The sequence below is a fragment of the Bolinopsis microptera genome, chromosome 3, assembly GCF_026151205.1.
Source record: "Bolinopsis microptera isolate Bmic1 chromosome 3, MBARI_Bmic_1.0, whole genome shotgun sequence".
Lineage (NCBI taxonomy): Eukaryota > Metazoa > Ctenophora > Tentaculata > Lobata > Bolinopsidae > Bolinopsis > Bolinopsis microptera.
The window spans coordinates 11,609,399-11,745,724 of record NC_087074.1 but is presented as its reverse complement, the minus strand read 5'-3'; the positions used below and the strand labels follow the sequence as shown (position 1 = coordinate 11,745,724).

The window sequence follows — 136,326 nt, the reverse complement described above, 5'->3', positions numbered from 1 at the left end:
GCCTCAAACTGATTATAATCTGACCTCTGAGCTAGCGGTGTACTGTACGTGCACTTCAAGATACCGCACACGCAAATCTCCTTGCTTCTGTCGTTTCCGCGGGAATAGAATTGGCTTTGTTTCACGTCTTGTTCGCGTCATAGTACTTGAAACCGATAATAACCAATTTTCTTACTTACTTTGGATACTTTGGAGAGATTCGTAGATTCCTCTACTGGGTCTGGGGTCATTGAATAGTTCGACCGGCGACCGCCCTCGCAGCATCGCTGCTGCCTTATTCATACTCCAGTCCAGCAAAAAATTTCCATTAGGGCAGCTGTAATTGCTCACAAATGGGTCATCTGGAAACGGTTTAAGAAATGCTGATAGCTTTGCTTTGAACAGCAGTGCGTCTTCAATAGTGTTCCTTATCTGGGGACCCAAGGCCAGGCTATAATATTAATGTTCATAAACAATAAAGATTCGGCGGAATGACAGGCTGAGCGCCGCCCAGTAAAGTGTTCCAAGGTGGCCTTGATCCTGTGTCTTGATGGAGTAATAGTAGAGAATGGATCGTCAGGTCATTTAGGCAGCGTTGGTGCACGATTTTACACATGTGGATGATGTAGATGACATAGCGCTATATCCTCCTTTGCATCGACAATTTAGTGCTTTGAGCCGCTGCGGTATAGACGTTAGGATAGCAACCACTTACATTTCTACCATAAATCCTTATTAATTAGGTATCATGCTTTAAAAATAAGTAGTTACCCCAGCCAACTTGGATCTTAATATTAGTTATCAAATTAAAATAATGCGGATATAGTGAGCTGAACATCACCTAGAGATAAAGGGTCAGCTTGATCATCAGACTCTTACTACTTATTTGGTTAATTTTTTAAGCAAATTTCAACCGTGTTCAACATTAAAACAATATGTAGCGTCGGTTTATTAGTAAAGCAAAAGGCTGTGATATTTCTGTCTGGAACTTTTCACGTTTTTCTAACTATGTGCTGTAAGCAGTTTTACCTTGTTTCCTCACGGTGTACATTCCTCGACTACATATAATGTATATGTATCGTCCGAATATAACTTTGATCAATTGCTAAACGGTATGTGGTGTAACGTTGGCATTTATACTATGTTCGCACAACCTAGAAGGCTCTAGCTCCGTAGGTTTAATTCAATGAGCACATTCTGTATTATTTGATTATAAGTTATGTTATATGTAAAAATTAGCTCTATATTGTAAGTTTATTATTATATTTATTCTCAGTTTATTGTCAGAAAATAATTTTTTTCCCTAAACTTTGATCATTTGATAAGCGGAGTGTGGTCTAAATTCTTATGTTGGCATTTATGCAAAATAAATTTTACGACATTTTTTAGGAGGTCTAAGTTTGACATATATTATCTGAAATTTTGAAGCCATTCTGATACGAATTACGTGAGTTACTAAAGGGTTGCGTGTGGGTAGTTACTTCTGGGCCACCCAAGAAGTAACTATGTTTTCACTATTTAGAGGGCTCTAGCTCTGTAGGCTTATAATAATAAAACAATTATTTATTTTTACGGCACAATCAAACAAAATAAATCGTATATAAATCAGTTGGGGCTTGAGGAGGTTTCAAGTGCCGAAGGCCACCATGCTTATCTTTGGATTTGAGAGTGACCTGCGCTTGAAACCCCTCAACCGATAACCATCCACTACGTCAATATACTTTTTAGAAAAATGTAGAAAAATATAATAATCTAAAATTACTTATTGGTCTAGTTTGGTGACACAGGAGAGCCCAGTTGAGTTTTAGTATAGGTTTAATTTAAGTTATAGTTTAAAAGGTTTACCATGTTTCATGGCAGAGAGATATCATGTGTGCATATACTGCATAGTATAGTGTATTCTGGGTAAAATTATCTTTATCCCGGTTGTTGCGACAAGTAAAAATGCTCTTATTAGGGAAAAGGAGATTACTCGACGTTTCAATGTAACTACATCGTATTCATGATCTCAAATTATTTGTTATATAGTAGTGTTGAAAGTATTAAAATAGTATAGTGGATGTAGAATTTAAGATATAATATAATTTAGTTACCATGTATTAGGGTCGCCTCGATTTTGGAGGGATAGCAAGTGCTTTTTAAGGTTCGATTTAATAATACCTGTCGAGGCTAGGTAAAGAACCCAGGGGCCGGGATTATTATCCCATCTTCATTAGCATCACATGTTTCGAATACATATAAGCCATAAGGGGATGAGATCATTCCAAATTTGGTACAGGTGTACAGAAAGTTCTGTTGGGAGATATCTCACTTCAGTAATGGGACGATCAGACGAAGTTTTTTATTTATAGGGAAGAACTTGGGTTTGAATCAATGAGAACATTTTTTATGCGATTATTAGTCCTGTAAATATTAGCTTTATATTGTAAGCTTTATAAGTAATTTTGTTAACGATAAATTAGATTTGTGGTATATTCATGAGCTGTATAACTTAATAAAAATTACATTTGGAACATTCCCAATTAGATTAAAAAGTATTACATTTTTAATCAAAATGCGACGTGTCAACTGTGATTGTTTCTCGTTCTAAGCAATCCAGTAAATACACGGTCATACCTGCTATTCTATCAGCACCAGCCATTATATAGTGATGTGTGTACATTAAACGTTGTTTTACATTTCCTATTCAATACGACGTATAGACTTAGTCAATAGGTTAATCGACTATTAATTTGCATTATATTTATGGACCTGAGTTTATTTAATATTTACCCCTACCAAGTAACTTAGATTAATTAAGTTTAAAATAGCTACAATTTGGCTTAAATGTAAATCGTGATCGATCCTTTACTGTCACCATGCCAACAAATAAGTAAATTTCAGTCAATGTTGGTAGCAGACGACAGTAATAGGCGCGCTTGGCAAGCGCCGGCCAAGTGATTGTTTCCACGGTAGCAAGTGATTGTTTCCACGGTAACAATTGCAACAATAAAAGCACTATCACGTGGTCTAGATCACGTGAGCCGAGTGTTTTACATTGTGTTTAATCAATGACACCATTCTATTGTGTGAAGCTGGTGTAAAGTAGCTCTATGTTGCTATTTCAGTTTATTATTGTTCGAAGATATGTGTGTAATTTAGCAGTGCTCTCAACACAATGATCTCTGGATAGTGGCGGTAGTGTGTACCATATCTCGCCTAAACGTTATCCAGGACCTATGTGGAAAGTTTGCTCCTAAACTAAACTAAAAAGCACAGTGATCTCAGAACCTCTCAGAATTACCAGTTACACAGTATACTGCTGTAATAAACGTAAGTCTGGTCTTACAGCTTATAGAGAGTACACGTTCTATATAATGGGTCTCATTATCAAATTATCATTCAGTAGTCAGTACTCAATTTCCGATGTTATACAAGGTAAGATTACACACTACACAATATATTGCTGCCTCTCCCATCTCAGCTTTAGACACAGAAGCTGTGAGTGTAGGGGTGTAAGGTGTTCTTGCCGTTACTTCTCAGCCACAAAGATCTGTCAATAGGCTCCCCTTTTTTCTTGTCGTCAGTCGTGCTTGCTAAATAACATTTTAATCAGCTCACCAATGTAGACCTTTTCCTTTCGCGACCTGATATTACTATTAAATATTGCTTTACGGTTCGGTGCTGCTTGCATGTTATTTGATTTACGGAATGTGCTACCTGTATGTGATTGTGTATAATTCTAATAAATGCAAGATGCGCGAAAACTAGAGAGTATCCAGCTTCTTAAAGGTTAAAATCAATTTGCTCGTTTTCCCTCTGAATTTAACGATCATGAATTGCAAAAACTTGTTCAACTTTTTTGCTCATAAAAATTGGAACAGTCCCAATCCGCTCAACATTCAACAAGATTTCCCTAGATTTACAATATCTCCTTCTGACTGTCAGAAGACGTCATGTTTGCGATCTCATCTCGAGATACAGCAGGTACAAGCTTTGGATGTAGATGCCGCTCATGCTCAATATCTGTTTAAATTAGCCTGATAATGTAGGTATTTTTCCCTTCACGACAATATTGAATCGCCTAAATCCCGATCCTGCTCCACTTGACAATATCCAGGTTTGCTGCAGCTTGCACGTTATTTGATTAACGGAATGTGCACCTTTTAATACTCGCAAGACTAGGTCCGCCAAGCTGATTCGAGTGGCAAATTCAATTTGGAGCGATTATAAATCGCTCAACAAGTATAACATTATGATTATAGCACGTCATTTCAAAGTAACCACTAAGTACTAACCAGTTCGCGATCTCATCTCGAGATTCAGCAGCTACAAGCTGTGGATGTAGACTCTACATTCTTCAGTAGAGTGTAAGGTATTCTGGCAGCAATATGCATGTTACTTTTCCACTACCAGGCTTTCCACTTCCAGTAGGCATGCCGCTCCATTTAATTGCATGTCGTCAGACGTGCTTGCTAAATAGCTTTTTAAATTAGCTCGCCAATGTAAGTATGTTGCCCTTCACGACAATATTGATTCGCTTGACAAATGACAGCTACATGCTCAGACGCTTTGTTCGGGTTGTTCCAAGGGGACGCTTTGTTCAGGTTGTACTATTATCTTATGTCATGCTTTAGGTATGATTCTGACCCAGGACATTTCTCCATAATAATATAAAGTCTAGACTCTAAATTCCTCTATCGGTTATCATCTGGAGTCTTGATAGTGGATACGTAATATTCCCGGAATTTATTTAAGCTTTGTTAAAAATAATTACTTCCTAGTGCGTCAGTGTTTACCGTTTCCTCCTCTTGCTACGCAGAAAATACTTCTTGACTCTTCGCTATTGTCATTTTTCTCCTTATCTGCTTTTTGATCGTGTAAATTCTCTATTTATTATATTTATTCTATTAGGGCCGGTATTTACTTTAAACACAAATAAAATATCGTTACCAAAAATAGTTTCGTTACATTGCTCGTTACATTGCTCGTACGAGTTTTTTCAGTGTTAATGGTTATTTGTTTACACCAGCGGTTTGTTAAAACTCTAGAGATGTTGGAATCTCGTGTGCCGGAGCCATCGTATTTCACTTCTACTACACACATTACATTCCATTCCATTCTTTACCCTCGAGAGATCCTTAGAGAGCGCTTACTGCTGAATTTGTCAACGTCAACAAAAGCTAACTACCTTACTCGGGAATATTATAGCGGGTTAATTTATGACTGGGAAAATTAATAACCGGGAAAAATATGGCGGAATTTCCCAAAACCCGCCAAATTATCCCGGTCATGTATTTACCGGTGGCCGACCTTTCAAGTTTTTTTTCAGAGGTCAACAAATTTTCAACCGAAATTTCTGTTTTTGTTACTTCTTAAAGAAGTTATTTCAATTTACAGTTACTGATATTACTCAGAAATAGAAAATAGACACGTCTAGTATTTAAAGGAAAATAAATCTATAGCAATAATAAGTCAACTCTTCATTAAAGCGTATTCTCATTCTCATTATCGCTAATGTCCCCTCCATTATCATTATTGATATCCCCCTGCTGCTGACCGTCGAATTCGAAGTTGTATTGTTGTCTTAACAAGACTTTCATTTTGTCCGCTAATGGGGCTACTGCTCTGAAGGTCAGCCGGAGCTTAATTTCCTGCCCACCGCTTGGTATTGGGGAACATCTTGGCTTTGCATCTTCAAGTGCTCCAGTAATCAATCCACCGTAGACCATGAAATAGTGGCACAGTTTACTCACTTCATGGGCAAGAAAAGTGAGAATCACGGTCCACCCTGAAATCTGATTTCTATAACCAAATTGTGATTTTTATAACGAAATTATGGTAGCAACCGCCAATAAAGTTACAGCCCTCCATCCACTGCTTCAAAAGTCTTCTCTAGCACATATGAGACTTCAGGTAAAATATGATGATCACCACCCCCTTGGAACCCCATAATCTGAGTCGGCGGGTTTTTTTATGACTGGTAAAATTTTTGACCGGGAAAAATATGGCGGAATCTTCCAAAACCCACCACTTTATCCCGGTTATAATAATCCCGAGTAAGGTAAGTGTTCAGCACTTTCAATGATTTAAGTGGGTCGGGTCCCGATCTTAGTTGATTACAGCGGATCGCATTTTAGTAATTCGTGATTCTAGGAACAGATTAAGAGAAGAATTAGTGCAGGAGAATTTACTGTCGTTTATAGATAACTATTAGCCTTACAAGTTACATTATATTTCATTATGTTTCCAGGAGAGGAAATGTCAACTATTCTTAACAGCATGTTTTGTAATATCGAGTTATGAAGTTTAAAAAATCAAAACAGATGTTCTCACATTACAACATTTGTTATGACACATGACATCCCTCACTGCTGTTCGGCAGAGCATCAGAAAGCAGTTATTTTACATCAACATGTCCTTGTATAAGAAGCGAAGTGTTTGTCTGCACAGTAGATTCCTTTTAATTAGCAACCTGCATGGTAAGCCATAATATGAAGCCCTGCACTAAACTCAGTGTATGTTTTCCGTAGTACTTGGCAGACAATTCTAGTGCTCCTATTCTAGTGCTCTTAGATTATAGTGCTCCTATATTCTAATGCTCTTATATTCTAGTGCTCTTATATTCTAGTGCTCTTATTCTAGTGCTCCTATTCTAGTGCTCTTATATTCTAGTGCTCTTATATTCTAGTGCTCTTATATTCTAGTGCTCGTTTATTCTAGTGCTCTTATATTCTAGTGCTCTTATATTCTAGTGCTCTTATATTCTAGTGCTCTTATATTCTAGTGCTCTTATATTCTAGTGCTCTTATTCTAGTGTTCTTATATTCAAGTGCTTTTTAAATTTTTATTTGAACCTCAGTTTACAGCCTTTTACTCCTGTGTATCCTCGGTGACGATTTAAGTGGAGCTTGGTTAGATCACTGACTCAGTTAGAACCTCATAATTTATTCGTTTTTATATATAAGCACATGACCATCTTGATGATGACCTGATAAAGCTTCACTGGTTAGATGTAAAGAAAAACATTGTTTTCAAAATCTTACTATTATCTGACAAGTCACTGTTAGGATTGGCTCCAACTTATCTGCAAGACATGTTCAAGTATTCGCACCATGGTCACTCACTGAAACTTATTGTTCCTTCTTGTAATTCAAAGTTTGGTGAGTGTAGCTTCTCTGTGGTGGCTCCAAAGATCTACAATCGCCTGCCTGTTACCATCTCTTCATCTCAATCCCTGGAATCTTTTAAAGCTCTTCTAAAAACGTACCTTTTAAAACTGTTCCCTAGATGAACTTGAAAAACTTAATCGATAACTATCGATAACTATTTTGATCATATCTGGTGTTTGATCTTTGTATAATATACTGATATCTGGATATTATCCGGTTGGAAGAGACAAGGACAAGTGAAACAAGGAAGTTGTTTCACTTGTCCTTGTCTCTTCCAACCGGATAATATCCAGATATCAGTATTTCAATCATGAGACTAATAAACAGCGAACTACTCCGTTATTTGATATTTCTTTGTATAATACATATGTTTAAGAACCATTTTCTGGCTTTAGTATTGACGATAAATAGAATATATATATATTTTCAAGCCTAATTTACTTATCTTAACTAAGTAGTCATGTTATTTTCTGGGATGACTAGTTTAAACACTGCTTAGTATAAGTTTTATCTTAAAAGCGGTGTTATTAAATTTCAATTTATCATTATTATTATAAGCTGACGTTCCTCCCGGCTTCGTCAATTTCCATTTTCAATAATCTAATTAAATGAACGTGTTACTCCGTGAACGGAAAAGCAAAAAATACGCATAAAACTTTGTTACAGCTGCCGTCATCGACAAAACATTTAATATGAACACATTCGTCACAACAGACTCAAGCATCTCAAACATTTTGTTCACTATTGTTGTTCACGCCAAAAATAGTTTCGTTATTATATTGGTCGTACGAGCTTTTGCCGTGTTAATGGTTATTTGTTTACACCAGCGGTTTGTAAAAATTCTTGAGAGGTTGGAATCTCGTGTGCCGGAGCCATTGTATTCCACTTCTATTACACACATTACATTCCGTTCCGTTCACATTCCATTCCATTCTTTACCCTCGAGAGATCTTTAGAGAGCGCTTGTTGCTGAATCTGCCAGCGTCAACAAAAGCTAACTACGTGTTCAGAAGTTTCAATGATTTAAGTGGGTTCGATCCTGATCTTAATTGATTACAGCGGTCGTTTCCTGGATGAGATTCATAAAATTTTATAAAACCGTTGTGTCCTCGTGCCACATCCAGAAAGGTGGCAGTCCTGCAGATAATCTGCGAGGAAATTTCGAATTTCTGAATGTGGGTAAATAGGTGTAACATAAAGTTGTAGAGCTATTAACTACAATTAATTGTGTTTCATGTCCTAGGTCCTATCCAGCCTTTCAGCATTCTTTGTCTGCAATGAGACTCCCTGTCTCCGGTTAATTGGGCCTATTTGCTCCTCACCACAGTTTGTGGAATGTTTACACAAGCCAGCTAATTAGATTCCTCTTCTTCTTGTCCATTGTTCAGTTGTTCAGTGTACCAGTTTCGGTTTCACTATCTTTGTTTGGTTGCTTTATTTCCAGCTCCTGCTACCACTACGTTACACTAGGTCCCCAATTATTGGACACTTTGTGCTTCTTATCAGTGGAATGTAGCTCCTTTCAGAGGACAAATCTTACGATCACGCTATCAGTATCTATATTCTATATCCTACTGTTTGTATAGCTCACATATAACTGGATCTTTAGCATGTTCTAACATTACTTCCGGTGTTATGTTACCACAAATCACCCCGGTTTCACACGAATGATCTCATGTGTGATCTCATGTCACGATTTTATGAAATGTGCAGTTTCATATCGCGTGACGTCATACGGGGCTATTTGCTCCATACCATAATTTGTGGAATGTTTACACAAGCCAGCTAATTAGACTCATCTCCTACTATACTTGTCCATTGCATTGCCCTCTTTTACAATGTACCAGTTTCGGTTTCACTATCTTTGTTTGGTTGCTTTATTTCCAGCTCCTGTTACCACTACGTTACACTAAGTTAAAGGTCCCTAATTATTGGACACTTTTTGCTTCATATCAGTGGAATATAGAATGTAGCTCCGTTCAGAGGACAAGTTTAAGTCTCAACTTGATCATGCTATCTCTATTCTATATCCTACTGTTTGTATAGCTCAAATATAACCGGATTTTGAGTATGCTCTAACATTACCTCCAATTTTATGTTACCTCGAATAACCGGAGCCATTGTACTCCACTTCTACTATAACACACATTACAGTAGATTCCGCTCACATTCCTACCCCGGTTGCACAAATGATCTCATACATGAAACATCTGGAATTTACGATAGATACTTGCGCGCCGTTTCATAACACGTGACGTCATAACACGTGACGTCATGTGTTCTGACGGACGCCTGCGTGGTGGTGATCTCATTTCATAGTTATCGGTATAAATTCATGAACTCTCATTTACATTCTTTAATTCATTCTCTAGACGCCTGTGTTGAGTTCCATGCGATTGATAATCCCTATAATATCGCTATTATACAAATCATTCTACCTTTACCGGGCTATATAATATATGTATTGATCCTTAATATTCGTATTGGTTTTGGGGTTATACGACTTACGTGTCATTTATAAAGCTTCTACAATCAACACGGCTATCATGTATTTATATATATGATATATAATACAGTATACACTCTACACCTGTATATAGCTTCTAGTACTCCTCGTTTCTTTGCGCTTTTTCCCACACACTTATTCGGATCTATTCTTATATACCATGAACTTGCCGTATAATAAACACGATATTGAATCAGTTTCACTTTCACTTACAAATCAGTTTCACTTGTAACAGACGCTTTATTTTAGCAACAAAATTAGCAGCTCAGCAGTACTTCCTGGCCAGGGTTTGATAATTGCAGTTCCGTCACAGTTGGTGGTGGTGCTATTTCAGTTCACACAATTTACTGTGCGGTGTTGTGGTTAAACGGAAGCAATTCAAGCAACTTTCTTATCTTTCTTTTTACCAGTGCGTAACATAATGTGTAGATTGTAACGGCTGTAGCCGTATATTGTTGATAACATGAGTTAACAGTTTAACAGTTTTATATTTTAACAATTTACCGGGACTTAAAAAACTTGTTAGACTGTGACATTTAACAGCATTATTATCCCGTCAGACACTTTACCATTTTTTTGTTAACGTATCGATTTTGATTACTCCTAAATATAACATTTCTAATTACGAATCATTGTTGCTGTCTCATTACAATGCTTCCAATTGGATGGCAAGCTATTACCACCAATTATGTTTCCCTGTAACTATTCAATAACGACTGGTTTATCTGATCTAATGGCTGTTAGATCAGGGAGCCCTTAGATGTCAATATTGTTAGAGGGTTACAGTCATTATTTGTCGCTTATTTATTTAATGTTCCGATCTATCTGGCCCAGGCTGTGGTCGGTCAAGTTTATTAATTTTGATCCTTTTTGGTCGAGGCTTAGAATTATCCAACTTCAACATTGAAATGTAAGATTACAATATTATTTGTATCATACTTACATGGTTACCGAATATAATGCTACTCGTTAAAAGCATCTCTTAACACATACGACTTGTGTGATACGAGAAATGTATCATTTGTTTGTAAAACTAATTTTGTCACATATGACAATTCAGAGTTGTGTGTCCGTGTAAAACAACAAAAGTTTCAGCAATATTTAGAGAGGTCTGATGTGATGATTCATACAGAGTTTGTTTGTTACTCAAAGTGATGATTGTGAGTTGGATCTCGTTTTAGACGATTCTAGGAATAACTACCCAGCCTGTAAACACTTTAGCACTTAGTTCTTTAAATCATCCTGTCCTGAATGAAAGTTGGATATTATTGAATGTTGCAAAATCAATTCGTCAATTTGGTGTAATACGATTAACGATCTTGAAATGATTCGAAATAAAATGCATAATATCTGGATACTATTCTCTCGATCGGTTTGCTCCTAATATTCTTACTATCACGTGGTTACTATCACGTGGTTACTATCACGTGGTTACTATCACGTGGTTACTATCACGTGGTTACTATAATAATTCTAATAATTGTCACGTGTTCCACCTCTCCATTCTTAAAACATTTCCCCACTTTCGAGTTTTGATTTGCTGTAACGAAGCCACCGGTCTACCATTACATCACATTTAAAGGAGTCTTATTATGTTAGAATTTATATCATTCTTCAATGAGAGCAGATTTTCTCGAACAACCAGCTTGTCATTGAAAAAATAGCTGTTTCATTGCACTGATAGTCTGGTCTTTAGTCGATAGCGGTCTCGTCAATAAATTAAAATTCTTGGCATTCTTCTTGTTTTTCTACAAAGTAATTCGATGATTTTACAGACTTCTCCCGTTTCTCGTATCTGATTTTGTTTATCTAACAAATCTCATGTCGGAGGTATAATCCTGTGGAACTACACAAGCTCCACGCGGAGTACCCAAACTCTAGTTCCTGGTAACATGAGACCTGGTTGTGTTTAACATGCTAATTTAACTAACTCTAATTCTTACTCTCTCTCTAACTGTCTAACTAACCCTAAGTATTACTAACTCTAACAAGGTATACTCCCGGTGTGATATAAGGAAACTTTCCGTGAGAAAATATGATTGAAGTATGTTTGTTAAATTATTTAGTACATGTCATTATAAAGCTGATTAGAGACAGGTCGTTTATATTAAGTTGGATGTTCCTTAGCTTAACACCCTCACCCCTTCACTCCCACGAGGGATACGTGGCATAGAACCTGGCCTAAAACTATTTCCGTGTGGCGTGTACACTAACATTCCCCGAATTCTTCAGCCTAATGATTGGATTTCCATGGGAACAGAGCTATAATTTAAACTGATCTCAGATCTTTACTTATCTGTTTAAAGTATCTTATTTCGATATACAAGATACGAGATGTGTTGTGGTTGAGTGACTGAACCAAATCTGACCTTGAGACGCTTCCACTACTTTTTTCTATAACCACAATTTCTATGAAGTGTAGAATGTAGATTCTGAATTCCTGTTCCTATACACCACTGACCGTAGCATTGGTTGTGATAGCGTTATCTTCTTTAAGAAAACACTGCCATATTATTAGATTTTGCTGCGTCACATTCTTTGAATTTAAAACAATTATAATATCATTTCACGGCAGCTTTTATAGTTCATCCACGCAGTATTCCTAAAACGATAACCCCATTTTCTATAGAGTGTATACAGTGTTTAGATTGTAAATCCTTTACCCTTAGCCTCCGTTAAACGGTTCTTTTGCGATAGTGACGGCAACTAGCGCTGGATAGCGCTGGTTGTCGCTGGATGGCGCTAGCTATCGCGTTTACACTATCGCAAGAGAACCCGTTAAACGACCTGGAGGGGGATATTTAAAACATATAAGTGATACGAAAGGATTTTATTAGCAGGAGCTTTAAAATACTCGTGTAAATCGTCTTCAGCCGTTGAACGACCACTGCTACATTAACATATTGTGTTAAAGCGAGTGTTATACCCTACTGCTTTACATTCTTAGAACAAATGATCTACAGGCCACCATTCAATATTCATCATTAGTCGATGGCATTTTATATAAACAGCTACAGTCTACTACATCCTACTCTGTTATAAAGGGAGACTTTACACCCAGTTCAGTGTTCGGACTGATAATGATATTACCCAATAACTATCCACATTCCACACCCTCCTGTCCGACAATTCCACCGTGGTTACACGCTTTGTTACACTCGGTTTGCGAAGCTGTATTAGTGTTTCCTGGCTACAGTAGTTCCGGACTGAATTAACCGCCACTTTGATAATTGCTGCTCTTCAACGCTACCTGCTAGTTTGTTCCCACTGTTTGTTAATTGCTTTCGCTCGGCCGGGTACCATCTTTGTTCCAGTGTTTGTGTTATTGTACCTCCGTTCTATTATACGTCTTTGTTATCCCTTCTCTTGTTTATATCTTCTGTCTCTGATAGCAACACAGTGTTTATAAGTTACTCACCTGCGGCGAAGGTGAGTGATGACATTGTAAAGATTAATTAAATTAATAAAAGATAATCCTTAAAGTTAATGAACTAATGATGATGATGAACTAGGGATGCTGGGTATTAAAAGCTTTGTATTCAGAGCGTCAGATTTCTTGGCACAGTTTACTGTGGTGTGGTCACCGCACACCTATAAACTTGGATTGTAGCCAGAATAATGGAGAGTGCTATTAACACGGTTGACACTTTACTCGCTTAATAAGGTATAAGTCGCTCAATTCGAGGCGACTACTCCATATTCATTATTCATTTACACCACTGGAATGTATTATCAGTGACACTGACAGTATCTGCGTAACATTAGCTCCCTTTATTCTTTCAACTTGTTTTTTTGGTTTAATTTATTTATATTTTAAATTTTCTTTTCCACGTCTGGTTCTGAATATGATGTAGTTTGGAATAAGATATGTTCGTGGACAGCGGCTCTAAACCATCTTATCACTTACACTAAACACTATGCATCTTAATGTGAACATTGCGTGTTTGTACACGGACACTTCACATGCAGACTTACTTCACACTTCACATACGTTTATAATTATATGAAATAAGTGCGGAAGCTCCTGAACTGTGATACCTTTTACTTGACTTAGATCATGTATGTACTTTGGTTTGTGCTCGACATTAATACTTTAGATGTCGAACGTGTTTCATGAGAAGGATCGTTTGTTTTAGTTTTTTCATAATGAAATATCTTTTACGTTATTTTTAACGAGGTTTTCAGGTTTAACCTCTAATTCCAAATGTATCCAGTATAACTATAGATCAGTCTAGATAACTATTTTTAATTTATTTATTATCTGACCCCAATGCCCCATTTAGCACATAATGGGTTGCTGTGACGTTCTGATGAAGGCCATCCTCATCATCACCAACGTGGTGGTAATGTTGGCTGGCATTGTAATGCTGGTGGCTGGTATCGTCTTCTTCACCAAGAAGTTCGACTTCTTCCCTGAACTAGAGGATTACTCGTGAGTGTGGTTATAATAGCTGGTATTATACTGTATTATAAATAGTCGGTATATAATGTTGACGCTTTTCTTTTGGTTTTATATATCGGAGTCAAACTTGTTGATTTTTTCAATGTTTTTTAAAACGTTGTGTCAACCTCAGGAACAACGTGAATGCGGTTCTGATCCCGATGATAGTGATCGGTGTTATCCTCTTCCTAGTGGGAGTAGTAGGATGCTGTGGAGCCGTGACTGGCAAGAGCGGACTTCTCAACCTCTACTTTGTTGTGGTTCTCATCGTTGTCATTCTTGAGATTGTTGTTATTATACTCGGTGAGTCTATCGCATTATTTCTTGTTACTTTTTGGTGATAAATCTGTCCTGAACCTGTCTCATAACTTTACCGTCTTCTTAAACGCTACTGGAATCTTCCAGATCATGAACTCTGTCAACTATAATTTAGCTATAATATGCACAGTTATAATACACATTGTACATACAGGAGTAACAAAACGCTAACCTTGAGTTCTTCTTTAGGAATTGTGAGGAAAGCCGACTTCGTGGAGGCTACTGAAGAGAAAGCCGAAGAGCTGTTCAACAACTACAAAAGTCATTATGTTGTGGATAACGGAGATATTGACGCGGACGTTGCTCTGGCTGTGAACACCGCCCAGTTTGTTTTCGAATGCTGCGGGTAAGTGAAACTAACTGATATGAAGTCGCGATGATGAAATTTTATCTAATATGGTGGATTCGTGTACTTGTAGTGTTATAGAGTCTCATGATTTGATAGTTCTTTCATTCAAATTTGTGATTGTTACTGAATACTGAATAGACTCAGTGAAGAGAGATTTTAATGGAAATAAATAGCTGAATAACGTATCGACATTTCTACGTCATACTCATATTCTCGAATTATTTGTTATATAGTAGTGTTGAAAGTATTAAAAGTTTTAATATTCAGCTATTTATTTCCGTTAGAATCTTCCTTCACTGAATCTATTAAAAAACAACCAGAAATTTGAATGAAAGAACTATCTTATCTAATAATAACTAAGGCAATCATCTGCATTTTCAGTCTGATATTTCCCCTAATTACTCCATTGAAAACATATTTAAATTAATTTTCTAATGTCCCGACGATAGCAGACGAAGTGTTATAATGCCAGGACTAATGAAATTATAATGTCAGGTTGGTAGATGGACCTAGCTGGTGGAAAACTAATGGCAACACACAGGTTCCCCCTGGTTGCTGTTCTGAATGGGGTGGAGAGGATCTTCCTGTAAGTTAAACTTTGGTTTCTCGTTTTCACGCGTGCGTTGCATCATTTCGGTTTCTATCTGAGATCTTGAAAAGTGTATTTGGATCACTTTTTAAAATCATCTATGTAACGGAAATTGCCAGATTTCAATCTTAGAATATAATTAATTATATGTAATTTTTGGGGTTAGGCATTCGATTATAAAATTTCGCGAGAAATTCCAGAGTATTCTTTTAAACGAAAGCCGTCGAGTTTTCTGAACGGGCTACAAATCAATTTCCGTTATTGATAATTTTTTTCGTTTCAGGCGTCTGGATTGATGACTTGCGCTGAGACTACCTACGAGGTTGGTTGCACTCAGAAAGTTAACGATATGGCTGACGAATTCGGAGTTGTTATCATCGTTGTCATGGTTGTGATCATCGTGTTTGAGTTACTTTGTCTGATTGCTGCCTGCTATAGCAAGAAACAGGAAATGGTAGCATAAAGTATTAGAATTACCTATGAACATGTCAATTTTGTCAGTAGATAGAGTTTTGTAGGAGATTTTATTTCATAGCTTATGGTGTTTCCATACTTGGAGCATGGTATCTGGTTTTACCGACCAAATTCGATTCCAATTAATTAGAAAGTGCTACTATTTTAATTAAAAAATTCGCTATCATTTTTCTAAGCCTGAGTTAGATTTACAAATAAAGTTAAATATGGTCTATAATATTTTTATTTTGTATTTGACAGTCAGAAGGCGATAATATGCAAATGTATTAAAAACTAGGTAATACTACTCAAGTTAAAGTTTCACTGTCGAATTGTTCATTATAAATATATATTTTATCGTGTCAAATTTAAAGTTAAATATATTACTCTTTTAGTTTAATGTTTTACTTCGTTGCATATTGCCATTGGTATGTTAAATTCGACGCATTACATTAAATTTTCACTTCTCTAAGTCTAACGTAAAGTTAAATATATACAGGGTGGGCCAAAAGTCAGTACCCATACGTTGGCCTTAATAGCTCAGTTACTGAGTACCCAATTAAATAATTCTTTCTGGTATGACTTACTACCACCACTGGTTCGAGGAATTTGTAAAATCGAAAAATATCGTGTTGATCATTTAAAAAATTAAGGTTCATTTTCGCATTTATTCAATTGACGATGTCAATTCATCGCAGCTCGGCGCGGCACAGTAGTAGCGCATCTCACATCTGTCGCTGTGAGAAGCCTCATTGAGTGCGCGGCGCGGCACAGTAACCAGTAACGCATCGCGCTACAAGCATTTATTTGTTAGTTTGGATAGTCGGATCGAGCCAAATTTTATTGAATAGTCATTAGTCATGTACATGCATGTTGATGTCCATTGTTAATGGACTAGCCCGGCGCGCGCTACTTCGAAGAAATTTAGACTAGTTACATCCGTCACTAGATGGGTATTGAAAAAAAATAACTAATAGTGCTAGTGCAGTATACGGTCAAATGACGATAATGCGAAAACCAAGCGTGCTAAATCACTTAATTACATGCTACAGTCGATCTTCGAGATTGTTCGAAAAGGGCCCCCGACAGTTGCTGTTGAATCCAACTTCAATCGATGTATTTCCGGACGCTGATTCCGAATCTCCCCCGCACAACATAAGGTTAAAAATGTTAACCTTATGTCGTGGGTGGTGGGGGAGTATTTCAATTTAAAATATAAATCCCCTGACAAGATATTGGCGAAAAACTGTCTCAATCACGTGATATAATGTCCGTATAACTATAACTATAAGGAAGTTAGTCTAATTTATCGTTAGGGTTACATGTTAGGGTTTCAACATATGCTTTTGTTAAGGATTGGGTTAGGGTTACCGGTTAGGTTTGGGATCAGATTAGATGAAGATCGAGGGTTACGGTTTCGAAATATAATCGTTCAGGACCAGTTACCTGGGGACCCCAGGCTATTATGTTCATAAACGAATAAAGATTTGGCGGAATGACAGGCTGAGCGCGGCCCAGTAAAGGACCAGTTAAAGAACAAGTTATAAACAAGTTATAAAAATCACGTGATACTTGTAAAATATTTGTTTCAAAGTATTTATATTGGACCGTCGACGAGTCCAACTCGGCGCGCGTCTTGCTTGGTAACCTTATAAAGATTTGGCGGAATGACAGGCTGAGCGCGGCCCAGTAAGGTAACTTACCTGGGGACCCCAGGCTATTATGTTCATAAACATTAATAAAGATTTGGCGGAATGACAGGCTGAGCGCGGCCCAGTAAGGTAACCTACCTACCTATGTTGAGTTTCGTCAAGACTTGACGGGGCCATCACATCTTCTGACCACCCCAATACCCCATAGCGAAGTAGAGTCTCGTTCGTTGCGCCAGCACAGCAGAGAGTTCGTATTTGGAGGAGTATATCCCCTGATCGGCGGCTTATCAGGGAGAGACAACATGAACTTTGTGAGCTTTGTGAGCTTATCTTTGAAGTGCTCTAGATCTTGAATGACATTCAGATCAGATGGTAGGGGATTGCATTCCACAATTTAGTTCCCTGAACTGCAAACGAGTTGTCAAACAAATAAAAGTAAAGTTTGCTGTTGAACTGGTTCTACGTTTTGATGGAATTACTGCAAAGTTTCCAAGCCTTGGGCGTGAAACAAATAAAACGTTTAAATTATTGCTGGTCTTTCCGTGGAGGATTTTCCACATATGGAGAATGATGAATCGCTCCCGCCTTCGTTGAAGAGACATCAGAGATAGATAGACCACTAAACCAGGCGATCCCAGTCGCTCCTACTAAATCGCTCGCCCAAATTTTAAGAAAATGCTTGTGAAAAGGCCCTTTAGGCATGAAAGTGATCTAGATCGGTGTATTTTTGGACGCTGATTCCGAATCACCCCCATGACGTAGGGTTAAAATAATTCCCTGGAGAGTTATGGGCAAAAGACCGTTTTGGTCACGTGACAGGCTAGTAAAACGTGAATTCGATTATTTAGGGCCCGGGTTAGGGTTAGGGTTGTGGTTAAGATTATGGATAGCTTCGGGGTTATGGTTAGTGTTAGGGTTGGGATTAGGGCCGGGTTTATGTAAAACCGTTTTGTACGGCTGCAAAACCAAAAAAACCAAAGTCAAGTGAAATTTTTGGGCGAGCAATTTAGTAAGAGCCGATCCCAGTAGTGGAAATCGCGCATTCCTGACATTCTGGCGGTGAATGCTTTCTGTACATTTTCAAGTTCTTGGATACCGCTGATTTTTGAGGGATCATGCCATGATGGACAGCAATATTCAATGTTCAATCAGACTTCGAACCATTGATTTGTATAGCGTCAGCATGATGGAGTGAGATCGTGTGTGAAATATACACTGAGATCAACCCATAATGCTTTTTGGCGAGCTTTATCTGCAATGGCTCGTATGTGAGGGGACCAAGAGAGATCACAGGATCACTTGACTCTATGACGCCTAAATGGTAGTATACTTATAGCCATAGTGCATAGGTTATAAACCTAAAAGCTTGAGAACGTGTTTAAAAAGTTATGCGACAATCATTACGATCACGTACAACTACAAGTGCATAAAGTGATTAATCACCATTTTAAATTCCGTCTTCGTGGCGCTCTTTTCACTTTTTGCATACTATTTATTGTAGCGCGATGCGTTACTGTGCCGCGCCGCGCACTCAATGAGGCTTCTCTCCTGGCTAGATCGGCGAAATGCGCTACCGTGCCGCGCCGAGCTGCCATGAATTGACATCTTCAATTATAAAACTATTTAATAATATTAAAATTCTTGAGAGGTGCAGAACTAAGAGTTATAATTGACCGTGACGATGTCATTGTCAATCCTATTCCTTCGCAGCTCGGTCGCGGTGTGGCCCGGACCATGAGTACCTAGTGGTGAATTTTGCCGATTTAACGGTTTAACGATTTAAGCTTCACCAGTGGCAGTGCAGCAACCATGCAGTGGTTGTGAAAAGTATTATTGGATTTGGAAGCGCAGCGCGGCCCAGTGGTGCAACTGTGAGGTAATTGAACTGCAAGTGCAATGTGCATATATTATTATTAATGCGCATATAATATAATTATATTATATCGTGCTACAAGGGTTGAATGAATGATTAAGTGATCCATGATTGCAATATTCGATAAATAAAACTAGCAAGCTATGTTGTATGTACTCAGTAATGTTAAAGTGAGACCTTTTTAAACTGGAAAACAGTTATATTAAGTGATAAGTTCACACTCTAATGTAATTGTAATAACAGTGACAACCAATAATTACGAATCTGTTTTCCTTATCTCCGATTTTCTTTTATCAATATCTATGAAGTATGATCTAACTAAGAAAACGTAATCTACAAACTGGCACCACACGTCCTGTTGCTAGCTCATATAACACTGCACTGCTCTCTCTGTTTGCCGCTGCAAATCACTATCACGTGGGTACCAGCTCACGGTAACTCGATACCTGCTCTATGTGCTAATTTATCAAAATGGCGGCTTCAAATTCAATACAGTCTAGGTTTTGTTTCTGTGCGTAGCTCGGCAGGTTTCAGAAATGTTCCAGATTCATTCAACTGTGCTCCCTGTGGTGTGACTTGAGAGAATTATCAATTTCACTGTTGGGACCTTTTGTAGTACTGGTTGATTTTTCTTTTTGCTGTTAGTGTTACAAATGACGTGTGATATGTGTGTCACTGTTTTCACACGGGGATATTCCATGAAGGCTTAAACAATACATTTTGTTAATTGGTTTCTTTTCTGTAGTGTGTTTTATCATAAATAACAGAGAAGCTTTTTGCTGTACAATATTTTTTTGGCGTTGACGCTGCACTTTCTTGGGATTATCGAGATTGTTAAATCTATTTTAAATACATTCGCCCAAATTTAGGGTGTTGTAAAATCTAACGATTCCGAACTTAATTATTCAGCATGAGACACTTTATAATTACTCAGTGTTCATTAGAATTTAGAACAAGTATTTGATTATCTTTCCCCTCTGTGTAGCTCAACATGTGCGAGTTTATCATGAAGACCATCCTCATCATCACCAACGTGGTGGTGATGGTGGCAGGTGCTATCATGTTGGTTGCTGGTGTCGTCTTCTTCACGAAAAAGTTCGACTTCTTCCCTGAACTAGAGGATTACTCGTGAGTATTATTTTTACCATTAAATTAATATAGTTAAAATATTTGATCCTACCCCTACTTCATTCTTCACGGTCACCGACTGGATGGCACACAGCCAAGTTATCCAATCCAGTCCGATAAGCACGATTTCTTATCTTAAATGAAATTTGACCAGTATATGTAATAAAGAGCGGAATATTTATAAAATAAAATAATGTTGGTTTCGACCGTATTTCGACGGCATATCGACAGCCTTCAATTGGTCGGTCCGGTAGCATTAAGCATGCCCGTTATTTTTGTATAAACTTGGTAATAATTAAAACGTTTGCTCCCTCTTTCTTATACCTGATTCGTAACCCATTTATTATAGCATCATTAACTACAAAAATAAAAGCTTTCACCAGTATTCAAGATGTTTCATTCAATTGAAATGTCTTTTTAAAACAAGTTTGTCCAAACTTCAGGACTAACGTCAATTCTGTCCTGATCCCGATGATGGTGATCGGTGGTGTCCTATTTCTAGTCGGAGTGGCAGGATGTTTCGGAGCCGTCACTGGAAAGAGTGGACTTCTCAACATTTACTTTATCGTCGTGCTCGTCGTTCTTGTTCTTGAAATCATTGTCGTCATTCTTGGTAAGCTTTACACTTTAGCTGAGAATAAAGTTTATAGACAATTCTTATTGATGTTCGATAGTAAAATTCATTCATAACAAGTCATAATTCACCGTCGACCTTTAAAAATCCGCCACTTGAATCATGCTTTAAGTGGCCCTGGTTGTAGAATTCATAAGGTGAACTAGTAGTAGTAACTACTACTAGTACTTATCAATCATACAGACACAGCAATTAGATAGCCATAGGCCCGTTTATTAAATAAAATAGGTGTAGCAGAAAGCTTATTACAACGAAAATATAGAATATATTAATTGTGCCGAGTTGGGTTACCTGGGAACCCCAGATTTAGTGTTTATAAATAAAGATATGGCGGAGTGACAGGCTGAGCACCGGGGGATTAGCTTCTAAAACATAAAACTGAAAGCAATCAATCTAAATCTAATCCCTGTGTGAAAATAAATGTGGCGTTTCCAAGTCTATTGATCCTGACATATTTTCTTAGCTATTGTGAAGAAACAAGCCTTCATTGATGCCACTGAGGAAGCTGCCGGTACACTGTTCAAATCTTACAAAGATAAATTTGTGGACGATGATCAGTCAGTGGTGTTAACTGATACTGAGATTCTGGCTGTTAACTCAGCCCAGTTTATTTTCCAATGTTGTGGGTAAGCTGCAGTAAAAATAATTATTAACAGAATTGTTCGTGCAGAAATGCATGAATATCTTCCTCCTTGCTGACACTTGTGTGAGCTTGGAGAAGCATCAATGTATCATGAGCATCAATGCATCATGAGCGGGCGTTGTATACAAAATTTAAAAAAGAATTAAATTTGATATTGGTGTACAAATAAAGAATGCACAAAAATAAAGGATGTAAGGTATTCATTCGATGGATATTAGCAGTAGTTATTCAACACTCTCATTATATGGCACTGGCAAATTATTTTAACTAATAACCAATAAGAGAACTAATATCGCTTGTCACTGACAGGTTAACTGAAGGTCCTAGCTACTGGAAAACAAACTCTCAGACCGATGTCCCCCCTGGCTGTTGCAGTGATTGGAACGGCGAGAATATACCTGTAAGTTATTAGTCCAACTTTAAGGATATGTTTAAGAAATTTCGATGTATTCTCTCGAATCTAGACTGCTGTATTTTTATAAGAGTTAAAACAATAAATTATATCTTGCATGCCATCCTGCCAACACACATTATTTGCCATAAACCCCGCTCTCAGTAGTTCAAGTATATGCTTTCGTACCCAAGGCCAATACCCATTTACATTTTAATTGCTTGGATACAGGAGATGAAGAACAAACTGGAGACGAAACGTACATTTGATAATATGAATATATGCTAATCTCTATTGTGATGACTGAGTATGATAAACTTAAAGTATAATCGATTTGTTTCAGGACTCCAAACTAGAAAGCTGCGTTGAAGCTAAAATGTATCAAACTGGCTGCACTGAGAAGGTTAAAGATTTGGCAGACCAATTCGGTGTTACTACTTTAATCATCGTTGCTTCTGTGATGGCTTTCGAAATACTTTGTCTGATTGCGGCTTGCTGCAGCAAGAAAAACGATCACATAGCTTAAAGAACTAGTATTGGACTCACCATCCATACCAGCGAAAAGGAACTGAGCGGCCCTTAAGACATCAAAGTTGATTACTTGTCTTTTGGTAATTTTTATATTTAGAATCTTATATGATTATGTAGACATGTTAATCATGAAAATTTAGTTCCTACTGATTAAGTACCAATATATATAACAAATCGACTTAAATTTGAGAACATCTGACATCGTAGATAATAGTATGCCGATTTACCGTACCTTTAAATTTGTACCGATGTTCAAGATTAAGCATTGTAATGGTTCGTTTCTTTTCCAAATTTATTAATAGAACCATATTTACTAAGCTTAGATAAGATGAATATTGATTATTTGGACAGTAACTTTATAATTTAAATTTAATTAATGTCGTATATAAATAATTGTTACTCGATCAATATTGAATGATCACTGTTAGATATATATATTAATAATGATATAAAAGTATGTTTTAGTTTACTCAATCAAATTAGTATTAGTATTACTAACTTCAGATGCTCGTCATAGTTCATACAATTTAACTTTAACTATACACTGAAAATTAAATGTCATATCTGGTTCAAACCATTACCACTTACATGTCAGTTACAGAATTATGGCGCAACCGCAAGCTGATTTCTCTTTGAATGATGATAATTAATCATTGTACACTCGACTGTCACATGACTTTTTAACATGTTCTCTAAGTGGCCCTGACTGGTTATTTGAAACCTTAACCCTATGATTTGACCACAATCCTAACCCTAACCCTATCCCTAACTGAAGCATATCTTACTTACTTGTACTTGAAAAGGTCTCCTCCTAGTCGTTGGAGTGGCCTGCACCACATAGTAACTCTTTTCTCCGATGTATTAGACCTCTCCAATGTACCCTGTTTGTTGCTTGTTGTTCTGCATCTTCTATCGTGATGTTATCGACACCTGTGAAGATTGCTGCATCCTCCCGGACACATGACAACCAGTTTTTCCGAGGTCTACCTCTTGATCTTTTACCATGCTTTGGGATCCAGTGCAGAAGATAGTTGGGTATTCTTTCTTCTGGCATCCTCACCACATGGCCAAACCATCGGAGCCTAGCTGCTCGTATGAAAGTATCAACAGGGGCGATGTTGGCCCGCTTACGTACGTCAGCATTAGATACGTGATAAAATTAAAAACCATTTGATTTTCAGGATTCTTCTCAGACATCTATGATGGAACACTTCAAATCTTTTCATCTGCGTCTGTGTGGTATTCCATACCCCACTTCCATAAAGCAGTATAGTGAGGACAGCCGCTTTTTAAATCCTGATTTTAGTCGGTGTCTTGATGTTGCGACCGTACCATATACTGCTAAGCTGATAGAATGCCCCAGAGGCCTTCAGAATTCGAGCTGATAGTTCTTTGTCGATTGTTCCATCCGCACTGATGAAGCTGCTGACCTGCTGTATTGGGAGACTTTCCACATTGATGTCCATAGTGTCGTCTTTAGAATACGGCCTCTGCGATGCACTTTTGCTGACAACCATGCTCTGTGTTTTGCCAGCATTAATCTTCAGACCCGCATAGGCACTGTATTTGCAGAGAAGGTCAGTGGTTTCCTGCAGCCCCTCTTTTGAGTTATCTAACATGGCCATGTCATCAGCGTAATCAGTGTCCAAGAGATGTTTCTCTTCTACCCCGGGGGGTTAGCAGCTGTAATAAAGCCCCCTTACTAATGACCTTGTTCAGTTCCATAAGGTATGCCGAAAAATTCAGACAAAAGTTGAAAACTGGTGGTCCCTGTATATCACCTTGCCCAGTACCCGAGTTGACATAAAACCAGCCTGTAACCTCTTAATTGACCCTAACAGCACTAACTGTGTGAGTAAAGAACGCCTTCATGATCACATACACTAAAACTGAAACCCCTAACCCTAACGAAAAATTAGACCAAATTCCTTATATGGTCATATCACGTAATCAAGACAGCTTCTCGCCGATATCTCGAAAGGAGAGCATTTTAAATTAGCTTATCAGTTATGTCATCTGAAGTGATCTGGAATCAGCGTTCAAAAATACATTGATTTTAGTTGTTTTTGAACAAAAAATGCGGGCGTATTTATCATATTCCATATAATTGATTATGAAAACCAATTTTTGATTTTATTTTTAATTCTATGCAACCATAGTTAGGCATAATGGCAATGCCAAATGCATACGCTTAAAATTATTGCTTTGTGCACTGCTTATGAATCATGGATAGGAAGCTGAAACAGATTTGTTTTTTGTGTATAACATGAACAATTTGTATTCACTCGAATGTCGAAATAAAGTGCAAAATGTTAATATATCCTTTACCTGAGGACCCCAGGCTATTATGTTCATTAACATAAAGATTTGGCGGAATAACAGGCTGAGCGCGGCCCAGTAATATATCCTCCACTAAACGATATTTTCCATAAATGAATGGAATCTAGCTGTGTATGGTGAAATTTTGTATTGCTAGACCAATTTAGTGCCGCGCACCACGACCAACAGTCACTTAATGATTCAGAATATCGCGCAAAATAACTTTGCGAAGATAATAAGTGTTATAGTTATACCATTATAACAACTAAATGGTCCAGCGATCAAAGTTGAAAGTGCGCGCGGGACGCGGGTACGTATAAAAACTGTTTAATGTTATAATGCGACTAATAAAAAATGTTCCAGTCCGTAATCTTTGTAACTGTTTGCATACATATTTCATGCAGCTCAAATCCAAACAATACATTTTGTTTCGCTTCTGTCGTGTGTTTTATAAATCAAGATTAAATAATAATATTTGGGGTAAATAATAAAATATGGTAGTGATATTTATGATGAATTTATTGAAATGTTTCAATCACCTAATATTATTTTGTAATTTGTATCGACATATATCGTTTTTCAGTTATAAAGTTACCTATTATCATTTAATTATTTTAGTATTTGTGATTAATTTGTATTGTAGAGTATATCATTTGTGACTTATAAATGAGTAACCATTATATTACCGCCTAAAAAAATTATTGTCAAAAATTAAATTTATGAAGGAGTAAGTTTTCAGTGGACGCGAATTTGTATATTCATTTATTGCTTGTTTAATTTGTTTTTTGTGTTTAATTTATGATTATATGTATTTGAGATTCTGTGATTAAATTTATTTTGTTGATTGTAATGTTGTGACGGGCATATTTTGTCCAAACCCAGGATGCACTTCATGAAGAATTCGTTGTAACTTTGTTTGAAAAGCATTAATATCATAGAAAAGCTTTTTACGTTACAATATTTTCTTGGCGTTGAATTTGTACTTTCTTGGAATCATCCAGATTGTTTAATTTATTCTCAATACACTTGCCCTAATTATTTTCCATAAAATTTGCCCATACACGTTACCAGCACAATTTATTTACGGATGAAGCAATCAATTTAATCATGCTTTCGATGACTATATCTTTTTATCTTATAATTTCCACGTAGATACGACTAACTCTAACTCACTAAGGAAACTGCTCTTTTTAGTAAAAGGTCGATCGTCAAAGTTACAATGTTACTAATGACATAATATTCATGTTCTAGATAAATTAAATAAATTTGAATTGTTCATTTAAAATCGAATGATTCCAAACTTAATTGCTCAGAATCAGACACTCTATGATTACTTATAGTGTTCATTAGAATTTAGAACAAGTATTTTAATTGATTATCTTTCCCCTCTGTGTAGCTCAACATGTGCGAGTTTATCATGAAGACCATCCTCATCATCACCAACGTGGTGGTGATGGTGGCAGGTGCTATCATGCTGGTTGCTGGTGTCGTCTTCTTCACGAAGAAGTTCGACTTTTTCCCTGATCTAAAGGATTACTCGTGAGTATTATTTTTACCATTATATAGTTAAAATGTTTGATCCTACCCCTACTTCAGTCTTCACGGTCACCGACTGGCTGGCACACAGCCAAGTTCTAGTTATTCAATCCAGTCTGATAAGCACGATTTCTTATCTTAAATGAAATTTGACCAGTAATATTTAATAAAGAGCGGAATGTATAAAAAATAAAATAATGTTGGTTTCGACCGTATTTCGACGGCATATCGACAGCCTTCAATTGGTCGGTCCGTTAGCATTATGATTAAGCTAGCCCGTAAGATTTGTATAAACTTGGTAATAACGAAAGCTTATGCTCCCTCTTTCTTATACCCGATTTGCAACCCATTTCCTAGCTTTATTTACTGAAACTACAGATCATATGAAGAAGCTTTCACCACTTAATCAATTTGTTTCCAATTCATTCAAATTCAATTGAAATGTTCTTTTGAAACAAGTATGTTCAAACTTCAGGACTAACGTCAATTCTATCCTGATCCCGATGATGGTGATCGGTGGTGTCCTATTTCTAGTCGGAGTGGCAGGATGTTTCGGAGCTGCAACTGGAAAGAGTGGACTTCTCAACATTTACTTTGTCGTCTTGCTCGTCGTCCTTGTTCTTGAGATCATAGTCGTCGTTCTTGGTAAGCTTTAGCTAATAACAAGGTTTTTAGACATTCCTCTTGATGTTTGATAATAACGTGTCCTTGGCCCATTCATAATGTCTCAGCCGAATGATAGGAAACTTAATTGAGAGTTAAATGGGGGGGGGGGGGGGGGGGTACCTGTTAAAAATTCAAGAAACTTCATAGGATACCCCTTCAGTGCATACTGTAAACATAGTACTATTACTATTATTACTATTATTACTATTATTACTATTATAATAAGTCAAAATCCACCGTCAACCTTTCAAAACCTGTCACATGAATTCTGTAAAATTCATAAGCCGAACTACATCACTCCTACATACACAGCAATTAGATACACTCGTTTATCAAATAAAATAGGAGTAGCAAAAAGCTTACTACAACGAATATAAAGACTATGTCTATGCTACTGGTGCAGAGTTGGGTTACCTGGGAACCCCAGATTTAGTATTTATAAATGAAGATATGGCGGAGTGATAGGCTGAGCACCGCTCAGTAAAGTTGTACACTGTAAAGTTGTACACACATGATAAAGACAAACATCACTAACAGCCGATTAGCTTCTAAAACATAAAAGCAATCAATCTAAATCTAATCCCTGTTTGAAAATAAATGTGGTGTTTCCAAGTCTATTGATCCTGACATATTTTCTTAGCTATTGTGAAGAAACAAGCCTTCGTTGATGCCACTGAAGATGCTGCTAAAAAACTGTTCGAGAAGTACAAAAAACAATTTGTGGAAGAGGAGTCAGCGGAGGAGTTAACTGATATAACTGAGATTCTGGCTGTTAACTCAGCCCAGTCTATTTTCCATTGTTGTGGGTAAGCTGCATTAAAAGTAATTATTAACAGAATTAAATTTGATATACCGGTTTAAAAATAAAGAATGGATAAAAATAAAGGATGCAAGATATGTATTCACATCTTTTGCAAATCTTAACATTTGATGGAGATTAGCTGTAGTACTAGTAGTTATTCAGCACTCTCATTATATGGCACTGGCAAATTATTTTAACTAATAACCAATAAGAGAACTAATATCGCTTGTCACTTACAGGTTAACTAAAGGTCCTAGCTACTGGAAAACAGACTCTCAGACCGATGTCCCCCCTGGATGTTGCAGTGATTGGAACGGCGAGGATATACCTGTAAGTATGTTTTAGAAATTTCGATATATTCTATCGAATCTAAACTGCTTTATTTTAAAAAGAGTTCAAACAATAAATTATATCTTGCATGCCATCCTGCCAACACACATTATTTGCCATAAACCTGAACCCCGCTCAAGTAGTTCAACTTCAAGTATATGCCTTCGATTACGTACCCAATACCCATTTACATTTTAATTCCTTGCGTGATACAGGAGATGAAGAATAAACTGGAGACGAAATGTACATTTGATGTCTCAACCTGCTTTTTATCAATAAGAATATGAAGATATACTAATCGAAATCTCTATTGTGATGAATGGGTATGATAAAGTATAATCGATTTGTTTCAGGAATTGAAACTAGAAAGCTGCGCTGAAGATAAAATTTATAAAACTGGCTGTACTGAGAAAGTTAACGATTTGGCAGACCAATTCGGTGTTATCATTCTAATCATCGTTGCTTCTGTGATGGCTTTCGAGATACTCTGTCTGATTGCGGCTTGCTGCAGCAAGAAAAACGACCAAGTTTTAGCTTAAAGAACTAGTATTGGACTCACCATCCATACCAGCGAAAAGGAACTGAACGGCTATAAAGTCATCAAAGTTGATTACTCATGTCTTTTGGTGACTTTTATATTAAGAATCTTAGGTGACATAATACATAATATATGTAAACATTTTAATCATAAAATCTAGTTCCTATTGATTAAGTACCAATAAAAAATCGTCTTAAATTTCGGAGCATCTAAAATCGTAGTTTTAAGCAATTAAATAATTAAACAACCGTTTATCGATTTGCCGTGAACCCCGATTTACCGTATCTTCCCCACAAAATTTTGATAAGATGTCTCAATTGTTAGTTTGATATAACATGATATCCTTTCAAATACGGCTTCTGAAAGGATCGCAATGACAATTGCGGGGTCGCAATGACAATTGCTTAAGCAATGACAATTGCTTAAGCGAGTTTTTCAGGCACGTTACCTATTTCACCAATTACCTCAATTACGTGCTTGTTGCTTGTGGACTATATTATATCCCACATGCGATCTGACGTGGACTCAAAAGTCAAAACACCGATTTACCGTACATCCAGATTTACCTTATAGTTATAAAACCAATATGTAAGGGTCCTACTATGTACTTTTTTACAAGTACGTTCAAGATTCAGTATTGCAATTGGCATTGCAATTAAATGGTCTGTTTATTTTTCCAAATTTATTTATAATAGACCCATATTTACAAAACTTAGATAAAATAAATATGTTATCGACAAAATAACGTTGAAAATTATTTTGTAGGCCCAAAAATGATCCTCCAGATCCAGTCTTAACCTTAAATTTTAAACTAATTACAACACTACAAATCTATTACATTTATTGAGAAAATTATGTAATGTAATGCGATGGAGGTTCTTTAAGCAGGAAATTCCAGTCCAAACCCTGGAAACATGACATAAAGGATTTGTTTTACTTGTTGCATGAAAAGCACTAATAACGCACTAATTGAAGTAGCTCTAATACGTCAGATTAGAACCTGTAAAACTTGTAACGCGATGCACTACTGGCACTGCCACTAGGTGGCAGTTAGCCGCGCGTGCCGACTGTAGGTCGTAGGATGGTTTTTTAGCGCTAATTTCGGCCAGCACAATTTTCTTCAAACAAATAGATATTGAGTATTCTTCCCGACCTCCGATTGCAACAAAAATTGGTAAGCTTACTCATAAACATACAAGAAAAGTGCCCGAAAAATTTAAAGCATATCCAACCATCACTATCAGTATCAAACATTATGTTACAGCTAAAAGCAGCGTATTTTGATCACTATATCAACTTCGATATCCACCAAATTTTTCGGACAGTTGTGAAAGCCCTATTGGAAGGTCGTCGCCAATTTTTAGAATGATCTCATTCAAGGAACTAAAGGTATATCCAAATAATACGACAAAAATCAACGAATTTGGTCAAATTACGCGACTTTTACTGTTTACAGCTATTTTTGCTGCAAAAGCCAAGCAGCATCAAATATGGCACCTAGGCGAAACTCACTGATTTTTTCCGTTCACACTCTTTTTGTAAAAAGACAATAGTGAAAGGTTAAGAATGAACGTTTTTGTGCAGAAAAACGTGGATTTTGGAAAACGAGGTGTATAAGTGGGTTTAAATATGTCGTCAGTCCTTCCTTCCGTTTGACGGATGTTACTCGTCTAAATTTCTTCGAAGTAGCGCGCGCCGCTTTCTTCTCGACGGCAAGTGCTACGAAGTAGCGCGCGCCGGGCCAGACCATTAACAATGGTCAATCCTTCCGTTAGTTACCATGACAACTAGCGCGAAGTGCAGCGCGCAAGTATTGCTTGCGGAGATGTAATATATATATATAGCTAGTATAGCATGTCAATGAATGCGCCGCGCGGCGCGAGTGTTTTTCAATGTATAGTATGTAATGTATAGTATTAGGTAATAAGTTGACATACCACATACGTTGCATGCGGAAGGCGAAATAATATCTCTGATATTTGTGATACGTAACGTCGTAACATGTATTAAGTAATAAGCCCAATTTTTACGTGGCATGATGCGTAGTACTAGTATAAAGCTTGTCATTTGTCATTTGTATCACTGATAACTTTGAGACCCCTATTTAATTGTCATTTATTCACTACCCCTGTATTACCTGGACACCTCAGGTTGTTATGTTTATAAACATATGTGCCGAATAGCTAAAGTCGGCGGAATGACAGGCTGAGTGCGGCCCAGTCACCAGTAACCCTTTTAGAGTTTATACGATATAGGTAATAGGGGAGAGTACGCGCACTCGTGCGCGGCGATTCATACAACGTATGACATGACATTGTAGCGCGATGCGTTACTGTGCCGCGCCGAGCTGCCATGAATTGACATCGTCAATTAAGACATGACAAGGATATTTAAATTCAAAGGGTGCAGGATGTTTTGACGAATGTTACTCGTCTAAATTTCTTCGAAGTAGCGCCACACGGCAAGTGCTACGAAGTACCGCACGCCGGGCCAAACCATTAACAATGGTCAAAGGATGTTCAGCTCGACATAATACCTTGTATTGCACGTGGTGAACCCCACGGTCGCTTCACTGTAGAGTTTCGACGATACAGGGGGAGCCGCTGGCCATGGCTTATAATGTATAAAGTGACTTGTCCAGATTCCTGGTGTTAACCTTAAATTGGAAACATGCAACATATTTCCAATTTAAACAAGTGAAACGACTGTGGGGCCGGGGGTCACGACGTAATACAAAATGACAAACACATTAATTTGCAACGTTATAAAGCTGTGAATTTTTGTTTGACCTTGTATCACGTTGCGACCCCCACGGTACAGGGGGAGCCGCGCACTTCGTGCGCGGCGGGTCATACAACGTATGTGGTATGACAAGTTTGACCATTGTTGATGGTCTGCAGCCCGGCGCGCGCTACTTCGTAGTTAATTGACGATGTCAATTCATGGCAGCTCGGCGCGGCACAGTAACGCATCGCGCTACAACTTCGTAGCACTTACCATCGGGCCATAATACTTTGAGAAAAAAGCGGCGAAGAAATTTAAATTTAGACGAGTAACATAAACATCCGGATTCCGGGCTTGTTTAATTTGGGCGAGCGAGTTAGTGGGAGCAGTAAGACAAGCTTTCAGCTAGAGCTTGCCATTTGTACTGGGCCGCGCTCAGCCTGTCATTCCGCCTAATCTCTATTTGGTTTATGAACATGATAGCCTGAGGTCCCCGGCTCTTACTAATTCGCCCGCCCAAAAATTTCAAGTGACTTTGGTTTTTATGGTTTTGCAGCCATACAAAACGGTTTTAAATAAACCCTTATCCCAACCCTAACCCTAACCATAACCCCGAAGCTAACCATAACCCTTATCACAACCCTAACCACAACCCTAACCCAAACTCGAGTCCTAAACAATCAAATTCGTATTTTACTAGCCACGTGACCAAAATGGTTTTTTTGTTTTTGCCCATAACTCTCCAGGGAAGCATTTTAAACCTACGTCATGGGGGTGATTCGGAATCAGCGTCCAAAAATACACCGATTTAGATCACTTTCATGCCCAAAGGGCCTTTTCACAAGAATTGTCTTAAAATTTGGGCGAGCGATTTAGTAGGAGCGGAGGTCCCCAGGTAAGCCATTTTTGAGATTTATGCCAATCGAGAATGTTCAAAGGGTGCAAAATGTTCAGCTCGAAAAATACCGGCGGAAATTATTTTGTAGGCCCTATAAAACGACTCCTCCAGATCCAGTCCTAACCTTAAATTGGACATATCGCACTATACTAGCTGAAATAGCTCTAATACGTTGCTCAGATTAGAACTTGTAAGATTTAAGACTGGCTTCCAGTTCGCCATTTTGTGGATTCAATCAAATTGATAATAATAATAATTCTATACTGTTACATAAACAACAGTGATTTCTCTCCGTGGAGACAGAGGTGCGAGAAAAAACATTGTTGATATAAACAGTCTAGATCTTAACTTGGAGCCACAAGGCCAAGGGTAATTTTTAATTGTTAAGGGAATTTTTTGAATTCTTAAAGGGTTGATTTTATATAGGGTCATTGCTATATTATGTGTATATTGTTTGAATAATTTTATATCTAAAAAAAAAAAAATACTGTTACATAATTTAAAAATTGAAGATGTTGAAAGGGTGCATGATGTTTCATATTCAGCTCGACAAAATATCGCGGTGGAAATTGGATGATGATTAATTACTCTACACTCGACTGTCACTTGACTTTTTCGACCCGTTCTCTAGCTGGCCATAAACACGACTAAGTTCCATATTCGAAACCCTAACCTTCTAATTTGATCCCAACCCTAAGGCTAAAGGCCTGCAAACCCTGCCTGAACCCTATAATATCCGTAACAAAAGCATATGATGAAACCCTAACCCTATAACCTTAACAAGAAATTACCATCTTAACCTTATACGGTCATATCACGAGACAGTTTTTCGCCAATATCTCGAGCCAGGGCACAGGGGAGCATTTTGTCTGTTGTCCCTTTGTCGTGTTAAAAGCGAGTGTTCTAAATCACTCTACCACCCTTTTTCTTTTACTGCGGACAACCATGGCTGGCACCAGCACTTAAAGGAAACCGAAGGATCGATAACTAAGGCCAGCGTTGGTTAAAGTATTTTACCACACTTTCATTGCCCGTGGCTACGCTGTATTGATCATGTACAGCTCCCCATTTAACCCTCACTCACGATTTCTCGAGCATTCGGCTAAGTAGACCGGGGGGCTGTGTAGGTCCATCGGAACCCTTAGCAGAAAGGCATATCAAGAGTAAGGCAGGTCGACTAACGAACTGCGCCACTAAGCCGTGTCGAAGCGTGTAGTAACCGTTAGAATTTATTTATTTAATGATATAGATTTAATTGGCAAATATTCTCAAATCACCTAATTTTTCTATCTTTTAGGCACAAACATGAAACTTTAAGCTTATGCCATTGTTTCTAATACCAGCTAATATGATTTTTTTTTAAATCTTAAACTTTTCAAACAATACATAATTATACAGAATTGAATGCTTCTAAATAAACCCAGTTATAAAAGGAAAAAACCGATATAGCCCTAATTTTCACTATCCCAGAATATCGAAATCCAAATTATGTATTGAAAGAGGGGTAACCAAAACACGGTAGTGTGCAGCAAGAAATACCACACCCGCAATAACATTGGGCCCTAGCAACAATTAATTAATCAATGAATCAAAACATATAATATTGTACTTATAGAAAATATAAAACTCTCAAGGCTCCTTCTCCGAGCTAATGACTCTAAAGTTCCTGATTACGTGAACTTTGTCCGGCTCTGCTGTCCTTTTATTGAGTAGCTGGACGACAACTTTCTTGTAGGCTATTCTGTCTGCAGCTGATCTATCAGGAGTTATGTAAACAGAAGTCTTAATAACTTAGTCTTGCTCAAGATGGTACAAGCTTGATCTGAGCTTGACAAAGTGAATTTAACTGGTCTGACTCGTTCACTTGTGTCCTTTCCAACTCTATAACATCTCAAAATTTTCGGTTTTTCGTTGAGATGGTCCAACAAAATACTAGATACCTTAGCATCCAGGTTCTCCTCAGTCTCTGGAAGCCCAAAGATAATTAGACTTTTGCTTCTATCTTCTTCTAGGGCAACCCTTTTCACCGCAGCTTGGATCTTCTTCGGTGCAAAGGCGTTTTTGCACATGTTTTTCAACACAGACGAAAAGGTCTTCATCTCTTTCTGAGCTGCACTTTTCACAGTTCCAATCTCATCATCTTTCTTCAAAGCTAACTTCTCCTGCAAATCACTGATTTTTGCCATATCTTCTTCTTGCTTAGAGAGTAACTTCTCTTGTAGTTCTATGATTTTAGTCACATCTTCTATTTTTTCTTTCCTGAACATTCGGTTGTCTTCAGCTGTTTCTGTGGCGGATTGTAACAATGGACCACAATAATTGTTCAGCAAACAGCACACTGTCTCTAACCATTCTGATAACCTTTCTCTAGGCACACTTCTCTGGTTCGGTTTGTCAACTTGCACATCATCGTTGTGTTCGACACCGATTTTACTTCTAATTTCCTTGAAAATACTGTCAGTTGCCATGTGTATCTGATTCACATACTCCGTAAGGAACTGGCCATTCACAACCATAGCATCATCTACCATATCCAAGTGTTCATTCTGTAGCGGAAAAGGCTCAGGCATCGTACACGTTGTACAGAAAATGTACAAACAATATATACAAATCTACAAAGCCAGAGAGAGAGAGATAATTCAACGCGCACACAAAACTGCTGATTGATTGATTGAAATAAATTTTCGTGCACATACAGAATGAATGGTTAATAATTTAATATATATGTAGACCAAGGTCTGTGCACGGGATGCTTCCTGGAAGAATCCAGTTCTTTTAGCGGGGCACCCTACCTAAAGCCAAATTGAGATATAATAATCATATTCCTAAGAAATAATCAGAAATCGAATACCAATCAAATAATATGATATATATGAGTAGTAACCATATTTACTATGCAAAATGCCCCAACCACATAGTGTAAATTTATATAGAATTCAAATTCCATATCATCATTAAACCTCAATACCTAGTCAATATAATAGCCCAAGCAAAATTAAATAACTTCTTATATACCTTACTGTCATACTACAAATTAATTAAACATTTGAAATCTGTTGACCAGAGAATAAATTTCTAAGCCTAATGCAAGTGAAATAATTTAGATGCAATAATGAATGCCTAATGTGAGTATCATTTGTCAATGTCCTTGTAAAAAAGTCTGTACAAGAGATATGAGTAACTAATATAGAAGAAAAAACAGGAAGTTGTCGTCTGTTGTAAAATAAATAAAATATCTAGAATATAAATTAGAATATAAAATAACATTCAGTCAATGTGTCGTCAATAAACTGTACAATTATCAAATGTTAAAACTGGGTGATACAGTCACCAAAAATAAATACTAAGTATGATAAGTTAATAAATTAAATGTGGTCTATAAAACTACCACTAAGTATAATAGGTCAATAAATTAAAAGTGGTTTATAAAACTACCACTGTGGGAACCCCTTCTCCAGTTAAAACATGTCAGTCATGTGCAAAATCAATCAGAATGGTAAGGTGGTAAAAAAGGGAATATCTTTTTGATACATCAATTATATATGCCTCAGATTTAAAAGAATTAGAAGTTACTTAGTTATCGTCGACTATGATTGCAGTGTAAAATTTTTCATATGAATTGTCGACGGTATAATTAGGGTCTGTTGTTATAGATGATAGTAGCTGTTTCTTATACGAATCACTAAAGCTTTTAACATCGGGCAGATTTCGTAGATCTGTTGGAACATTATTCCAACATTTTGCCCCCAAGTATTGAAAGTTTTTATGTGATGTTGATCTATTGACATAAAGGTTGCAGCTTTCGCCGCTCCTACTACCTCCTGATATGTAACTAAATTTGTTCATAAAGTTTGTAGGACAATTGTCATGGATGATTCTAAACATATAATTTGACAGATGGAGTTGTCGTCTAAGATGGAGTGGTAACCATTTCATGTCTCTATAAACATTAAGGCTGCTCTCTGTTTTTGGAACGTTGAGAGCTATTTTGGCTACCTTTTTGTACAGAGTGTCAAGTTCAGCAAGTTTTGTCTTGCCAGCTCTACAATAGATCGTGTCTAAATAATCGAATTGTGGCAACATGAGTGCATTGGCAAACATTTTCCTATATTTAATGGGTAGCAGTGCTTTACTTCTATACATGGCACCAATTCTCTTCATGACCTTCCTAATAATATAATCTACATGGCTTTTGAAGTTTAATTTACTATCTAGAATGAGGCCAAGATATTTTGTCTCTTTGCACTCCTTGATTGTGAAAGTTACCTCATTACAATCAATGGTTATTTCATCATGTTGGTCAACAGAATCAAACAATAGGAATTCAGTCTTCTTTTCATTGAGTGATAATTTATTAACACTGAGCCATTTAAAGATTGTCATAAGTTCTATTTTCATGTTTATAAATGTGCTTCTGCAGGTTTGATCAAAGAATAGTGCACCATCATCTGCAAATAGAAAGGGCTTAGATAGGTTACAGGCATAAATGATGTCATTTATGAAGATACTAAATAATATAGGCCCAATGATGCTTCCTTGTGGTACACCACTCAGAACTTCTAAAAATGAGCTTAGATTGCCATTGATCCTAGTGCATTGATATCTACAAGATAAGAAGTTCTTAAACCAGGTTAAAGCAATGCCACCAATTCCATAATATGCCAATTTTTGAAGCAATATTTCATGATTCACTGTGTCAAAGGCCTTCTTAAGATCAAGAAAGATGATTCCTGGTTTATAAGACTTAGATTTACTCATATATATTTCGTCCATCAGATCGTACATCAGATAAGTTGTGGAGTGATTTTTCCGAAAGCCATATTGATGCCGGATGAAAAGTTTGTTCTCTTCCATGTAATCAGTGAGTTGCTTGCCGACAAAGTATTCTATAAGTTTTCCTACAAGTGGAAGGATGGATATTGGCCTGTAATTATTAGGATCATCTTTCATTCCTGCCTTATGGATGGGAGTTACTCTAGCTTTTTTACAAAGGGTTGGTACAACACCTGTATTAAGGCTCAGATTGACAATGTGGGTCAGTGGCTCAACTATGTGTGGTACAGCTTGCTTAAGTAAAAATAGAGGCACATTGTCATATGAGGCCTTGTCATTCTTGAGCGTTTCGACATACATTAGGATATCAGTTTCATTTATTTCTTGGAATCTATCAAATGAGATATTAGAAGTTCTAGGAGGTAAAAAATCAGTAAAACTAACTCTTTCAATATTGGGGGCCTGATTTTGTAATCTTGATCCAACATTTGCAAAATGAAAGTTAAATAGCTCAGGATCATTCTCATTGATAGTTTGACAATTAGTTGTACCAGGGGTCATATTTGATGCCAGTTTGATAGTTTTCCATATCCCTTTAAGATCATTCTTGGCACTTTTAACTTGTAGATCATCGATTACATTAGCCTTTTTGCAGGTTTTAGCTAATTTATTTCTAATATTTCTCTGAATCTTGTAGCAATCCCAGGCCTCATTACACTTTATACATTTGCTACATGTACCACATTCATTGCAATTTCCATTGTCTCTCTTATCCTTCTTTTTACGGAATTTCTTTAGAAGAAAATGTGTATGATTAATGGCATTTAAAAGTTCAGTAGAAGGTTTATGTATGAACTTTTCATGCCTTTCTATGGTCTTGCAAGGGAAGAAGGTTGCATATGCCTGTTCAATATGATGACAAAGGCCAGCAGTGATAGCTTCAACATCTGTACTTTCCAATAGTGGACTGTAATCAGAACAGGTATCTAGATAGTCTAAGAATTGTTTAACATTACGTTTACAATGATTTCTAATTTCAACCTTCTCAAATTTAGGAGCTATAGGTACTTTACAATCTATCTCACACATAATAGCTTGATGATCTCCTATACGTTCATCAAGAACAGAAGATTGGACAAAATCTGCATAACAGTTAGTGAATATTACATCAATAGTAGTCTGGGTAAAATTGTCTCCACGTTTAGCAACTCTAGTTATCCCTTGAATGGTTTGAACTAGATTGTAACATCTCAAGGTCATATCTAATTTTTTGTACTGGGTGGATGAGATATTATTCTGGTCAATGTTTATATCCCAATCCAGATAACCTTTTTCCCATTCAATTTTTTCATGCAAAAATGAATGTATTCAATAAAGTTATCAACACTGCAATAATTTCCAGAGCGATAGAAGCAGCAAACATTGATCTTGCTATTCTTAAGCTTCACCCATAATGCTTCAATGTTATCAAGCTTACTATCCATAACTAATTCTGTGTAAGCTAGTTTTTTGTTTATCATTAAGCCACAACCACCCCTAGAACTGTTTGGCCTGTCGCATCGCATAAGGTTGAAGGAGGAAGGAATATTTATGGTGTCTGTGTCAATAGTATCATTAAGATTCATCTCATTTAGGGAAAGTATGTCTAATTTATGATCTCTAATAAGTTGGGAAAGTTCATTACTTTTAGCTAAATTGAGAAGCCCTCCTTGAATGTTACAATGACCAATGCAGAGGTTGTGAAACCTATCAGCTGCATTATTAAAATTTGTCATCTTGTGAATCTTATTAATTCACAATGGAATGAATAAAAGTTGTAAAGTTGTGTTTAAACTAAAAAACAGAATAAAGGCAGGTTGTATTTGTCTGGATGTCGTACTGTAAAAATAAAACTGATGGTAGGAGTGTTATGTCAGTATTCAGCAGTATTCTAATGGTGTGCATGATACTTCAAGTGCCTTGCTAATTTAACTATGCCATAATCATTGAGATGGACATTATCCTCTCCATAACTACTAAAAAATGACGATTTTCTAAAGCCTTTCTTATCACTAAACAAGAAACGATTTGTCTCGGTTGAGAGCAGTTTTACATAGGTGTATTTTCTTTGCAGATTTGATATACACTCATTGATATCAGTTATAACCTTGTTTCTGGAAAAACTCTCCCGAGGTAATAAGTTAACAATTTTAATATCAGCTCCAGGTGCCCACTTGTGAAGGAAAAGTACAAGTTTTTCAATACAATTGTTTGTAAAGTCAAGAGCTCTAGCATCACCAGAAAAACTATCAGGGCACAGAAGTTTAGTCCTCATGTTGCGAGGGCTGTTCAGGATAGAGTCCACGTCATTTGTACCACACATAAGTACAATGCTTTTCACATTATTGGTATTGAGAGTGTCTTTTCTTACATCTGATTGAAACCGTTCATTGATTGCATTGGCTGTGGCACCAGGGTAGCTGAATACATGTGCCTCATGATGTTTGGACGATAGCTTTTCTCCCTCTAATTTGGAGAACATACTAGAGCTAATGTAGACACACACAGATTTACCAGAATGTTCTATTGATCTAGTCTTAGGGACCGAGGGTTCAGTGTTCTTAACTTGACTGGAAACATCAGACAGAGTAGATAAGGTTGCGCTGCCATCAATTAGGCGCAGAGTAATGCTTATTCTCATGGTTTCAGACTTGTCCTGGATGAGGCTGTGTTCAAAGCTGGTCTGGGATTGTCTGGTCATATTCATTATGTCACCATGGGAGAGGGTGAGGTCAGCAATATGAGCTCTAAGTTTGGATCTGAAGCTTAGGACTCTAGTAGCCCCTAAAGAGATGGTGGAGATCATGGAGCCTGGTGAAATTGACCTCTCGTCATCCGAGTGAAAGGGAATTCCTTGCTGACCATTTCTATACTTGGTAATCATAGCACTATTGAATTTCAACGTTGGGAACTGTGAGCGTAAGCGTTCTAAAATAGACTTTAGGTATGGATTGTCTGCTACTGGCCTTGTGTTATGAAAGCCTCCATTGTAAGCGTAGGGAAAGTCCCCGTAATATGCAACTGCCCTATTCTCAAACTTATGAGTATAGTGGGTTTCTATATCTAACTTGGCAGTGTCAACAAACTGAAAAACTCCTCGACTCAAATCTTGGTATGGATTGATAGAGTTGGTCACATCATTGTCACCATTTACAGAGTGTTTGGGATTTTCCAAATTGATAATTTCTGCTGAATGTTCACTGTCTTCTGCTAATTTGGATAGCTCTTGGGTTAACTCAGAAACATGATGCGAGGATGACCTATTACTGAGGGGAACATTGATAGAATGTTCACAGTGATCAGGTACCTGGGGCAACACAGGGATAAGTGAACCATCGCTGAGGGGAACTTTGAGTGCACTGTCACTTTCTGATAATTGTTTATAGAGAAAAGAAATTTGCCGACGAAGACTATCATTCTCTCTTAATAGAGTTAAACAATTTGAACATTTATCAGTAGGACAAGAGCCGTTGCTGGGGAATTTAACAGAATTCCCTCGATATCTCAGATTGTAATGTCTTGAGCCAACTGGTATTCTAGACATAGTTTATCACAAAAAGATGCTACTGTTCGAAATTTAGTTAATGATTACAGTACCTTTGTAGCACTCCGGAGGATAAGGATAAGTGATGTCTGATAATCTTTAGGTGATAGATGGGAGTAAACTGCTTTAAAAACCGATGTCTGATAGTCCTTAGGATGTCTTTAAGATAACTTTATCGTGCAACAACCATTTACATGACATACAACCTGTAATGGTCGTTACATTTACCGAGGCATTAGTTCCCACTGGGGGTCCTCAATAAATGTAATAGATTTGTAGTGTTGTAATTAGTTTAAAACTGATAAGAGAGCTACAATTTAGCAACGAATGTAAAAGTGTAAGATGTAATATAATGATAATATTCATTATTCTCCTCTCTCCTCACTCTTTCTTGAAGTGGGGGATTGTCGAAGAGAGATTCTCACAATATCTTTCAGATCTGAGATGATAAAACCATGGGAAATAAGTGTGCTTGTCTATGATTATCTAAAGAAAAATGGTTACAACGAAACTTCTTTTTGTTTTAACAATGAGTGTTCCAGCCTCAAACTGTCTGACCCTTTGCCAAATATATTTTCTTGTGTAAGTTATATAAAATATTCTCCCCCTTCATTTTGTTGTTCTGTGTAAATTTGCCCATAACTATCTATGCTCAAATGTGGCTGTGTGACTTATTTTTAAAATATTCGAGCTTTTCATTTAAAATTAAAACAAGTCCTTCATATTAAAGAGCCAAGGTGTGGACTGGTTACACCTTCAGATATGATTTGTCCTTGTTGTAATACATGAATAATTTGTATGTTCGAATTGAACATTTTCTTTATATTTCATACAATATAAAAGGGGAAATTATGATATCAAACCTATGATAAGGTAATTTGTTTTGAACCAGATTTTGAAAATTTCACTAACCTTCCAGTGGTTCTGTTTTATAGGAAAGATGTTCATATCATTTCATTTTTTTCAGGTTCTAGAAAATCTCCTCTCAAATGGGGATTTAGAGTCCAGATTAAAATCATATGACGAAGCTCAGGAAAGAGGTCTCAGGATAGGCTTATATTTAAGATTTTTAATAACAGTTTGCTGTGTACCATTTCCAAACGGTGTCATAATATACTGTGATAATTTTCAGATGTGCTAAAATCTCGCTAGTTAAATGTTTAAATAGTCAAGGTTTACATTTCAGGGATAACACGTTAACTATACATTAAATTACCAGGTCAATCAGAAGCAGAGAAGCTGAAGGAATTGGAGAAAGAAATGTTACACATACGGTAATTACAAATGCCACCAAAGCCTAGATCAACAGTTTGTGGAGTGCCTGTTATAATATTATGAATATCATTGATCATCCCTGCATGATATCATCCAACAATGCCATTTTATTGGGTGATGGTCATAGCGACTAAACAAGTCAACAATGAATTATCAGTGGGCATGGGAATTGCGCAATAGATAGTCCAGCTAACATCTGAATGTTGTGTCCACAAATTTTAGGCCATGATAAACATAACAATATTATCAAGATTTTTAAAATAATCTTTTATCTCAACATTTATCAGAAAGATTATAGCAATGACTCTTTGCAGGAAACGTTTGAAAAAAAGAAAAAGACATTCCAGTGAGCGTGACTCCAAAATAAAGCACAGAAAGACAACATCAACACAAGAAAATAACAACTCTCGGTTCTCTGTCTCCTCCCCTTGCATTCCACCACTTAACACATCCTTATATACTACAGATACTCAGCTCACTACATCAGGCTTTGAAAACTCTCTTATGCAACAGACACATCACAATTCTTCAGTAAAATTAAATCCATTGATGTTCCCAGAACTATCATCAGTAAAGTCAGCTGAGAAGAGCTTGGGTGATGAAAAGAATGTTTCAGACAATGTCTTAAGAACTCCTGAAAAGAGATTGTCGACCTCGAGAAGAAAAGCTGCTACCCCAAAAAAGGGGGTAACATCGGATATTCAGGGATCTTTTGTTCAAACTTTGACAGATAACATTAATGCCAAGGTAGGGGTTCTACATTATGATCATCTATAATACTATGATGAAATGTTTCTGGCGACCTAATTCATTTTTAGGGTCCTTTTTTAGACAAACCCCCGTTTTGGAACTTAATGAATAATTATCTTGATGTTCTTGCTTGAAATGACTGTTGTTTATTTCCAGAATGAAAAGGCAGCACTGGACACACTCAACTCTGTGGAACCCTGGCTGGAGCAATTCATATCTTCCTTGTCTCAAAATCCTGATCAGTCCGGTAATTGTTTTCATTATTTAAATAAATTATGCATGAATTGACTGGGGTTCGACACCAATCGGCTCCTCACCAGCTTTTCTCATTATATTTGTTCTCGGTACAAAAAACCTTTGCCTTGCTTGAATGACTGTTTCCCTTGTGTGGGATCTCGGTAAGAATTCATCACCGACTTAAAGCAGAAAATTTTGCTCCGATTTCAGATTATTAAGATTTCGAAATCTATCATAAGTCAGTTTAAAAATAAAATAAAAATTTCAGAGCTGACAAATGAAGATCTACCACAACCACGGTTATGTATCGACTACAATAACAACGACAGTAAAAACGAAGAAGCTGCTCTATCTTTACTTGCTCTCAATCAGTCAGCCGAACTGGTACCAACAGCCACTCCTCCTGCAATCAAACCCTCAGCTCTAGTTATAACATCTACTGCAACCTCAAACATATTACCGCATCAATTGAACTCTTCGCCGGTTACCTCAGCAGACTCACCCAGCCCTGCAGCTGTTTCCATCACAATTTCAGACATTTCATTTCCCCAACAATCAGTAGCATTAGCTCGTATTGAAAACAGAACTGTTACGACGACTTCTCAAGCCAGTGTCCCGACAGCAGCTGAGTCAACGGCTCGTGACCATATCACTGGTGCTTTCCAACAAGCTGCCTCTCCCCTCATTTCTGATAATACCAATCCTACTCATTGTGCATCATCATCTCAACCAAACACAACTGATGGTAATTTGTCTTTTGATCCTATATTGATAAGAAATCAGAAAACATTCTCCATGGCACAGAGAAACCCCAACATGGAGATTATAGTGCTTCCTCCTATTCACACTCAGTACCAACATATACTACCAAAACCGAGCCAGGCCCCAGATCCAGTTCCCTCCTCATTTCATGTGTCCGGAGATACAGTTGCTCCAATCTACAACTTCGTCAAACCTAGCCCTCAGCAAGAAGCTCAGAAGTTCTTCGGTCAACTCCACCGACCGTATCATCAGCAGCTGAGTCAGATAGATCAACTATATCTTGTGGATAGGTCTGAGAAGATTGTCAAGGTGAACGCCCCTCAAACATCAACGGAAACTGGCACAGATTTGGAATCAAAGAAGATCAAGGACGCTGTGAAGGTTCCAGATAAGCCTGAGTCACAACCGAATACTAGTGTTGATACATCGGAACTAGAGTCTGCTGCAGGTTCTAACAGTGCAACGATACCCAAAACTACTTTCGTTTCTTGGGATCAAAAAATCAGAAAAAGTATAGCAGAAACGGATTTCAAGACACCACCACCGCCATCTGGTGTTAAAAAAAAGAAGAAAAGAAGGTCAAAGGAAAAGAGCGTGCAAATCTCGGAAGTGCATTCTCCCAGAGCTGGAAGTGACTTCCTATTAGATGTTGGTGTCCCAGGGGGTCCAATACCAGTAGAGGTTCCAACGGATAAAAAACGGAAAAAGAAACGACGGAAATCTAAAAAAGATGCCAGTGAAAAGCTTTCCAGCAAAAGCAAAAAGCTCTGCAGTAAAATCAAAAAGAAGAAAAAGAAAAGAGAGAAAGAGAAGGAATCACTCAAGAAGCCTCCGATCACTCCAGAGTTTGTTAACGAGTCCCTAAGCTCTGAAGGAGAGGACTCTGTGATTAGCACTCCTCGGTTTCGTCACATGAGCGAGTCAGATAGTGTTATGGCAGAGAGTCTCCTCAAGTCTTTTAATAATTCTTCAAACCTTCCAAAAAGTCCCCAGAATAGTTCCACTCCAGTTACTTCCAAAGTAGCTGTATCTGCAGCATTATCTGTCAGACAGAAAATTGCTGACACCATCATGCCGTCGTTTATAGAAGAAAATGCTAATTCTAGTTTTGATATTGATGAAGCATCTCGACCTAAACCAGTTTTTATCCCAGAAGGCTCCCAGAACTCTTGCTCTTGTCACAGTAATCATTACAAAGATAATCAGAAAGGAAAATGCCCCAGCACCAAAACGTTCAGCTTCAAGGATCAGGAAAATATCGACTCGCCCAAGAACTATGACGAGAATAATAACTCAATAACAGTGTCAAGTCTCTTCCCAACAATTTCCTCATCATCAGTAAACATGTCTCCAAAAGCAGAGATAACGAACAGGACACTGTACAGGAACCAGAAAGAAGATGAAGAGTCTGAAAACGAGCAAGAGGAAGCAGCGAGTGATGACGAGGTCAGGGAGAAAACCACCAAACTCCCTCCTATATCCTCTCAAGACAAAGATCTGCTTGACTCATCTGATGAGGAGCAACATATCAGTGCTACGAGCGATGAACTTGGCCTCTTTTCTGCAAAAGACCTGTCTAAGTCTGTTGCTTTATCAGAATCTGAGGTAGATTCTCCACTTAAGAAATCCCCAGTCAAAAGTCCCAAGCTAAGGTTGATACCACTCATGAAGAAAGAGCGTTATGTACCACCACTTAAACCTAGCGACTCTCGAAAGAAGGGTGTTAAATCTAAAGATATACTGGTAGCTGCTGAACATGAAGTTCAAGACAACGGCGAGGAATTAGCAACAGAATTAGAGGAAGCTGAACATCTTCCTTCATTTATCGAAATGGAGGATGACATAAACGATTCCCAGGAACTTGTTATCGATGGAGACGAAGTTGCACCTCAAGCAGGGTGTCATCCAGACATCAGGTTGACATCACGGTTGGAATCTCGGACTCGTTTAAGTATTTCCAAGGGTAAGGATCGGCACCCAAAACTCCTGGATAAAAGTGTCAGGAAATCAGGTGATTTGAACAGGAGTGCGGTTGAAAACAACAGGACCAAAGAAAACAGCCCCTCCGTTATAGAGGACAGCTGTGACACCTGGTACCAAAACGTGGAGAACAAAATGAAACTAAAGTCTAGTTTTACATGTGAAATCTGTCGAAAATCGTTTCCTTCCTTGGCTGTTCTTACCGTACATTCAGAGACATGTTCCAAGATGTACTTGATCTGTTCTAATTGTGGGAGGAAGTGTAGCAGTAAGAGTGGGCTCACTCTGCACAGGAAAACTTGTCTTAATATGTTGAATTCTTCTAAAGCTAAGGAGAAGAGAAAATCGTCCGGTGAGAATAGTAAGATCAAAATCTCACCCAGCAACTCGAAATCTGGATCTCAGAAGAAGTCACTGAAAAAGAAAAAGGTGAGTCAATATATAATAATCATGGTGCTGATATAATGAAGACTACCTTCTTTTATTGTTATCATACATTGAAATCGATTATTCGTGTTTAAATCAACAGATTGTATCCGTTATAATGTAACTTAAATACTAAATTCTAATTTCAGTCGAAAGGATACATCGATAAAGACATCGACGAATTTTTAGGAAATCTCCGCTATCAGTAAATAAGCAAGAATTCGATCTCATATCAAGCTGCAGAAGGATGTTCGATTCGGAGAGATTAGCAATTGTTATTACATTTCATTGGTCATTATTTGTTTGCATTAAAATATTTCATCGGCATTCGGCAGTTACATAATTGCTAGATTCTTTATCAAGTTGGTTTGATTATAGTTATACATTAGTTATAGATCAGTGTCTTGATTGCAAGTTCAGAAGATTTCATCACTTTAATTTCATCATACGAAAAGAGACAGTTTCTTTAGAAAGTGGGCCCAATTTGACGATCCTTAGATTAATCTTTTGAATTAAATGGTTGATTTTTATTCATTTTCCATTTTGATTATTTCTCCTTGAACAACCCTTACAAGAATTTCAGGTTTAGTTACTGAGTTTATAGCCAATTTCTCTCTGCTGTTGAAGTTTAAATTGGCAAATGTTAAGAATATATTTGTTTTGCTGACAATAATTATTGTACATTTTTAAATTTTTGTATACATAGCGATCAAAACTACTGTATCTATTTGATTATGTGTTCTAATTTTTACCTCTCTGAATGTTCGGTAAGTCATTACACCTGCTCACACAACAGTGCTTATCATAGAGTATAATATACTGCTGAATGTTTTTAAAATTCGTAAGTCTAACAAATCTTTCGCTGAATGAAATATGGTAATTCATAGCATAATATTGTTTGAAACCATTGATGCAGCTGACCTATTGATAATATGTAAGCTCTCAGAAAATGTCCGGTAAACGAAAATGTCCCTTCGCCGACACCTCCCCGCAACAGTTTAAAACTCACATCACCATGAAGCACGCTGCCAAAATGAACGACGACCTGATGAAACAAATGATGGACAAAACCAAGACCCTCCTCCTTGATGGCCAGCAGAAATTCTGGAACGAAAACAAGGAAAATCAACCTCCAGTCGAAGTAGTGGTGACCTCACACGCGGTCGCGCACTGCCACATCTGCAACAGCACTATACCAAGTAAAGTGTGCGCGCATTGCACCCGCTACTTCTGCACTCCTTGTACCAGACTCTGTGACGGGTGTAGTGAAGTATTTTGTACTTTGTGCTCTGTCCTTAACTATGATAAGGCTACTGATAGATCATTCTGTTTGTCCTGCGCCCCCTAAGAGAGCTCCCACAGAGTTTTAATCGAACATTAATATGAACTAACATTTGGAGTATTGAGTGTGGCTTATTGTAGACTCAAGAGCATATCACAGTATTCGTTGCGTGTGTACAGATTATAAATTTAATACTTCCTCCTATGATCAAGGCATTCGGCCAATTTTGATGGCCATTAGTTTCAATTGCTGACATTTCTTTCTAACATTACTATACAGTATGCTGTTCCCTTTCTTGGCAGATAACAAGATTTTGGTGTATTGATTGAAGCCTGAATTTTTGGCATGTTTTGTAACGTATTTCGTATTCATTAAGTTATTGATTATTTATAAAGATCAATATTACCTAAACTACATGAAACATTTTACTCCAAAAAGTAAAATATTTTATAATCATAGCTGTATGTCGAATTTTGATGAATAGACGCGTATTCTTTACTTCCAATAAAAACTAAATTTTATGCATTCTTTAGTTCTTAAATTTTTGATGAAAATCGAAACCAGAAATGACCTGTGCTGCTTTACAGTTACAATTTTCGAAAGAATAGCCAAGTTTTTTTCTCTAGTAGTTATGAAATTGTTTAAAGTTTATTAAATTTTGAATAAAGTAACATGTTTTGTCAGCTATCATTTTAGTAAGACAACCATAAGAATAAGTATATTGTGTATTCTTGAATTCTTATTTATTAGAAATATTGAAAAGGCCTAATTGTAAATAGTATGTATTGCAAAAGATTCACCTAAAAATACGAACGATTTATGTAATGAGCCGGGTATGCAATTATTATGCATTCATAAGTAAAGTTATTTATTTAACATATTTTATAGATGGAGAGGGTGCTAGCTGAGCTACAAGAGGCCGCTAGGCTTATGAATGTGAGTATTTGAAATCACAACATAATCTCTCTAAGTTTCAAAAATAATACATTGATATATTGTATTATTCTCTTCTCTATATTACATATTACATATTACATTATATTAAATAACTTTCCTCTCCAGGCACCTGCCGTCAACCAAGAGCAGCGGAAACAGGCCGAATCGTTACTCCTTAAGTTCAAGAAGTCGGATAAACCCTATCCTATCTGCAAGAGTATTTTAGGTAACTTGTACCTAACCGGGCATAACTTTAATGTTGGGCTAGATTAGAAAATACATACAAGATGTCTAATAATAAGCCATGTCCCAGAATTTTCGCTTCGCGCGCTCACGTTGTTGAACGTCGCGAAGACAGACATTTATGATAGCACACAATTTTTTAGCGCGAACGAATGTTTACATTAACGCGCATGACGACTTCAATATTAGAAATAAACAATTTTAGTTATTTAATCACTCGGTTGAGAGAATAGGGTTTTAATATGGTTTCTGTGGTCAACACTAGTCGGTATTGCAATTCGAGACTTATAGTGTATTTTTCAGAGAATACAGACGACCCTTATCTCCACTTTCTAGCGTCTTCCACTCTGAAGGAGGGAGTGATGAGAGAATGGGCTTTACTTGGAGAAAACGAGATTGATCAACTCCGAGATTATCTGCTAAACTACGCCCATACTCACCTGGGGTGAATACTAATAATAATAAATTGCTGTTTAGTCTCCCTAAGAAGCTAAGATTGCAAATAACAGGGTTGTTCGATGACAAATAATGTGATTCCTATATCAACATTCTTTATCATACCCTGTTTATGAACCTGTCAATATAAAGCATTAAACTTATCCTGCCTTAATAATCAGTCCCATTATCCCACCAGGGCTCACGCCTACGTGCTAAGACAAATGCTACACGTTGTAGCACTGATAGTAAAAAGATCGATCCTAACTCGAGATAGCACGTATCTCGACACGTTCACTGCTAACGTTTGTTGCTTGTTCAAGTCTGCGGAGACACTGAATCTGGGGTTGGAGATTGCCAGTGCGCTTATTGCTGAGTTTACAGTGGCTGATAAGACGTTATCTAGCTACATGAGCTACCAACACAACCTGGATTGCAAGAAAGCTATCGAGGTCTAGGTTATTAAGAGTATTAGCTTAACGAAGGAGATATTTAAATAGAGCATGCACTTTAGTGACAGAGTAATTCGTATCAAATCCTATGAGATATTTCTATATTGTTAATCTTCATTTCTGTTCGTGCATGATTCGCACACATTGTAATCTAGCTGATCTAACCAACATGTTCTCAGGGAGACGCGCTTTACAAGATCTTCCTGTCGACATTAGAAGTTATAAATCACATACAGAGCAGCCCTGTAGCACAGCACAGAAGAGAATGGATTAAACTCATGGCCATACTTCACTCAATTCTTAGCTGGGACTTCGGAGTCATTTTATGTAAGTTTTATTCCTTGGAAAATACATTGCTGGTGAAATGATAAATTTAAATTATTTCGTGTCATATTAAAACGTTGATATTTTATGATTATCTCTTCAGCAAAAAGACTGGCTCAAATGTCCAGTTTGAGTTTGCCAGTGGTAAATCTGATGCCAGGTGTACAATGGGCAGTTCTCAAAGAGGAGAAAGTGTTAGCTCTACTTGTTGAGGTAATCTTAATTGGTTATTGTCTATTCGAAAAGTACAGGGGAGGGGGGGGGCAAAATTCAGCGACATACGTTGTATTTAATAACAAATGTTGCAACTCTGAATAAGAGTAGTAATTTTGGCTGTCCAAAGTAGGGAAATTGAGCAAATTGTAGTCATATTTTAAAACTGGATTAAATTTTGTTAGTCAAATAGACAAATATGTCAAAAATATGCAAACTAAATCGAACATAAACGGTTAATACCTGAAAGCATTCAGTCATTTAACACCATTACATAACTGCAATCTGAGGATTGCTCTCTGCAGCACTAAACTAAACACATAATATGCTGACATCACGCCGCTGTCACGTGACAGCCCGCTGAGCAGCAGTCACGGGACAGCTGCTCTCTCTCTCTATAGTATTCTCACCATCTGACACCCATGTGGCTCCCCACGTGGCTCATTACATGCTGCCTGGCAGAGACCGCATTAGAGTTAATGGACAGATAATTGCGTTGCAGTGTCTTTACTCAAACACAAGGACTTGTGTTCTGTGAGGTGTATAAGATTGAGGGAGATGTAGATGTGGGTATCGCTTCTCGGCCTTTTGGCTAAGATCAAGTGTAGTATCTGTTCTTATCAGTTTAATATCTGATACGCTACTCATCGAGTAGCTTCAATATTAAATTGATTTTTGGAAATCGGTCTCGGATGTGAAGCTTGCTTCAGCCAGACCACGAGTCTTCCCCGTATTGCAGTACCTCGGGGCTAGGCTCACCTCTCTTTGGGGAGGCCCTCTCAAACAATAATGAAGAAAAGTGGACACTTAATTGCGTGTGTTGTCATGCCTTCCTAGGGTTCACACCAAATTACAAAATAACTGCTAGTTTCTATCTTTATCATACATTAAGATCGAATTGTAGTAATTTATCGTAATAAAAGATTTGATAGGCATAAATGATATATCAATGTTCCTCCTATGACCCCGGCCTCAGTCCTTCTCCCTTAAAACTTGCTCGCCATATATGAAGATATTAAGTACCTCACCCTGGCCTTAGTACTTATAAATATGAACGGATGAACTATATTATGATACATTCAATTCCGTGGCATAAATTTCGATATTGTTGGATACGGCCATACTCGGTTGAATACACCCCATCTCGTTCGATCTGGGAAGTTTAAGCAACTGCAGGCCGGGTTAGTGCTTGGATGGGTGACCGCCTGGGAATTCCCGGTGCTGTATCCTTTTATCAATTATATCTCAACTGATCACATATCTATCATATAATCCATGTTATCGATCTCTATGAATAATTCCATCAATGAGCATCTTAGATTTAATACCTATTATTAGGTATTATTATTTAATACCTAGGTATTGTGTGTAATTTGTGTCTTATTTTTGTCAGCAATGAGTCGTGCAGATTCCGAAAAACAAGGATTAAGACTGTAAAGTTTAACATAACTCTAACATTTAACATTTTTAACATTCCCACTGCCTTCAGCTGCACGCTACATTCTCTACAGACAGGCTGATTCAGCACACTACACGACACTGTATCGTACAGTTGGGTACTCTACAGGGCTCCATCTTCAACGATCAGAATGAAAGGGTTACATTCCTCTCCCGCTACATTGCTGCTATAGTCAAGCTAGCTACCGGGTAAAAACATAGTGTTCTTATTTTAGGATGCACACGAAAAAAGTGATAACTTACTATATCCAACTATTACTCAGTTAAACAATTCAATAAAAATGGTGCCTATTTTCTCACATTATATACAGAAATACAACTCTAACATTCTCCTGTTATTTACAGGGCATGTTCACAACAATCTCACGATGAAGATCACGGTATAGCGCTGGCAATACGACAACTACTGTGGGCTAACACGTGTCAAGATCTGGACAACGTGCACGCGGGCTTGTTCAGGGAGTTCCTGGGTGTTGTAGCGGAACTGTCAGTCAAGGTCATCCTCAACTCTGCTAAAGAAGACGCGGTTAGTAAAGGGATGAGTTATTTGCTGATATGGGCACAAGTTTCCAAATACCGTGTGAACTGTGACCATTGACTTAGTATAAGCTGTGGTTTATGGTTTTTGCTACCCTACCCTTCTGAAGTTCATTATCAGTTATGAATTGATTTATTTTCGTTTAAATGCTAATATTTAAACAAAGTTTAATGTTCAAAATAAGACGAGATAGTTAGTTTGTAAAACCTTCACAGTTCACACTATGTACTAATCATTTTTACTTTGCTGACTAATAAGTTATACAGTGCAAGCAGCTTTTGAAAATGGTCGCATAGATGTATGCTATAATAATGTAAGTTATAGTTGTAAAATAAATCAAGATGATAGTGTTTCATCGCAATCGGTTATTTGAACATAATTTAACTCAATTAACTCAACCTTTATGGATTTCAAGAAAGAAAATGTATCCATATTATTCAATCAAAATTGACCTACAAGTTTCTTGAATTGAACTTCTTGATAACTTCAGAATATGCAGCAATTAAATCTCAGATGTCAATCTTACATAAGAAAAAATATAAAATAAAAGTTCACTAGATACAATTGAGACAGTTCAACTGCTCTCTCAGTATCCGATCCATTCAGCATCAATACTAGAGATATTGTTCAGGTTACCATTACATTTAGCCTTGATGTTATGGTTCAAATTCACACCAACCAGTTTCTTGCAGATAATCTTCAACTTGTCAGGAAAGGATGTTTTACGTTTAGGAGGTGCGTACGTATCGCTTTCAAGGATGTCTTCTGCTTTGTCAATTACTTCTACATCTGATGCCATGATCCCTGAAGAAAGTTGATATTTAGCTTGATTTTATTTTCTTCGGTTTTACACAGTTGTCGTAAATTTCGATGCTAAACGCTGCACTGGCAAACGCTTTTTAAAATTTTTGCTTATTCTTGATTATAATGAAGTTTGAACTCGTACTGATTTTATCAATTGCTGAATACAAAACAAATAACTGAAGTTCTCTCAAACTTACTTGATGATAGTCGCCTTCTTCTTACTTCCTTTGTGCCAATATTCAGCGTTGTTGCTGGTGTTTCAGTGTTCTCATCTGAGTGTAGATTGTACAATTTAGCATTACGAAGTTATTTATTGAAAGTTGAATCAATCACTGAAATCAGCAACTTCACTATTCCCTATCATTTAACATTGCTTATCAAGCCAATCGGCTTTCTATCATGACCATTTGCCACTGACAGGATCAGGAGCAACGTTGGACATGCTCTGAAGATAACACCCTATGAATTTAATGATAATAAATTATCGTAATTAATAACGATACGATTGATTATAATTTTGGTAACCCATCAGTCAGCACACTCACCTCTAATAGTGATAGGTCTGTTCTCCTGCTCCACCTCCATCGTCCAGTACACAACAGCTTTACTTTTCTTCCTCGTCCGAAGAGAGCTCGATCTTCTCAGGGTATGCTGCCGAGGCTTGATAGCCCTATTTATCGTTGAAGCTTGAGATGCTGAGCAAGACTCGTTGGATATTCGTCTCAATCCTGTGAATGACCTTATCAGGGTACAATCCTCAAATATGGATCCAAGAGCTTTTGCGTTCTCGGAGATATGTCTGGTTCTTTCTCCTTCTTTAAGAGTCTTATCCTGCTGAAGCTGTCTAACATGGTCCCTGCCCTCTTCGCTATCACACAGGTAATAGTTGTTCTCCGGTCTGAACTTCTGGAAACGTTCCGGAGTTTCGGAGGACTCCGGAATGAGGTTACCATGGTGCAGCATCTGTTGACACAGCATGGTGTGTCTGTTCAGAGAGTTGGTCACGAACTGCTGGTTGTCAACAAGATCGACCGAACAATCTGCCACGTGAGTGTCTATCAGTTCCAGCAACTTGTTCCCAGCTACTAGGGGTGCCGAAGTGCGGTCCATTAGGTGCCGTGCTAGCTCAGAGCAGGAGACACGTTCCCGCTGCAGTGAGGGTGCCAGACGTCGCTCATCTTCTGCGTATCTGTGAGGAATCTGTTATGTCTGCAGTTTTAGCGAAACATTTTGCCTAATCATACCAATCATACCAATCGCTCTTTGTTTGTTAGTGTTACTCAATGATTAATTGCGAAACAGGGAATTACACAATCTACATACCTGTAGAACACAGTTGTTGGGCTCATCTCAGTGACGAACTTCATGACTGGAACAATGTATTTGAGTCTAAACAGATATTCTGACAGTTCCTCTGCATCTTGGTCCGTCAAATAGGGCATGTCCGCTTTTACGCTATCCGTAAAGTGGTACCCAAAGAAACACAGCTTTGATTTCCGCCTGGAATGGATATCATGCTTATAGAAATTGTCACCGGGTTTAATAGGCTTCTTTTAACATATTTTCCACTTCATACTACTACTAGGAATTTACGGATACGATCTAATGCTTGCTACAAACATTGAATTTAACTGGTGTTGATTACTCACTCTAAAAAGATGGAGTGGCTCCTCAGCAGACCGCGATGTTGTTTCCGTTCTCTAAGACGGTTGTGCATATCACGTTCAAGTTCACATCGCCGTTTAGCTAGTCTTCTGTTTATGACACTCTCGGAGGTGACGGGTCTGAAGACGCTGTGATCCACCTCGCGTCTATCAAATGTCGGGACGTCGGTATTCATACTAGAGTATGTGAAATAGCAACAAAGCAAACGGTCGTATACAAATTATGATATGTAAACTCTGGCGCGATGCCTTAGCTTTATTTATTTCATGTGACCAAAAAGTAGAAACCAAGCTGTTTTGTCTTTTTGGTGGAGCTGATTTCCGAGAAAAAGTCTTATCAGCTAAAAATGCGTGTTGCTTATTTGGTCTAACATTTCTTGGTATGATAAAAATATTCGTATTTAGAATTAGAATAAATGTTGTGACGCAAAGACGCTTAATTAGATTTCCTATCAGCAGCGACTTAAATAACCAAAATAACGGGTTTTTCAAAATGGTAACATCATTTCTGAGAATCATAGCATCATTTTCAAAAGCAAAAGACAACTAATCATGAATTTGATGACAGTTGGGAAAATCATGCTTCCTATTTCCTAATTTGGCAAAAAGAAGATTTTCCCATGTTCACAATCATGAAGGCTGCTACGCTAGGTATCAGATTTCCTATAAGTTGTACGAGTGTTTCATCACAGAGTGTTGTGCTAACTAACAAGCTAAGATTATGTCACCTTTAGCTGCACCCCACCCACACTATTATCACGTGTTGGGAAGTTACCAGGAATGACATTCCATCTTGTGTATAACGAGCAGTGAGCACTGAACTGTCAGGGTGAGGGTTTGTGATTTGAGGGTAGATCACCCAGCCATGAGCTAATGCTTCCACCTTTCATTGGAAGTCAGACATTTATTCTGTGCCTGAAATAAACCTCTCTCAAGATTTTAAAGATATTTAACACTAAATCATTGACCAGGACGAGGGCGGAACCCAGGATGTAGTGGACGTTATCCTAGATATCTGGTACACACTGCTCCAAATGATGGACACCCTGCCACGTAGCCCTCTGGACCAGTGTATGTTGAGAGTGGTGGAATGTTATGTTAAGTGCCATCTTGCTCCCCCAACCGGCATCAGGAACGATATTCAGGAAATGGACGAGGTATATTATACCCACTGATCACTATTATATAGTGCTTCATCCGCCCCACTTTTTCCTCCTTAACCCCCTCACTTATGAGCTCATCTTATTATCCGTGAAGAACGTGATGTTATTTATAGATTAGATCACTCGATTAGACCGGGTAAACACAGATAAGAGATAAGATGTTGTTATTCCCAGATAGATGTAGATACAGAGGAGGATGACCGGGTAAAGTTCAGGGACCAGCTGGAGATTGTGGGGAGCCTTGCACGTGTCAACCTGGAAACGGCCCTGCCACACTACACTGCGCTCCTTTTGGAACGTGCACGTGTCATCCGCAAACTCGTCGAGAATCAGGAGGAATGCACTGCAGTTAGTTTTACTATTTTTAAATGTGTGTTTTTATTACTGTCGTTAGTGTATACATAGTCTATTTGATCACCGTTGGTCTGGGGTAACCTCATCGTTTTTGATGAATTTTACGTATGTTTTAAATTTTATGCGACTAGGCTTTTATGAGCTTGAGTGACTCCGGTCACTGCTATTAATATCTTGGGAAACTGAATTATTTTTAAAAATACGGCGAACACAGTTAAATAGATGATAAAATGACGACTTATAATTTCAGTTGTATGAAGATATCCACTGGATAGTGTTACTGATAGGATACACACTAGCAGACGCCCCCACAGATAGCGATCTCACTATTCCCGCCACTATCCTAGACTTTCTCGCTAAACAAGATGTTCCTCTCAATGTTGAGTCAACCCAAGCTTACATACGTGAGTATTTTATGCCCGAACCTCTTTCGACTTCGATTGAAACATGCCAGTCGCCGCTTCTGGCACTACCAGATGAATCGTTGTTCTTCATTTTAGCCACTTGAATATCGACATTGGTACAAGCAGTGACCTGCTTTTAAGTAAATGTCGTGTTCCGCAAGATTACCTAATAAATTCCGTAATATTACGTTTCGGACCTACTCTGATATTCACGTACAACTCTATTTTTAGACTCCGCCGGTAATCAGTATCTCCCCTCCAGAAACGCGGTTAGGACAGTGTGCCGATCTGCCCACACAAAACCACGTGATAGCACCTATATTCGCTCTACTGGAGCTCTCATCTTTATATCAGGATATTCTCAGTAAAGGGGGGTCTCACAACTTATCACCACAGGTTAGGAGGTCATGATACCAGCTTCAGGCTCAGAAACACCAAGCTATAAACAACTTGCTTATTGTAATTATTCACTAAAATTAGATTCGAGCTCTCTTTCACAGCTTACAATTCTGCAATTTCTGATACATTTCCAATTTGACACGAGTAGTATACAATATGGCCCCGCTGTATCACCTAAAAGTTAGGCACCATTTACCCAATTTCCTTATATGGTAATGTCACATAATCAATAATAATTTGTCGGCCGGGTGGTGTAGTGGTAACACAATTGCCTCCCAAGCAGAAGATCCAGGTTCGAATTCGGTCGAGAGCCAGTCGATCAGTTACCAAGCTATGATTTGGTATAGCTTCGGCTGGTTATATTCACTCTGTGACTGGTAGGACTAGCCCCCCCCCCCCCTACTGCTAGTATAGCGCTTACACACAGTGACTTAGGGTTACCGTAGGGGAGATTTTTATCAGTGTAACGGTGAAATTATTATATTATTTAGATATCATAAATAAACTTTATGAGAAATAAGACAAACCGTTTGAAACTTAAAAAATCATACACATTTAAAAATACAATGTCAATCGTCAGCAATTTTCAGTACTTAAGACTTAACGATCATGTCACATTTCTTAACGACTGATTTCAATAAGGGAATATTCTCATTTATAAGTTTACAAAGGATAGAGTGACTTAGGGTGGGGGAGATTTTTATCAGTGTAATGATGAAATTAAATGAAATCAGCTGGCTACCATCAGTCTAACCAGATTCAACTGATTAACTCAGCCTTAAACAATAGATGTAGCATCATTCCTCTATGCAACAAGATATTATTACATAACTGCAATTAATGGTTATGACAGTTACAAGAGTGGACAGTAGGTGAAAACATAACTGTGCAATGTACACGTCATATTGTTATTAGGAAAGGTACCAAATTCATTGGTAACATGATACACCATAATAACATTGTAATATATGTTTGTAAATATCACTGTAATTGAATCAATTTGGGCCCCTCTGTGGCGTACACCTGTAATTATAAGACATTTAATCGGAACATCCAGTGTTCAAATCTGTGTCAAGCTACTCTTACGAAACTCAAAAAAAAACAATCAAAATTTACTGTGATAAGGCTGATGTTGACGGCTCGGTTAGAGAGATCTTAGTCTATCTCCAGTGCCATGAGTCAGCTATATCGCAGTTCGGGGTTGACTCCCGTGAAAAACCGGAATTAGGAGAGCGTTCTCTCCATCCAAATGTATGTGGGAACTCCCACTAAATTGAGAAATGTAAGATGTAGTAGGCAGTGATCAATATAAATATATAGGCAAATTCGAACCCGGCTTACAATCTAATAGCCTTGCACTGCAGTATAATGATCATTAATCTAACTGAGTAATGTAACTATGTGCATCTAGTTTGAACTAATACCAAATCAATTGCAAACGTTAAGCACTGTCAGTAATTGAGCGAGCATTTTTTAAATTTGTTTATAGAATAATTCTTGTTCGTCAATTGCATACATTTTGTTATAGTACAAAATTCTGATTCAAGTACAAAATCCTGATTTACACTTGACACTTTCAGTAATAGTAGATTTTTCTGAAGTGGGCTATATAAGGGGAGTGAGACCTTCGTCAGCTCATTTCTCAAACTGCACTTTTCGTTTCGTTTGATTTTACCTGCTCTCCCTGCGATTTTGAAGTGTTCAAGTACAAAATCCTGATATACACTTGACACTTTCAGTAATAGTTGATTTTTTTCTGAAGTCGGCTATATAAGGGGAGTGAGACCTTCATCAGCTCATTTCTCAAACTGCACTTTTCGTTACGTTTGATTTTACCTGCTCTCTTTGCTGTTTTTGAACTGGTCAAAGACAAAATCCTGATTTACATTTGACCTTTTCAGTAATAGTTGATTTTTCTGTAATCGGCTATATAAGGGGACCGGGAGTGAGACCTTCATCAGCTCATTTCTCAAACTGTACTTTTCGTTACGTTTGATTTTCTGTGCTCTCGACAGAAATGAAGAGAAGATTTTCAGCAAAAAGCCAACATGGCAAACATCAAGTTGAAGAGTGTCCGGTATGTTTCAAGAGGATGAGGGCGGATAATCTAAAACATCATATTCCGACACACAACAGCAAAGAAACCTGCAACAGCTGTAAAAAGTTGTTTCGCTCGGACAAATTGGCAAGGCATGAGCTTCTGTGTCGCTCTCAGATCGATGAATCTCTATGCAACCGCTTCTCTGGGATTCATGAACATCTGGACAAAGATGAGCACTGTAGTTCAGTTTCGGGGTATTTTAAGTCCTTTGATCTCAGCATTGCGAAAAGTTCAGATTATGATAAAATTCTTTTGGAGTCTTGCACTGCAGCTAAGCAAAAGATTATCAACATTTTACAGTCACATCCTGTTAAAGCACAGCTAGTCATTTCCCTATCATTCCACAAGCATGTCAATGGAGAAGAGGAACAATCTGAAAAGGTTTTCAGGTCAATTTGTGAACCCTTGCTACTAGGAGACAATGTTGATGACTTTCTGTCACGTGCTAAGAGCTATATTCGGCATGGAATTGACACCTACGAACGATTGGGAAGTGGTTGGATTTTTGACGATTTGCAATGGGCACATATCGAAATTGCAAAATACTCTCCACTTTCTGCTTCAGGAAACGTTTCCATTCCGGAGAAGCTAAGTAAAATGAGATCAGTTCTAAACATTAAGTCCTCAGACAACAAATGCTTCTTGTATTGCCTTTTGGCAAAGCTCTATCCTGCAACAGGCTCCAACATTGATAGACACACAAAGTATCTGTCTCACATCGAGAAGATAAATATGGGTGCGGTCCAATTCCCAGTAAAGATCAAAGATATATCGAAAGTTGAGGAACTGAATAAGGTCTCAATTTCTGTTTTCCAGTGGTGTGTTGAGGAAGAATGTGTTTTGCCGTTAAAACATGGCAGTGAAATTGGCGAACCAGTTGACCTACTCTACTTGGAAAATGAAGGATTTGCTCATTATCTACTGATCAAAGATTTTAACGCATTCATGAGACATCGCACTAAGCATCATCACACGATGTTTTACTGCCGAAAATGTATGCATGGTTTTGTATCTTCACAGAACCATGAGACTCACTACCAAAACTGTAAACAAGGAATTAATCAGTTAGTCAAGATGCCGGATCCAGGAGTCATTGAGTTTAAGGCCTTACATAAGCAAGACAAAAAACTGTTTACAGCTTACTTTGATTTTGAATGTCTAACTGTACCTTACAGTACCTGCAGTAAAAAAGATACGTCGAGTTACACAGAAAAGTATCAAAAACATGTACCTTGCAGCTTTTGCATTGTCACTGTGTCAGAGTTTTCGGAATACAACTCGGAAGTGGTCACTTTTAGCCATGAAAATCCAAATGTTGTGACTGAAGAATTCATATCACAGCTTTCTAACATACACGATGAGATGATGGAATGTTACAAAAAAAACCAACATCCGATAGATATGACGCCAGAGGATGAAATGAAGTTTAAGAGTGCGACAATCTGTCACATTTGTAACAGAAAATTGAACTGGGAATCTGAAAAAAATTATCCAGTTCGAGATCATGACCACTTGATGAAACAAAATAACTTTAGAGGTGCAGCATGCAATTCCTGCAACATTAATTATTTCAACAGAACTAAAAAGGTTCCAGCATTTGCACATAACCTAAAAGGATATGATCTCAACCTTTTCCTTCTAGATTTGACTAAACGGGTCGAGAGATTGGATGTAATCCCTGAGACACTTGAAAAGTTCAAAGCTGTTTTTACTGACAACTTTATTTTCTTGGACAGCTTTGCATTTCTTTCTACTTCCCTTGATAGATTGGCATCAAATATGAAAAAGTCAGGTGTCGAAAAGTTCAAGCAATTAAAAGAAGAGTTCCCAGAAAACTACGAACTGTTGTCAGAAAAAGGTGTATATTTCTATGACTATGCTTCATCTTTCTCAGTTTTCTCGGAGAAGAACCTACCACCCAAGCAAGCATTTTACAGTAAACTGAGGGAAGAAGACATCTCAGATGCTGACTACACTCGAGCTCAAGATGTCTACAAAACCATGAACTGTCAATCTTTGCTCGATTACATGGAGATTTATGTAAAAACAGATGCTCTTATATTATGTGATGTATTTGAGAGCTTTAGAAAACTTTGCTTGGACTACTATGGCCTAGACTGTTGTCACTATATGAGTTTGCCAGGATTTTCTTGGGATGCGATGCTGAAGATGACAAATGTAAATATAGAGTACATGACTGACATCGACATGTACACCTTCATTGAGAAGAATCTGAGAGGTGGAGTCACTACGGTAAACCATCGTCATTTCAAAGCCAACAACCCTTATTTGGACGACCATGACACAACAAAGCCCACATCATTCATCCATTATGTGGATGCAAATAACCTTTATGGAAAGTCAATGTCGTACAAGTTGCCATATAAGAATTTTAGATGGCTAGACAGGGATGAAATAGATCTACTTGACACTTCCAAGATAGACCCAGAAGGAGAAACATGCTATATTTTGGAAGTTGATCTGCACTATCCAGCGTTTCTTCATGACTACCACAATGATTACCCCCTCGCTGTGGAGAGCAAAATGATTGAAGAACATCAATTATCACCCTTCAACAAAAAGTTTCTGGAACTACACAGTGAAAAGTTTAAGGCCTCACGCAAACTTGTTCCTGATTTGAAAGATAAGAAACATTTCGTATGCTCCCTGAAAACCATCCAGTTATGCGTCAACAAAGGGCTTGAAGTTGAAAAGATTCATCGGGTTTTAGCCGCAGACCAAACAGATTTTGTGACTCCGTACATTGAATTCAACTCCACAAAAAGACAAAATGCACAATCGGATTTTGAGAGAGACTTCTTTAAGCTTGCCAATAACTCCATTTACGGAAAGTTTATTGAAAGTCTCAGAAATCGCACAAATGTTGAGATAGTGAAAGATCAAAAATCTGCAAAACGTCTTACTTCTAAACCACAGTTCATTGGTTTTCACATGCTGGATGACCAAACAACTGTTGTACAATCAGTAAAACGCAATTTAGTCCTGAACAAACCCATAGCTTGTGGATTTATTGTATTGGAAAATGCGAAAAACATCATGGGGGAGTTCTGGTATGATGTTCTCAAACCAAAATATGGAAACGACATCAAACTTATCCTTAGTGATACCGACAGCTTCATCTATGGTGTTTTCACCAGGGATGGATATGAAGATTTGTACAGAATGCGGAACCTAATGGATTTGTCTGGCTATCTAAACGGTACACCGCTGGCAAGATTTCATGACCCTGCAAACAAAAAGGTTCCAGGGAAGTTCTCTGATGAAAAGCCGACTGAAATAATCAGCGAAGTTATTGCATTAAAGCCTAAAATGTACTCGGTCGTAACCAAAAAGCTGTTGTTCAAGTGTGAAAAAGCTCATAATTGCACACCATCTTGTTCCATCGGTCATTCGGTGACTGCAAAAGGGATCACTAAAACAGCCCAAAGAAAGATCCGCCACGAAGACTATAGAAGAGTTTTGAGCACTCAATGTACTACAATAACAAAGTCTCAAACAATTCGCACTTTTGGCAATAAAATTTATAGTATTGTTGTGCAAAAGCGTGGACTATCAGGATTCGACGACAAAAAGTTTATATTAGACGATGGAATCAGTACATTAAGTTATGGACATAAACAACTATTTAAAAATTGATTTTCTGATTTAGAACATTTGATTTGATTTGTTTTTCATGTCTGATTACGGAAAAATGTAATGATTAATTCAAATATTTTTGATACTGACTTTTTGAATCTTGATAACATTACCAATTGTTGTAACAAATTTTCATTTGTCACATTTTTGAATTTATGTGTCTTGATTGTATTCCACATTAAATATAATCGCCTAATCAAATTAGTAAAACCATAAAAATCATGAATAAATTACAATAGAATTTGTAATATAATAAGTTTTTTTAAAACAAAATTTCAAAAAACGATATGATACATAATGATATAAAAACTAAATAATGATGCCTTAAATGATATGTAATGATATCTGAAATGATACATAATGATACATAATGATACATAATGATACATAATGATACATAATGATACATAATGATACATAATGATACATAATGATACATAATGATACATAATGATACATAATGATACATAATGATACATAATGATACATAATGATACACAATGATACATAATGATATCTAAAATGATACATAATGATACATAATGATACATAATGATACATAATGATATCTAAAATGATATCTAAAATGATACATAATGTAACATAATGATATCTAAAATGATACATAATGATTAATGATACATAATTATATCTAAAATGATACACAATGATACATAATGATATCTAAAATGATACATAATGATACATAATGATATCTAAAATGATAAATAATGATACATAATGATAATAATGATATCTAAAATGATACATAATGATACACAATGATATCTAAAATGATACAAAATGATACAAAATGATACAAAATGATACAAAATGATACATAATGATATCTAAAAATGATATCTAAATGATATCTAAAATGATATCTAAAATGATACACAATGATACATGATGATATTTAAAATGATACATAATGATACATAATGATACATAATGATACATAATGATACATAATGATACATAATGATACATAATGATACATAATGATATCTAAAATGATACATAATGATATCTAAAATGATATAATGATACATAATGATATCTGAAATGATATAATGATAACTAAAATGATACATAATGACACATAATGACACTGCATATTGCTTCATTATAATACTGCAAAAATTACATCTAAAAATTGAAATTTCCGAAAATTGTGTATAAATACAATAGAATCAACATCATTTCTACTTTGTGCCCCTAGCATACGCATCAATTTTGCTGCTCTGACACTTTAATTGGAATCATCATGAGCAATTTCTGTGAATTATGCGATAAAACATTTGCTAGTTCACGCAGTCTAGCCAGTCATCGATATAGCTTCCATCGTAAGAATGACATCTTTGAGAATAAAAATGTGTCTGATGATGAGACCATTACAACAAACAACTCTGGAAACAAGAATGATCAGAAACACGAGATGAACTCCTTATCGAAGACAGGTAATTTAATTCAATAGATTCGAAGTTTTAAAAACAACATGAAAATCTGAAAATAATGAACTTACACTGTCAAGCTGTTTAATATTGTTTTTTTACACCCTATGCAATCTTGCAATACAAAATTCAGGTGATAGTATGGACGATGAATATCCTACCGACACTGAAGATAGCATGGATGAAGATAAAGATGATGATTCTACAAAGGATTACTCAAGTGACAATGAATCAATAAATGAAGATAATGACCTCAATGAAAGTACAGACGATGAAAGTTCCTCATATAGTAGCAATGATCATTCACGTGTAAAGCGCAGACGAAAAATGACAAAACTTAAAGCTGGCTCTAATATGCTAACCAAGACTCTGCGGTCAATTGAGAAACATTTAAAGAACCAAGCCTGCCAACAGGATGACTGCTTTGATCTTTTTTCAAGTTATGAATTGAAGACTGATTTTTTCGTGATGCTAGATAATTACTTTCAAACACGTGGATTACAGTTGGATTCTATATTATCAAACAAAGAACAATTAATTTTCAATCTTGTACTAAAAACTGATAATCTCTTAATCCTTTGTAAACTTATAAATGAGAATATTCCCTTATTGAAATCAGTCGTTAAGAAATGTGACATGATCGTAAAGTCTTAAGTACTGAAAATTGCTGACGATTGACATTGTATTTTTAAATGTGTATGATTTTTTAAGTTTCAAACGGTTTGTCTTATTTCTCATAAAGTTTATTTATGATATCTAAATAATATAATAATTTCACCACTACACTGATAAAAATCTCCCCTACGGTAACCCTAAGTCACTGTGTGTAAGCGCTATACTAGCAGTAGGGGGGGGGGGCTAGTCCTACGAGTCACAGAGTGAGTATAACCAGCCGAAGCTGTACCAACTCATAGCTTGGTAACTGATCGACTAGCTCCAGACCGGATTCGAACCTTGATCTTCTGCTTGGGAGGCGGTTGTGTTACCACTACACCACGCGGCCGACAAATTATTATTGATTATGTGACATTACCATATAAGGAAATTGGGTAAATGGTGCCTAACTTTTAGGTGATACAGCGGGGCCATATTGTATACTACTGACACGATTGAGTTGCTGGAAGTTTGATTTCGGTCGGAGGAAGCCCACAGCAGAAAGCTTAACAAAGCGAAAAGTTGTATTTTAAAAAGTCTGTCCCATTTTCAAATATGAAAATTTCTGAACACAAATTTGACAGATTGGATGAAATTTTTGCCCAGAAACCAATTAGTCAGTTAATTGATGATGGTATGGAACCAAATTGAGGTACTGGGAGTCAAAATCCCGAATAAAATTGCAAAATCATATTGTCCCAATCTCTGTCCCATTTTCAGTTTTTGAAGATGAAATTTCCAGGACCGAAATTTTACAGTTTTGATTGAATTTCTCACCCACAACCAATTAGTCGGTCAACTATAGATGGCATATGACACGATTGAGTTGCTGGAAGTTTGATTTCGGTCGGAGGAAGCCCACAGCAGAAAGCTTAACAAAACGAAAAGTTGTATTTTAAAAAGTCTGTCCCATTTTCAAATATGAAATTTTCTGAACACAAAATTTGACAGATTGGATGAAATTTTTGCCCAGAAACCAATTAGTCAGTTAATTGATGATGGTATGGAACCAAATTGAGGTACTGGGAGTCAAAATCCCGAATAAAATTGCAAAATCATATTGTCCCAATCTCTGTCCCATTTTCAGTTTTTGAAGATGAAATTTCCAGGACCGAAATTTTACAGTTTTGATTGAATTTCTCACCCACAACCAATTAGTCGGTCAACTATAGATGGCATATGACACGATTGAGTTGCTGGAAGTTTGATTTCGGTCGGAGGAAGCCCACAGCAGAAAGCTTAACAAAACGAAAAGTTGTATTTTAAAAAGTCTGTCCCATTTTCAAATATGAAATTTTCTGAACACAAAATTTGACAGATTGGATGAAATTTTTGCCCAGAAACCAATTAGTCAGTTAATTGATGATGGTATGGAACCAAATTGAGGTACTGGGAGTCAAAATCCCGAATAAAATTGCAAAATCATATTGTCCCAATGTCTGTCCCATTTTCAGTTTTTGAAGATGAAATTTCCAGGACCGAAATTTTACAGTTTTGATTGAATTTCTCACCCACAACCAATTAGTCGGTCAACTATAGATGGCATATGACACGATTGAGTTGCTGGAAGTTTGATTTCGGTCGGAGGAAGCCCACAGCAGAAAGCTTAACAAAATAAAAGTTGTATTTTAAAAAGTCTGTCCCATTTTCAAATATGAAATTTTCTGAACACAAATTTGACAGATTGGATGAAATTTTTGCCCAGAAACCAATTAGTCAGTTAATTGATGATGGTATGGAACCAAATTGAGGTACTGGGAGTCAAAATCCCGAATAAAATTGCAAAATCATATTGTCCCAATCTCTGTCCCATTTTCAGTTTTTGAAGATGAAATTTCCAGGACCGAAATTTTACAGTTTTTATTGAATTTCTCACCCACAACCAATTAGTCGGTCAACTATAGATGGCATATGTGATATGACACGATTGAGTTGCTGGAAGTTTGATTTCGGTCGGAGGAAGCCCACAGCAGAAAGCTTAACAAAACAAAAAGTTGTATTTTAAAAAGTCTGTCCCATTTTCAAATATGAAACGAAACGAAACGAAACGAAACACTGTATTTACTACCCCGCTACTATGCGACAAAGATATTGTATAAAGATAACTAAATAATTTACACAATACGGTGCCCATGTCTGAGCGGCTCTCCTCAAATAACTTTCTCTCCTCCTCGGAGCAGAAATTTAAAAACATAACACGGGTCTCATAAATCAAAAAATACTAAATAATGTTAAAGAGATAATATCAGATTAACTGTCGCAAAAAATGGTTAAAGTATACATATTACATAATTGATTTTATTGACACACCGATAAAAACCAGAAAAACAAGAAGTGGATACTCGGAAAACAAAAAATAACACAAAAAAGACTAGAAGCCACAAAAAATAGCTTAACCAGGCTATAGCTGATCATACAAATAGTTCTTTAACTTACCCTTAAAAGAGACAATATTATCGATGTTACGGACATTAAGAGGGAGAGAATTCCATGATTCAGGTGCATAGTTGCTGAACCGCCTGCTAGATGCCTTCAATTTAGAGAACTTAGGTATCTTCATAAGAAGGTTACATGCTGTTTTTGTTCTGGTTTCTTTGACAGCCTTATCATCTCTGTTCATTTGAACCAACTCTTGGAGGTATATTGGTGCCAATCCATGGGCCACTTTGAAACAGATGAGGCACACTTTGAAAAATATCCTCTTTTCAACAGGGAGGATATGAGCTTTCTTGTAGAAAGGAGACAAGTCAGTATTTCTGTCATAGATGTCGTAAATGAAACGTATCCCTGCATTTAGAACAGATTGCAGCTTCTTCACTCTAGTCTTTGAAAGATTCATGTAAAGGGCATTACAATAGTCCAGCTTTGATATGATCAGTTGTTTGACCAGCATGAGCTTAACTCTCTCATCTAGATACTTTCTGATAGTTCTTAGATTATTCATTGTCCAGCAACAGTTCTTCCTAACGTTGTTTATCTGCCTTTCCATGTTGAGAGATTCATCTAGTAACACTCCAAGACTCTTCCAGGTATCGTTTTTACATACAGTTGGTGTAATGATGGTGTCACCAAACTTTATTGTTATTTCAAGGTCAAACTTCTTCAGTACCAAAGGCTTTCCAATGACTAACAATTCTGTCTTGCTCTCATTCAGTTTCATGAAATTATTAACCATCCATACTTTGATTTCAGACAGACAGTCATTGATCCTACTAGTGACATTCTGCAGCTCCATGGGTCTCATCGGGTGGAAAGCTATATAAAGTTGTGAGTCATCTGCATAAAGCTGTATATCGAGACCATACTTTCTAGCTATTTCCTGGAGCAGCTTAATGTATAAGATGAACAGGATAGGTCCCAATAGAGAGCCCTGGGGTACCCCAAACAACAGACACTGGAAGTCAGATAATGAGTCATCTAACTTAACCTTGAAAAACCTGCCTGAGAGGTATGAACTAAACCATTTCAATGCAGAGTCCTTAATACCAAAATCTTTTGCCAGCTTCTTAAGAAGGATTGTATGATCAATCGTGTCGAAAGCAGCAGAGAGATCAAGTAGGACTACAATCACAATGTTGTTCTTCTGCACTTCCTTAAGAATATCGTCTGCCATCCTGACCATCAGGGTTTCACAACTGTGGTTCGCTCTGTATCCAGACTGAACTGGGCAATGCAGACTGTTCAAATGTAAGTGATTGTTCAACTGCTCAAGTACAATTTTTTCAATCAGTTTAGACATAACTGCAAGATTTGAGACTGGTCTATAATTCTTCAGAATATCTGGATCAGCATTCTTCTTCTTGATAGTGGGCTTGACCAGTGCAGTCTTCATCTCGGCTGGAAACACACCTTGCAACATAGAACCGTTTATTATGTGCAGGAGGATCGGTGCCAACTCCTGAGAGCATTTCTTCAACATGAAAGTTGGAATAGGGTCAAGACTACAAAACTTGTTAGACATCTTAGAAATGGTGTGTAACAGGTGCTGCCTAGTGATGGAGTGAAATTTATCAAATGATGGCCCTGAATAGGTGCTTTCAAGATTCTCTGACGATGACAAGTTCCCTCCGATATGACTTCCTTTTTCTTCTATCCCAAGTCTGATATCATTCACTTTATCAGCAAAGAAAACTTTAAAACTTTCTGCAAGTTTTTTAGTGTCATTACCATGTGGCCTTTCTTGGGTAGTTTCACCCGTGAGTCTATAAACTTTCTTGTACAGAGCCTTCGTATCTCCCGCAGAGGCTAAGAGGGCTTTTCTATTGTAAGTAATCCTCTTCTGTCGCTCAATGACAATATATTTGTTCCTGAGGTTGACAAAAATATCCTTCTGTCCCTTGCCTTTCCTCCAGGCTCTCTCAGCTGCTCTCCTCTGCCTCTGTAAAACTTTCAGATCCTGATCCATCCAAGGTTTACCTTTGTCTTCACTCTTCATCTCCTTACTGATCACAGGACAATGCTTGTCCATAAGTTCCAATAGAATACTATTGTACATCTTAACTGTCTCATCAAGACTCTCAGAGCACCAAGCATCTCTTTTACAGAGATCAGAAACCAAAATATCTGCTTTGAAATCCTCAACCACAATACTTTTAAAATCACGGTAGTTCATCACCCTAGTATCATTCAAAGAGGTTTTCAGGCTCACAGACACTACAAATTTAACAAGAAAATGATCTGATCTAGTCCCAGATTCCACAATGTTGATAGAAGTTATAGAGTCTTTGAAGACTTTGGTCGTTATCACGAGGTCAAGAGTTCCTCCTTGGTTGTGAGTTCTTTCTAGTGGTACACATTGGATGAAACCAAGCTGATCAAGAAGGGAAAGAAACTTTGCGGGGTAAAGATCTTTAGGTCTTTCAACATGTAAATTAAAATCCCCTGCAATCACCGGGGTTCCTGGCTTACCGGACAAATCACACAGGTATTCACTGAATTCTTCCAAGAAGTGGCACTCAGTGTACCTGGCCTTTTTGGTGTAAGGCGGTCTATACACATCAATAAGTCTGATTATCCCACTATTTGTTTCAAGTACAACTTCCATGACTTGGTAAGACTTGTACTTCTTGACTCTACCGTTGCTTTTCAACTTAAGGTTCTTATTGAAAATCATACCTATTCCTCCACCACTACGATGCTTCCTTGGGTTGGATAAAAATACCCCAACCATAATCTCGTATCTCTTGTAGCTTTGCGGTATCTGCTTCCTTAAGAAAAGTCTCCTGAAGAAAACAGATATCAACCCCCTCATCAGTTAGATGCTCAAGAACCTCTACTGTCTTGTTCACTAGACGATTAACATTAAACGTGGCCAAGACTAGTTTATCCCAAGCTCTCTTTGTCGAATCTTTGCCCACTGGAGATAAGAGTTTTTTGATGTTTCACATCCGCTCGTTCTGGCCATGATATAACTCTGCTCTCTCACATAAGATGGGCATAATCTGTCAGCTGCAGAATGTGTCTTGCATTTATCTTTGACATTCTTGTCTTTACTGTTGCTACAGTTCGTACACTTGATACTAGATCTTTGGCCCGCCGTTTTCTTCTCACAATCTTTCGATTTGTGGGCACCTTCACAGTAGAAGCACACTGGGTCGGCATTATACTTCTTACACTTACAGTAATCACTGCCACTCATGTGTCCGAAGCTCTGACAGTCAAAGCACTGGATTACATGATACCTATCCTTAACTTTATACTGTCCAAGATCAGCGTGTACAAAGTCACCTGACTCCCTTGTAGACTGCCTGATTTTCACTGACACTTGTCGGCATGCCCAGGTCTTGTTTTTCTCCAGGAAAATAACCTTGAAAGTGTTGTTCTCATCTTCAACTAAACTCTTAATGGAACTGTTCTTATCAAGGATGCTCTGGCGCAATTCTTCAGATGACTCAAAATCTCCCTTGAGATCATACATAGTAAGCTTAGGTTCAAGCATTGTCACGGTGTGGGATTTTGCAGACACTTTGTAGTCCACACTAAGAGCATCTTTAGCTTTCTCCATAAGTTCCTTGTTCTTGAATATTAACCTTGCTGTGCCTTCTTTGACACCTGAGACCCCCTTAATAGGGATGCTGGGCAGTATTGATGCAACATGTTTCTTCACCTTTGAGGACCAGAGTTCTTCTGTTATCTTATCTGCCTCATTCTGCCCTTCCAGAGTTAAAGTATGAGTCTCACTGGGTCCGAGATTGGTCTTAATCTCAGGTATAATACCTTTATTGTGCTCAATGAGAATTTGTCTAAATTGTGCTAGCTCCTTTCTCACTATATCCAGTGCCTCGGTAGCTGTCCCTTCCTGTGGTGCAGGTGTGTCTAGTATAGACTTGGTCTTCAGTAGTGACACGGCCCTCTTACTGAAACTGTATAGTTCCTTTATAACTTCAAACATATCCGGCTTGTTATTCCCTGTGGGTAAGTCTAAGGAATCTGCAATTATAGTATCCAACTTCTTCTTACCTTTTAAACTGTCGTTTAACGTTTCTAACTCCTTTTTCATCTTGTCATAGACATCAGTGATAACCATTGCTGTAAAGGATTTGAGACCTCTCTACTTTAACTCAAACCAAATAAATATAGTGGTAAGTGCTGAAAAGTACTTGATAAACCCACTAAAAGCTGTTGGTCGTCGTTTAAAACGCAGTAAAAACCTCAAATTATTTGTTATATATAACAAATAGTTTTAATACTTTAAACACTACTATATATAGTAGTGTTTAAAGTATTAAAACTATGAAATTTTCTGAACACAAATTTAACAGATTGGATGAAATTTTTGCCCAGAAACCAATTAGTCAGTTAATTGATGATGGTATGGAACCAAATTGAGGTACTGGGAGTCAAAATCCCGAATAAAATTGCAAAATCATATTGTCCCAATGTCTGTCCCATTTTCAGTTTTTGAAGATGAAATTTCCAGGACCGAAATTTTACAGTTTTGATTGAATTTCTCACCCACAACCAATTAGTCGGTCAACTATAGATGGGATATGACACGATTGAGTTGCTGGAAGTTTGATTTCGGTCGGAGGAAGCCCACAGCAGAAAGCTTAACAAAACAAAAAGTTGTATTTTAAAAAGTCTGTCCCATTTTCAAATATGAAATTTTCTGAACACAAATTTGACAGATTGGATGAAATTTTTGCCCAGAAACCAATTAGTCAGTTAATTGATGATGGTATGGAACCAAATTGAGGTACTGGGAGTCAAAATCCCGAATAAAATTGCAAAATCATATTGTCCCAATCTCTGTTCCATTTTCAGTTTTTGAAGATGAAATTTCCAGGACCGAAATTTTACAGTTTTGATTGAATTTCTCACCCACAACCAATTAGTCGGTCAATTACAGATGGCATATTACACGATTGAGTTGCTGGAAGTTTGATTTCGGTCGGAGGAAGCCCACAGCAGAAAGCTTAACAAAACGAAAAGTTGTATTTTAAAAAGTCTGTCCCATTTTCAAATATGAAATTTTCTGAACACAAATTTGACAGATTGGATGAAATTTTTGCCCAGAAACCAATTAGTCAGTTAATTGATGATGGTATGGAACCAAATTGAGGTACTGGGAGTCAAAATCCCGAATAAAATTGCAAAATCATATTGTCCCAATCTCTGTCCCATTTTCAGTTTTTGAAGATGAAATTTCCAGGACCGACATTTTACAGTTTTTATTGAATTTCTCACCCACAACCAATTAGTCGGTCAACTATTATAGATGGCATATGACACGATTGAGTTGCTGGAAGTTTGATTTCGGTCGGAGGAAGCCCACAGCAGAAAGCTTAACAAAACGAAAAGTTGTATTTTAAAAAGTCTGTCCCATTTTCAAATATGAAATTTTCTGAACACAAATTTGACAGATTGGATGAAATTTTTTCCCAGAAACCAATTAGTCAGTTAATTGATGATGGTATGGAACCAAATTGAGGTACTGGGAGTCAAAATTCCGAATAAAATTGCAAAATCATATTGTCCCAATCTCTGTCCCAGTATGATTCTCATATTGTGATGCAAGCAAAACTTTGATCACGTGTGTAAGTCCTAATCATCTACTATTTAATAATTAATTGTAACTACTCACATTCTAGGTGTTTAGCAGTCTGATGTGGTCCCTGACCCGGATCATGTCCAGTTATCACATGCCTAATGAGCGGGACTACCAGTTCATTCCTACTTCAGTGGTCACTACTTTCGGGGTGGACTCCTCTATTGGTTAGTACCCATTTTTTTTTCATTTAAATATTTTAGATCTGGAAAACTACTCATTTTACGTACAATCGCAGGTTTTATCCCGGGGGAAATGTAACTTATTCCACAATCTATATCTTAGCTGCATTGGTTATTATCAATATCTTATACATTAAGAATTATTCATTTTCTATAGTAGTATTATTCAGTGTATCAAAATTAAAATTTGCGGTTTAATTAAGAACAATAACGTTTTATAAATTGGAAAGACCAAAACTTATGCTGAAAATTGATCCAATTAATAATTATTTAACTATAAGGTAGGTAGATTCTCAAACTCTTTAGCCAATCAGGGTTTAGAGTCCGCCTTATCCAGTTTTACTGGATATCCTGTAAATATAGGAATATTCTCAGTTCAGATTTTAACCACTCATGTCCAATGTCCATGGGGGCTAACCATACTCTAAAAGTCTAAATATCTCGAATAAAATTATGTTTCATGATTGAATAATAAATAAATAGTCCATGCTATGTTCTTCGATCCAACGTTCACATTTTATATCTGCCTCTCCTTAGTACCAGAACCAACTGCACTACTTACAAAAGATGCTCTGGTTGTTGAATCTTGTCGAGTAACCCTTCCTAACCCCCGCCGTATCACTTTTATCACGAACTTCTTGAACCCTCTGTTAACGACCGTGTACAATATAGGATTTACCAAGGAACTAGCTGTGGTTAACGGCACTGCATACTTCTGGATGTTACTCGGGGAGTAGTCACCAACTTTAGAGAAGTAGTAGATAAAGATCATCTGGTACGGAAGCCAGCAGTAACACACAATCATTCCAAGAGATATGGCTAGGATCGTCAGGTTTGCTTGTCTAAAATTAACATTAGGGCTGTCCTTAGTTAGGATGAAGGTGTATATTAATGATGTCGCGTTCGCCAGAATAACAACGAGGAATATAAGTGCCATCAGGGGATAGTTCGTGTACTCAGCAAAAACGTTGAGAAATGAGGATAGTTGTACTGTTATGTCTAATGTACAGAGTGTGTAATACATTTGGTATGAGGTTGGTAGGAACAATACAGCAGATGCGAAAAGAAGTCCTAAGAACCAAAGCAGTCCCATTATCAACCTCGCATTTTTAATTCCAGATTGTTGAAGTCGGGTAGGGGATAAGCAGCGAGCCAAACGGTGCAAGGATACCGCCATAATGAAGAAACCGACTGAGTTATTAGCAAATGCTAGCAGGAAATATGATAATTTAGCAACTGAGTAAGGAAGGTACCATTGGGAATTATCCGGGTGGGTCATGTAGTAGAGATGATTTGTTAGCATTGGTATCGTCATGAAGAGGATCTTTGAGCAATCAGCGATGGCTAGATGCTGAACAAACAGTATTGTAACTCTGTCCAAGTCGAAGGAGGAATAGCATCTGCTAGCGTAGATAACAAAGAGGTTGCCGATACCTCCAAGTATCACTACCAATGTGAAGTAGGTGATGAAGCTGATGCTCTCTGCAACCGTGAACGCTTCATAGTAGGTTTCATTAACCATGTTAGCCCTGTACTGAATTGAGAAAAAGGTTAACTTCTTGTCGGCTTATCAGTAGAAATACAAGTTGAAAACCGTGTAAACAGACTTTAATTTAACCGTCAGAATGCTAATAGTTCACATAAGAATAATACTCTTAATAAACAGTTGCCCTAAAGACCTGATTTTCAGGAGGGAGGGGGGTACATATATGTTTACTAAAAATTAGCGATATTTTGTTTCCTTAATCTTGGGTCAATTTCTTTACATTTTTAAAACCAGCTAATTGACTCACAAACAGACTGACGGAAGAACCATCCGTTACTGCATCCTGTATAACAAATTGGAATTAAATTAAAGGAGTTGGAATAACAGCAATGTTATTAAACTTTGATAACAAAGTAACAAAATAATGACATAATTTCTAATGGCTAAAACCTCTATAAACCAAAGAAAATATCAAAGAAATCTACCAAGGGCGACGCCAAAATAGAGGAACGACTAGAGGTTAGCCGTTATCAAGCAGCTCTTACCATGTACAACACAGCTGCTCGCTCTTACTATTGTTAATATTTCGTGCTGCACTATGACTCAGTACCCACACTCCACAGTAACAAACATCAAGATAGCGTCTATAGAGACTAACGACTTACGGCTCCTTTTCGATCAGCTTCAACTTTTGTCTACTCTGACGTTATTTGAGTGTTGAATTAGTATTAGTAAGAAACCAAGGCAGTATACGTACAGTAAGAAACCTCTTTTTTTACGTGAGACTGATGCAATGTAATGGAGTAAGATGTTAAAGTAATGCAATGGGAGCTGAAGCAACAGCTGCAAAGGACTAACGTTATACAAGTACAAACCAAGGATTGTATGTGGAAGTTCGAATTCTTTTGTGCTGCTATTTCTCGTGGTGTTCAATAATAGGTTAATTGTAGTGATATAATAGATATAATGGTACCACGGGATCACACGAGGGTCACATGGTGATAGTACAAAGCTGTTAACTAAATGCCCTTTGAAGGGCAATGGAATTGAGAAATTATATATTGAAGTTTTTAAGAGGTTTTTGAGCAACTTGAAGAAGCCAAGAATGGGGGTAAGCGCAATGGGCATAGAGCGCACGCCAGGAAGCACTGCACTATTAAGATCTAGTGTTGACTGATGTCCAAAATATCCATTCTAAATCTTGGAGTTTGCGATTGCCCTACAAGCACAAGACTGTGTATCTGTCAGCAGGTTGACATATCAAACAGCAAGGGCAACAAAAGCAATGTTTTAAAGATATGAAACAGAAAATACAAGAAAACACGAGATGAGCCTAATAAGAGACATCGAAGGTCCACAACTGTGCAGTGTTGAGTGTTGACATATATAATTTACTATCTTTTAACTATTGCGACAATATTTTTTCCGTTCACCCTTTTGTAAAAAGGCAATAGTGAAAGGTTACGAATGGAGGTTTTTGCAGAAAAACGTGGATTTTGGAGAACGAGATAGGTGGGTTTAAATATGTCGTGTGTCCTTCCGTTCGTTACCATGACAACTAGCGCGCAGTGCAGCGCGCGAGTATTGCTTGCGGAGATGTGATGTATATAGGTAGCCTGTCAATGAATGCGCGGCGCGAGTGTATTTTAATGTATACTGTGCTTGTCATACGTTGTATGACCCGCCGCGAAACGACCGTGGGGGTCACAACGTGATACAATACTGTGCAATGTATAGTATTAGGTTATAAGCCTAATTTGTACGTGGCATGTGTAGTATAGTGTACTGATGTGTATCAATATTATTATTATGAAGTGAGCTGATTGGAGATTATATTTATAGTTATAGTGAACGGAAATCTAGCGTCCGCCAAAACGAAACAACGGGCGCAATTCTTGTTAAATTTAATTTTTCCAGACAGTTAGTTTCAATTTTTTAAAGACCGAAGATTCCCGGGGTATTGGTTTTTAGTTTATCATCGATGAATTGTCCGACTTTTAAATGTACAATCATTGTCCGGTCAGGGGTTGTAGAAACAGTTTATTCAATCAATCAACATGTTGTAAACATGTATTCTCAAGCAAACACTTGCTTGTTTAAATCATTTCAATATTACATCATTTTGCCAAGGTGTACCTATAATCTTCCCAATTTCTATGATTTCAAGGTTCGATTTTCAACGCTTTATTCGAACCAATTTATGTGACGTGACGTTTTGACTGAAATGTATTAATCAACCAATAATCTGCAATGCAGGGTAGATTAACATTTGTTACCCTCTGTAAAAAAGTATTTAAGAATACTGCTCTTTGTCGGATTGCAAACTAACGCTTATATCGAATATCAAAATTTGGAAAGAGTTATTATCGAATAGTATTAGTAAGATCGGCAATCCTGCCATTACAAAGTCAATAAAACTATAGAACTATTCAATTTCATATACCTGACATTAAACGTAATAGATACTACTAAAGAATTTTATAAATTTACAGCAGTATACCTTAATCACAATCGCTAAGCTGACAAAGAATAATATATTTTAACAGCAATATCCCATTATTGCACAGCCTGTAGAACTAGATAAAGCTTGTGTACCATCAGATATCGGGTTCACATCTATTTCTCCTCACAGCAGAACTCTCTCCAAAAGATGACCGGTTTATCGTATCTTGCCCAGTAACCCTTCCTAATCCCCTCCTCGCTACTTTGAACGCGAACTTCTTGAACCCTCTGTTAACGACCGTGTACAATATGGGATTTATCAAGGAACTAACTGTGGTTAACGGCACTGCATAATTCTGATATTTTGGTATTTGGTCACTAATTTGGTCACTATTTGTTGGCTTGAGAAAATAGATCTGGACAATCTTGAAGGGAAGCCAGCAGTAACACACAATCATACCAAGAGATATAGCTAAAATGGTTAGGTTGGCTTGTCTAAAATTAGTGTTAGGACTGTCTTTAGTCAAGACACAGGTGTAGATGAGTGAGGTTGTGTTAGCTAGGATGACTATCACAACAAGAAGGGCCATCAGAGGGAGGTTGGAGTACTCCGCTAGAGCTTTAAGAAGGGGAGAAAGTTTTACTGTATTGTCCATCGCGCAGATGGCAATGCGCATCTTGTAGCGAGTCGGCAAAAACCATACGACTGAAGAGAGAAGGACTGAAATAAGCCAAAGTAGTGCCATAAATATCTTCGCTCCTCTATTCCCAGATTGGTGAAGTCTAGTGGGGGCCAAACAGCGAGCCAAACGGTGCAAAGATACCGCCAAAATGAAGAAACCGACTGAGTGATTAGCAAATGCTAGCACGAAATATGATAATTTAGCAACTGAGTAAGGAAGGTACCATTGGGAATTATTTGGGTGGGTCATGTAGTAGAGATGATTCGTTAGCATTGGTATCGTCATGAAGAGGATCTTTGAGCAATCAGCGATGGCTAGATGCTGAACAAACAGTATTGTAACTCTGTCCAAGTCGAAGGAGGAATAGCATCTGCTAGCGTAGATAACAAACAGGTTGCCGATACCTCCAAGTATCACTACCAATGTGAAGTAGGTGATAAAGCAGATGCTCTCTGCAACCGTGAACGCTTCATAGTAGGTTTCATTAACCATGTTAGCCCTGTACTGAATAGATGAAAATGTAAGTAACTTGTAAACTGTGAGCTTTAGTTAACCACCAAGTAGATGGAAAGTCTTTCAATATATCATAATACGATTTTACTGACCTTAAAATATTAAATAGCGTTGTACCACAGTGAAATTTTATACAGAGTTCTAAAGTGACGAAACCATATTTTATTGCAATTGACCCGTGGCCGTCCGAAAATATGCTGGCATGCACCTTAAAGTCAATGTAAAATAAAGAAAACATAGTAATTTAATAATAATGCAAAATTAGAATGGAGAAACTTAAAACCGGTGACCTCCAGGCACCCATTCAATACAAATTAACCACTTCTCTTCCGATGCCAACGATCATAAAAGCATTCTGGTCGAACAAACTAATTCTTTTCAGATAAACTAATGACTGATCCATTTATTGTCGATGTGTAATTATCATCCAATAAAATCAATGACCAGGAACTGTTGCTTCTCGAATAACGTACACCATTGGGGCTTGTATACTGTGATAGAAAATCCAATTATATTAAAATCGACCTAGTTTTTGTTTGAACATATCATTGCTCGATTTATTGTATATAAACGATTCTCCGGGGCATTTAATTGTAAAAACGTCGTTAGTCTGACGTGGGTTGGGAGGTGATGTACATTTCCTTGAAAAGGAGCGGGCGAGGGAAGGCGTTGAGAGTTATACTTATTTTGTATGCTAAATTATCATATGGAGCAACGAAAAATGTTATAAAATACTTTGAAACATAGTAATTTAATAATAATGCAAAATTAGAATGGAGAAACTTAAAACCGGTGACCTCCAGGCACCCATTCAATACAAATTAACCACTTCTCTTCCGATGCCAACGATCATAAAAGCATTCTGGTCGAACAAACTAATTCTTTTCAGATAAACTAATGACTGATCCATTTATTGTCGATGTGTAATTATCATCTAATAAAATCAATGACCAGGAACTGTTGCTTCTCGAATAACGTACACCATTGGGGCTTGTATACTGTGATAGAAAATCCAATTATATTAAAATCGACCTAGTTTTTGTTTTAACATATCATTGCTCGATTTATTGTATATAAACGATTCTCCGGGGCATTTAATTGTAAAAACGTCGTTAGTCTGACGTGGGTTGGGAGGTGATGTACATTTCCTTGAAAAGGAGCGGGCGAGGGAAGGCGTTGAGAGTTATACTTATTTTGTATGCTAAATTATCATATGGAGCAACGAAAAATGTTATAAAATACTTTGAAAGAGTTGTATAATAGCGAAAATAAACTTCAGCTTAATGAGCTTATCTGGTAGATGCGAATAAATTAATTTGGAGTTTAATGCATAATTCCACTAGAAAAGTCAAAAGCTTATCAATATACATACTGAAGCCAAGAGCATTATTAAAAAAACTGAAAATAGTATACGCTCATCTCGACTAAGAATGTTCATCTTTTATTGATAATGATTAAAATATGGTCTCTCAAGTTGCGACTAATGAAACCAATAACATCGGCAGCAAGTGTAAAACTAGTCTCCTAAGTGGGTAGAACAATAATAAGATACCAATAGTATGCATAATTCTGATATTGTGGTACTTGGTCACTATTTGTTGGCTTGAGAAAATAGATCTGGATAATCTTGAAGGGAAGCCAGCAGTAGCACACAATCATACCAAGAGATATAGCTAAAATGGTTAGGTTGGCTTGTCTAAAATTAGTATTAGGACTGTCTTTAGTCAAGACACAGGTGTAGATGAGGGAGGTTGTGTTAGCTAGGATGACTATAACAACAAGAACTACATGGTGCGGTCTCAGAGTTGACGCGCTAATTGGGCATTTTATGTACTTCTACATATTATAGCTATTGATAATGGGATAAGTATATTGTCGTGACTCGTAATGGTTTATAATAAACACTGTGTCAGTGTATGTAAGGTTTTATAAGCAGTATTAGCAGCTTACGTAAAGTTTCTGCTTAGGGGTGGTGTTATCAGTAGTCATTTACTATACAGGAATATTGCAATGAAAAACAATAAGTAATGTTATCTGAACTCAGAACCAGCCTTCTGGATAATAATATTATGATGTCAGGTAAAACGAACACCAAAATAAGATATAAATTCCAAATTGATATTTAGAAACACGAATATGCTAGAACACAATCTAAACGAACTAATTGACTGAGATATAGCTGTGGTTATAAGAGATAGATATCAGTTTAGGTTGTTACGGAGTTTTATATTAACACAAGCAATGTAACAGAGTCAATATATTTAAATGTTGCCATGGGTTGGCAAGTCCCATTCATGGTAGTCCGATAGTTTCATTGCATCCTAACATAATATTGAACTTACAGACTATTACCAGCTACAAACAGATAAGTAATGACATTGTAAGTTGTAACTTCATGTACAACTGTATAAGTGTAGCTGCGAGTTCTTGTACACTGTCTGGTCGTTACTCGTACAGTGCCTTTTTTGGTGAGGTAAATTATCAGTTATTGTTCTCCTGGTAGGAGATGAACATATTGCCGGGAAGAGCACTCCCACGTGTAAGGAAAGCTATTTATATGTATGAATTAATATAAAATCTAAAAGCGTTCATTACTTTATTATTCTTAACTTCAATTTGGTGGATACAGTTTTTAATATTTACTGTTTCTTGTCGATTCGAAATTACAAATGTGAAATGATACATCAGGAATTAAACAGTGATTTTAGGAATAAAGAAGAATACACACAATTCTATTATCGGCACTTTCTTTAAATGTTCAAGACTAAAATAAAATGTATACATACAATACAATATTAACTGCGCTACAGGTTACATCCTAGTCCACATCATTACCAGTACCAACTACCAGCCAAAGTGGGTTGTAATGGGTTAAGCACCCGTCACCACCATGCTAACATGTTGCGGTGGTTGCTATTTAATCGTAATGGAAATGGAAATCGCATTAAGAAGAGGATTGATTCCAGCTCTTTTTAACTATCTTTATCGCAAACTTCTTGAACCTTCTATTAAAATAACCAACGTGTACAAAATAGGGTTTATCAAGGAACTAGCTGTGGTTTATAGAAATATATATTTCTGATATTACCACATATTACCACATATGACCACATATTACCAAATAGTACCACATATTACCACATATTACCACAAATTACCACATATTACCACATATATTTGACCAGGTGGGTGGTTGGTAGGGTTCCTAGTGGAGAAGATAATATCAGGACTGGTCTACTACTCCGGAGAACAGAGCACTGTTGAAGACTGCATGTCTCTGCTCCAATCCTGCTCTAAAAACTCAAGAATGTAGGTTCATGTACGTTGATCTTTAGTTGGAGCTCTTTTTGGCTTGTTCAAATCTCTTATAAGTTAAACATCTACATGTTTAACTTATAAAATCTAATCGCAATATGTCATCATGACATATCTCGTTCCAGATCGTTGGTACTGATGAAGGATGATAATTTCCAGAAGCTAGTTGGTCGGTACACGACGGGAGTGTTAGTTCTACCCTCCTCTAAAGCTAACAGGATGTTCTCAGCCGCTCTAACTATCATCATGTCTCACCTTCCCTCCGGGGAACATCAACAGTTCATGGACAGGGTACGTGTAGGAACGCGGAGTAGATTATATATTATGTTCAGCCCTACGGTTTAGGGAAAGGAAATGGCCGCGGTATATCGGGGTTTGTAGGAAATTGGGGCGAGTTTAATCGGGGTTTTGCAGTACATTGTTCCTCTTCCCTCACTCATTTGTACCACCAGGTATTTGGCCCAATCAGGGATAGCACGGTGAAAATATTGTTCAGCACCGAAATAGCGGAGGTTCCTGGCTCCCCCGTTTTGACCCAGCAAGTGCTCACAGCTCTGGATACGTTCCACGGTATTGCTGCTGGCATAGTCAACAAGATTGTTGAGTAAGTACAATGTTCCTTTCTACTGATTAGATGGAATTTGAAGAATTTTTAGGGAAATAATAACTATACGTTAGCTGCCGCTCGCGCTGAATAATCTGACATTGCATTTGATGTCCAAATCAATGTCAAATTCATTGTTTCTTGGTTTTTGGTACAGAACAATTCTTAGCTTTATCTCTACAAGATGCTTTCCCTTATATTACACTTTACACCAAACGTAAATACTTGAAAAATACACTTTCAAGTGGGTCCGGGACTCTACGGCGTGAGACTCTAACCCTAACCCTGACCATAACCCTAACCCTAACCCTAGCCCTAACCCTAACCCTAACTCTAACCCGCCGTAGAGTCTTACGCCGTAGAGTCTTACGCCGTAGAGTCCGGACCCCTCTCAAGTATTCTGATTTCTGTACAAATACTTTGACGAGGGCTACCCTGCCCTTGCAGAATAATACTAGAAGTGGATAAAAAGAGTGAGATAGAACCAACAGAATGTCTCTTCAGCGTTGTGTTCAACACTGTTATTCCCATCTTGGAGGGGTCCATTAACCTCATGAAGATATCTCAACACATCCAGCCTATTACCCGGTCTATTCTCGAACTTTTCTGTGCTATTGCAGGTTAGAACATCTCTATTCTGTTGTATGTTTTGTCAATATGTCACTGAATACAAGTCATCGAATGATTTAAATTTAGACGTACTCTGTTTTTATGTTTAAACGTTACTTTAGACGTTTTGATTTTATGCGAATATTTATTTAGATGATTTGATTGATATCCGTATGTTTATTATTTATCATTTATGACTTTCAGATAGCGGCATTTTACAAATAGATAAAACACAGACTCATCGACTATACGATACCTGCTACAAGGTTCTCAAATGTTACTCTGATTCTGCTGCTTGTAAGTTTATTTACGCTAATTATCTTACCAAAATTTTGAAACATGTGCCAAAATTAGCTTTAAATCGAAACTCCAACATATCTAATTGGCACCCTGACAGATTTTAGAATATCGGTAGTTTAAAGTTCATAAATAAACGCCCACATTATTAGTGGTTTTATCCTTACCAAACCCATCCGCTCAGCACGACAGTCCCTGACAATAGGTGTTGAAGATGACCGGTACGATAACATCCTGCTCTGTCTGGAGCTACTCTCCCATCTCTGTTCCAAGGACTTCTTCAACTTCGACGAGCCTGACAGCTATGATGAGACTTCTAGTAGACTTGTTTTGGTTGGACTTGATATTATCGTGCCTCACATTGATGTCGGTAAGAAGCATTTCTTGATTCAAATCTAGAAAATTGTTATTCTTGACTTCAAATATACATAATTGTACATATAATAATGTACATAATTACCCTTATTTTGATTTTGCTTCCTGTTTATCAACCTGTCGATATTTATCAGTCATAAATTCTCAGAGCTGTTAAAGTTCCCGAAGTTATCAAACGAGTTTTTCAAGCTGATAACTTTTATATGTGAGGTGTACCCAGAGAAAGTAGTGAGTCTCCCCGAGAGTGTTGTGGATCAGATCGTCTTGATGCTCAAAGTCGGACTTAACAAGTTAGCTTTACTTTAACATTGATTGAAAAAATCTGTCGGGTGACATGATTTTAATGTGGTCACTCACGTAGGAATAACAGAAAATGTAAAATTATCCGCCCTGTTAGCAATAAGTCTCAGGATTTGATATATATTTTTTAAATTCAACTTATTTCCAATTTCAGTTACAATGACGATATTACTTTCTACATTTTCAACGCTGTGTCCGCTCTATCTGTTAACTCAGCTAACAATCCCCCATTCCAGAAGAAAATCGGTCAGATTATAAAGGTTAGTCCAAGTTATCATATCTTTTTATGTTTATTTTGAAATTTTAGACAGTTTTCCAAGTTTACTTTGAAATAAAAACACTGTGATGCAATTTAAACAAAATGGAATTTAACATGAACTGAATACTAGTACCAATTCTCCAAGACTCTGTGATTCAAGCCCAAGTTTCTGCTTCCTCACGCATAAGCATACTCACAGACACCAACATGTGTGCGCGCGTTAACCGCACACCCCACAGCTATGTGAGTGGAACCACTGATATCAATTATCCTCTTTCCGTGCTGCTGGAACATCTTGCCACATATCTGGTCCAGGCACACGTTACAATCCACCACTGCTGTGAACCTCCGGTAACTCCTTGGCAGCTTCATGTCTGGGGCTGGTTGGGTGGATGCTGAGAGAGGGGAGGCTGGAACGGTGTCCGGGTCTGCTCCTGTTGACACCTTCTCTCTTGCCCATTTTATGAGAGTCGAGCTGAGTTTAAACCCTAGCTTTACATGCTTGTCATGAAGACATGACACCTCAGATCCCAGTACTGCTCCAGGCTCCTCCTTTCTGCACGTCACCAGCTCCTCGTTATCCGTGTACCCGTACCTGGATATCTGTGTTGTACACGTGACAACCACCTCTCCTCCGTCTGCACAAAAGCCCGGTAAGCACCCCAGAGTGAAGACTTTACCTACTTGTACTGGTTTATGAGGGTGCACAGCACAGTGGGGAGTGAAGGAGGGAGGCAGGCAGGTTAGGATATCTTCACACTCGAATGTTTTAGTTATGTCAGGTATTCGGTCTGACCAGGATATCTCCTGTACGGGAGTGAGATAAGAGGGATGAGAGGTGGGAGGTGAGGTGGGAGTCACCATCTTTAGGAAACAAGCTAGCGTTGCTAAGAGCAGCATCTTTAAAACTGATATTCCTGAAACTCTGATTGTGACTGTTAATATATAGTTGTTTAAGTGGCGCATTTTAGGGCAACGTTTTTACGATTAGCGTTATTGTTCTCTCTCATTTTGTATCGTTGTAAGTGTTTCAAAGGAGGCTAGATGTAGTTACAGGTATTGGCGCAGTTACAGTCTCCTATAATTTAGAGCAGGTAGTTTTAAGTTTTACTACGAGAAGCAATGGTGACATCTGGCTTGTTGAGAAGATTGTGACATGCAGCAATACAGTGCCCAATTTATACTTATATCATCTTGGTAGAATGTATGGTAAACATGTTAAATAACAAGCTTGAGAGGACTCATCGAGTGCTTCGTGGCACTTGTGCTATTTTACAAAAATATAAAAATATAAAAATAAGTTAATGAAGTTAGGGGGGGGGGGATAACGTATTTTTTGTTTTTTTTGTTTAGGTAAAAGTAGTTTTTTGGAAAAAAAAAACAAAAACAAAAAAAGGAAAAAAAAGGAAAAAACCAATAAAATGATAAAAATATAGCTCAAAATCGGAATAGCTCAAAATGAATTTTTTGTTTTTTTTGTTCAGGTAAAAGTAAATTTTTGAAAAAAACAAAAAAATACGTTATCCCCCCCCCCCCCCCTCCAACACGTGAATGTTTCTTGGGAGGGGTTGGTGTAGAGTGACAGTAGAACCGTATGTAGGGTCCTTCTCAGGGATCAGGAAGTCGTGATAGTTTGAGTTTTGTACCACCGTTCCTATCAGCTCTTCATCAGCGTAGATGTGGGTTCCTACCAACTGTTCGTGACAACACCCACGATAGTTCCAGATGTAGACCCGGTGAATCTTAAAATACCCGCCGAGGTTTATCCAAAGTTTATTGTTTGTTTCCTTTGAAAGGGTATGGCTGTGAGTGTTTATATGTTCACCAACGTTATTTATCACAAATTTTCCATCCGTCACTATTGGATTAGGATAACCTGGGTGACCATTGTTTTGGTCGACTGTTTTGTAGAGTGAAATGAGACGAACCTCAGACATCCACACTTGTTGTCGGTCCCTTACCGAGGTGCTCAGGGATATAGAGGTTTCAACCCTCTCACTGATATCAACCTTTGTTTCGTCTAAAGACCTTTTCACCTCCCTTATTTCTCCTCCCATGGCACTCACCTTTTCTTCGAGCTGAGCCATTTTCTCGTCAAGTTTTGCTGTTATCTTGAGCGTCTCTTCCTCTAGCTTGTTAGTTGTCCCCTCAAGTTTACTCTCGATTCCATCTATCTTAGCCTCCAAACCATCCATCTTGCTTGCTACAGCAGCCAACGTGTTCTTGATATCGTGAATATAAAGACCCGTAGCAGACGTCTGACTCTTCAGAAGAGCGAACGCCTCCACAAGTAGAGCCTCCAGTCCACTCCTGGCCTCGTATGTCGAGTCTTTTATCTCGTACGCTGCGTCTCTTACTTCGTACGCCTTACTCATCGCGGCGTACCCTTCCTCTCTTACTTGATATGCCTCGTCTCGGATATCTGCTGATTCCTCCTTCAGCTGTTGGAAGATCTCCAGAATATTGGTAGACATACTAGGATTGTGAGCCGGTGTGCTGTGAGTGATAGTTGAAAAGGGGAGGAGGACCAAGACCAGGATGGTAGTAAGGGGCATGATGCACCGAACTGACTTCATTTGGGAGATTGAGTGTGCCCTTGGTACAACATAAAAGAAGAGTAAACTGAAATGACCGATTTCTGTGAATTACTTTGCAATCGGATGAAGAGCCTTAATTCAATTTGTACTTTTCAAGGTCTGATAAAATGGAGAAGGCTATCATATATAATATTATGGTGCAGTTCATCAGGTCTTCAAATATCTTCTTTTGATTGGTCGGCGTCGACTGTAAGCCTTCCTTGCGGTGGCTTTCACAACGCGTCCCCATTCTCCAACTCCTGCTGCTAGAGAGAGAGACTCCCAAGTTATATACCATAAATATATTATACATAGATATCGACAACAGACTCCGAGAGTCTTGAAGTTCTGTTACCACCGCCCCTGGTGCAACCCCTTACGGGTTAACGATGAGGAGACAGGGACTTCCAGGGACGGTCATGGCCTGCTACATGCAACTCGTAGGAGTATGCAATGTTCCTGTAACGTCACTGTAGACCACTCCTCTGTCGGTGTTTTGAGTGTCCGATCCAAAAACCAAATCCTAGGGTACGCGAGACGTGGAAGCCTGTGAGCGTGTTAGAGTCTGTTAAGTGTTAGAGTCCTAGGGTTACACAAGACGTGGTAGTCTGTGAGGGTGCTTAATCCTGGGGTTACACGAGACATGGTAGCCTGTGAGCGTGTAGACCGCTCCTCTATCGTTGTTTTGAGTGTCCGATCCAAAACCAAATCCTAGGGTACACCAGACGTGGAAGCCTGTGAGCGTGTTAGAGTCTGTTAAGTGTTAGAGTCCTAGGGTTACACGAGACGTGGTAGCCTGTGAGCGTGTTAAATCCTAAGGTTACACGAGACTTGGTAGCCTGTGAGCGTGTAAAATCCTGGGGTTACACGAGGCATGGTAGCCTGTGAGCGTGTAGTCCGCTCCTCTATCGTTGTTTTGAGTGTCCGATCCAAAACCAAATCCTAGGGTACACGAGACGTGGAAGCCTGTGAGCGTGTTAGAGTCTGTTAAGTGTTAGAGTCCTAGGGTTACACGAGACGTGGAAGCCTGTGAGCGTGTAAAATCCTAAGGTTACACGAGACTTGGTAGCCTGTGAGCGTGTTAAATCCTGGGGTTACACGAGACGTGGTAGTCTGTGTCTGTCCGATCCAAAACAAAATCCTATAGTACACGAGGCGTGGTAGCCTGTGAACGTGTAAAATCCTGGGGTTACACGAGACATGGTAGCCTGTGAGCGTGTAGACCGCTCCTCTATCGTTGTCAAAAACCAAATCCTAGGGTTACACGAGACGTGGTAGTCTGTGAGCGTGCTAAATCCTGGGGTTACACGAGACATGGTAGCCTGTGATCGTGTAGACCGCTCCTCTATTGTTGTTTTCAGTGTCCGATCCAAAACCAAATCCTGGGGTTACACGTCATGTGGGGGCCTGTGAGCGTGTTAGTTTCCTGCGGAAGGTGTTATTTGCCTGTGGGAAAAGCGGTTATGCTGCGGTTCTAAGGCTAGTAGAGGCTATTAGAGCCTTTCCTTGTTGTAGAGATGGCTAGTCCCTTCCTTTGCATAGGTTAGAAACACCCATGCACCTCCCGTTCGAGCCAACCACCCCACACCGCGTGGAGGTTCGGTGAGGTTTTTCGTGGGGCGGTCTTCAAATATATATACAGAGATTAAATACTGATAACTCATCAGTCATCATGAGAAAATTGTTTTTCTAAATAGCTAAAAGAGAACCTGTACCGGCAAAAAAGGAGACTCTCCAAGCTAAGATTTAGGTGTTGGTAAACAACTATTGAATCATATCTGAAATTTTTAAGCAAATCTAGATGCTACCGACTCATTACAAGTGAAAGTGATCTGATCGCTGAGTCATATAAGTTCTAAGGAGGACTTCTCATTCTGATAAGGGTGCTAATTATGCTCAGTAACCACCAGGTTAAAGAATTATCAGAGTTTTTCTAGAAGGTTCTACAAATATAAAAGTCTCCATTAAATCTCACTCTTTCAGCACACGTTATTGTTGATATCCGGACAGGAGTTATCAGCAGAGTTGTATGACACCGCCGCTGATATGGTATTCTCTTTCATCTGCAAGTGCAGGGTCGGTAACCTTAATCTAAAATCTTAGAAATATAACTTAGATTCATATATCAATCTAAATTGCGATTCTCGTATAAATCTAAATCGCGTGATTGGAACGAATCCACACGGGGTTAAAGATAATGAATTATTGAATTATCACACATTACCTTACTCGGGATTATTACGACGGGTTTAATTTTATTAACGACCGGTTAAAATATGGTTCGGGGAAAATATGGCGAAATTGCTCAAAACCTACCACATTTTCCCGGTCGCCATTTTACCGGTGTCCAACCTTTCAATTTTAGATTCAAAAATTTTGTCTCAGATGTAGATTTCCTTATTAGAGATAAGCAAGTTTAGAAATTTTCGCATTGCTAAAACTTGTGAAACAAGTCGAATTATCAATAATTGTTGAAAGTAGACAGAAATAATGACTCGTGGTTAATCAAACTAGATGGAAAATAATTTTTAACATTTGAAGCGTAACAACCAGATCGATATTAAGATAAAGGGAGAGCTGTTTAGTCTTCCAATAAGTTGTAATCATCTTCGTTATCTTCATCTGGATCATCCCTTTCATCAGTTTTAATTAATTCAAGTTTTAATTTAACTGTTACTTTTACTTTGAGTCCTATTTCATTATGTAGAGATAGTCAATACCTAAGAAATTAAAAATTGGCCTATTTAAATCAAATTTGACAATAAGGATATATGGGGGTATATGACAAGAATTGGGCAAAAAGGTGAATTTATTGCAATTTTAGCCAAATGAAGTCGAAAAACCTACAACAAGTGTCCCAATAGTCTTCTTTAGTGAATATAAGACAACGATTAAAATATGAGCACCCATACCCCTTGGGAACCCTAAAAGCTGAGTAGGCGGGTTTATTAACGACCGGTGAAAATGTGGTTCGGGAAAAATATGGCGAAATTACCCTAAACCCACCACTTTATCCCGGTCATAATAATCCCGAGTAAGGTATTCAATATTGCGATGACACATGATTTAAACCCCTCTGTTCAGGGAGAGTACCTGACCGTTGTGAACGAAATAGTGGTCCAACAAGAGGACCCTGCATCTCAGGAATGTCTGAGAACAGCCTTCTCAGCCCTGATCCCCGCCACCCCCTCCACTACCCTGACCCGCAGAGATAAGGGCAAGTTCTCTAAGATATTTGAGAACTTTGCTGTTAACGTTTATGGGATATGTAGATGATACTAGGGAATTTACCTTTTTTGGCGGGTCGTTCGTAATGTATTTAATAGCTATGTTGCGAGTTAACGGTCAGTATTTTGCGATATTGCTGTTTGAGGAGGCAATGAAGCAGCTTCTTACTCATGGTAAGCACTTACTATTAGCACTGGCGATTTGGTAATGTTGAACCTCAGAGTATCCCACCAGAAGAGGTATTCAGGCGAACTGAGTTTCAACCCCCATTACCCAATATTTCCTGCTGATTGTTTAAAAAAGCCATTATATTACGAACGACCCGACCCTCTACGTGATAATATGGCACGTTTCTTAATGATTTAAAATATTAAATATTACGTTATATTGAACCACGGTACTGATTAGTAGGTGATGTTACGTTATTTTGCCCCATTTTCTCCAAATATGAAAACTGCCAGGTAAATTATTGTGACTGCTTTCTGCACTGAGTTTTTATTTGTTAACTTACCTTCTTTATCTTGTGGAGTTATGATGAAGAGCTGAAACGCTCATTTAATAACACAGCAACCAGCAATGGTGCCGATATTTATTTTTAACTGGATTTTTAGTAATTTATTTGATTTTACCAGGTCATCAAAACCGACTTGTCGCGATTATACCGAATTACTCGCCTGAGAGGTAAATTATGAAAACATTTTCGCAACACCTCAACCTATGTCCTGATAATTCACCCTTACATTGCCCCATTTTACTTACCTTAACTTCATACCAAGCCATAAAATTAGCGACTAAATGTGCATTTTGTCCCAGGCATTGTTGTAAGGTAGGACGCTAAGTAAAAGTTGGCTTACATGCTGCAAGACCAGTTTATTGTAATATTCTGTAGGTTTAAACTCGAAAACAGTGATTTATCCGTTATAGCCTCTCAGATTTTGATGTTTCTTTACCAAAATATTTTATGTTAAATTTTACAAAAACATCTTGGCGAGTGATTTAGTATTTATGGACTTGTTGTTTCGTGAAAGAGGTATTTTTTGGTAGGAATAAATTTACACATGATATTTTTTAGACTCGAAAGATAAAATATCTATAATTTTATCCAGAAAAAAGAGTCTCCTACTCCTAGACCTAGTTAAAGCAGCTAATAGTGGGGGGGGGGCCAAGTGGATATTTGTAGATATTTGGATAATGTCATCCACTTTTTATGTGAATTATCCATTACAATAATCTACAAATATCTACATTTATCTACAAAAAATGTATATCTCAAATATGTGCCCAGAAATTCTACTGAATTTTTGGAGATAAATGTATAAATTTGTAGAATTTGTAGAATTTTCGTGAATTATCCATTGACAATAATCTACAAATATCTACATTTATCTACAAAAAATGTAATCTCAAATATGTGCCCAGAAATTCTACTGGATTTTTGGAGATAAATGTATAAATTTGTAGAATGTCATCCACTTTTTTCGTGGATTATCCATTCTACATTAATCTACAAATATCTACAAATATCCACTTGGCTCCCCCCCTAATAGTTATACTTGTGTCAACTGTCATTATGAATTGTTTCTGTCCAGGAAATGGAGTGGTTGTTAATATTTCTGTTCCACATTCAAGCCACTGTTTCACCATTTCGAAAACGTTCTCTTCATTAATTGTCCCAGGATTTCAGCGGCAGATTTTTATGACTGTTCAAGTATATGTAAAGTAACAAAACTTGTACAAAATTCTGGTTCGAACTTTAAATTGGAATTTTTATTTTGTCCACTGCTGACTTCATGGAATGTCAAAATCAGCGATCAAACATTAACGAGAAATTAAAGTAATACGCAATAATCATCTGAATACAGAATAAGTTCCACATATTTCTCATGATTCTGGTTTTCACTCTTCAGTAGCCCTCAGATATAACCATGTAAAGTGCGTCATCGTTTGAGAAATGTCTAGCTATGTGGTTCAGACACCTCATTTGAAGCCACCGTACCTAAAATAATTTGTAATTACATGTTAAACAACCAAATTCAAACTACCATGCAACCACAATTGAAGTTTAAGACTGGCAATTTAGAACACTTGAAATCGGATATATTGAAACAATTAAGTAACTGAATGTAAAACCACCATAAGTTAGTGTAGCTTTAATTCTAGTTAACTTCAGTAACCACTGCAGTACCACTACCTGGTACTTGCGGGATAGCCCTAGCATAGTGTCAACATTATCGTTGGTAATGGAGGCCCCGTTATCGTAGAGACACTGCATGAACTCCGTGAAGGTGTCTATATCACGTTCAGTTTCGCTCAGGTCCAACTCCTGAACATTTAACAACTTCAATTGTTGAAAATAACTCAAGGAAGACTTAAGTGTTGTTACTGGGCGGCGCTCAGCCTGTCATTCCGCCGAATCTCTATTTATGAACATAATAGCCTGGGGGTCCCTTGTCATACGTTGTATGACCCGCCGCGCACGAGTGCGCGGCCCCCCCTGTATCGTCAGGACGATAAAGTGAAACGACCGTGGGGGTCACGACGTGATACAAGGGGTCCCCAGGTAAGAATGTTAAGGATTAATACATTTTAACTCTTAACTGGGGACCCCAGGCTATTATGTTCATAAACATTTGGCGGAATAAAGATTTGGCGGAATGACAGGCTGAGCGCGGCCCAGTAATTTAACTCAATTTGTTATTTTAAGAGTATTTATTGTTGTATTTCAATTTGTACACATGTGGTTTTCATTATATTTTAGGGTCCGGATAAGACTTAGTCTTTGTATTTACAATTACAAATTAAACAGTGAGCAGGTACACACTCCAAATCCTACAATGTGCAAGTAAAATTTAATAATTGCATACATGGTCATGAAGGATTCCGACTAAATTATTCATATTGGTTGATACACGTTGCATACCACGTTTCGCGCGCGCGAGGTACATACAACGTGTAGCAACATATTGGACGGCGCAAACCTTTCCGCCTTCACTTCGCTCAGACGCTGATCAATGTTTTAAATCTTGTTTATAAAAATGTAACCCGAAGTCCCCAAGGCCAAACAATGACTGAATAACTGACCTGTTTAGCTCCATGGGCACTGAAGAGTTGCCTACCAAGAATAGGACTATGTAGAGATAGGACGAGCTTGTGCACATACACTTTTTCTTTCTTCTCTTCTTTTTTTCCTTTGTTGAATAAAAGCAAAAGTCAGCACACATTATGATTAAGCGAGCATGTTAAATCACACTACAGTGATCGATTTTCGAGATTTTTCTAAAAGTTGAGACCAACCTTGATCATTGTTGATTGTTAATGGTCTGGCCCGGCGCGCGCTACTTCGAAGAAATTTAGACGAGTAACATGATCCGTCAAGTCGTGACCCCCCATTGTCGTTTCACTAAAATACCCCTGTAATCTGTATCGTTTCTACGATACAGAGGGCCGCGCACTCGTGCGCGGCGGGTCTTACCTGGCCGGGTACCTCAGGCTATCATGTTCATAAACCGAATAGAGATTAGGCGGAATAACAGGCTGAGCGCGGCCCAGTAAGGCGGGTCATACTATACAACCAACATGCAACAACGTATGACAAAATTTTGAATAGTCATTCAGGGCTGCAGGCTGCAGCTAGAGAACGTGTGTTTGGTGTTTAAAAAGTCACGTGACAGTCGTATCGAGTTTGTAGGTTTATAACTGATAACCAACCAGGACGCCCGCCGAGTTGGACTCGTCGACGAGTATCACCCGTTAATATCAAATGTATGGTGTAGATTTTACTGGGCGGCGCTCAGCCTGTCATTCCGCCTTATCTCTATTTATTGTTCATATGTTTATGAACATTGTATTGTAGCGCGATGCGTTACTGTGCCGCGCCGCGCACTCAATGAGGCTTCTCACAGCGACATCGGTTAGATCGGCGAAATGCGCTACTGTGCCGCGCCGAGCTGCCATGAATTGACATCGTCAATTAAAACATTGTATAGCTTGGGGTCCCGGCCCGGCCAGGTAATGTAGATCGAGTGACATGATTAATCGTCATCTTATATTAACTTTATAAGCGTTGTGTTTCCATATTGTGTTTGAATCTTGTAACTTTGAAGATAAGCACTTATAAAAATCACTTGGAATACTTTTGAAAGAGAATATTACATCATGGTATGCTCAAATGTCAAAGACGCAACTGTCTAATTTCTTCTTACTGGGCCGCGCTCAGCCTGTCATTCCGCCTATACTAATCTCTATTAATTCGGTTTATGAACATGATAGCCTGAGTGCTGAGGTCCCCAGGTAAATTTCTTCGTGAAATTAGCACAATAGCGTGATCAGTAGCTTTTTGACCTTAAACGACTCCCCCATACCCGTTCAATTTTGGTCAGTACACGTCAACTTAAAAAGTAAGTGCACAGTGCAGTGTGCAGGATTAAATTTAATGATTATGCAAGTTATAGACATATTTCATACGTATCAAATAGGATCAAATCTGATTGTAGGTTTACAACCTACCATGACGCGCGCCAAGTCGGACTCGTCAGTAATATTTGAAACAAATATTTTACTTACCTGGGGACCCTAGGCTATTTGAGTATTATGTTCATAAACATAAAGATTCCGCCGAATAAAGATTCGGCGGAATGACAGGCTGAGCGCCGCCCAGTAAATATTTTACGAGTATCACCCGTTAAGTTTCTGAAAATCCGGACGTCCGGAAATTTTGGCAGAATTATCGAGAAAGTCTCATTTATTTCAACTCTTTGACACTAATTACTCAACACTCTGTAAGCTTAGATCCCTGTATTTTGAACGAGTACTTAAATGTAACTTTGATTGACGTTGTCAACCCTCCCAGATCGTCCGATCGTCGATGCGAAGCAAGAATGCTAGTTTGCGCTTGTCATACGTTGTATGACCCACCGCGCACGAAGTGCGCGGCTCCCCTCGTATCGTCACATAGTGAAACGACCGTGGGGGTCGCAACGTGATACAAGTTTGCGCGGCGCGTCGAAGTCCTCCAAATGTAACTGTGCTAAACTTGTTTGACACTTAATGCATTATTTGTATCACGTCGTGACACCCATCGTCGTTTTACTATAGTTTATTGTCATACGTTGTATGACCCGCCGCGCACGAGTGCGCGGCTCCCCTGTATTATATCGTAGAACTAGAAACTCTATAGTGAAAGTGAAACGACAATGGGGGTCACGACGTGATACAAATACAAAATAGTTGTTTCTACGATACAGGGGGAGCCGCGCACTCGTGCGCAGCGGATCATACAACGTATGACAATGCATTATTGTCTATTTTGAGTAACTACACATTTTATTTAAAACATTAAGAGTAGCTGGAAATCCGGGGAGGTAGTGTAATATGTAGGCTGTTTGCAGCAGTTTTAGAGTAGTTTTAGCAGTTGTGTAGATTGTAATTTAGTGATTAATATGACCGTTAGTAATGAGTGTAGATTTAGGTAGTTAAGTGACCACGTGGTATCACGTGGCGCGTGTCGATAACGCATTTCTGGACACGTTAGGATTAGTTCTGGAAAAGCTTTTTAGGTGACGTGTTTAACTTTCAATAAAAGTGTTAACCGCTGATCTGGAACGAACCCGGCGTGGCCCGTATTGCCACAGTTTATAGTTGTTAATTGTTGTTAATTAACCGTATATTTCATCTTCGAACGTTATTAATCGATTCAACTGTTTCCCTTGTTCAACACTAGCGTAGGAACGAATTGTACCACATTATACCGTTCAAATTAAAGTTGCCTCACCTATTTCCGTGTGGGGTAAATTAGTAAGCTTTCGATACTCGAAGATCGTGTTTCAGTCAATTCAGAGTAAGTGCAAGTTCTAAGAGTTTAGTGTTTCTACTAGCGTTCGTAACGAGTTTATATTTCCCATTTGACTCATATTCTCGATATTAACACCTTAGTATCCCTTTCTGTTAATTCCGTGTACGGTACTAGAATATCGTATTTGTTATATTAACGTAGAGTTCAATACTTAGATATTGTGAGTTATTGCGGTTGTCAGTCGCTAAGAACGACTGAGAGTATAGTGTGTAGTGTGAGAGGATTTGTGAGCAGGCACTGTATACCATTGGTACGCCCGGGAGGACTGGTCTGGTGCCTACCTTATTTTACACTATCTGGAGAACCTAGGAAAGTGGTACTATGTCTGGACTCACAAACATGGAGCAGGAGATGAAGGAACTAGTAGAGGAGGAAAAACGGATTGTGGATCAGATTGTGGAGGTGAGATTGGAAATGAAGTCTTGGGACACAAGTGATAAAGAGACGGAGATAAAAGAGAGAAAAGTGGAGTTGTTTGATTTGAGCGAGAAGAGAGAGGAGTGTTTGAGCAGAGTGAGAGAGTTGGAGAGAGATATGATCAAGTGGAGACAGGACGCAGAACTTGAGCGAGAGGGATTGATGAGGGATCAAGAAGTAAAGTTGGAGAACACGAGCAACTTATTTCAAGAAAGAGCGAGAACTACTGAGAGTGATGATTTGCAACCCGGAAATACAGAGAGAGATAAGGGAGTATACACGATGAAGTGTAAGGCGCCTAGGTATAGGAAAAATGATGACTTTTGTACATTCTTACAGAGATTCGAGCAATGGGTCCTGTTATGCGGAGTAAAGGACAATCTAGACTTGAGGCTTGCAAATCAGATAGAAGACGATGCAAAGTTCAAGAAAGTCAAGAACATTCGGCTGTTGAGTGAGGAGAGAGGTGACGTGAAAATGCTGATCAGTGCGGTGAAACGAGAGCTATGTCCCGCTACTGATGCGAGAATTATGAGAACAACGTTTCACAAGATGAGACAGGAAGCGTTAGAGAGCGTGGAGCAGTTCGCAGAGAGAATACAGGACACTGCTGAGAAGATATACCCGAGAGCTGTGGAGAGAGAGAGTGCAGGTATCACTGTGTTGATACAGGGCGTGAGAGACCCTGCTATTAAAAGACGGCTCCTTCAGATGAACACGGAGACAGAAGATTTTGATAGTGTGATCCGTTTAGCTGTACAGGAGGAACACATATCCAAGGCAGTAGAGGGAGAGCTTGACAGTGATCCAATAAATACACTGGAATTCCGGGCACCTACTTATGGTGTTGGCAGGCAAGGTGAGAAAGAAGAGGATGAGAATGACTGTCAGATGTGTGGGAAGAAGGGTCACAAGGCTGACTCGTGTTGGAGCAATATTGTGTGCCAGCTGTGTGGAGGTAAAGGGCATGTTGCCAGTGTTTGTAGGAGTAGAGTGAGTCCGGTTGAGCGGAGTAGCAGAGGTGCGAGTAGAGGTGCGAGTAGAGGGGCGAGTGGAGGTGCGAGTAGAGGAGAGAGTCGCAGGCCATTGATTTGTTATAATTGTCACGGTGAGGGACACATTCAGAGATTCTGTAACGTCAACAGAGGGCAATCTGGAGAACAAGGAGGGCAGTACAGACCCACAGTGAATGAACAGCATGGAATGCAGAGAGACCATTTAAACGGGCGTGCGACTGGACAAAATTCATTTCCCATCAGTCGCAATTAAAATCATCTGGGAAGCAGAAGGAGGTGAATGCGGTGAACTGGAAACACATCTTGGTGGCTGGGAGTTGCAGAGGAGTGGCAGCCTACCTTTTTGTTGACAGCGGGTCGGCTGTGAGTATTGTGTCCACGGGTTTTGTGAGAGGACTGAGTCTAGAGAGCGGGATCCGACCATGTGACATGACATTGAAGTCATTTTCTCAAGACAAGATACAAATCAGGGGAGAGTTAGAACTACAGGTGGTAGTTGCTGGCAATAGATTTGTACACACCTTCGTGGTAACTGATCTGTTAGACACAGAATTCCTGATTGGAGATGATTTCTTGAGGTCAAATAGGGTAACTCTGGACTACAGTAAGTGCAGACTGGTGCTGACTAATGGAGATAGTGTACCATTCACGGAGAAGCCGGAGAATGTCAAGCAGCAGATAAAAGTTAGATGTAGCAAGGTCACAATTATTCCTCCTAACACGGTGCAGTACATCAGGGGAAAGTTACAGGCGAAAGGAGTGAATTTTAAAGGTGTGATTAAGCCACAGTACAAGCAAGGTATTGGGGACATGGGCATTTCATTCGCTCATGCAGTTGTGCACTCTGATAAAAGATTGGTCCCGATAAAGTGTGTTAACTCTACTGATGAGCCAATAACGATCCGCAAAAACAAGATCGTCGCACTATTGAAACCTGTAGGCGGCAAGAAATTTATACACGGCGTGCAGAGGATCAGAGGTCAAGATATCGGTGTTAGAGGGACTGCGATTGATAGACAAGCTCAGGAGAACAGGGGTCAGGCAGAAAAGTTCTGTGGTGAAAGATGGACTCAGAATGAGTTGTTGGAGAGTCACGGGCTGAACATGATAAAGGCGACAAAGTCTAATGCTGAGGAGGACAGACGAAGCAGAGTTCCATTCAGAAGGAGTTTTGCGGAAGCATCGTGCCAGACAGAGGTCATTCTAGATGAGAGATCGGGAGGAGAGGAGTTTACCAGGTCTGCGGGTGTCAATACCATTCCGAGTCACAACGCTTCAGCCATTAGTGAGTTAGATAGTATTAGTAACGTAGAATGTGATTATAACGCTTCATCCGTTAGTGAATCCTTCAGTAATGTTATACGTGATCACAACGCTTCAGCCGTTAGTGAATCCTTCAGTAATGTTACACGTGATCACAACGCTTCAGCCGTTAGTGAATCCTTCATTAATGTTACACGTGATCACAACGCTTCAGCCGTTAGTGAATCCTTCAGTAATGTTACACGTGATCACAACGCTTCAGCCGTTAGTGAATCCTCTAGTAATGTTACACGTGATCACAACGCTTATTCCTTTAGTGAATCCTCTGAGAATAGTTTTGGTGTGATTAGTGACGTAGATAACGTCATGTGCGGTATGGGAGAGAACAACAAAGTGTGTAGTAGTGGGAGCGAGATAGTAATCGGTGATGGAGCACATGGCTGGAAGAATGAGATAATGAGAGACACGGTGAGAAGGGACGGTGGGGATAGTGATAGCAGTAGTGATGAGGAGTGGATGCCTCAGCATGTGGAGAGAGGGAGTTCTGTGGTTCGAGAGAGTACCTTGTCTAGTCAGAATATTGATATTCCTGACGTACCTCTATCACCGGAATATACACTTCCTTTCAGAACGGAAAGTCAGGACATTTCAATCCAACATGACCCTCAGACACCAGATAGGGTTAACACTCCGATTCACATTTCATCACCGATCCAGGAGACGGGATCAAGTTTTGGATCTTTCTATACACCCGGGTGGAGCAGAGGGGTTGAGGAATCTACATCACGGATGGAAGATAGTTTGAGTCCTGTCATACTGGGGGAGAGTAACAGTACACTAGCTTACTCACCTGAGGAACAGAGTACGCCTGTAGTCAGTGGAGGACGTTCTCTTAGAAATAGAGCAGAATTAAAGAAGCCGGATTACTACAGACCGGTATCGAGAATTATAGTGTTGTGTTGAATGGTGATAAAGGACGGTGTACTTGGATTTAGAGAATTGCTGGTCACGGGATGCCAGTGAACTGCCTGTTGCTCGGGCAGATACGACGATTCTTGTCATGTTTTGCAGACTACCTGGAACCTGTGGAAGGTGGTCATCGTTGCATTTCTTATCTCCCGCCGTGCTTAGGGTATGCCTGGTGTCCTTGATATCAGTTGATATTGTTAGTGATGTCTGGGTTTTATTTTGAAGGGCTTGCTACCCTGGAGAGTGGAGAGTTTGCAAGAGTCGAAGTTAGTTGTTGAACCGTGGAGTAGAGTAGAGTGTAGAGGTTGAGTCACATTTTAATCCGGTAGAGCATCGCTCCTGATGCCTAGATTTGCCTTTAGTTGACTTTTGATATTCGTGTGCCGATAAGGTCTTAATCTAGATGATTGGACTTCATATCTATAAATATGACGGTCTGCAGTGACTTAGGTGAAGTTATGTTCGTAACTAGGTGTACGGAGATAATTGTGTAAGTTATGTTCGTAACTAGGTGTACGGAAATAATTGTGTAAGTTATGTTCGTAACTAGGTGTACGGAGATAATTGTGTAAGTTATGTTCGTAACTAGGTGTACGGAAATAATGGTGTAAGTTATGTTCGTAACTAGGTGTACGGAGATAATTATGCAAGTTATGTTCGTAACTAGGTGTACGGAAATAATTGTGTAAGTTATGTTCGTAACTAGGTGTACGGAAATAATGGTGTAAGTGTAGGTTCGTGCCTAGATGTACGATACCTGGATTAGGAGTATGGTTGTGGAGGACGTGTTCAACAACTGGTGGTGTGGACAGAGACGGTGGATGGTGGACGGTGCTACGACTTCGACAGAACAGCAGAAGAAGTAAGGGAAGTAGGAGGGACGGTTTAGGAGAAGGACAGTTAGTAGGGTAGCAAGTTTTGTAAATATTTTGAAGTAGTTGAAGTTTGTAACGTGAAGTGTATCACGTTAGTTTTTATAATTAATTTGTATTGTGTCACGTGAGATTTCACGTGTAGTTTTAATTATTCAGATTTGGTACGTGATGGTACACGTACTTTTTTTAAATTTTACATTTTTGTAGCACGTGTAAATTTTTTAAAGGGTAGTTTTTTCGCGTGAGTTGCATCACGGGGATTTTGTTGGTATTTTTATTTTTAGGGTGTTGTTTAAGAGGGAGTTGTAGGATTTTTTTAATTTGGGGGATTTTTTTTAATTTGGGGGATTTAGTCGAATTTGTCAATACCTCTTGGAGATATTGACGAAATCGATTAAATTTTCCCGGGGGATATAGTGTAATATGTAGGCTGTTTGCAGCAGTTTTAGAGTAGTTTTAGCAGTTGTGTAGATTGTAATTTAGTGATTAATATGACCGTTAGTAATGAGTGTAGATTTAGGTAGTTAAGTGACCACGTGGTATCACGTGGCGCGTGTCGATAACGCATTTCTGGACACGTTAGGATTAGTTCTGGAAAAGCTTTTTAGGTGACGTGTTTAACTTTCAATAAAAGTGTTAACCGCTGATCTGGAACGAACCCGGCGTGGCCCGTATTGCCACAGTTTATAGTTGTTAATTGTTGTTAATTAACCGTATATTTCATCTTCGAACGTTATTAATCGATTCAACTGTTTCCCTTGTTCAACACTAGCGTAGGAACGAATTGTACCACATTATACCGTTCAAATTAAAGTTGCCTCACCTATTTCCGTGTGGGGTAAATTAGTAAGCTTTCGATACTCGAAGATCGTGTTTCAGTCAATTCAGAGTAAGTGCAAGTTCTAAGAGTTTAGTGTTTCTACTAGCGTTCGTAACGAGTTTATATTTCCCATTTGACTCATATTCTCGATATTAACACCTTAGTATCCCTTTCTGTTAATTCCGTGTACGGTACTAGAATATCGTATTTGTTATATTAACGTAGAGTTCAATACTTAGATATTGTGAGTTATTGCGGTTGTCAGTCGCTAAGAACGACTGAGAGTATAGTGTGTAGTGTGAGAGGATTTGTGAGCAGGCACTGTATACCATTGGTACGCCCGGGAGGACTGGTCTGGTGCCAACCTTATTTTACACTAGAGGGGTGGTTTTGAAAATTCGGACACACCCGGACATGGGGAGGTCCGAAAATCTTCTATTTTGGCGGACGTTCTAAGTAATGGCCCCTAATCTGTCGATGGTCACATAACACACGGTTAAGTGTTAAGGCACACTTAACACACAATAGTTACTTATATTAAGGCGTGACCATAATCATACTCATAGGGACGAATGTGTGACAACAAAGGACTAAGAGGTCGTTCACAAATTACGTAATCAATATTTTAGCAATTTTTACCCCCCTCCCCCCCCCCCTTCCGTAATCAACCGTAATCAACCGTAATCAAGACCCAACCCCCCCTCCTGGCAGCAATAATAGTAACACGTAATCATGGCCTGACCCCCCCCCCCCCCCCCCCCCCCCCCCTTTGACTTTTTTCCTAGAAAACACTTTTCTCTACGTTTAATGCTACCCTGATCATGCTATCATGATGAGCCAAAATCATTGTTATGATATCCGGCCAAGCACCAATTCTAAATGTAAAATCCGGATTGGAGTATTATTTATGAGTCGCATTGTTGTACAATGTATTCTGGGTAAAATTATCTTTATCCCGGTTGTTGCGACAAGTAAAAATGCTCTTATTAGGGAAAGGAGATTACTCGACGTTTCAATGTAACTACATCGTATTCATGATCTAAAAACAAGTGTTAAAAATTCAAAACGTAAAAAACATATATCTGAGGCAAAATTTGTGTACATTAATTTATTTTTAATCAATCAACTTTATCCAAAAATTCGATACAAAAAAGTCATAACAAAATTCATAACAAAATTAGTTTATACGACGACAAACTTTTATAGTAAATACTGTACATTCCTAAAACTACTACTAAATATACTACACATGATACAGAAGCATGGAGTGCTACAACGGTAAACAGGTGCATGATGTGAAGTGTGTAGGTATGTATCTAGTGTGGAGTGAAAATGGCGGGAATCGTACTGACCAATGAGAAGTGTGAAACGTGGGAGCCTAATATGGTTTGATTGATGTTATAAGGGTTAGTGTGTTGAATAGGAGGCGGAAGTGTGCGTGTGTGAGATGTGGTCCCTGTACTCAGAAAGTACACAAAACCTATAAATATCACTAAATATCACTACATATGTGTAGACAATCCCCTGTTTGTAAAGTATAAAATATGTTACACCCTGTTTATTATGTACTTGTTACTAAAAAACGTTTGATGGTTTCTAACTCATCTCTCTTGTTAATTTTAGGTTTGAACTTCAAAATAAGCATTGCTTCTGCAATCTTTCTTCTAGCTGTGTTGCTTTCTGTTTTTAAAATCTCAAATTCTAAATTGGGTTCTGACCCCCTATGTAAAGTGTTATAATGAATAGCAAAAGCTTGACTTGTGTTAGAAGGAGTTAAAGGAAATTTAGCATATCTTAGGTGCTCTCCGAGCCTATCATGTGTCCTCCTGCACGTCTCACCAATATAAATATTATTACAGATTTTACAGGTAATCTTATACACAACGTTCTTCACCTCACAATCTTTATTTTCAGTTATTAATAAAGGACAAATTTTACAGGAGTTAATAATACAGGTTCTCTTATCATACGGTCTGTTATTGCACACAATATTTCTTAGTTTTCTAGCTGGGGAAAATATAACTTTAATAGGTAAATTGTTCTGTTTAATATGATTCCTAATTCTGTTACTGATACTGTCTGAGATAAAATCTAACTTAAGCACTGTTCTGTTATCCTCCCTATTTCTATTACTAATACTACTACGACGTCTGTTGGCATAATTTCTGGGTGTTTGATACCCGTTTCTAGTCATGAGACGGTCTAAAATGCTGTATGAATGTTCTCTCTCCTGAGGTCCTGACGAGATCTTGTCCGCTTCTTTATACAGGTTGATCACGGTGTTCGTCTTCACAGATTCTGGGTGACATGAATTCTTGTGAAGTGTGATGTCTTTTTGCTGTGGCTTACGGTACAAGCGGCTCGTCACAGTTCCATCAGGTTCCACTCTAAGCTCTGTGTTAAGGAATGGGATGAACTCTTGGTCGTTCTCCGGAAACTCTACCTCCCACTTGAGTTTCTTGTCAGGGTCCTGGTCTGCGATACTCTGAACAAGTACTAGAGCTTCTTCTCTTGTTACAGCTGTGCTGGTGGCGTCGTCAATGTACCGTTTTGAATTTTTAACACTTGTTTTTAGATCATGAATACGATGTAGTTACATTGAAACGTCGAGTAATCTCCTTTCCCTAATAAGAGCATTTTTACTTGTCGCAACAACCGGGATAAAGATAAAGATAATTTTACCCAGAATACATTACAACAATGCGACTCATAAATAATACTCCAATCCGGATTTTACATGAACTTATTCAGTCCCGAGAAACTTTTGGAACGGCAAAATCATTTCTTGCAGCTGGAGAAAAGTTGAAAATCGTAGAACAGAAACTAAATTTCTTAAAACGATGTAAACGACGACAAGTTTTTCCAGTCTTCATTTTGAACAGTTTTTCACATCAACAGTCATTATTTCCCATCTGTCAATCTAGGAATATACAACATCATCTGAACAGAATCAGAACAGTAGCATTAAATCAACATATTTCTTATCAGTATCAGATTATCGCAGACAGTAAACTTCATATTGCACAGTTCAAGAACACTCTATACAATACAGTTGAACAACACGTTTTTCATAGAATTATAGCCATATCAGAAAGAAACCAGATTTCTATTAAAGAACAGTATAAGATGAACCTGCAGAACAAGTTTACTTGGCTACTCAGTAAATATTATCCACCACCGCCCCCTACTCCACCGACAGTTATTCAACCTGCAGCAGATCGCGTGACTACACTCAACTGTGATTCAGTTTCAGATAACCAGAAATCTGTTCTTGCACTTGGGCCTAATTTTGCAGTAACACCACATGTTAATCAGGAGTTCAAGGATAAAGTTTCCATGGACATTGCACAATGCGTGTTTAAGATCAGACATAAGCAAGCATTTGAACAACAACCAGTAGAACAGTCTATGGATTCAGAAGAACAGCCTACTAATACTCCAGAACATCATGAAGAAGCAGAAGAAGCAGAAGAGCCTACCTCGAAGAAGATCAAGAGGATTTGTCCCTTCCCCACACCCTTCACCCGAACCCCTGACCCCGCTTGCCCTGAACTTGAGGATAAACTCGCATGTTTCAACCGTTTTGTCCTGAACTTAGTGAATAACCATCAGTCAAAAGACAACCTTACTCGCTCACAGAAACAAGGCTTATATTCACTAAGAACGGATAGAACTATACATGTCTCAGTTTCAGACAAGTGTGGAGAGTTCGTAGTTACCACCAAGGATATTCATAGAACGCTGACGGAGAAACACCTAGAGGAAACTGCAGTTTACCTGCAGATACTCCCAACTAGGAAGGTACGAGGTCAGACAGTGACAGTTACGGAACCCACCTCCATCCAGAATTCACAACTCATAAAAAGAATGACCACTCAACTGGTAGATAGCTCCAATCAATTGTGGAAGAAAGTATGGACACAGCGAGGGCTCGATGATGATTATTTCAGACAGATCAGAGTTCCGGATCATGTTTCTCTTCCAGTCTTATATGTACTTATCAAGACTCACAAGAATTCTCCAGAATGTTTCAGAAACACCATCCCTCTGGAACAGGTGAAAGTACGACCCATTATCAGCTGTGTTGACTCACCCACAGAGAGATTGAGCTGGCTGGTGACAACCATCCTCAAACCATTACTGAAGGAAATACCCAGTCACCTTGGTAATCTCTTTGAACATCTTGAAACTCTTCGTGCAATTCCGAAAGAACAGCTAGCTGGCAGGAAAATCTTCTCGGCGGACATTTCAGCACTTTATACCAACATAAATGTACAAGGTTGTATTGATGACGTTATAGAACTGGCCACTGAGCACCGGGAAAAACTTTATCTCATGGGACTGAACCTGACTGATGTTCACGAGATCCTATTGCACATCCTGACTAGTTCATACTTTGTGTATAATGGGACTCTGTGGATACAGCAGGATGGCCTTTTCATGGGATTGAGACCGGGACCATTTTGCACAGTGATCAGAGTGTACAAGTTTGAGAGAAGCTCGGTTTACACTGACTTACATTACTTGTCGGTCTACTTATCTGACTTCTACAAGCGGTACATTGACGACGCCACCAGCACAGCTGTAACAAGAGAAGAAGCTCTAGCACTTGTTCAGAGTATCGCAGACCAGGACCCTGACAAGAAACTCAAGTGGGAGGTAGAGTTTCCGGAGAACGACCAAGAGTTCATCCCATTCCTTAACACAGAGCTTAGAGTGGAACCTGATGGAACTGTGACGAGCCGCTTGTACCGTAAGCCACAGCAAAAAGACATCACACTTCACAAGAATTCATGTCACCCAGAATCTGTGAAGACGAACACCGTGATCAACCTGTATAAAGAAGCGGACAAGATCTCGTCAGGACCTCAGGAGAGAGAACATTCATACAGCATTTTAGACCGTCTCATGACTAGAAACGGGTATCAAACACCCAGAAATTATGCCAACAGACGTCGTAGTAGTATTAGTAATAGAAATAGGGAGGATAACAGAACAGTGCTTAAGTTAGATTTTATCTCAGACAGTATCAGTAACAGAATTAGGAATCATATTAAACAGAACAATTTACCTATTAAAGTTATATTTTCCCCAGCTAGAAAACTAAGAAATATTGTGTGCAATAACAGACCGTATGATAAGAGAACCTGTATTATTAACTCCTGTAAAATTTGTCCTTTATTAATAACTGAAAATAAAGATTGTGAGGTGAAGAACGTTGTGTATAAGATTACCTGTAAAATCTGTAATAATATTTATATTGGTGAGACGTGCAGGAGGGCACATGATAGGCTCGGAGAGCACCTAAGATATGCTAAATTTCCTTTAACTCCTTCTAACACAAGTCAAGCTTTTGCTATTCATTATAACACTTTACATAGGGGGTCAGAACCCAATTTAGAATTTGAGATTTTAAAAACAGAAAGCAACACAGCTAGAAGAAAGATTGCAGAAGCAATGCTTATTTTGAAGTTCAAACCTAAAATTAACAAGAGAGATGAGTTAGAAACCATCAAACGTTTTTTAGTAACAAGTACATAATAAACAGGGTGTAACATATTTTATACTTTACAAACAGGGGATTGTCTACACATATGTAGTGATATTTAGTGATATTTATAGGTTTTGTGTACTTTCTGAGTACAGGGACCACATCTCACACACGCACACTTCCGCCTCCTATTCAACACACTAACCCTTATAACATCAATCAAACCATATTAGGCTCCCACGTTTCACACTTCTCATTGGTCAGTACGATTCCCGCCATTTTCACTCCACACTAGATACATACCTACACACTTCACATCATGCACCTGTTTACCGTTGTAGCACTCCATGCTTCTGTATCATGTGTAGTATATTTAGTAGTAGTTTTAGGAATGTACAGTATTTACTATAAAAGTTTGTCGTCGTATAAACTAATTTTGTTATGAATTTTGTTATGACTTTTTTGTATCGAATTTTTGGATAAAGTTGATTGATTAAAAATAAATTAATGTACACAAATTTTGCCTCAGATATATGTTTTTTACGTTTTGAATTTTTAACACTTGTTTTTAGATCATGAATACGATGTAGTTACATTGAAACGTCGAGTAATCTCCTTTCCCTAATAAGAGCATTTTTACTTGTCGCAACAACCGGGATAAAGATAATTTTACCCAGAATACACCAATTCTAAACTACTTACTATCATAGCCGGATATTCGATCAATTTCTAAATTTTATCACTATCAGATTGAAATTGAGTGGAATTTGAATTAAAATATTGTCAAATTGTTATTATTCTAGAGGGTAAAAAAGAAAATTTTGATTACGTTATCAACGGCCGAATTCCCTCCCCCCTCCCGTAATCAACCGTAAGCATTTGGAAACCCCCATCCCTCTCGGCTGATTACGTAATATGTGAACGACCCCTAAGGAGTCATATGACCCAAAAAGGAATTATATTGAGACTGCGCTCCCACTAAATCGCTCGCCCCAATCTTTAAAAAATTCTTGTGTTAACCGTGCGTTAAGTGTCTGTTCCTTAAATTAACCGACCATAATATTAACCAGCCAATTCGGTTATCTGTCGATGTTCACACAATCCACGATTAACCGTTGTACTGCCATTAATGTTATTGGTGGCCGGTGTGCGCGAAAAGGGAATACAATACCACAAAGATATTCAATTTATCACTTTAAATCAGTGTGGCCATAAGAATAAGATTTAGAAGCACACTTCACACAAGATTAAGAGGCACACTTCACGCGACTTACCCGCTACAAGAAGCACACAGTCACTGAGAGCCGGAACATTAAATTGCTCCCCGAGAGTCTTCCAGAGCCACGCCCGCCAATCTGTAGACATAACACTCCAGTTTCTAGAATATTCTCACTCACACAGCACACCAGACCTCACTTTACTTTCATTTCCTATAAATTTTGTGAGCGTTAAACTTGTTTTAACACTATCATGGCCAGTAATTTCTTAAGACTTTTAACATAAATGCCACGACAAGTATAGCCGTGATTTATCAAGCTGGGCAAATTTGGAAAAGTGTGAATTATAACCCCGAAGGTAGTACTGGTAGTGAGAATACGTCGACATCGCAGAATTTAAATATTACTACCCCGATAGTTACTCGGGTTACATCCGACATTGGGGTACAGGTAATGGAAGTATCAACAATGCCACTATATCTTTGTTTGTCCAAACAATGGTTATAGTAAAAGAGAGCTGTTATTTTTATCTTCTGACGTCAGGACAATTCTATAGACTTAGTATTTGGGACTTAGTTTCTAAGAGAGACAATTTTTGCAACAATATCATTCTAATATTTTCGCCATCTTCAAGCCATTCGATTCCGAAGCGGACATAATGCTTATATGTGTAGGAGAGCATGTTTATTGTTTAGCCTCAAAAATGAAATTTAAGCGAAACTGCCCATTTTCTCTCACAAAAATGACAACTCAAGTAAAAACTAATGATTACGAATCCTAAAAATTCGACATACAACTTCGCAACGGAACATAGCTACTACATATTGAAATAATAAACACACTTGCAAGAAGCTTATAATTCAACCCCATGCATTCGGCGGTAGATCTGTGTTGATGGTATATCACTACCACATAAGGTAACATCACCATGGTTACACTACCATATAAGGTACTTTTACAATAATCGGGTTACAGGTGTTGACATGTTATCTCGGAAAATAGTTCAACCATCAGTATATATTCGGTACACTTCTGTACACATTATAATATATCATTTGAGCTTTTTATAAAGATACAAAACAATTTTTCCGGCTTATATCAGAGACTTTGGAGGGTCACACGTGATGCCCATATAAGGTAATATTCTGTGTCGTTTTGTTTACAATTCAGAGGGTCTCTCGTATCCCTGACACTGTGCACAAGCTCAATCAATATCAAAAAGACAGGCCGCTGCTTAATAAACTGTCCTCATATAATTGCAGTTATGGCAACAAATTGTTGCATTTATAAAGATTTTAACACCGTAGACTAAATTTAAGTCACATTATTCTTAATTACATTTGATACCTTATCAGCCCTAAGGTTGAATTTCCGGCGACCGTCAGTTCGAATGATCCAAAACTGCGTAAGTGTTGTTGTTTAATTCAAAGCAACATCAAAAAGCTGAATATTTTGACCAGCTCATAGGAGGCTTTGATTGAAATCATTTTGGCAGTCCGATTATCAAACGGTCGACAAAATTTAAAATATCTAATTTTAGGGCAGATAAGGGGTATTCATATGAAACCCCTATGAAAACAATTACGGAACTAACGGATCTATTATACATAACTTTTGCAGCTACTCATCATTTCATAATTTTTTACATAGAACTAAATTCTAATATCGCATAATATATAAATGGTCTGTGTAATATAAATCACTTTGTAGAAATTGTAATAATATTAATAAGTTAAAATATGTAGCTTTTAAGTCCATTTAGTATGTACATTGTATCTAGATCATGCACACGGTGACTTGCAAGAGAGTTCACAGAAAAAATGAGGGAAAAACCGTAAAAAGTGGAATCGTACAGTAAGTACCCCGTTCTAATCATCATATCATCATATCATTCTTTTGAAACTTGCAAAACTCAAAACTCAGCTTTATCGAAACAAAATAAATTAATTTTCACATTTGAAGTTCATCATCCTTCGAAAATTAAAGTTTTTATTATTACTATACCATTAAAATATATATAAATTCTACACTATAAGCTAAGAAATCGTCCGGGACAGAGACTCTATCTAGCTCTAATATCTTTGTCTGAAATTATATGGCTTTGGTTAACAAGTAACGACATGTTGTGTACTGTGCGGGGCAAAATAGCAGTCAAAACTATGTGGGACTATGTTTAGTGTAGTCGAGTCACTGCCCTAATAATAATTTCTATCAGGTCTAGGTACGTGATTTGTCCTATCACAGAAAAATCCTAATTTTAGCGAGACTTCCATTTTGACACAGTCAATGGATTGGCAAGAAATGTTTGGTGGCCACGAGTTGAATCCAGTCAAACATTCCGACTCTAGGAATTAGTAAGAGATGATCAACTGACTATTGCTTTGGACAATTTAAGAGTGTAAAAATGAATAATATGCAGTGTAGATCTTTAATTATGAAAGAAGTTGAAGTGTCTAGTCGTGCATTACGAAAATATACTCGCGTGCTTTGCGCGAAGCACACTACAAATTTAAGCAAAATGAAAGAGTTACTTTCGCGCGCAAACCTACTGAGCGAGTGCCGAAAAACTGGATCATGCCAGACAAGGGATGAGCTCATTTCAAAACTCATGACCCATATTGAAGTTAATCACGTGATAAAAGTTTAAAGAAATCAGATATGATACTCACTTGAATTCTGTACTTTCCTCCATTCTGAAATGAGACAGTTTAGTATGTGCCCACTGCCCATGGTTGTTTAAACTTGCCATCAGATAATATTCTACTTAAGAATTTGTCATTTCAGCGTCAATTGCAGCTTAACAAATTATCGTAAAAATCTATGTTCGATACAAATTTTCTCGGGGGGATTCTTGATTAAATCCTTATCTAATATGAGACAAAATATTCACCTCTGGAAAAGTAGTTAATAAGTTTCTGATGGCTATCTGACATTGTATCCGATTGATGGTTGTATATTGAGTAAGGACGTAGGGTCGTCGGCGACTGGTTCTGATAGTTTGATCTCTCACTCTTGCTTGACTCGAAGACTGACTGCAAATCGCCCGCCTGGCTAATAGATATGACATTAGCAAGTTGGTTGTCGCTGCTAGAAATACTGCTCTCGTTCAAGAACTCCAGTTGCGTGTGTTTGCACTGGGAGGGCGGACATTTGTCCCAGGCGATGTCAGGACACGAGGTCGAGTGGGTGGATATGGAGGAATTGGACATGGGGGGAGATAGGTCCGTTTCCGAGGAGCACTCCGACAGAATAAGGGGCTGAGGTTTGCGGAGCATGTCGGCGTATGAAGCTGATGTGATACTAGGTGTCTCTAAAACAGGAGGTGGTGGCGGCGGCAGGATCACTTTGTCGGTGGGCGATGTAGCCGCCGCGGAGCCCTTCTTCCTCTTGCGGTGAGATTTCTTCTTCATCTGTTTGCCTGTGTGGCTGTTGTTAAGAAGAGGTGCGCTGACTTGCATTGCGCTTACATGCGCTGCGGTAATGTGCGCCACGGCGGGCTCTGACACTGGGACAGGGTCCGCCGTGAGATCAGTGACCGTAGAGACGTAGCTGCTGTCACTGCTAGAAGAAAGATTGTCGGACAGAAGAGCTGGCATCTTGCCAAACAGGGTCGTTAGAACTGATCTAAACTTGTTCTCAGGATACTCCGACAGGGCGACCGCTTTCTCCTTAACGTCCTTCACCTAACGAAAAGTATGTTGTTACAGTAACAATCTTGGGATAAAAATGTTTTGTATCCGAGTTACAGTGACATTCTTACAACGCTACTAGGGGTACAGAAGCATCGGAAGCGATGCGATGCAAATATTATAAACTGATGATTAAGGAGGACCATGGTATTTAAATACAGCGGGCACAGCGCGGGGCGTTTTACAAGTTCCTACCTATTGGCATTGGGCAGTTACACAAGGAACACGGACACACACAAATTCCAATTTCTACGTACCATCACAGCATTACTCGGTGTAAATTTAAAAGCTAAGGGATAGCGGCAGTATACTTACTACTCCTAATAATCCAACATAGAACCTAACACGTATTATAGTCCTGCAAACATTCCTTTCTAGCACGTAGCGAGAGAGAGAGAGAGAGAGAGAGAGAGAGAGAGAGAGAGAGAGAGAGAGAGAGAGAGAGAGAGAGAGAGAGAGAGAGAGAGAGAGAGAGAGAGAGAGAGAGAGAGAGAGAGAGAGAGAGAGAGAGAGAGAGAAACAGTATAAAATTTACCTGATCTGCACACATTCCCGGCCTAGTTTAAACCTCTTCCAAATAACACGGGGTCCCACCACATAACAGGAAAAAAAGTTACAGGAAGGAAAAGCCAAATCATAGGGCCGGGCCGGCTGATGTAATCAAAAACAAATATTTGATATGATAAGTCATGCTCCTAGCGGTATGGACGAAATTTTGGTGGATAAACGGGAAAAGACCTAAGAGTGCGGGAATTCGGGTGGAGCCGAATAGTTGGCATGCATGACAAGGTAGTGCAATGCTATTTAATGATTAGCTTTAAGGAGCTCAGATATTAGATGACGGTTTTAAGAATATAATTATTGCTTAGTAAAATAGTTGAACTGTTAGCAAGCGTTCTCGATAGTGCCCCACCTCAATAATTTTTTAAGTGGTTAACAAAAGCTGAGAACATAAGATAATTTTAAACCGCAAAACAATGAAAAAACAAAAGAAGTGAACCTAACAAAAGCAAGCCAACTGCACAATGTGTAAACAAATGCTGAAACCTACACTCGGCCACAAGGTCATTACAGCTTTATCATTGGGTAATTTAACCTATTAATCATTAGATTAGTGAGTAATTATAATGGGTATCACACGAAAATCTAGCACCTTCAGTTATAAGTTCTGCAACTTCTGTAGGTGGCTAAATGGAGTAGCGGCAAACATACAAGTGGCAGGGAGAATAACTTTGCGGAGAATAGAGCCTATAAATAGTAATAGTTCTATTTACCCAGAGCTTAGGTGTCAATCCGAAACACTCTGATCTGATATTACTAAAAAGTAAAATAATCAAACGACAGATATTAATTACTTGGTAACAGTTCTGCTAAAGATGGAAATAATAATTTTGATTCGAGGAATTAAGAAATATTCACATAACTTGATATTTCACTAACTCTTCAGCTCCTCTGCATAATTTTAGAAGCAGTAGTAATAGAACAGGACTTTGTATCAAAACGAAAAACAAATGGAAACCGCCGCGCAGTTACGGAACAGGGCGGGGTCAGAAAATGTAGGTAAAACACGAGAGTACACAGATCAGTTATATAAATATAACTGTGATCCAGGGTGAATGCGGTAATCAAATTATATAATTACTCTACAGTCTGGACTCTCTCTCTCTCTCTCTCTCTCTCTCTCTCTCTCTCTCTCTCTCTCTCTCTCTCTCTCTCTCTCTCTCTCTCTCTCTCTCTCTCTCTCTCTCTCTCTCTCTCTCTCTCTCTCTCTCTCTCTCTCTCTCTCTCTCTCTCTCTCTCTCTCTCTCTCTCTCTCTCTCTCTCTCTCTCCCACCCTCCCTCCCTCCTTCCCTCCTTCCCTCCTTCCTCCCCCCTCCCCCCTCCCTCCCCCCTTCCCCCTCCCCCCTCCCTCCCTCCCTCCCTTTCACTTACCCACAGTCCACACCAACATATACAGAGAGCAGCAAGAGGGGTAGGAAGTAGAAAGTTTATGTGTGTGCCGATCCTTATATGCATATGGGCATCACGTAGGTACTATAACGCTCCTGCCTCAACGTGGCCGGAACTCCAACTTTACAATTACAGAGCTACAAGGTGGAGTTTATCGCAAAGGTTCGCAGACAAAAATTGAGTTGTTTTCGGCTGAGGAAATTCTGTGTTTGTAATCTAAAACGGTCTTGAAAATGCGATCTGAGGAGAAAGAAAAGGAGAAAATAAAAAAGGGAAGGAATGAGCGAGAAAATAGTATGTTTACAGAGTAAAACACAGAGGTTGCAGTCGGGAAACAAGAAACTAAGTGATATGTAGCTGGTACAGTGCACATGTGAAGATGTGCGGTATGTACCCGAATAACGGTATGTGCGGTATGTACCGTATAACAGATGGAACTAACACTTCCCTTCTGACTCTACTAGGAGCTCTAATGTCGTGTCACGTGTGAGGATAATGCAGGTAACGTAATGTACTGCTGATAAGAAATGCTTTATTACTTCTAATACTGCTACATATATATAAGTAACCTCTAGTAACCACTTCTAGCCATAGTAACTTCAGGACTAGGAGGTAACCTCTAGTAACTACAAGTTGCTCCAACAACACGTGTGGTGCAATGCAGTAGGTCATGTAATGGGCTGCTGATAACTGATAAGATATGCTTTAGATATAATAAGAATTCCAGGCTACATTCCTGGTGGCGTGCACGCACGTATTAGAACGATAAGATGTTGGCAGACGTCAAAGTTTCTTTTTCCTGGGTGGAACACGGTAATCTAATTAGGATATCTGACAAAAGTATTGAGTTTCATAATGTATTACTCTAGCAAAATCTAGAATAATAGAGCACTCTAGTATAGTATAACAGCTTGATCTAGTGCTGAAACCTCTGTTAACGACTAGAGTTTATTAATTTCAACATTTCTTTTGCAGTTTTGTTCCTAGCTTCGAACTTAAGATTCAAGAGTACACTGAATAAACGCCGTTTAGAAAGGACAGTAAATTTCTCCTTTAAATGCCAGTAGAATAAGGAACTTAAAAATTAAATAGACGGTAGAAAGTAGAAACTTAAAATATAAGCTGTAACATCCAGTAATCCATTGAGTGAAATGTAAGCTGTAATCGCTGTGTACGAGTTTATTAAAATATCAATAGGCATTGAAATTCCATCAAGACCGATTCTGTTGTAAAAGAAAGGAATTAGCGACCGAAACTATGCAATTAATGCAGTGTAACAAATACAATCGCAACTTATTCACAGCTCTTAGAAATAGCAGTTGCAAATAAATTAAAACCATTGCTTCCGACTTTTGTGTGGACTGTCCACATTACACACGGTAGGTCTTCTTTTTATAGTAGGCGAGAAAGTGTGAACGAAGGCAGAAGCGCGTTCTAATTTCTAGAAAGATCCATCACGCACTTCTTATTGCTCTAATTTATGCATTATACTGAGCCGCCGCTCCTTATATAAGGTCATCACGTGATGCTGTTACATTTATTAAACCTCACAAGGATTATTTAGTGATATATTTAGGCGAGGGAGCTGTAAAAACGCTTACTTAGAAAGCAAAAGAAAATATCTTTTGATTACTGAAGTATGCTAAAAATAAGAAAATTCTCGAGAGGAAGGGAGCTGGAGGGGATTAGGACAATACAGTATAGAGCGCTGACAGTTACACACTAGAGAGTAGCGAAGGTAATAAAATCAATAAAATTAACGACAAGATTTACAATAGTTACAGATCTGATGAGCGAACCTAGCGATAAAGCAAAAGTATTGAGCCGACACTCCTTATATGGACATCACGTGAGTCACCGCTCCTTATATGGATATCACGTGAGTCACCGCTCCTTATATGGACATCACGTGAGCCACCGCTCCTTATAAATGGACATCACGTGAGCCACTGCTCCTTATATGGATATCACGTGAGAGAGAGTAGACAATTGTTAAATCCTAATATTATGGCCAAATCAGCTCAGTTGAGGTCTGCAAGAAATAACGTTCCATCGTGTTATTGGTACTGTGGTGTCAAGACTCGAGACAATAAATAAAAATTAGATTAATTTCTCCGGAATATTTCTGCAAAATTAATAATTATGCGATAAATGTCCCATCAACTGCTATTGCATGTTACTTACATACATATGACGTGTCCAATTTCCATAAATTAAATATATCAATATCCATAAATTAAATATATCAAGTAAGAAAGTGCATATTATAATTATTAAAAGTAAACACTAAACAGTATATTGTAGTATACTACAGTATACAGTAAGTACCAGTAAACGACCGGGGGTAGGATTTTGCCGGGGCCGGGGCCGGGGCCGGGAATGTCCAAATTTTGCCGGGGCCGGGAATTGGCCGTTCTGGAATTTGGCCGGGGCTGGGGCCGTGAATTTAATAAATCCACGGCCAAGTTAGAACTTTTCAACTTTTGTTTAAGATTTAAGGATTTAGGTGGAATACCGTAATTGTAAAAACTATCAGAGGTTACAAAAACAAAGGACTGCTCTTGAAAGTTGGCACTCTGAACATCATCCTTTCAAAATTGAAAATCCATTTTAAGATTTATATGAAAGTTTTAGGCCGATTTCGATCAAAAATTCCCGGCCAAATTCCCGGCAAAAATTGAAAATCGGCCGGGGCCGGGAAGAAATAGCTCCCCCGGTGCCGGGATTTCACGGCGCCGGGAATCCCGGTCGATTACTGGTAAGTACACAAAACTGTCCATATTTTAAAGATAAATAAATTCTACCATTTATAACACCCTTCGACATTAATCACATTTCTTGGAATTATACAAATTTAAATATACATAATATATATTATATTTAAGCCATCCAAGCGTGACTAGATGTAGAAAAACTAAAGAATATAAAACACTAGAACAGTTATTGATTTCAGAGCGAAAATTTATTCCTATCAGAAAAGAAGTGTCTTCCAGTCTTCAGTAACCAACTTATCTGCCGTGTAAACAGGCTGGTCCCAGAATCAATGATAATAAGATGGAGGTCATGGTCGAACACCAAGAAGCCACTATATTACTGTTGAAGACACAAGAGTGCAGCAAGTCAGTGATTTTGCGTACGTGACTACAACTATATTCAGAAACGGTACAATGTGAGCTGTCTGCACGAATGCAGCAAGTTTCAGGAGCAAGTTTCAGGAGCAAGTTTCAGGAGCAAGTCTCAGGAGCAAGTTTCAGGAGCAAGTTTCAAGAGCAAGTCTCAGGAGCATTCAATCAGCTGAATAATTTGTGGAAGAGCCACAATATCCATGAAATATAAGGCTGCAGTGAAAATACACCTCTTCAGATAAAACATTCGGAATACTACGAAAAGAAACAGTTACCATGCTTGTTTTGAGGTGTTCTATTAGCATGGTTACCGGTCCTGAAATGTCTTACAATAAACCATATTATAAACTATAGAGGATCTACATGAGGCCCTCAGTGTGTAGTCCTTAACCATTGTTTAGATTTAATTTTAAGCAAGCAAAATCTCCAAATCATCACACACGAGCCACGATTTATCCAACCTATTGACTAGACTACTGCACTGAGAATAAAATTTGAGGCAGAGTTCACAGGAAGACGTAACTAATTGCCATGAGGACAGACAATATTAATATGCACCGCAACACAGCGGAGCAGGTTTAGTAGTGTCGCTGCTCCCCACTAATAGTAGCAGTGACGCTCCATTCCCCGCTCTAAACTCAATTAAGAAACATATTGACAGACTATGTGCATTTATATTACGTTAACGGTACGGCTCTGTGACGGCTATTGAAGTGCCGTTATGAGTGCTCCAAATTACACGTCATACCACCGGCTCCAATGTAACCATACTAGGCTGATACATTTATTAGTAACCATTAGTAACCATTTGCATTAGTAACCATTTGCATTAGTAACCATTAGTAACCATTAGTAACCATTAGTAACCACTAATAACTACAATCAGTGCGTCAAATCGCTGACTCCACTGTACTAGGCTGTGTAGTTACTGCTGCTGGATTGGAATCTGTATTAAAAGGCCCTGTAACACTGTGACGGAGAGAAAATTTTAAAAGGTTTTTAGATCAAAAAGCTATCTGGTTACATATCGTGAAACATCTTTTTTTGTGTGACTACGGAACTCCCCCAGGTTAGAGTATTTCCTTTGTCATAGACGAAATGTTGAAATAAATCTTTATATAGCGTATGTTTTATAGTGATTGGAGAGTGGAGACTCATTTTTCCCCCAGCAATCAACCCACTGTGACCGTGGTACTAGCTCAAAGTAAGTAAGATAGTCGGCACTAATACCTGGTTACTGTTACCTGGTACTTGGTTACTGTTACTGTTACCTGGTTACCCACTGTGACCGTGGTACTAGCTCAAAGTAAGTAAGATAGTCGGCACTAATACCTGGTTACTGTTACTTGGTTACCCACTGTGAGTCGTGGTACTAGCTCAAAGTAAGTAAGATAGTCGGCACTGATACCTGGTTACTGTTACCTGGTACTTGGTTACTGTTACTGTTACCTGGTTACCCACTGTACTAATGTACTAAGTGTGTGGTCTGATGAGTCCAGGTTAATAAGATGAGGGAGTGAAGTTGACAGTGCGCACATTAGAAGTTAGAACATAATATGACATAAAATATGTGGGAGGTATGTGTGAAGATGGAGAGTGTACTGGGTAACTGGGTAACAGTAACAGTAACCAAGTAACAGTAACCAAGTAACAGTAACCAAGTAACAGTAACCAAGTAACAGTAACCAAGTAACAGTAACCAAGTAACAGTAACCAAGTAACAGTAACCAAGTAACAGTAACCAAGTAACAGTAACCAAGTAACAGTAACCAAGTAACAGTAACCAAGTAACAGTAACCAAGTAACAGTAACCAAGTAACAGTAACCAAGTAACAGGAACCAAGTAACAGTAACCAAGTAACAGTAACCAGGTAACAGTAACCAGGTAACAGTAACCAAGTAACAGTAACCAAGTAACAGTAACCAAGTAACAGTAACCAAGTAACAGTAACCAAGTAACAGTAACCAAGTAACAGTAACCAAGTAACAGTAACCAAGTAACAGTAACCAAGTAGCAGTAACCAAGTAACAGTAACCAAGTAACAGTAACCAGGTGACAATAACCAGGTGACAGTAACCAGGTATGTGTGAAGATGGAGAGAGGGTACTGGGCAACCAGGTGACAGTAACCAGGTAACAGTAACCAGGTATGTGTGAAGATGGAGAGAGGGTACTGGGTAACCAGGTGACAGTAATCAGGTATGTGTGAAGATGGAGAGAGGGTACTGGGTAACCAAGTAACAGTAACCAGGTGACAATAACCAGGTGACAGTAACCAGGTATGTGTGAAGATGGAGAGAGGGTACTGGGTAACCAGGTGACAGTAACCAGGTATGTGTGAAGATGGAGAGAGGGTACTGGGTATGATGGATCAGCACTGTAAGTGTAAGGTATTGCTGGGTATTGTTCTGCAATTTGTCATGATGTGTGCAGAAGCGTAAAGTTCACACGATGTATATAAATTGGTAGAGAGTTATATAATAATATAAATGTGTTTATGTGTTATATTATGTGTTTATGGGTGTCTAGTCGTCGGCCAAATTGAAGGAAGTTTAGAGCAAATTGTTGGAGTGTGTATTGTGTAAGCGTTTATGGCGATGCCGGGATGTGGTAGTTATTAGATGCAATGTCCGTTTTTAGAGGTAAATTCACATTCACAATTTTATGCACACTCTGTATAGTAATTAGTTTGACAAAACGCGTTTTCCGATATCCATATGATTTAATATTATGCAATGATATATTAATAAATTATTGATTATCATATGATCGTAAATTATATTATAGATTATAATAGCATAATAATGATAGCGCTCCACAAGTTCAGGTGTATAATTTGAAAATATAATTTGAAAATAGCTTAGAGGAAGTCAGCCAAAGGGATGACATCAAATAAAATATCCAGTCGGTTATTATTCAAGAATTGATTAAAACAATTGGCAGTTTATTAATAGAAAATTTATTTCGTTAGGCATTAGGCAATATCCCAGCGGTTATTAACAAAAAACTATAAGTTGAAGCTACACAACTGTGTGGACTATAATTATCATAATATTTTAATATCTGGTAGTTTTTAGTTAACATTCTATCAAGCTACTTATATAGTCTTATTGCCACAATACTCAGCGCCATTTCACTGCATTCTTATAATATGCGAGCATGAGGGTTCCTTTAAAAAGTATCTCGATAAAAGCAACACTGTACAAGTGGGGTAACGTAATCTAGTCGAACAAAAGTAGAGCCAGAAAGGGTTGAAAAGGGCGCTATTTCAGGAAACGCTAGAATCACTTAAACTCTCTGAAAGGAAGTCTTCAGTCACGTGTAAGCGTTGCTTTGTTCAAAATATCCCGCAGAGGCAAAGTAATTGGAATTTCCATATGACTGTGACAGGGGTAGCGTAATCTAGCTGTCTGGCGACTGCAAAAAAATAGCTCAAGAATGGAGGGCAGGGAACGCTATTTCAGGAAACTATTCTGGGAATCCCTTCAGGACACAATATGTTTCGGGGAACATGTGGCCACTAATACCTTTTGAAAGGAAGCTTTAAATCATTAAAGTAGCTAGTGTAGGCAACGCTATCGGAATTGGCCATACTTACTTAGCCACAGAAGACGATGCAGCATAACCATCTTTAATCAATCTAGACTAACTTTACTATTCACGGCTCAGAGCTAGAGGAAGATAAAATCATAGCTAGCACACAGAATATTCGTGCCTAAAAAAACTCAACAACATTGTTAACATAGTCGGATGTTTCGCGTGTTAATGTTAGGGAGCAATGTTTACTTTTCCGAGTTAATAACATTAACCTTGTGTCTTGTAATGGTACAGTACCCCCCCCCCCCCCCCCCCCCCCTACAGTGCATATACAAGAGAGGACCGTACATTATGGCATTTGGTATGGTACCATAAAGTATGGTACCGGGCAGTTGCAGTCGGGTACCGTAAGGTTTGGAACCGTTAAGTGTGATACCGTAAACTATGGTACCGTAAAGTATGGTACCGTAAAGTATAATACCGTAAAGTATGGTACCGTAAAGTATGGTACCGTAAAGTATGGCACCGTAAAGTATGGCACCGGACAGTTGCAGTATGGTACCGTAAGGTTTGGAACCGTTAAGTGTGATACCGTAAAGTATAATATCGTAAAGTATGGTACCGTAAAGTATGGTACCGTAAAGTATGGCACCGTAAAGTATGGCACCGGACAGTTGCAGTAGGGTACCGTAAGGTTTGGAACCGTTAAGTGTGATACCGTAAAGTATAATACCGTAAAGTATGGTACCGTAAAGTATGGTACCGTAAAGTATACGTATGGTACCGTAAAGTATGGTACCGTAAAGTAAGGCTCCATGTAGCCTCCAGGCTCGACAAACCCCGACATATCCCGACAGACCCCGACAAACCCTGACGTGTCGAGATATGTCGTATCATGTCGGGCCCACCGGCTACATGAGGCCTTCTTGTGTAGTGTTTTTCTACATAAAGCTTGATGAATCCGTCTCGGCTTTTTGTTGAGAGACTCCCCGACACACCCGACAAAACCCTGACAAACCCCGACAAACCCCGACAAACCCCGACGTGTCGAGATATGTCGTATCATGTCGGGCCCACCGGCTACATGAGGCCTAAAGTATTGTACCGTAAAGTATGGTACCGTAAAGTATGGTACCGTAAAGTATGGTACCGTAAAGTATGGTACCGTAAAGTATGGTACCGTAAAGTATGGTACCGTAAAGTATGGTACCGTAAAGTAAGGTACCGTAAAGTATGATACTGTCAAGCATGGTTCCGTGCTGTACGTGACGTGGACTCCACCAAACTATACAGTATACACAGACAAATCCATTAAACTCTACGCCATCTCGCTGCTTTAAATACGACATTTTAAACTCCCGGGTAAGTAACCTAATCGCACTTATCTCAACCTCCTAACAAATTAGATAGACACGTTAAAAGTAGTGGCCGTATAATAAGGAATGCAGGATTGCACGGCAGAAAGAATGTGGTGTATCAATATTTTATGAGAGATGATGAGATCTTAGACTGGAGCTCTATTCGATCATATAAATCGAAACTATCACGCAATTTAGGTAATCGAAAGAAAGAAGGACTTGTAAGCGAACGTGTATAGGAGAACTGAGTAGGTTGCTTTAGTAGTTTTCTGCTACTAGAATAGGTTGCTTAGCAAGGAAATAAAAATGGGAACAAAGCAACAAGTACACATAATTTGCAACTCAGCCTTAACAACTGGTATAGTAAGAATGTTGGCATTTTATACGCTGAAAAGCTTAATATAACGTACATGGTGATAGGTTTACGGCTCTGGACAATGTTTTCTGTCCAGAGCTCTTCAGATTATGATCATGGTGGAGGTGAACAGCACGGGGATTATATTTTAGGGCACTTTGCCTTTGGTGGTAAATCTTAAACATACACACAGAGCTTCAGTTATCTTGCTGTACGGCGTATGTTTGGGCAAGCAAACTGTAAATGTGTGTACATTGTGCAAGCTAGTGAAGGTGTGTGTGTGTAACGGTAACGAGGTAATAGCAACCAGGTAACAGTACCCAAGTAAAAGTAACCAGGTAACAGTAACCAAGTAAAAGTAACCAGGTAACAGTAACCAAGTAACAGTAACCAAGTAACCTGGTAACTGATTCTGCAACACATTACAATTTAGCAGACGACGGAAACAGACCGGTCTGAGAAGGACTCACGACACAGGAAGTAAGAATAACGGGATTGTGGAACAGTACGGGAGTAACAGTGGTAATATGTCGCAATTACTAGCAGGCATGTGTCGGATTATTTGCAGGTATGTGTCACGTACAGTGCACAATGTGCAGCACATTCCAACGCTCCGACTACACAAGGATGTGATGACACGGAGGAGTCATTTTGCTCTGTAATTAACTAGAAATGTCTGGGACGTATGTGAAATAATATGATAGCACACTTAGTAATCACGGGGGAATTTTCAAAGCAGAAAGAGGAGGAATGTAAAATATATCCACCTTCTCGTTTTACAACACTGGAATTTTATAACCAGTGTCAGTTCACTTAATTGGTAAATGGAACTGCAATCCTCAAAAATACTTCTCTCAAAAGACAATTTGTACTATATATTAGTCGGCAAATAAAATGTAGCAGAAACCAGAATCTGGTTTTTGTAAGTCTGGGTCACATACAATTAGACCTCTGTCACATACAATTAAATTAGGAGTCTGAACGTGAACGGTTGCAGACTTTACGATGCATCAATTACTAAACAATTTAGCAGTCACACAGTCAACACAGTCAACACAGTCAACACACAACTGTACGGTTACTGATAAACGGAGTAGGGATTGTCCTCAAATATGGTCGTGAATTTTAAAATTATTATAAAAAATAAGCGCAAGTGTCAAAAATATCAACTAAGCAGACAATGATTTTAAAACTGTTGAAATTGTTGCCATTTCAAAATTCCCAAAATTGAACATTTTAAAGATGACAGTAGTATTTATATTAATCTGAAAATTAATCTGAAAATTTCATCTGAAATGATTTCGAAATTTGTCAAAAATGCAAAAAAACAAAAACGTTGAAAATGCGCAAAGTTTCTCGAAGGAATTTTGATTGTGGACAATCCCCTCCAATTTTCATCACCTATAAATAAAAGAAAGAGGCAGAAGAGATGAAATAAAAACCTGTGTTTGGGAAAGGTTATTCAGTTCTGTATCGTAGTAGCGAAGAAACTGGTCAACATTGTTGTATCTGATGTAGTAAGCGAGAGTGGCAACGTGCTTGTCTAGCCGGGGTAACATACACCAGGTGACGTGACACAGCTAAACACACTCGTTACTATAGCAACATGATGTGCAGCAATATGGCAATAATATAAAATAGTATAGCAACATGATGCGCAGCACGTGCAACACGATGTGCAGCACGTGCAACATGATGCGCAGCACGTGCAACACAATGCGCAGCACGTGCACTCAGACTTTCGGCAAACACCAGCTTTGATATTACTAGCTCAACCCTTACCCTTTACCCTGACCTTAACTCCTTAACTGCCAGTCTGACCCAGCCCTGGCCCTTGAGTAGCTAGCAGAATATTTCGCTAAGTTTTACACGCTTTGATTTCACAGATATATATCAATGATATGTACCCAGACCCTCTACCAGAAATTTAAACAGGGAATACAATAAACTATATAATAGTATTTATAATATAAATTATACATACATTGTTTGCACATTAAAACTGACAAAATTGGTGCAAAATTTCACAAAATAGTAAAATAGTGAGGATCTACATTTTGTGAATAAATAAACCACTTTAAAAACATGAGTAAACATAATAATGAAGTTAATTTTTGTGGTTTCTGTAGACTTTTGAGACAGTAAAAAGCTGGACAAAATTCAAAATATTGGAATTCAAATTAGATAAAACAAACCGATTTAAACATACCAAGCAACACTTACTGAAAACAGTGATTTGAATAATTTCCATTTTATAATTTAATAGTTAATCTGAAACTATTATTATCTGCGGCTGGATAGAATCACTTTTATACGTTAAAAAACGAACAAATAAGAATAAATAGATTTAAAACTTATTAAGACATTAATCATGTGAGCTGAGTAATTAATGGCTCTCAAATCTCAAATATGTGATCTACGCTACCTGTGGAGTTATAATCAATAATTTAATCTATCAAAAACTACAAAACAGTTAAACGAAATATCGGATAAGTCATTCAAGGTGAAGTATCAGGAGAAAATCGCAAAGAAAAGTCTCAAAATATTATTGACATGATTAATTGAACAATTAAGTATCAAGTGTGATTAACCCTCTACCAAACATATTACATAACATACTTATCACCCATTTTAGTTTGAAAATTTATTTTGTGGTTCATCTTTTGTAGAATTCCTTTTTCAATATTCATTTTACAACTTGTGCGATATCCCAATACATTCTTTACAAACCAACTCCGGTTCAATAAACATTAAAAAGATTACAAAACGCAATGGACACGAATATTATCCTCATCAAACATATATCATTTCATATTCCTATCAGCAACTCTTTGTCATAAACTGATTAAGTTTCAATAAATTAATATAAATAATTATTATACAGGAGTGAATACTGAATACTGCAGTTGACATAACTTCCTTTCGGCATTTTTTCGAACTTTCGCAGAAAAGATTAAAATTATTTTAAATGGACTACGCAAAGATTTTAAACAACAACGGTCAATTGAGACAAATCACATGTAAGAAAATGATTTTGACAAGCTTATTTTGCATTTTAATAGATTTAAACAAATAATTGAACACTATTACTAACATAAAAATGTTTTTCAAACTTCCGTTTCATTGGCCCTGGTCATTCTTTTGTGTTCGATGTATTTTCTTTTCATCTTCTTTGTTTTCTTAAATACCTTTCTCATATATTCAAAGTTGTCCCAAGCTTTACCATCCCAGAAGAGATCTCTGAAGAACATGGCCAATCCAGATGGATCATTCAACTTCTTAAGCTCTCTTTTGTGTAAAATAAACTGATACACCGCAACACGGAACAGTATTTTGTTTCCTTCATAGAACAAAGTGTCCCAGACATGCAGTAAAGTGTGAAATGGCAGAACATCAACAAAAAGGCAAACAAACCATTTGGTAACAAACATTTGCAGGGGAAGCCCAAACAGGGTCACATTTGCATGGGTCTGAGGAACAGTTTTCCTAACCAAGTCATTGAGAACTAAACAATCATTATTTAAACAAGTCATTTTGTTGGAGTGATAGTCTGGGAGGATTTCAACAAGAGCAACTAAGAGCCAAAAACATTCCTCAGGGACCAGTTCTCCGTCTTTGCGTTGGGTTGCGACAAGCAAAGCACCTACAATGAAATTGAGACCCTGGCAGTAACCTATATCTGGTCTATGAAGGCAGAAGGCTGCCAAAATGTCCTGCATATTGTTCAACATAACTGGTTCTTTGAAGGATGGATTCTCAGGAAAAGTTCTAGACAGGTCCCGTTTTATGATATCAAGGACACACTCTCCACTTGTATCTTTAATATCACTGTTTGTGTTCTTATCTGAAGACCTGGTGGCTAATTCGTTGAACAGCCCCTTGTTTTCCATCATGTTCTTACCTGCTGAAGATATTGATAGCCATACATCAACTCTGTACTGGCGTGGGATCCCTTTTCTGACCAGTTTTTTTAGAGTTTCACTTCTCTTATAGACACCGTTTAAGGCATCCCACTCAGCAACAAGCTGTAGGTCTGTAAGTTTCCTCTTATGTGTATACCGCCAGTGTTGATCTTTATCAAAATTAGGAGGCCAGTCGAATCCATATTCATCTTTCTCTTCTTTCATAATCTGAAAACATTCTTCTATTATTTATCAAGAAATAATTAAAGGCTAGTACACTATAGTCTATACAGCATTATTTTAACGACTATGTAGTGCAATTTGAAACGTACTTTATGATGTCAATAATAACAACACAAATGCATTAGTTTAACCACTTCAATAAATAACCCAGACTAGTACAAAAAGTGAGGGATTAGATTATTTCCATGTCCAATGTCCAATGTCCATTGTCCATTGGTCTTCCCACAACAAGAGGGATATTGAAAAAAGTGGGTTCCTCAAGAAACTGAGCTTAAAAAACAAGCAGACATTCGAATGCCAGTGTTTCCTAGTCTAGGGAGATAGCTCCGGATCTGTTGGATCTATGCAAAATAACACATCTGTGAAATGTCTTCTCAGTAGGCTAAGCCAAATGATTAGAAAACTGTGATGGAGGCTTTGAATATGTCCCCCTTCAGTATAAATATTTACATTGTGGTGTACTGTTAACATAGTACTATACTATACTCAGATACCATCAGCTTTGTTGATTGTTTGTAGAAGACTAATAAGGGTAGAACTCCTATGAACTCCTATGAACTACTATCATACCTAGGAAGGAATTTAATTCAGCTTACAGATCAGACGAAAGTCCTAGGTGTCACAGGAAGTTTGAAATTTTCATTGATAAATATTTTGATATTTGGGCTAAATTTGGAGAATATTTAACAGCAGATCAAGTTTTTTAGTCTGTTGCATGTGACCTCTGATTGGGCTTTTTAGATATCTTTTGCTTTTTACCTAACATTTGAATTTTGTAGTGACATGATGGCCATGGATTACTGAGGGGCACTGTGTTAACGTGATTTAAGTGGGTCCCAATCCCCACCGACCATTCTTCTTTGTATCATGCCTATGTTCCTGAATACTTGCTTCATCATGATCTCCTTTTTATAACAACCACGGTGTCTTTATTGACTAAGCGCATTACACAGTAGGCTAACCTTCAAACAGCTCATCATCATATTCACATTAATGGGGGGGTGCCACTGTCCATTTTGTCCCTTTTGTCCCTCTGGCCTCTTGTCCCTTTTGTCCCTTTTGTCTTTGTCTTTTTTCAGTTTTTTTGTGCAGGGATAAAATGGACAGTGATACCCCCCCCCCCCCCCCCCCCCATTAATTGATTGGGTGCAGCTGTCGTATCTGATCAATAAGCATTTTCACAATAACCTACTATACCGCTGGGTTTGCATGAGTCGTCATGCAAACATAAACTAGAACATGAACCAAGCAACTATAGTCAAAGTGGCCAAAACCATTCTTTTCCAGACACTGTTTTATGGTTATATATAAAATGTTTCAAACAGTATACACATTATTTTTTTGCTATATTTAGTCTTTTAGAATTCAAGATTGAGCAAATCCAAGAGGCCAATCCAACTGCTCAAGTATTTCTTTGTCCACTTTTACCAACTCGAAATACTGACTTAAATAGGAAAGTTCTATACTTTATAGAGCTTATTCGACGTGAGCTACTTCCCAAAAACTTTGGTGTCCAGTTCGTTGATGGCTTTGATGACTTCCTGGATAATAACACTGGCTTACTTTGCCCAACCTTGTCCAGGGAGTTTGACAAATATGGCCGGACGGATTACCTGCACCTTAATTGGAAGGGAGTGGCCAAACTTGCTACTTTAATCCGTAATACTGTCCTTGTTAGGATGCATGGAGGGACTGATAGGAGGAAGAGGGGGAGGAGGGACGGTAAGGTTGGTTCAACACTTTATTCTCATGCCGCCGGAGGACAGCCTCATGTTGAAGGCTATCAGCCTCCAGTATGAATGTTCTTAAAAAAGAGGTCTGTGCCCACTGTTTAAAAAGTATCTATCTAGGTCAATCTATATTTGAATGCTACAACTGTAACTGTCCCATTCACTCTAGATGCTATAACACCAGTGACAAACAAAATCAAAAAGTTGACTTGTACTGCAATAATTGTCTCCACCTAGCAGTAATCCGTTATAACCCATTCAAGCTTCTGAATGATGACAATGATGATAACACTGATGCAGATGATGTTACACGTAAAATCTCTGAGGTACTTGAAAGCTGTGACTCATATTCTGTAAAAGGCATAAACCACACCTTTGCTCACGAATTACAAGTGCAAAACTCACTAATATTTCAAAATCTTGATGGCAACAAATCAAACTTTGACTCGCTGGCAATTGAAATAGCTAGATTTACTAACAAATTCTCTGTAATTGGTCTTGCTGAAACAAATGTTGGCCCTGAATTGAAAAACTTGTACGAACTCACAGGCTATGAGAGCTTCTATCAAGATACCTTTGACTCGAAAGTAAAAGGCTCAGGAGTAGCTCTATATGTCCTTAACTCCTTTAATGCTGTTAAAAATAACAACCTGTCACAAGTAACAGAAAATCTAGAAACCCTCTTTGTAACCATAGGAAGTATCGGAAATTATACTTCTATAGGAGTAATATACCGCCCTCCAAGTGGCAATGCTGAGCAAGCTCTCCAAGAATTGTCGTCAATCCTTGATAAAGCACCAAAACATACACACATTGCAGGTGATTTTAACATTAATCTCCATGGTAAACACAGTAACATTATTGCACAGTATGAAGACGTCCTATTCAGTAGAGGCTTCTTCCCATTGATATCATTAGCAACTCATGAAAAGCCTGGATGTAATGCCTCATGCATCGACAACATCATTACAAATGACCTAGACTCTGTTACTGCCTCTGGAGTCATAACTGATCACATATCTCACCACCTCCCTATATTTAATATATCTGACTGGAAAATTAGCAAGACCAAAAATATTCATAAGCACACTCAATATTATGACTATTGTAAGTCAAACACTGATAAATTTGCTGAAGTCTTGGGTAATAAACTAGATAATGAACCAATTATAGATTTTACCAACTTTCATGATATCTTTAAAAACAGCATTGACGAAACCTGCAAACTAGCTGTACCCAAAACCACTAAGCGCACTATGCAGAACAACCCCTGGATTACTGGCGGGATTATAGCCTCAGTAAACCACTGCCATGGACTGTATGATGCCTGGGCGAAAGTCAGGAAAGTTAAGTGTAAACAAGGCGAAACTGACACAAAAGGGGGCACATGCCTGTGTTCTATCTGCTGTAATAAAAGAAACCGTTATGATGACTACAAAGAATATAGAAAGACTCTAAAAAAGGTTCGTAAAAAGGCTGTATCTGAATATTATTCTGACAAGTTTCTTGAAACTCAGGGAAACTCCAAGAAAACCTGGGAACTTATAAATAAAATTCGTGGCAAACAGAAACGTGATATCAGACCTATATTTACCATAGACAATGAAAAGATAACTAATCGCAGAGTTATAGCGAATGAATTCAATAAGTATTTTGTATCCCTAGCATCTAACCTTAATGCAGCCTACACAGAACTAGGAGAAATACAAATTAATCAGCTTCCAAGTTTCTGTGACCTCTTACCTAAATCAAATACAGCTAATATATATCTACATGACTGCTCACCTGAAGAGGTGGCTAAGATCATATCGGAACTTAAGAATGGCAAGGCTAGTGATATACCAGTGCATATAGTAAAGGCAGTATCAGGCAAAATTAGTCCACTACTATCGGTATTGTATAACGAATGTATGCAACAGGGAGTTTTTCCAGACGACCTAAAAGTAGGTAAAATAAGTCCAATATATAAAAAAGAAAATGCTGAGCTTCTTGAAAATTACAGGCCTATCTCAACCTTAGCGATATTTGGTAAAATACTTGAAAAAATTATATTCTCCAGGCTTTACAGTTTCTTTCAGTCGCAAGGATTATTATATGAAAATCAATATGGCTTCAGAAAAAATCATTCGACAAGCCATGCACTTAACTTCTCTGTCGACTACATTGAAAAATCACTAAGAGATAAAAATCTTCATTGATTTAAGTAAAGCTTTTGATACAATCTGTCATGATAAACTGCTTAAAAAACTGAATGATTATGGAATTCGAGGGACTGCAAATAAATTAATAGCCAGTTACCTCTCTAATAGACAGCAATATGTTTCAGTACTTGGAGAAGAATCCGAAAAACTGTCTGTAATATTTGGTGTGCCTCAGGGGTCAGTATTAGGTCCCTTGCTTTTCATTATCTACATCAATGAAATATATAGAGTATCAGACCTAGAGCTAGGTAAGTTTATACTTTTTGCCGATGACACCAACATATTTGTTGTAGATAAATGTATAAAAACACTTTACTGCAAAGCTAACAAAATTCTTAAACTTGTTCATCAATATATGAAGAGTAACTTGCTGCATATCAACACAAAGAAATGTTGTTATATCCACTTTAAGCCGAACTGTAGAAATGAACCAGATTCAAACACCAATGAATTAGAACTGACACTGAATAATATAATAATTAAAAAGGTAGAGGAAACTAAGTTTCTTGGAGTCATTATTGACCAAAAACTGAACTGGGATGCTCACTTGAAAGCGTTAAATCGTAAATTGAAATGTGAGATTGGTAGACTATGTGGAATCAGACGCTGTGTACCTAAAACACTCTATAAGGACCTGTACCACACCCTTTTTGAATCACACCTATGTTATGGAATATCTGTTTGGGGAGGTGTATCAAATAATAAACTAGAAGCCATATTTAAAACACAAAAGAAATGCATAAGAATTCTCTTTGGTGATAATGATGCGTACTTCAATAAGTTCAAAACATGTGCCAGAGCAAGGCCTATCACTAGGGATAAGACCGGTAAAGTTATCAAGCAGATGTTAGGCAAAGATTTCTTTGAACTAGAACACAGTAAACCAATCTGTAACGAGTATAACTTCCTGACTGTCCACAATCTTCATAAGTTGCACTGTTTACTGGAAATGTTTAAAATTAATAAGTTCCAATCACCAGTCTCAATGTTCTCTTTATTCAACAGGTCACCAAGACGAGACAACTACTTCATCCCACCCACTCCGTCCTCACTATTCATCTACCAATCAACCAGTATTTGGAATCACTGCCGTAAGTCAACGAGTGAAATAGACTTCTCCACTCCCATCAGTATATTCAAGAATAATCTTAAGAAAGCTTTGTTAGAACTACAATCTAAATATGACAGACAACTATGGTGCAGTTACAACTTTGATGCAAATGAATTATCATTGAAATAGGTTAATTAACTAAACTTAATCATATGAGTAAACCACGGTGTTATTGCAAAGAACCATGACAAGGGTATCAGACCTATATTAATCTAAGAGACGAAACAAAACGAATCATCATACAACAAATTTTAAAATCCTGCGGCACAGGATCCTGTTGTTTTCCTACTCTGCCTCTCCCAAACCCCTCTCCTTCTCCTTTCTTCAGGTTTATTCTTCAATTTTTCAATTTTTTAAATTAGATAGCAGATATATTTTCTTTCGAATTAGTAATGGCATTATACATTATTTGGTATCGTATGTACGTTGTGTTTAGTGTTTGCTAACTAGGTATGTGCTGTATATTTTGAGGAATTTTGAGGCTCACGACGTCTCGTCCCATGGGTTGAGTTGTAAGCTGAGTATATGTTTAAATCGCCTTACTTCGTATGGTGAAACATCGACAGGTTTGCCTTGACCTTTCGGACGAGTGTTTGCCCACCGGGGATCGAAAAATATGATCACCATGAACATTACTTTGACACGTGAACTTATCAAACGACTGTAATGATTCCATTAAATTTTCTTTGTATATTTAGCTAGTTTATAGTAGATACACACGATCACAGAATAGAAGAGCACAATTGGGCTCTTTGTTCTGCGACCGTGTTTCCTCGGTGGGCCGACAAGTTTTTGTTGTGTAGTAGTGCTGGGGAAAAAACACGCTTTAAATATCAATGAATGTAAATATTGTTAATTGACATTAGTGCCACAGTTTATGTGGTAAAAACAAATTTATGGTCAAACATTATATATCGTAGAAGGGCATGATTTACCCACATCACTAAGCATCTGGATGGATAATTAGCACACAAGGATAAACTGACCCTTAAACATGACCACCAGCTATACCACGTAACCATAGCTCCATTTAAATAAATAAATTGCTCTACATAGAAACATCTGGCCTGATCTTATCACATTGTGGTCCCCTGGGGTTCGGTAAAGCCCTTACAGGCAACTGGGTCCTTTTACCAGCCACAATAAAACTAGTCATGCCAGTACTGTCATAAACTGTAACCAACTATTTAAAAATAAGATATCTTTTGCTAGAATTTTAAATTTTAAGCCATAGAGCAATCTTCTCAATTTTAAAATTTAAATATAACATTTTACCCTAACTATGATGTGGTGGCATTTCATACTTAACTAAAATTCAACTTTGAAAGTCAATAGATTATTAGTCACAATGAAATTGTAGTTTTAAAAGACATCCATTTTGCATTGTGTTTCCAATATTAGAATTTATGATATGTATTGATTGAATAATTGGTAATAAATTTAACTTTTGTTTTATTAACTTTTGTTTTATTATGTCACAATGACCCTATAAGTAAAATACAATTTTTTACAATTGGCAGAGCACAATCAAATTTTAAGTGTTGCAATTGGCAGAGCACAATTTAAAAACATTGTAACAAAACACATGATCTACTCCATTATAGGGGCAGGGATGAGGTTGTATGAAACTTCTGATAGCTGAATCTCACGTTTGGTGTCCACCTTCTTTCCTCGGTACCCTCGTAGAGCAATAAGAGTTGTTCTCAACATTGCAAATCTTATCCTAGTTCTCAAGTGTCTCACTACATCGCAGTACCTCTCCTTCCTTTTTCTTGCAATGAGGTTGCGGCTCCAAGTTCAAATCTAAACTGTCTATATTGACAAAGTTTTTTCTCGCCCCTCTGTCCCCTCGGAGAAAAATTACAATCGTTCTTAAGATTTCGAAACGAAGGCGCTTCCTAATATATCCCACAGCATCTGAGTACCTCCGCCCTGTGTGGTATTCCATCTTACTAGCCAGCTTCTTTACTAGTCTTTCAGCTTCACCACCCATTCCACCAGACGTTGAGAAAAATAACGGCGTGAAGCTTCCTTTCTCTACTTCCAGGACCCTTGCATTGTAACACCGTTTTATGGTAACACTGTTTTATGTTTTGTGGTAACACTGTTTTATGGTCCTATTATATGGATGAACAATTCGAATTTGACAGACATACAGAAACTAAGGTACATTGTGTCTAAAGCTACAGTCGGTGCTGTTTTCAATGTTCAAGTTATTCTCGATGTTTCACTACTCCAAACCATGAAAAGAATAATTTCGATCAAACATTACCTAAACGTTTTTCATGACTCAGATGTCAGATGACATTCACTTTGATTTTACTGGGCGGCGCTCAGCCTGTCATTCCGCCGAATCTTTATTTATGTTTATTTATGTTTATGAACATAATAGTCTGGGGTCCTCAGGTTACTCCGATTCTGCGAAAAATACAAAGTACAAGACCTTTTATTTTATAATTTGCAACATGACAGTGTTCGTCAACTCAGCAAACCTTATCGGCTGAGTGTGTTACTAAAGCTGATCGCGTATTCTATTCACAGCGAGTTAATGTTCGTGTGCGTGCTTAAGTTTACTTAATATAATAACTGGTGATACTTTTAAAATATTTGTTTGTTAGAAATATTAAAACCTTCGCGTCAATGGGTCCAACTTTAAACTCGGTGCGCGTTATGTTAGGTTTTAAATTTACAAAATTCCCAGAAACCCTGACCGGATGGGGCTTAAATTTGAAAGTAAAAGAGTTAGAGACTTCCGGTTTTTTGTAACATGTTCCTCTTTTAAAAGTAACGTTACCTCTCCAGGAGGAAAATTCAAGACAACGTAATTGTTGAGTTATCTCAAAATCTCCAGAAAAGTCCCCTTACAGGCCGATCAAAAGTTTGCAACTTTAACTTTGCGGATTCCTGTACTCTGGTTGGCTGAATTGTGTCACGTGGTAGCTGCCTGAACATTGGAATACGCCACGCGTGCAAATCATGCTTGTTGTTGCGCGCGAGGTGAAGCCGTCTGTTTAAATTAAACCAACTCTAGTACCACCACCAGCCGGTAACTTTTCCTGGGTGCGAAGTAACCAATTAGGGCTATTAAATGCCGAACACAAGGATATTTCGTATTCGGATCATATGCCTGCAGGCTGTCTGTCGCTTAAGACCATGGTCGCTCTTAACTGAGCGATAAGTGACGTTAAGTGAGACCGTGAGCACCACTTCTTGCCAAATTTGCTTTTGAATTACGGCCCCCCCCCTCCCCCTCCCCCCCCCCCCATCATGAAGTAAAACAGTACAAGTTGTGGTTTAACGGCAAAATACAGCGAATTCTAGCCCTTGAAAGTTGTAGGTTTGGAAGATCAATACGGCTGCTTTAATTCTTAAAATTCTTAAGTTAGAACGGCCAAAACACCCTACTCGGCGTCAGTCAACTGCACCCAGAAACCCTGACCGGATGGGGCTTAAATTTGAAAGTAAAAGAGTTAGAGACTTCCGGTTTTTTGTAACATGTTCCTCTTTTAAAAGTAACGTTACCTCTCCAGGAGGAAAATTCAAGACAACGTAATTGTTGAGTTATCTCAAAATCTCCAGAAAAGTCCCCTTTCAGGCCGATCAAAAGTTTGCAACTTTAACTTTGCGGATTCCTGTACTCTGGTTGGCTGAATTGTGTCACGTGGTAGCTGCCTGAACATTGGAATACGCCACGCGTGCAAATCATGCTTGTTGTTGCGCGCGAGGTGAAGCCGTCTGTTTAAATTAAACCAACTCTAGTACCACCACCAGCCGGTAACTTTTCCTGGGTTTTACTGATTGCACGTTTGACGCATTTTTAGCTTCACCTAACATATTCAATCAATCAGAAGACAAATATTGCATTGGCAAATGCACACTTTTATTTTCAATTTTGCCCAAAATAAAACTTTTTGGAATAAAATAAAACAAAATTTACGAATGACAAAGTAAAGGTCTTGCTCTATCCAGAGCCCTTGCGCTTGCAGTAGCGCGCGCCCGCCTCACGGCGGTAAAAAGGGCTCTAGCCATGAACCCACCCAACGATTTTGGCACCACTCTACAGTGGTGCCAAAATTTCCCGCGCTTCTGTCCTCATATGCTTGTATCACGTGGTGACCCCCACGGTCGCTTCACTATAGTAGCGACGCTACTATAGTAGCGACGCTACAGGGGGAGCCGCGCACTTCGTGCGCGGCGGGTCATACAACGTATGACAATCATATGCTACGTTTGTAGCCTTTCAGACATTGATTGCGTAAACGAGGTGTCGTACGTCACCTCAAGATCAGGTGACATGGGGCTGACCATACCCGAACCTAATTGATCATTGATTGGGTCTGAGGTCACTAAGTCACTTAATTATGAGCTTATGAGGTCACGTGACTATGACGTCACCCGACCTTGTCCTCCGTTTCCCGCTCATTGGACCAGGTGAGCTTGCATGCTTGTGAATGTAGGTGTAAGTACAGCTGTACTGTAGTTTATACCTAATTAACCCTTATACACATGTCACTATGCACGATAGAAACCTGAAAAGTGGTTATACTGCATACTGGAGGGAGAAGTGCCAAGACTACCTGTGCTACATAGACGCTGTTGTCAGCACTGCGCACGCGCGCACGAACCTTCCCATCGGGGTTCATGGATAGGTGCTTTTCTTGACTTGTGAAACAAGCGCGCCCGAAGTGGCGCGAAAGCACATGGTTAGGTGAATAAAGGTCCGAAAGTTGTAGCGCGATGCACTACTTGTCATACGTTGTATGACCCGCCGCGCACGAAGTGCGCGGCTCCCCTGTATCGTCAGGACCTGTATCGTCAGGACCATAGTGAAACGACCGTGGGGGTCGCAACGTGATACAATGCACTACTGGGTCGCGCCGCGCATCAAATAATTCTTCTCGCAACCACAGCGATAGATCGGCGGGATGCACAACAGTGTCTCACCGAGCTGCGAAGGATTGACATCGTGAATCAAGTCCGAAAGTTCCCAATTTTGTTTTTATTGTGGAGCTAACGTCATTTTAACAAAACGAAAATTGTGCTTAGGTCGATATTAATTTTGCTTTTGGAGACTAACTAGACATTAGCCTGGCGGCATTGTTTCTGAAAAGGTTTTGTCCGATAGTCTAGTAAACTACAAATTATAATGTATAGTCATTTGCTTTATCCAGAGCCCTCGCGCTAATTGCAGTGGCGCGATCGACAAAGCACATGGTTAGGTGAATATAGTTGTCCATTGTTAATGGACTAGCCCGGCGCGCGCAATTTCGTAGCACTTGCCTCGCGCGGGGGCCATTTTGAGAGGAAAGCGGCGCGCGCTATAGCTACTTCGAAGAAATTTTTGATTGACGGTGTCAACCCATCGAGATCGTTGCTCGACGATCGACGATGCGAGGCAAAAATGCTAGTTTGCGCGGCGCGTCGAAGCGGCAAAGTACTCCAAAAGAAATTTAGACGAGATATGTCCGTCAAAATGTACGTATAGTAGTACATTTTTAAAATCTTCGCTCCAACG

At 38.3% G+C, this 136,326-nt stretch overlaps 11 protein-coding genes, 1 non-coding gene and 1 pseudogene across 13 annotated transcripts; 7 read left to right on the top strand and 6 right to left on the bottom strand.

The window, feature by feature from the left end:
* Nucleotides 1-13,117: 13,117 nt before the first annotated feature.
* On the top strand, nt 13,118-16,180 carry LOC134812113 (tetraspanin-3-like). The gene is made up of 5 exons (XM_063819305.1): nt 13,118-14,068; nt 14,211-14,380; nt 14,585-14,741; nt 15,240-15,330; nt 15,617-16,180. The coding sequence occupies exons 1-5, from the start codon at nt 13,926-13,928 to the stop codon at nt 15,794-15,796; spliced, it is 741 nt and encodes a 246-aa protein (XP_063675375.1). The 5' UTR covers nt 13,118-13,925; the 3' UTR covers nt 15,797-16,180.
* A 4,120-nt stretch (nt 16,181-20,300) lies between these two features.
* Nucleotides 20,301-23,117, top strand: LOC134813103 (tetraspanin-3-like). The gene is made up of 5 exons (XM_063820783.1): nt 20,301-20,439; nt 20,883-21,052; nt 21,537-21,699; nt 22,026-22,116; nt 22,451-23,117. Exons 1-5 carry the CDS (start codon nt 20,303-20,305, stop codon nt 22,631-22,633), a joined length of 744 nt encoding a protein of 247 aa, XP_063676853.1. The 5' UTR covers nt 20,301-20,302; the 3' UTR covers nt 22,634-23,117.
* Nucleotides 23,118-26,340: 3,223 nt separating this feature from the next.
* LOC134813102 (23 kDa integral membrane protein-like) lies at nt 26,341-29,516 on the top strand. The gene is made up of 5 exons (XM_063820781.1): nt 26,341-26,496; nt 26,969-27,138; nt 27,800-27,965; nt 28,201-28,291; nt 28,645-29,516. The coding sequence occupies exons 1-5, from the start codon at nt 26,360-26,362 to the stop codon at nt 28,828-28,830; spliced, it is 750 nt and encodes a 249-aa protein (XP_063676851.1). The 5' UTR covers nt 26,341-26,359; the 3' UTR covers nt 28,831-29,516.
* Nucleotides 29,517-37,491: 7,975 nt separating this feature from the next.
* On the top strand, nt 37,492-47,027 carry LOC134812112 (uncharacterized). The gene is made up of 7 exons (XM_063819304.1): nt 37,492-41,389; nt 41,775-41,847; nt 42,027-42,081; nt 42,397-42,829; nt 42,989-43,079; nt 43,338-46,240; nt 46,387-47,027. The coding sequence occupies exons 1-7, from the start codon at nt 41,252-41,254 to the stop codon at nt 46,444-46,446; spliced, it is 3,753 nt and encodes a 1,250-aa protein (XP_063675374.1). The 5' UTR covers nt 37,492-41,251; the 3' UTR covers nt 46,447-47,027.
* Nucleotides 47,028-48,411: 1,384 nt separating this feature from the next.
* Nucleotides 48,412-90,769, top strand: LOC134812803 (exportin-4-like). 2 transcript variants are annotated; one of them, XM_063820372.1, is made up of 23 exons: nt 48,412-48,455; nt 48,582-48,681; nt 49,002-49,143; nt 49,333-49,585; nt 49,765-49,912; nt 50,013-50,122; nt 51,612-51,769; nt 51,926-52,106; nt 55,558-55,743; nt 55,924-56,097; nt 56,354-56,507; nt 56,770-56,903; nt 72,866-72,989; nt 81,314-81,437; nt 81,569-81,734; nt 81,896-82,047; nt 82,552-82,667; nt 82,861-82,953; nt 83,138-83,323; nt 83,477-83,618; nt 83,783-83,888; nt 88,447-88,539; nt 89,548-90,769. In XM_063820372.1, exons 1-23 carry the CDS (start codon nt 48,450-48,452, stop codon nt 89,737-89,739), a joined length of 3,240 nt encoding a protein of 1,079 aa, XP_063676442.1. In that variant the 5' UTR covers nt 48,412-48,449; the 3' UTR covers nt 89,740-90,769. The 2 variants fall into 2 exon arrangements, with proteins under 2 accessions (XP_063676442.1, XP_063676441.1); XM_063820371.1 differs by having other exon boundaries at nt 82,495-82,667; nt 89,548-89,812.
* On the top strand, nt 50,695-50,886 carry LOC134813656 (U2 spliceosomal RNA). Its single transcript, XR_010160051.1, has one exon. It is a non-coding gene; the product is annotated as a U2 spliceosomal RNA (small nuclear RNA).
* On the top strand, nt 51,233-51,352 carry LOC134813649 (5S ribosomal RNA; annotated as a pseudogene).
* Nucleotides 52,626-54,830, bottom strand: LOC134812804 (uncharacterized). The gene is made up of 5 exons (XM_063820374.1): nt 54,572-54,830; nt 54,246-54,422; nt 53,468-54,111; nt 53,120-53,194; nt 52,626-52,922 (listed from the first exon to the last, which is right to left on the bottom strand). Exons 1-5 carry the CDS (start codon nt 54,760-54,762, stop codon nt 52,705-52,707), a joined length of 1,305 nt encoding a protein of 434 aa, XP_063676444.1. The 5' UTR covers nt 54,763-54,830; the 3' UTR covers nt 52,626-52,704.
* LOC134812370 (galanin receptor 2a-like) lies at nt 73,452-74,526 on the bottom strand. The gene has a single exon (XM_063819763.1). The coding sequence runs from the start codon at nt 74,524-74,526 to the stop codon at nt 73,522-73,524; it is 1,005 nt and encodes a 334-aa protein (XP_063675833.1). The 3' UTR covers nt 73,452-73,521.
* Nucleotides 90,770-91,402: 633 nt separating the features above from the next.
* Nucleotides 91,403-107,828, bottom strand: LOC134813386 (BTB and MATH domain-containing protein 38-like). The gene is made up of 4 exons (XM_063821122.1): nt 107,668-107,828; nt 92,773-92,879; nt 91,883-92,014; nt 91,403-91,687 (listed from the first exon to the last, which is right to left on the bottom strand). Exons 1-4 carry the CDS (start codon nt 107,756-107,758, stop codon nt 91,595-91,597), a joined length of 423 nt encoding a protein of 140 aa, XP_063677192.1. The 5' UTR covers nt 107,759-107,828; the 3' UTR covers nt 91,403-91,594.
* Nucleotides 107,829-108,365: 537 nt separating this feature from the next.
* Nucleotides 108,366-123,551, bottom strand: LOC134812408 (uncharacterized). The gene is made up of 4 exons (XM_063819809.1): nt 123,067-123,551; nt 110,501-111,293; nt 110,280-110,303; nt 108,366-109,695 (listed from the first exon to the last, which is right to left on the bottom strand). The coding sequence occupies exons 1-4, from the start codon at nt 123,181-123,183 to the stop codon at nt 109,673-109,675; spliced, it is 957 nt and encodes a 318-aa protein (XP_063675879.1). The 5' UTR covers nt 123,184-123,551; the 3' UTR covers nt 108,366-109,672.
* On the bottom strand, nt 120,033-121,260 carry LOC134812368 (uncharacterized). Its single transcript, XM_063819761.1, is given in 4 exon segments — nt 120,033-120,045; nt 120,318-120,398; nt 121,017-121,150; nt 121,234-121,260. Coding segments are annotated over 4 exon segments (255 nt in total).
* Nucleotides 123,552-123,780: 229 nt separating the features above from the next.
* On the bottom strand, nt 123,781-125,759 carry LOC134812407 (growth hormone-regulated TBC protein 1-like). Its single transcript, XM_063819808.1, has one exon. The coding sequence runs from the start codon at nt 125,749-125,751 to the stop codon at nt 124,732-124,734; it is 1,020 nt and encodes a 339-aa protein (XP_063675878.1). The 5' UTR covers nt 125,752-125,759; the 3' UTR covers nt 123,781-124,731.
* Between the last annotated feature and the right edge of the window lie 10,567 nt (nt 125,760-136,326).

What these genes read in the sequence shown, in the direction of transcription:
- LOC134812113 (XM_063819305.1), top strand. Translation starts at nt 13,926, where the DNA reads ATGGGTTGCTGTGACGTTCTGATGAAGGCCATCCTCATCATCACCAAC. An exon ending in CCTGAACTAGAGGATTACTC is followed by an intron (nt 14,069 to 14,210) that starts GTGAGTGTGGTT and finishes TGTCAACCTCAG; the next exon opens with GAACAACGTGAATGCGGTTC. An exon ending in GATTGTTGTTATTATACTCG is followed by an intron (nt 14,381 to 14,584) that starts GTGAGTCTATCG and finishes GTTCTTCTTTAG; the next exon opens with GAATTGTGAGGAAAGCCGAC.
- LOC134813103 (XM_063820783.1), top strand. Translation starts at nt 20,303, where the DNA reads ATGTGCGAGTTTATCATGAAGACCATCCTCATCATCACCAACGTGGTG. An exon ending in CCTGAACTAGAGGATTACTC is followed by an intron (nt 20,440 to 20,882) that starts GTGAGTATTATT and finishes TCCAAACTTCAG; the next exon opens with GACTAACGTCAATTCTGTCC. An exon ending in GGAACGGCGAGAATATACCT is followed by an intron (nt 22,117 to 22,450) that starts GTAAGTTATTAG and finishes GATTTGTTTCAG; the next exon opens with GACTCCAAACTAGAAAGCTG.
- LOC134813102 (XM_063820781.1), top strand. Translation starts at nt 26,360, where the DNA reads ATGTGCGAGTTTATCATGAAGACCATCCTCATCATCACCAACGTGGTG. An exon ending in GATCATAGTCGTCGTTCTTG is followed by an intron (nt 27,139 to 27,799) that starts GTAAGCTTTAGC and finishes ATATTTTCTTAG; the next exon opens with CTATTGTGAAGAAACAAGCC. An exon ending in GGAACGGCGAGGATATACCT is followed by an intron (nt 28,292 to 28,644) that starts GTAAGTATGTTT and finishes GATTTGTTTCAG; the next exon opens with GAATTGAAACTAGAAAGCTG.
- LOC134812112 (XM_063819304.1), top strand. Translation starts at nt 41,252, where the DNA reads ATGATAAAACCATGGGAAATAAGTGTGCTTGTCTATGATTATCTAAAG. An exon ending in TGCCAAATATATTTTCTTGT is followed by an intron (nt 41,390 to 41,774) that starts GTAAGTTATATA and finishes CATTTTTTTCAG; the next exon opens with GTTCTAGAAAATCTCCTCTC. An exon ending in AAAGAAATGTTACACATACG is followed by an intron (nt 42,082 to 42,396) that starts GTAATTACAAAT and finishes GACTCTTTGCAG; the next exon opens with GAAACGTTTGAAAAAAAGAA.
- LOC134812803 (XM_063820371.1), top strand. An exon ending in ATAGTCAAGCTAGCTACCGG is followed by an intron (nt 51,770 to 51,925) that starts GTAAAAACATAG and finishes TGTTATTTACAG; the next exon opens with GGCATGTTCACAACAATCTC. An exon ending in GTCAACCCAAGCTTACATAC is followed by an intron (nt 56,508 to 56,769) that starts GTGAGTATTTTA and finishes TCTCCCCTCCAG; the next exon opens with AAACGCGGTTAGGACAGTGT.
- LOC134812804 (XM_063820374.1), bottom strand. Translation starts at nt 54,762, where the DNA reads ATGAATACCGACGTCCCGACATTTGATAGACGCGAGGTGGATCACAGC. An exon ending in AGCCACTCCATCTTTTTAGA is followed by an intron (nt 54,423 to 54,571) that starts GTGAGTAATCAA and finishes TATCCATTCCAG; the next exon opens with GCGGAAATCAAAGCTGTGTT. An exon ending in CAGACCTATCACTATTAGAG is followed by an intron (nt 53,195 to 53,467) that starts GTGAGTGTGCTG and finishes ATCTACACTCAG; the next exon opens with ATGAGAACACTGAAACACCA.
- LOC134812370 (XM_063819763.1), bottom strand. Translation starts at nt 74,526, where the DNA reads ATGGTTAATGAAACCTACTATGAAGCGTTCACGGTTGCAGAGAGCATC.
- LOC134813386 (XM_063821122.1), bottom strand. Translation starts at nt 107,758, where the DNA reads ATGTCTACAGATTGGCGGGCGTGGCTCTGGAAGACTCTCGGGGAGCAA. An exon ending in CTGTGTGCTTCTTGTAGCGG is followed by an intron (nt 92,880 to 107,667) that starts GTAAGTCGCGTG and finishes TATTCAACAAAG; the next exon opens with GAAAAAAAGAAGAGAAGAAA. An exon ending in GGCTATCCCGCAAGTACCAG is followed by an intron (nt 91,688 to 91,882) that starts GTAGTGGTACTG and finishes AAATTATTTTAG; the next exon opens with GTACGGTGGCTTCAAATGAG.
- LOC134812408 (XM_063819809.1), bottom strand. Translation starts at nt 123,183, where the DNA reads ATGTTACCCCGGCTAGACAAGCACGTTGCCACTCTCGCTTACTACATC. An exon ending in ATAACCTTTCCCAAACACAG is followed by an intron (nt 111,294 to 123,066) that starts GTTTTTATTTCA and finishes ACTTTTCGTTAG; the next exon opens with GTGAAGGACGTTAAGGAGAA. An exon ending in GAGGAAAGTACAGAATTCAA is followed by an intron (nt 109,696 to 110,279) that starts GTGAGTATCATA and finishes ATATAATTTCAG; the next exon opens with ACAAAGATATTAGAGCTAGA.
- LOC134812407 (XM_063819808.1), bottom strand. Translation starts at nt 125,751, where the DNA reads ATGAAAGAAGAGAAAGATGAATATGGATTCGACTGGCCTCCTAATTTT.